This window comes from Rosa rugosa, chromosome 4, assembly GCF_958449725.1.
Source record: "Rosa rugosa chromosome 4, drRosRugo1.1, whole genome shotgun sequence".
Lineage (NCBI taxonomy): Eukaryota > Viridiplantae > Streptophyta > Magnoliopsida > Rosales > Rosaceae > Rosa > Rosa rugosa.
In genome coordinates, this window is record NC_084823.1 from 13,704,364 (window position 1) to 13,846,975 (window position 142,612).

Sequence of the window (142,612 nt, forward strand, 5' to 3'; positions counted from 1 at the left end):
TGCCCCGCAATAAACAGATTATTTCCCCCCAATAATATATCAGAAATACCAAAACACATTAGAAGCAGTCTTTAAACACAAAGGAAAATATCACTTAACACAATTATTGAGACTTTACAACAATTAAGACACATTATTGCCCCCCAATAGGAAGATTATTGCCCCCCAATAATCTCGACTCCGGTTGACGATTTTGCCCACAATTCCAGTCATTTTGCAACAATTCCGGTTGACCATTTGCCTTCACACTGATTTGACTCCGATTGCAACGACTCCGGTTGCAGCCCGGGACCGGAGATACAATCAAGTTGCGATTTCCGTGATGATCAGTCGCCGGCGAGAGAGACAGAAGCAAATTGAAGACGTACCCGATTCTACTGGCGGTCGTCTATTCCTTCAGAAGGTCCAACCCGGCCTCGCCGAGCTTCTCAGCGACGAGGACCGTCGACTTGGCGTCGAGCCTGGCCGTGGAGAGCACGACGACGAGTTTCAGTGCGGCGATGGCGAGAGCCGGCTTCGTGGGCGACCTGCTGGAGGGATGGAGGGAGGGAGGGAGAGAGAGAGAGAGAGAGAGAGAGAGAGAGAGAGAGAGAGAGAGAGAGAGAGAGAGAGAGAGAGAGAGAGAGAGAGAGAGAGAGAGAGAGAGAGAGAGAGAGAGAGAGAGAGAGAGAGAGAGAGAAATCGGTGAGGGGGAGAGAGAGAGAGATTGATCAGGGCAAAACAGTCCAAAAATATGAAGAAAACAGGTCCAACTCTTAGAGTTTTGGGTAAGTGGGGTTTAAAAATAAAAATTGTTGTGTAAGTGGGCAATCTCTTAGAGTGTTTGGGTAAATGGGGTTAATTAACCCCAAAAATGGGTAAATGATTTCTGCTATATTACTCTGGGCATTACACAGGTATGTTGCAAGTAATCTATAAAAGGAAGTTTGGAGTTTGGTGTCATAGGCTTCACGAAATTATAAATTTTCTATTATACTCTTCAAATAAAAAATAAGAATTTATAATGTAATTTTCTAATTTGAATTTCTAGCAAGGGTTGAGGTTTCTATGTCCCTCCTAACTGAGTGTACTATTTGTTTTAGGGTGGTGCTATTCACACACCATTTTTCTCTATTCACACACCCCCTCTATTTTTCTATTACTTTAATTCAATTTTCTTTTAAAAATTACCCTAATTACCCTTCCTTATAATTATGTTTATTTTTTTATTTTTTATTTGGCAAGTCAATCATCTTCAAATCCTAAACCCTTATTTCCCGCAACTCTTTTCCATTTCCTCTTTTCTTTTTCATCAAAAACTTCTCTAGCATAGTCATTCTATCTATCTAATATGATGCTTTGAAGTTTAATCATGGTAGAATAAGAAACTTTAGATCCATCTTTTGAGAAAATTTTACATGAAAAAAAAAAGTATGAGTTCAGTGATCATTCGAGCCCTTTTAAATCTATTATTCCTGGTAAGATTCTAACTGAAATTATTTGGTGTATTTGAATCCATTGAGCAATTATAGATATTTACAATAACCTAATAATGATGGCCTTATGATTATAAACATGATTTGCTCTACTATATTATGCTAGTAGAACATAATTTTGTCCCTACACGAAGATTGCAACTCATTGCATTCAATATTATGTAGAGCATCTCTAAATTTTTTGCACATCATCAACTGTAGTGTGGAAGCATGTGGCTGAAGTGGATAGAACGTCGATTCTATTTATTTTTTTTTTGTTTTTTTTTTTTGTTTCAGGATGATGCACCTGGATTAAGAATCATAAACCAACAAGCATTGAGTTTGGTACTTTGCAAAGTATAAGGACAAACTTTACAATTTGGATTCAGTTGGATGAAGGTGATTACCTGAGAAGCATATTCTTTCTCTAATAATACATGTCATTCCACTTAATACACGTATTATTTTTCCTTCATTTATAGATAAGAAAAAATTGATTTATTGTATAATTATGTTTGATTCATGATTGAATTATGTTTGATTCATGTTTGACGCGTCTTTCTCTCTTAGTCGGAGTGAGGATTTGTGTTGTTAGTCTTTTGGTGTTTGTCCTTTGTTGTAAACCCTGATGGGTGCTGTGATTGCGGTGTAATTGCAGTTTTTAATGAATGAAGTTAATTTCTGATAAAAAAAAAAAAAAATATAGAAAAAAGAAAATTAAAAAAGAAACAGATTTACAAGAGAGGGTAGTTAGGGTAATTTATAAAAAAAGATTGAATTAAAGTAATAGAAAATTAGAAAGGGGTGTGTGAATAGATAAAAAGGGTGTGTGAATAGCACCAGCCTTGTTTTATTATTAATAAAAAATTTCTCGCACTGTCGAGGTTTCTCTAAATTAATAAAATACAGAAACGCAACCTCAAAATAGTTGCAGCAGAAAATTAATTTTCATATGAATTGTAATCTAATCTTTGTTTGTTTAGTTGCCCATTGCTACAACTTTCGGCGTTAAGGAAATAGGGCGGGTAACTCTATTCTAGCTACCAACAAAATTTTTAGGATTAATTTCAGTTTAGTACCCTGTGGTTTACACTCGAAATCATGTCAGTCCATGTCCTTTCAATTTGATCAGCAATACCCCTGAGGTACCAATTTCGATCACCCGTGACCATGCCGTCTAAAACAGACGTTAACTACTGACCTGGCTCTGACAAGCCTAGCAAGAAGGCCCACATGAAGGGGTAAATTCGACAATTGACAAATCTTGCCTCCAAAAACCCAGAATTTGACAGAACATAGTTCTTTTATTTTTTTCAATTCAAACATATTGAAAGACATCAAAACAACCTGATTAATAACAATACAATGAAACAATAACAATAACATCAATATCGTCAATTGTATTTCACAGTAGCAGACCCAAACAAGTTACATGTCTTACATCCATCACCAAAAAAAAACATTTCAAATGGGATCCACATATTGCAGTTTTATTAGACCTAATCATCTTATCAAAAGATTAGGTCCAGCAACCTTGTACCACAACACAAGGTTGCACAAGTGATTGAAACACAAATCATCATCAATATCCCTAAACAAAAAATGATCACCTAAAGGTAAACTAAGGCCTGCTAATCTGAAATGCTTTGACTCTATTTTCCACTTTCTCTAAGCCTCTTTGATGATCTAGTGAGTGTTGCAGAGGCTCTAAAGCTTGAAACAGGAGCTGTACCTTTTGTAGCAGTTGCTTTCGAGCTTGAAGCAGGAGCAGCTCTTGCATTTGCAGAATGAGCAGCTCTTGCATTTGTAGAAGCAGCTCTTGCATTTGTAGGAGCAGCTTGAGTGAAAATAATAATTGACAGCATATAGAAGAAATTATACCCACCGCTTCAAAGAACCATCCAGGATCACGGGAATATCAAGTCAATCCTTGTCCAAGAATGAAGCTTCAAAGAAAGAAAACGTATCCTAGTCAAAACATGGCAGTTTGGCCTAGAACCTTCTTTGGGCGGATTTCTTGTGCATTTTTGGAAGGTCTATGATGCTGAAATTATCAAGGAAAGTCCTAGAAGAATCCTACAAGATTATGGCAAGATTAATCCATCATATTATCCTTTGGATAATATGCATCCCTATGCACCTTTTCTCCTTTGGTTGCCACATTGACTTTGGTGACCCAAAACCACTCCAACACTCTTCATTTTCATGCTTCTCATGCACAATAAAGAGAGGTAGCTGCTCCTCTCTTCTCCTTTAACCATATTTTTCTACCCTACTCTCTTTAATAGCTCATCATTACTTCCCTCTTTTTACTCCATCTTTTCCATACATTTTCCCTTATTTTTGGGATATATTACCACTCTCATACTCCACCTCCATGCTTCTTACAATGCTTGAGCTGCTATCTTGGCTTCTCATCATCATTTTCATACCTCTATCTTCATCTATTTAAGCATCTCTTCTCACACGGAAGAGGCATCACCCATACCACCCCATTACATCTTCTTTCTCTCTATCTCCACCACAAAACCTCCATCTTCACCTCCCAAAATCCAAACTCATACTATCCATATTACTCTATCTCCTCCATCACTACCACCATTTCTTATCCTCTACCTCCATTAACACCACCACTACTACATCATTTCTCCACTCTCTTTTCTATCATCATTTTCTCCATCTACTCCACCTATTCACACAATACATAATACAAGTTTCACTATCTTTTATCAGTAAATATTCAAGAGAAAAAAGGAGAGGGAATCACCACCACCATCACCACCAAGACGTGAGCTTGGGGACCATCCAACACACCACTAAGCAAACTCTATCCCTTTTACTCTAGATTATATTTTGGTGTTTAATTTGATTATGTAGTATATGTAATTACGAGTGAGCAGTACTTTGTTGGGGCTAGGGTTGAAAGCCCTAGCCAATCTTGTATGGATTGATGTTATAATATTATGTGATGCAATTTTCTTTAATATGCCTACATGCTAGTTCAAGAGTTAAATGCATATGCTTAGACTTTACCACTTTGAGTATGTGTGTTTGATATATGTCATGATATAATGGTTAGAGCTTGGTAACCTTTGAATATTAAAGCATGAAAGCACACTAGGTGTGCATGTAGGGGTTGTTAATTACAATCACTTAGAGATGAGCTTGGTTGGTTTGCATAATTTCTTCATCTTCAAGCTTTATGCACTTAGGGTAATGCACTAGATACCTAACTAAATTGAAATGCATGACTGAAGTAGTTAAGTACTACACCCGAGAATGGTTGCTTGATATCACAAAAAGAGCATGTCCCTTGTTATACCCAATATGGATGCAAGGAGAGAAATTGGTCAATTAATTTAGCATCATTCATATTGAAATGCATCAATACTTGCAAAGGAGGTTAGTGGTAGACAATCTAAATCTTAACTTTCATCCATTTAATCACTAGTTTAGTTTAGAGTAATTTAGTTTACATTTGAGCCTCTAGTTGTTTTCAATCCAAAACTATATTCAAAAACCAAAATCAAATCACTACTCCATCTTGCACATACTCACCATGAGCCTAGATTTCCTTGTGATTCTAGGTTCGTGATTGTACATTTGCATATTCTAGCTCTCCTTAGGTTAACACCCTAACTAGTGAAAAGAATCCAATCCTCGTGGGTTCGACAACCTTTCTTAAATCCATATATTATTACTTGTACCCCTTATACTTGAGGGTGACTATTTGGCTACAACACACTCAAGTTAGTAATAAGAATATAAATCTTCGAAAAAATTCAAGGATTGAATTGATTATGATAAAGTTAATATGAAGTGATTTGTAATTTGTAATTTGAAATTTGTAATTTCAATGAATATTAAGATTAAGGAAGATATTAATTTAACTTTCTACATGTCAGAAGGGCAATTCAGACACATAAAAAATGAGAAATATTAATTACAGACCTACACTCTATATGGAAGGTTTACTTATGTGGCTTGGGTGTAAATTGAAAGAAAAATATGTATGAGTTTTTTCTAATAGAAGCTTGAATTTTTGGGTTTATATATAATTTTCTCAAATTTCTTTTAAAGTGCTTGCCAACAGATTGAAAGTTTTATTACCTTTTATTATCTCCCCTTTACAAAGTGCTTTTATTCCTGGACGTTTAATTTCAAATAACACTCTTGTTGCTTCTAAAGTTGCTTATTTCATGCATAAGTTTTGACATCAAAATGAGGATTTCTTCTCCCTTAAGATAGATATTAGTAAAGCTTATGATAGATTGGAGTGGACTTTTATTATCTATTTTCTTGTCCCAAACTATTAGGTCACGTCAATTTCCTCAACGGTTGTGGGTGACGTGCGTGCACTCTCTTAGTATCTTAATTAATTAGTTCAACAATAGCATTCACTTGGTCAGTAACTGACTAAATAAATTATATTCAATCACCCTTAAATGTAAGCTCAACAGTTGATAGCAAAATAAATCAACTTAAAAATAATTCTTTCCACTATTAGATTTACATCCAATAGTGGTTGGGCATGATTTTCTTGATACGTTATTAACCAGGTGAATATGCTCGTTAAGTTCAATACATGCTTGATAAAAATTGAGCTTGAGTTTTCGGTCTCATCCCCATTCATGACCTAAATGAAAGGTTTAAGGGTTAAAGGTGGTTAGGGGTTGTGTTAGCGTGAGTCATGGCTTAACGTTAGGAATAGAATATATTGTAATTATTTCGTAGTTAGTACTTACCTGTTGTATTCCTGTAATCTTCTTTATATACCTCCACTGTGAGATGAATCAAATATCTGAAAATTCATTCTCTAAATCTCATTATATTTGACTTGGTATCAGAGCAAAGATTCGAAAGGACTTTGTCTCCTTAGTTCTCTTTTCTTTTCCTTAATTCGAGGAATTGATACATAACTAAACCCCTTTGTTTGGGTTTTGTTTTTTGTCTTCTTCTGTTATTTATCAAGACTAGTCTTCGTCTCCTTAGAGACCAACCTTGTGTAGTTTCCCGATCAATCCAAACCAGGTCCACTGCGTCCAACCAGCCACACCGGCGCTCAGACCTCCAGACTGGTCCCTGTCGTCCAGACCGCCGGCTCCTTCTGTTTAGACCAGCTTCGTCTCCATTCCAGACCGAATTCCTTCCCCGTCCAGATCGGTTTCGTCCCCTGCCCAGACCGCCGCCGTCTTCCGTCATTCAGACCCAGTCCCCGGCGTCGTTGTGGTTACCAGATCGCGTCGTTGGGCTTTCTCAGTTCAGGCCGGCGTTGTTCCTTCAGTTAAGGTCGTCGCTCATCTTCGCCCAGATCGATTTCCGCTCGCCCAGATCGAATTTCGCTCTCCCAGGTCGATTTCGACTGTGTTCGCTGCAGCCCACAGACCGTTTTTCAGTCAAGCCAACCGAATTTCAGTCAAGCCATAGACCGGTCTACCCTTAGCCCAATTCGTCAGGTTCTGAAACACCTTGAGCAGTAAGTGTTTTTTGTGTTTTTCCTTGCTTCCGCTGTGCATTGTTGTTGCCTATTTCAATGGGGGAAACGAAAGAAGATCAGAATTCCAGTTCTAGGACCAGTGAGGTCCAGAAGGTTGAGGTTTCTGTAAAGAGCTCAGAAGGTGGTTCTTTTGGGGGTACCAAACTCACCGGTACCAATTTCCGAATATGGAAGAAGATTATGTCGGTTTATCTCCGTGGGATACACAAGATGGGGCATGTGACTGGAACAATCAAGGCTCCTAGTGAAGATGATGTGGAAGCCTATGCTAAGTGGGAAGACGATGATGGGTTTGTAATGTCAATTCTGTTTAGAGCCATGACTGAGGATGTGCTACAGATGGTGGAGGAGTGTGAAACCGCTGAGGCAATATGGAAGACACTGGGAGATCTCTATACAAATGAGTCTGATTTTATATAGGTTCATGAACTGATGTGCAAAGCTGCAAGAATGCAACAGAATGGGCAACCAGTGTCAGTGTTTTTCACCAAGCTGAAGAATGTATGGGCTGAAATTGATCAGAAGCGTCCTTGCAAGATCAAGAATCAGGAGGATATTGCATGGTACCAGAAAGAGAAGGAACTTGAGCGGGTTCATGCATTCTTGAGAGGACTTGATGCGAAACATAATAGTGCCAAGGGAGAGTTGCTCAGAATGCCAGACCCTCCTAGCTTGACCACAGCTTTTACATATATTCGTAAGGATGAATCTCAGCAGGAAAGTCTCAAACAGGCACAAGTTGAAGTTTCTAGCCTAGCCATTCAAGCATCAGCACCTTTACTCCAGCATCAGCATTTGGTCCCACTTCATCAACAAGGACCTCCACCAGGTTTTGCCCACCGCCCTCGTCCTTAGTGTTCTTATTGCAATGATATTGGGCATGTTCGAGAGACTTGTTGGAAACTGCACCCACATCTTAAACCTAAAAAGCAAGGTTATCGTCCTAAGGCGAAAGCAGCTGCGGTTCAATTGGTTCAAGAACCCGATTTCTATGGAGTGGCTGGACAAGATCATCATACGGCAGGTGGGGCTATTCCTACAGCCTCTATCGCTGGTCGTGGTAAGATTGATATGGTTTTAAAGATTTCTAACTTTGTTGGTTCTGATACATGGATTATTGATTATGGTGCCTCTGACCATATGACTTATGATAAATCATATTTTACTGAATTGTCTTCCCTACCAGTGTCATATGTCACCAATGCCAATGGTGAGGCTTTTCCTGTGTTAGGGTCAGGGTCAGTGCGTATTACTCCCACTTTAGAACTTCATAATGTGTTATATGTGCCTGACTTGTCTCATCACTTGATATTTGTTCCTCAATTGAATACTGAGTCTAAATGCTCCGTAACCTTTTATCATATGTATGTGATTTTTCAGGATCTTCTCACCAGGGAGTTAATCGGTCGGGGGTATCTAAGGGGCAGGTTGTTCCATCTGGATCAGACATACGCAGGGGAGAAACCAGGAGCACAGTCCCGCACCGCTTTGACTTCGAATTCTGATAAGCTAAGTGAAATTTGGTTGTGGCATCGCCGTTTAGGGCATCCATCTTTTAGTCTTATGAGAAAAACCATGCCTACTCTGTTTATTGGTGTGGATGAGTCTGCTTTACATTGTGAAACATGTGTCTTGGCCAAGAGTCATCGTGCTACTTATTCTCCTAGTATTTCTAATAAAAGTGTTATTCCTTTTGAGTTGATTCATTCTGATGTTTGGGGATCTTCTAGAGAACCCACTGTGTCCGGTATGAGATATTTTGTGTTGTTTATTGATGATTGTACGAGATTGTCATGGGTTGCTCTTCTTAAAACCAAAGATGAAGTCTTTCCAGCTTTTCAAACTTTTCGTACTCTTGTTCAAACACAATACCATAGCACCATTAAAGTCCTTCCTTCTGACAATGGGTGAGAATATGTTAATCATGTTTTCCAATAGTTTTTCAAAACTCATGGGATTGTTCACCAAACCACCTGTCCACAAACACCAGAACAAAATGGAGTGTCTGAAAGGAAAAACCGTCATTTACTTGATATGGCTCGTGCCCTTCTCTTTAGTGCTCATATGCCTAAGTATCTTTGGGGCGATGCTATTCATGCTTCCTCCCATCTTATCAATCGTCTTCCATCTAGTGTCCTTCAGGGAAGAATTCCATTTGAGGTTCTTGCATCTCATGTCTCCTTACCTTTATTTCATAATCTTCCAGCTCGTGTCTTTGGTTGTGTTGTTTTTGTCCATATTCCTAAAAACCAGCGGTCTAAGTTGGATGCCCGAGCGCTTAAGTGTGTGTTTGTAGGCTACGGAGGTTATCAGAAAGGGTACAAATGCTATCATCCACCAACCAGAAAGTACTATGTCACTATGGATGTTACTTTCTTTGAGGACATGAGTTATTTTTCCTCCTCAGATACAGCTCTTCAGGGGGAGAATTCATATTTTGAAGAGCTGTATCATGGAGAGGGGGAGGAATCAGAAAGCGGAGAAGAAGTCGCACAGGCAGGAGGTATTTTGACGGATCCAGTTGAGAGCATCAGCTCATCATCTCTAGAAGCAGAAGCTCCAGACATCCAGACACCAGTTTCAATAATTGAAAATGCAGTTGAAGACACAACTGCCCCTCCTGCCATCACTTCTACCCCTGACCCACAACTTCCTGGTACTGAAGATCACCCATTTGAGGTATGTCCACCCACTGGTACTAGCAATAGTGAGTCTAACGTTGAGCAATATGTGTTACCAAATAGGACCACTCGAGGTCAATCAGCCAAAAGATATGAACCTACTCTTACTGCCAAATCAAAATACCCAGTAGCCAATTATATGTCCACTAGGAGGTTGTCTAAGTCATATGAATCATTTGTGAATCAAATATATGCTGTATCAGTACCTAACAGAGTGCAGGATGCATTGGGGGATCCAAAGTGGAGGAAGGCAATGGAGGAAGAGATGGAGGCGTTGCAGAAGAACAATACTTGGCAACTTGTGCCTCCACCACAAGGCAAGAAGGCTGTAGGTTGTCGATGGGTGTTTACTGTGAAACATAATGCAGATGGATTAGTGAATTGGTACAAAGCACGCCTTGTAGCAAAGGGGTTTACTCAGACGTATGGTATAGACTACAATAAAACATTTGCTCCTGTTGCCAAGATGAACACTATTCAGGTTCTGCTCTCGTTTGCTGCTAGTTTAAACTGGCCACTCCGACAGTTTGATGTCAAGAATGCATTTCTTCATGGAGAGTTAGCCGAGGGAGTGTACATGAGTCTTCCACCTGGGTATGTAGTTGCTTCTCCTGGTGATTTTGTATGCAAATTGAGAAAGTCTCTATATGGTCTCAAACAGTCGCCTCGTGCTTGGTTTGGGAGATTTTCACAGTTCATGCGGAAGGTTGGTTACAAACAGAGCAACTCAGATCATACCTTGTTCCTCAAGCACCAACAAGGGAAGGTAATAGCTCTAATTATTTATGTGGATGATATGGTAATCACCGGCAATGATACTGTTGAGATGGATAGACTGCAGAGACAACTAGCCTCTGAGTTTGAGATGAAGGACTTGGGTGAACTTAAGTACTTCTTAGGAATTGAGGTAGCCAGGGGGAGAGAAGGGATCTACTTGTGCCAGAGGAAGTACGTTCTTGACTTGCTGACAGAGACAGGTTTGTTGGATTGCAGACCTATGGATACTCCTATTGAGCAAAATCATTGTTTAGCTGAGTATCCAGATCAGGTATCTACTGATCGAGCTCGCTATCAGAGGTTAGTTGGGCGCTTGATTTATTTGGCTCATACTAGACCAGATGTTGCATATGCAGTGAGTGTGGTGAGTCATTTCATGCATAACCCGAGTGAGAGTCACATGGATGCTGTTATGAGAATTTTAAAGTACCTGAAGTCAGCTCCAGGAAGGGGAGTATTGTTTTCTAAACACAACAACATCCTTGAGGTTTGTGGCTTTACAGATGCAGATTGGGCTGGAAATATTACAGACATGAGGTCAACATCAGGTTACTTTACATTTGTGGGAGGTAATTTGGTTACATGGAAGAGCAAGAAACAGAAAGTTGTGGCACGATCTAGTGTTGAGGCCGAGTATAGAGGTATGGCTCACGGAGTGTGTGAATTGTTGTGGCTGAGAAATCTGTTACGTGATCTGGGTTTCAAACTCAAAAGTACTATGCAGTTGTATTGTGACAACAAGGCAGCCATTGACATATCACAGAATCCAGTACAACATGATCGTACTAAGCATGTGGAGGTTGATCGTCACTTTATAAAGGAGAAGCTAGATGCCAAAATTATTAGCTTTCCTTTTGTTCCAACTGAAGAGCAACTTGCAGATATACTTACCAAAGGAGTTTCCAGGAAGGCGTTTTATGACTCACTAAACAAGTTGGGCATGGTTGATGTGTATGCGCCAACTTGAGGGGGAGTGTTAGCGTGAGTCATGGCTTAACGTTAGGAATAGAATATATTGTAATTATTTCGTAGTTAGTACTTACCTGTTGTATTCCTGTAATCTTCTTTATATACCTCCACTGTGAGATGAATCAAATATCTGACAATTGATTCTCTAAATCTCGTTATATTTGACTGGTTGGGCCTTTTTGGCTCATGTAAGTCACTCTTGTTGATGGTCCCGTGACTCTAGTTTCGATGATATGTAACCTGTCTGGTTATTGGTTATTAATAGATTGTTTTAATTCTCTCAAAAAAAAAAAAAAAAGTGAAAGGTTTAATTCAGGCCAAACGTTTTTTCACCGCTCACTCTAGAGAGATGCTCACTATCTTTACAACTTTAAAAACTATAATCACTCTTCATTAAATTCAGATTTATGTACCATCAAAATTCTTTAATTGAGATTATTCTCAAAAAAAAAAAAAATCTTTAATTGATATTTTTATTTCGAATAGGAGCATCGCATGAAAATATTTTTAGTAAAATGTCCCAGCGTGTTTATCAAAAATAATGCAGGTAAGTGTTATATCTTTTGTCATTTATACTTAAAAAAATAAAAATAAAAAGTTTTTTTTTTTGGGTGAACAAAGAGAAATGAATGGCTTCGCCCAGGTCGGCACCTGGTTTGTTTGAACCATTGTGTTTCACGAAAATGAAACCAGAAACAAACAAAGTAGTACTTTTTGGTTATATTGGCCTTCAAAATACCCGAAAGGCCGAGCCAAATTCAACTCTTTTATGGTCTCCAAGTCAAGGCTCAACTTTCCCTCTGGACAAGAAAGCTAGCATCACTTTCTCTAGACTTATTTATGTCAACTATTTCAATAAATGTAAGGCCCAATTCCATGTGAATAATTTGATTATGTAACGGTGAGAGTCATGAGACTAGTTCAAACAGGGTTCATATTCAATGCCACTCCCACTGTCCAACTATATGGTGTGCTAAGGGAGGAAGGACAAATTAGAGAATTTGATTATTTTTGCCGACCACATTGTTTTCGTTTTGTAAAAGATGAATGTGATCTAAAATATTTTATGGAGAATCCCATTAAAAGTAAATAAATTTTGTTAAGAAAAGATTATTGAGGTTAGAGTATTGTGCCAAATCATGAACGGTTTCTCACACACCTTTAATATGCGGATAATTTAGCAAAAATTTTGCAAATTGTGAGCTAATATATGTTTTTCTCTTCTTCTTTTTTCAATAAAAAAGCTCTATTCTGATCCATTTTGGCGTGATGTTTTTAACAAAAGTTATGAAATATCACAAAAAGAAAATTTTACTGTAACATTGATATACAAGTAGATTTAGTTCGATACATACATAGATTAATTTTGTATAGAAGTAGTGTAATCTCATATGAATTTACCAATATATAGAGCTAGCCTCTTTTTAAATTAAATTAGTTTAATTACCAATTAATCTGCTACTAGGTCATCAAATTGACAAATTCTGTGAAGAATCGCAGAAAGATAAAGAACATTCTTTCTGTTAATTTCTGGCATTTTATCTTCTGGTCCCTAGTTGATCCTTAACGACTGATTCCTCGGTGTCCTACAGGTCAGTAATAATCAGACCCGTACTCGCCGTGGTAATGGGTCACTTGAGGCTCATGATGTCATGCCTTACCTCATCATTCCAATCTTACACTTGCAAATCCCCACGCGCCGAGTCCTCCACCTCCAAATCCAACCTCTCAAATCCTAACGTGGATTTCAAACCCCAAATTCTCACCTCGGCATTTCTTTAATCAAATTTCAACATCCACGTGTTTTTCTGTAGACAAAAAATATAAAATATCCTAAACACCTTAACTTCACCGTCCATGCGATTTGACAGTGACCCTTCTTTTTACTTTGACCTGTAAAATATTTGACCTTCTCTTCCAATTGCCCACGTCAGCACCGCCTGCCCCACCACCCCTCTGACTTTCCACTTATTCAACCCATATAACCCTCTCCCGCCCCTTCTTTTCTCTCCACCAGAACCAAATCCACACAACCTTACAGTTTCGAGTTCGCACACGATAACACAAATGAGTTACAGTTCAGAAGACAGCAGCAGTCCGACGACGACGGCCGGGAACGGCCGCAAGTTGAAGGGAGTGCGTCAAAGAAAATGGGGCAAGTGGGTGTCGGAAATCCGCGTTCCCGGCACGCAGGACCGCCTCTGGCTCGGCTCTTTCTCCACTGCCGAGGCCGCCGCGGTGGCTCGCGACGTTGCTTACTATTGCTTGCGTAAGCCTTCGACTCTGGTGGGCCTCAACTTTCCCACAATCTTACCGTGTTCGGTTAATCAAGCGGTGGACATGTCGCCGAGGTCGATACAGAAGGCGGCTTCGGATGCCGGCATGGCCGTTGATGCTCAGCTCATCAATGCTTATAGTAACAGCTCGTCGCCGCAGAACGGGAGACAGGCAAATGGAAGTGAGCCACGTGCAATGCAGGGCGGTGGGTGTTGGGAGGATGCCGGTGAGAGTTCATCAGCCACTACCGGAGGCGAGGCGCTGAGCATTTCGATTGAGGATTATCTCTAGATTCTAGCCACCTAGTAGTAGAAAAACGTTAGACTATCTTTTTTGGTTGACGGTTTTTCTAAGACTGTCAACGTTGGCTGTCTTTTCCGAGGGTGGGAGGTGACGCACGGAGTTGCGTCATACGTATTAGCTCGGAGCTTACGTGTTGTATATGTGTATATTGTGTGTATATAGGGGTCCCTCAACTTGTGGGTGAATTCTGTACCCCGGAAATGGAAACCTAACTCATAATGATTTAAAATAGAAAGTTGGTTTTTAGCAAGGGTGTACGGTCTGATTTGCAAGCGGAGTTAGCTGATTTGTTGGGTGTTGACAACTTGGCATTGTTCAAAAACACGAAAAATATCTTGGGCTGCCTACTTATATTGAGACCTTTGTTTATATAAAGGAATAACTTGGGAAGAAACTTGAAGGTTGGCAAGGTAAGTTGCTAAGTGGTGTAGGAAAAGATATCTTGATAAGAGTTTGTGGTTCAAGCTTTACCTTCTTACTCTATGAGTTGTTTTCTTTTACCTAAATCTTTCTATAATTCTCTCCATCAAATGTGTGCCAAGTTTTGATGGGATTGTATGTTAGCGTGAGTCATGGCATAATATTAGGAATGTAATATATTGTAGTTATACCGTAGTTAGTACTTACCTATTCTATGTGTGGTAGAGAATAGAGGTGTAATTCAATTGTATTCCTGTAATATTCTTTATATACCTCTACTGTGAGATGAATATAGTATCAGACAATTCATTCTCTCAATCTCGTTATATTTGACTTGGTATCAGAGCAAAGATCCAAAAAGGACTTTCTCTCTTTGTCTTTTTAGTCTTCTCTCAATTCGAGGAAGATAATTGGTTTAGAACCCTGTTATTGGGGGGGGGGGGGGGGTGGTCTCGGTACGACGTCGTTCTCCACCTTTTCTTGATCGGCTTCGTCTTCAGCCAAAGAAGTCGTCGCTCTCCTCTTGCCCAGATTGACTTCATCGTTCGTCCGAGAATGACCATCTTCGTCGTTGTCCACGTCTTCATGCACAACCCTCTTCATATGTGTTCGTCACAGCTGACAGACCAGTTCGCAGTCCAGCCAATGTCGCCCAGACAGTCGGCTTCTTCTGTTCAGGCCGGCGTTGTTCTTAGTCCAGACCGGTCCACCCTTAGTCCACCTCGTCAGGCCCTATTCACCTTCTGCAACTCCTGGAGCAGTGAGTTTTTATTTTTGTTTTTGTTTTTCCCTTGCTTCTGCTGTATATTGTTGTTGCCTATTTCAATGGGAGGTTCGAGAGAAGATCAGAGTTCTAGTTCTAGGACCAATGAGGTCCAGAAGGTTGAGGTTTCTGTCAAGAGCTCAGAAGGTGTTTCTTTCGGGGGTACCAAACTCACCGGTACCAATTTCCGAACATGGAAGAAGATTATGTCTGTTTATCTCCGTGGGATACACAAGATGGGGCATGTGACTGGAACGATCAAGGCTCCTAGTGAAGATGATGTGGAGGCCTATGCTAAGTGGGAAGATAATGACGAGTTTGTAATGTCAATTCTATTTAGAGCCATGACTGATGATGTGCTACAGATGATGGAGGAGTGTGAAATCGCTGAGGCAATATGGAAGACGTTGAGAGATCTCTATACAAATGAGTATGATTTTATACAGGTTCATGAATTGATGTGCAAAGCTACAGGAATGCAACAAAATGGGCAACTAGTGTCAATGTTTTTTTATCAAGCTGAAGAATGTATGGGCTGAAATTAATCAGAAGCGTCCTTGCAAGAACAAGAATAAGGAGATATTGCATGGTACCAGAAAGAGAAGGAACTTGAACGGGTTCATGCATTCTTGAGAGGACTTGATGCGAACCATAACAGTGCCAAATGAGAGTTGCTCAGAATGCCCGACCTTCCTAGCTTGACCACAGCTTTTACATATATTCGTAAGGATGAATCTTAGCAGGAAAGTCTCAAATAGGCACAAGTAGAAGTTTCTAGCCTAGCCATTCAAGCACTAGCGTCTTTACTCCAACAGCAGAATTCAGTCCCACTTCATCAGCAAGGACCTCCACCAGGCTTTGCCAATCTCCCGAGATTTGGAGCGAAACGCCAAGGTGTCGGAGCTGCAGCAGGAGATTGCCTGCCTGAATGAACGACTGTCGGCGAAAGTGATGCACCTTGACATAGTTCAGTGTGAAGCAACCGCCAGAGTTGAAGAGGTCAAGCGGCTGCAACAGCAGGCCGAGCGGCTAGAGGAGGCGGAGAAGCAGAAGGTTAGCGCTGCGGCTGTGGAGGCTTTTAAGTAGTCCTAAGAATACAAGGCTGCGCTAACGGCGGCTGGCAAGGCTGGTGTCGCTGCGAACTTCCGCAAGTTGGATTCTAAAGGCGTCATCATTTGGGATAAGGCGGCCCAGCTACAGGCACCCTCCAGTGTGCCGCAAGGTTCCCAAGGCAGGGTTGAGCCTAATGCTCAGTGTGAAGGTGCGCGGTCCATCAGTGATGAGACTGGCCAGCGCGGGGGTGACGACTCCCAGCAGACGCCGATACCTACAACCTCTCACACCCAGTTCATGGTTGCCCACACTCGGGAGGATGGTAACATGATCATGCCGAGCCCTAACGCCCATGGTCAACAGTCCGACGAGGCGAGTCGTTCAGTAGCACAGACTGTTCAGGTTGATGGTGATGGCGCCGCTGCCCCATGAAGGAAATTGTGAAGAATAGTTTGTTTGTCACCTCTTTTTTTTTTTTTATGTTGTTGTTGCCACTGAGGCATTTGTTAGTGTAACCAGACATCGTTTGGTTGGGTAGTCCCAACCTGAATTTAATATCAAGTTATGCTTTTGTTTAGCATTTGTGGATTTTTTTCTAAGTATCGGGTTGCCGCTGGCAAACACTTGTTGTCTGTTTAATTGTTGGTAGGCGGTTAGAGTTCTTGCTTGATTCTTTTGTCTCTCAATGAAACATTAAAGGAATTAAAATTGTTCAAAGTGCACGAAGTAGCGGACGTGGTCCACTATACCTTGCTGGCGTTGCCAGTTGGCTCTTTTGTGCTATGAAGAACAATGGTTTGAATAATTCCTCATTTCATTGATAGCTGACTGGTCAGCGTTTACAAAAGAGTGAGAGTACCCGTTGGGTAGCTTCCCTTAGCTAAATATTGTACAAAAATTTAGCTAAGTCAAGATGCTCGTGGGTTGGCAGTGGAATTACTTGTAATAATACAGAAGATGTTCGGTATTCAAAGGGTGGGCAGATGTGACGCCATCCTTGTCCTTTAAGCTCACTACACCAAAATTGGTTTTTTACGACCCACCATGTGCGCCTTAAAAGCCTATTTACGGCGCACAAAAACAGGCTGTAAAAGGTTTTATGGCGTGCAAAAATGTGTCATAAAAGAACAATTAACATGCCGTAAAAGTGGTTCCACAAATGTCATTTAGGTCATTTACGGCCCACATTGCATGCCGTAAAAGACCTCCTATAAAAGGCGTACACCGCATGCCGTAAAAGAGTAGTTAAAATCCTAGTCAAGGCGCACACTGTTTGGACCCAAAATGAGCATTTTGGCCTGACAAGGCACGTCTTGGAGAAATTGAGCCAATGTCAGTGGCTCAAGCTATATATTGTCGACAAGTTCGAAATATATATTTAGAGGCTAAATAAAGCCTACTATGGAAGCATGAAAAGTCAACTTTAGCACATTTTCCTACTTCGGCTAGGAGAAACCGAGCTAAACAAGGAAGGAGGGGTGGCAGACTGACCAAATGAACTCGAAATGAGCTGAAACTCTGCAGATCCATTCTAGACAGCCCAAGAATCATTTCTTATGAAGAGTGCCAAAGCCCGTTCGGAGTGGAAAACCTTCAAACAAACAGTCCAATTTTCTGCAGAAGCAAAACTGGAAAACTGGACCTGTAAGAGGTCCAGCAGAATTTCCGGCCCAACCACATGGAAGAAAGCTCTGAAATTTGGTCAGCATGATCTAGATTCATAGTGGAACATTTCGTATGAAGAAGTCATGGTCAAAATCTGAATGCTTGGTGGAGATATAGCTGCAGCAAAATTGGTGCAGTAAGTGCTTAAACCTAACATTCCATTAGTGTTTAAGTGCTTGAACCTAACAATTCCATAAACTCATAAGTGCTCCATAAACTCATAAGTGCTCCATCATGATCCCATTAAGTGCTCCATTATGATTTGTTTAAATGCCAAATAGTGTTGCTTGGAAGCCTATAAATAGAGGCTACAACATAGAACAATTCACTCATTCACAACATCAAAACATCTCTAAGATGATCTAAGTTATCTCTAGAGCAACCTCTCTAAGAGCAACTCCTCTCCTTCTCTTTCTCTTATCGGTGATCACACTTCTAGTCCTAGTCTTCTCAGAAGCCGACTTTCAGTGCCACCAAACCCTCTGTCAAAGTGCTTTGGTCCTAGTCTCCTCATGAGCCGACTATAGTACCGCGACCACAACGGTTACGGAACCAGCTAAGCAAGGGTAACGCCCTAGCAAACCAGCCAAGCTAAAGTCACGCTTTAGCAAGTTCTCCCCACTTCCCGGTGATTTTCGCTCTGCTCGATCTACGACGTCGAGTATCGATTTGGTGACGCAGAAGATTAGCAAAAGTCCTCACCACGAGGCATAAAGAATCCCACGACGAGGTTGGTGCTCTCCTCGTCCACAGTCGTTTGAAAGAAGTCAGGTCAAGGGACACCCCCGACGACCGCACCCGACGGTGCTGGCACGCCCGCGCAGAAAAGAGACTGTTGACCAGCTGCAACAAAATTGGAGCCAAACATTTTGGCACGCCCAGTGGGACAACATCAGAAGTTTTTTTTTTTGAAGCACATTCAACCACCGGGCTTCAAAACAAACATTTTGGCACGCCCAGTGGGACAATCTGGATAACACTAGAGTCTTTTTGTGTTCGCCATCATTGGGATGTCAGGGGAAAATCTTTACCAAAAGAAATTCCTAAAGTGACAAGATGGCCAATGTTGCCACCATTGGCAATATTGACATTGATGACGAGTTCGAACCACTCATCATTCCACCAGATGCTAGCCTGGATGAGAGGCTTCGCATCCTTACAGTGCATAGTGAAAATTATGGGAAGCATTTGGCAGCTTCGATCGCGAAAAGGGAACAACGAATTCGCGAGTTGGAGCAGCGAATGAATCAGAATGCTCAGAAAGCTAAAGAGCAGTCACAAAAGCTTTTCTCGAGCAGAGACAAACAGACTGCCCAACCTGCCGCAAACATAACATCTGAGTTCACAACCTTGCGCAAGGAGGGTTCCATCTTGGCTACCCAAGTCGGTTCACAGCAAGGAGAATTGAAAAGTCAAGAATCTGCTCGCGAAGAGGTGGTTTCTGAGGTTGAATTGCCTACAGATGGCGATAAACCTAAACGCCTCACTGGAGAATCACAGCCTTACATAGAGGCTGCTTTTGGAGAAGATGATCCACAAGATTGTTCTTCTGACAATAAAGTTGTCTCTGAACAAATATCTGAATTCTCCACTGACCCAGCCATATATGTGGCTACTGATCAGATTCTTGGGGGGCATGATGGAGCCCATGTTCATTCTGTTGATCACCAAAAGGAATTTCTTAAAAATTCTAATAGCCAAGCGGTGATTAAATATGATCTAGGCGACCTAATTGTTGTTTTTGAGGCTCTTGATCATGAGAATTCAAACCAACAAGTGGTCGTCTATAATGGCCAATCTGTGGCTAATTCTATGCCAACAAAGATACTTGGGGGGCAAGATTACTCCTCCTACGAGCCAAATTGCTTCCAATTCTTCGACGAGAAGTATCTTTGTTCTTTTCCTACAAGCTCTCACAGGAGGGATTTTTACCCTACAAATTTTGATACATCGGAACTTGGAGTGAAGCATAGATGGCCTCCTCCGTGGTCTTCTAGAAGTTAGCCAAACAAGGTGCTGCTAGCTCCTTTCTTTGTTTTTTAATTTCTTGTCAATTTTCAGTTTTTTACTTTTATTTTCGTCATTTATCAAAAAAAAAAACAAAAAAAAAAACAAAAATAGAAAAAGAAAAATACAAAAAGAGTTTCAAATTTGTGTGTCGCGGAGGATGCAAAAGTTGTGTTCTTGCCTAAACAGTGGCTTGAACTTTCTGATATACTTAGAGGGCATTGGTTTTGGCCTGGGCACATATACAAGAGGCATTTAATATGCCTAATATGGAATCAGTCAAGTAATTTCAGTCAAGCCAATAAAAGTGGCTTTTGGAGCAACAACATTATAAGAGCAGTGCTGATTCAAGACCTCTTCAGTCAAGACAGAGACCTTTGACTTCGAGGTCTGGGGGGCAATGTTTGGACCCAAAATGAGCATTTTGGCCTGACAAGGCACGTCTTGGAGAAATTGAGCCAATGTCAGTGGCTCAAGCTATATATTGTCGACAAGTTCGAAATATATATTTAGAGGCTAAATAAAGCCTACTATGGAAGCATGAAAAGTCAACTTTAGCACATTTTCCTACTTCGGCTAGGAGAAACCGAGCTAAACAAGGAAGGAGGGGTGGCAGACTGACCAAATGAACTCGAAATGAGCTGAAACTCTGCAGATCCATTCTAGACAGCCCAAGAATCATTTCTTATGAAGAGTGCCAAAGCCCGTTCGGAGTGGAAAACCTTCAAACAAACAGTCCAATTTTCTGCAGAAGCAAAACTGGAAAACTGGACCTGTAAGAGGTCCAGCAGAATTTCCGGCCCAACCACATGGAAGAAAGCTCTGAAATTTGGTCAGCATGATCTAGATTCATAGTGGAACATTTCGTATGAAGAAGTCATGGTCAAAATCTGAATGCTTGGTGGAGATATAGCTGCAGCAAAATTGGTGCAGTAAGTGCTTAAACCTAACATTCCATTAGTGTTTAAGTGCTTGAACCTAACAATTCCATAAACTCATAAGTGCTCCATAAACTCATAAGTGCTCCATCATGATCCCATTAAGTGCTCCATTATGATTTGTTTAAATGCCAAATAGTGTTGCTTGGAAGCCTATAAATAGAGGCTACAACATAGAACAATTCACTCATTCACAACATCAAAACATCTCTAAGATGATCTAAGTTATCTCTAGAGCAACCTCTCTAAGAGCAACTCCTCTCCTTCTCTTTCTCTTATCGGTGATCACACTTCTAGTCCTAGTCTTCTCAGAAGCCGACTTTCAGTGCCACCAAACCCTCTGTCAAAGTGCTTTGGTCCTAGTCTCCTCATGAGCCGACTATAGTACCGCGACCACAACGGTTACGGAACCAGCTAAGCAAGGGTAACGCCCTAGCAAACCAGCCAAGCTAAAGTCACGCTTTAGCAAGTTCTCCCCACTTCCCGGTGATTTTCGCTCTGCTCGATCTACGACGTCGAGTATCGATTTGGTGACGCAGAAGATTAGCAAAAGTCCTCACCACGAGGCATAAAGAATCCCACGACGAGGTTGGTGCTCTCCTCGTCCACAGTCGTTTGAAAGAAGTCAGGTCAAGGGACACCCCCGACGACCGCACCCGACGGTGCTGGCACGCCCGCGCAGAAAAGAGACTGTTGACCAGCTGCAACAAAATTGGAGCCAAACATTTTGGCACGCCCAGTGGGACAACATCAGAAGTTTTTTTTTTTGAAGCACATTCAACCACCGGGCTTCAAAACAAACATTTTGGCACGCCCAGTGGGACAATCTGGATAACACTAGAGTCTTTTTGTGTTCGCCATCATTGGGATGTCAGGGGAAAATCTTTACCAAAAGAAATTCCTAAAGTGACAAGATGGCCAATGTTGCCACCATTGGCAATATTGACATTGATGACGAGTTCGAACCACTCATCATTCCACCAGATGCTAGCCTGGATGAGAGGCTTCGCATCCTTACAGTGCATAGTGAAAATTATGGGAAGCATTTGGCAGCTTCGATCGCGAAAAGGGAACAACGAATTCGCGAGTTGGAGCAGCGAATGAATCAGAATGCTCAGAAAGCTAAAGAGCAGTCACAAAAGCTTTTCTCGAGCAGAGACAAACAGACTGCCCAACCTGCCGCAAACATAACATCTGAGTTCACAACCTTGCGCAAGGAGGGTTCCATCTTGGCTACCCAAGTCGGTTCACAGCAAGGAGAATTGAAAAGTCAAGAATCTGCTCGCGAAGAGGTGGTTTCTGAGGTTGAATTGCCTACAGATGGCGATAAACCTAAACGCCTCACTGGAGAATCACAGCCTTACATAGAGGCTGCTTTTGGAGAAGATGATCCACAAGATTGTTCTTCTGACAATAAAGTTGTCTCTGAACAAATATCTGAATTCTCCACTGACCCAGCCATATATGTGGCTACTGATCAGATTCTTGGGGGGCATGATGGAGCCCATGTTCATTCTGTTGATCACCAAAAGGAATTTCTTAAAAATTCTAATAGCCAAGCGGTGATTAAATATGATCTAGGCGACCTAATTGTTGTTTTTGAGGCTCTTGATCATGAGAATTCAAACCAACAAGTGGTCGTCTATAATGGCCAATCTGTGGCTAATTCTATGCCAACAAAGATACTTGGGGGGCAAGATTACTCCTCCTACGAGCCAAATTGCTTCCAATTCTTCGACGAGAAGTATCTTTGTTCTTTTCCTACAAGCTCTCACAGGAGGGATTTTTACCCTACAAATTTTGATACATCGGAGCTTGGAGTGAAGCATAGATGGCCTCCCCCGTGGTCTTCTAGAAGTTAGCCAAACAAGGTGCTGCTAGCTCCTTTCTTTGTTTTTTAATTTCTTGTCAATTTTCAGTTTTTTACTTTTATTTTCGTCATTTATCAAAAAAAAAAACAAAAAAAAAAACAAAAATAGAAAAAGAAAAATACAAAAAGAGTTTCAAATTTGTGTGTCGCGGAGGATGCAAAAGTTGTGTTCTTGCCTAAACAGTGGCTTGAACTTTCTGATATACTTAGAGGGCATTGGTTTTGGCCTGGGCACATATACAAGAGGCATTTAATATGCCTAATATGGAATCAGTCAAGTAATTTCAGTCAAGCCAATAAAAGTGGCTTTTGGAGCAACAACATTATAAGAGCAGTGCTGATTCAAGACCTCTTCAGTCAAGACAGAGACCTTTGACTTCGAGGTCTGGGGGGCAATGTTTGGACCCAAAATGAGCATTTTGGCCTGACAAGGCACGTCTTGGAGAAATTGAGCCAATGTCAGTGGCTCAAGCTATATATTGTCGACAAGTTCGAAATATATATTTAGAGGCTAAATAAAGCCTACTATGGAAGCATGAAAAGTCAACTTTAGCACATTTTCCTACTTCGGCTAGGAGAAACCGAGCTAAACAAGGAAGGAGGGGTGGCAGACTGACCAAATGAACTCGAAATGAGCTGAAACTCTGTAGATCCATTCTAGACAGCCCAAAAATCATTTCTTATGAAGAGTGCCAAAGCCCGTTCGGAGTGGAAAACCTTCAAACAAACAGTCCAATTTTCTGCAGAAGCAAAACTGGAAAACTGGACCTGTAAGAGGTCCAGCAGAATTTCCGGCCCAACCACATGGAAGAAAGCTCTGAAATTTGGTCAGCATGATCTAGATTCATAGTGGAACATTTCGTATGAAGAAGTCATGGTCAAAATCTGAATGCTTGGTGGAGATATAGCTGCAGCAAAATTGGTGCAGTAAGTGCTTAAACCTAACATTCCATTAGTGTTTAAGTGCTTGAACCTAACAATTCCATAAACTCATAAGTGCTCCATAAACTCATAAGTGCTCCATCATGATCCCATTAAGTGCTCCATTATGATTTGTTTAAATGCCAAATAGTGTTGCTTGGAAGCCTATAAATAGAGGCTACAACATAGAACAATTCACTCATTCACAACATCAAAACATCTCTAAGATGATCTAAGTTATCTCTAGAGCAACCTCTCTAAGAGCAACTCCTCTCCTTCTCTTTCTCTTATCGGTGATCACACTTCTAGTCCTAGTCTTCTCAGAAGCCGACTTTCAGTGCCACCAAACCCTCTGTCAAAGTGCTTTGGTCCTAGTCTCCTCATGAGCCGACTATAGTACCGCGACCACAACGGTTACGGAACCAGCTAAGCAAGGGTAACGCCCTAGCAAACCAGCCAAGCTAAAGTCACGCTTTAGCAAGTTCTCCCCACTTCCCGGTGATTTTCGCTCTGCTCGATCTACGACGTCGAGTATCGATTTGGTGACGCAGAAGATTAGCAAAAGTCCTCACCACGAGGCATAAAGAATCCCACGACGAGGTTGGTGCTCTCCTCGTCCACAGTCGTTTGAAAGAAGTCAGGTCAAGGGACACCCCCGACGACCGCACCCGACGGTGCTGGCACGCCCGCGCAGAAAAGAGACTGTTGACCAGCTGCAACAAAATTGGAGCCAAACACACACTGCGTGTCGTAAATGAGGTCTGTTCAAAAAATATATATATATATATTTCTTTTTGTTCAAATGTCATACTCATATTACTCTCATTATAATTAATTTCATTTACAAAGTAACAATTGAAAATTTGTTAGTAGAACTCAATACATCAATGAATTAAACTCATATTCCTAAACCTTAAACATATTTGAACTCATGTCCCTTTAAGTGCCATCGTTTTGTCAAGGTCGTGGCACCGAGATGCCGCAGCCCTCCACCTTGTGACGAATGTCTTTAATGTCTCTTTTGTGCCATGCTTGATGCTGAACAGCTGGCTTGTGTTGTAGGAGGATGAACCGTGACAAGAAGGCGTTTGATAACGCTGAAAAGGAAACAATAGATCCGGGTGGGCACTCGAAGAACCAACTCATTGCCTCACTATCCAGCGTTTCGTTGAATAGGTGGCATAGGGTGGCGTCATCAAACCCTTTGTTGTTGGTTACCTTATTGAATGTGTCTATGTGCACGAAGGGGTCTGTTAAGCCGATATATTGAGTGATTTTTGGTGTTTTTGCATATGCCGGCCTGATGGTTTGTAAGATCCTGTCAGAGGGAGACCGCGGTTGGCGGTCTTCTCTTCTCCGATGCCTAAGTTAGTCAATGTATTTATGTTGACAGAACAACGTTAGGTAAGTAGTAAATGCGTAGTTAATGAGGAGAGAGGAGTGGACCTTTTGTAGGTGAAGAAGAGACTGATCTCTTCCTTGTTTTCGATGTGGGACTGATGTGCTTATATTCCCAACTTCTGATGCTTCAACGAGGTGATCTTGGCGTGGCACGTGGCATGCGTCAACAGTGATCTTGGACTGAGTTGGAGCTTAGGTGATAGCATGTCTGGCGGTGTTTCCGTAAGTCACACCCTTGATAGCTGTTGGTATTGCTGGCGGTAGTATGAGCATGGTTCATTATAGCTAATTATGGTTAGGCAAATGCTCATGTAAGTACAACATGTATGTTGGATTGCAGACCTATTGACACTCTTATTGAGCAGAATCATTGTTTAGCAGAGTCTCCAGATCATGTACCTACTGATCGAGCTTACTATCAGAGGTTATTTGGGTGCTTGATTTATTTGGCTCATACTATACCAGATGTTGCATATGCAATGAGTGTAGTAAGTCAGTTTATGCATAACCCGAGTGAGAGTCATATGGATGCTGTTGTGAGAATTTTAAGGTACTTGAAGTCATCTCTAGGGAGAGGAGTAATGTTTTCTAAACACAACAACATTCTTGAGGTTTGTGGCTTCACAGATGCAGATTGGGCTAGAAATATTACAGACAGGAGGTCGACATCAGGTTACTTTACCTTTGTGGGAGGTAATTTGGTTACATGGAAGAGTAAGAAACAGAAAGTTGTGGCACGATCTAGTGTTGAGGCTGACTATAGAGGTATGGCTCATGGGGTGTGTGGATTGCTGTGGCTGAGAAATCTGTTATGTGATTTGGGTTTCAAACTCAAAAGTATTATGCAGTTGTATTGTGACAACCGGGCAGCCATAGATATATCACAGAATCCAGTACAACATGATCATACTAAGCATGTGGATGTTGATCGTCACTTTATAAAAGAAAAGCTAGATGTCAAACTTATTAGCTTTCCTTTTGTTCCTACTGAAGAGCAACTTCCAGATATACTCACCAAATGAGTTTCCAGGAAGACGTTTTATGACTCACTAAGCAAGTTGGGCATGGTTGATATGTATGCGCCAACTTCAGGGGGAGTGTTAGTTTGAGCCATGGCATAATATTAGGAATGTAATATATTATAGTTATACCATAGTTAGTACTTACCTATTCTATGTGTGGTAGAGAATAGAGGTGTAAGTCAATTGTATTCCTGTAATCTTCTTTATATACCTCTACTTTGAGATGAATATAGTATCAGACAATTCATTCTCTCAATCTCGTTATATTTGACTTAGTAAACCGGATAGCAGGAAGATCCATTGGATGGCTTGGGATAAACTTTGTCGACCTAAAGAGAAAGGCGAAATGGGTTTTCGGGATCTCTATGCTCATAACTTAGCTTTACTTGCAATGCAAGGATGGAGATTAGTTTGCAATCCCTCTTCTATGTTAAGTAGGATTTACAAAGCTCGATATTTTCCTCAAAGTGATTTTTGGTCTGCTACTCTTACCACATCGCCATCAGCATGTTGGAGGGTATTTTGGAGGCCCAGAGGGTCCTGTCAAAGGGTGTTCGATGGCAAGTTGGATGTGGTGATTTAATACGTATTAGGGAGGACCCGTGGATTCCTTGGCCTTCTACTTTCCGTCCTATTGTTTGTCATGAACCAAGATTGTATTGGGTCAGAGAGTTGATCAGGGAGGATGCTTATGCTTCTTGGAATACTTCTGTTATTGAAGCTAATTTTGATCATTCAGATGCTGAATAGATCTTGGCTATTCCTTTGAGCCAACGTATCACTTAGGACCGCTTAAATTGGCAGTATGATGCAAAAGGTAGATTCGCAACTAGGAGTGCTTACCATGTTGCAAGAGCACTTCTCGTTCCTTCTACTCCTACTCTGAGTGCAAAGATTTGGAGAGAGAATTTGCTTTGCTTCGGTTCCTGGTAAGGTTAGGGTTCACTTGTGGCGGGTTTGCTCTTCTATATTGCCCACTGTTTTGGCACTCCAGTCCAGACAAGTTTACTTAGAGAATGGCTGCTTCTTTTGTAACTCTAAGGTGGAGTCAGTTGATCATATCAACCGTGATTGTTGTTTTGTGCGTGACTTCATCAATTTGTTCCCTGAGCTCCGTTCAGTCATGCATTTCAACATTATCTCCTTGACTTTGTTGGAGTGGCTTCAGAATTGCGCTGAGTCTCTGAGTAAACCTCACTTTGCTCTACTATTGATTGTTCTTTGGTCAGTTTGGAAGGAGCGGAATAATCGAGTTTGGTCCGGTAAGTTCTTATCTCTTAGCCAACTCTTTTTCCAAACTAAGTCTTATTTCCTTGTGCAGCAGACTGCGTTTCCAGCTCCGAATTGGGCCAGCCAGCAACGTAGGCCTTGATCTCCTCCCCCTGTTGGCTGGCTCAAAGCGAATGTGGATGGGTCTTTTGATCTATCTAATAAAACTAGTGGGATCAGTGTAGTGGTAAGGGATCACGATGGTGAGGTAGTTGGTGGTCCGTGCCGTAGGGTGTCGAATGTCCTCTCTCCTGACATTGCTGAAGCCTTGGCTGCCCGGGTTGCTTTTGAGCTAGCTATTGAGTTCAGTTTTTCACCTTTGGTAATTGAGTCAGACTGCTTGAAGGTGGTTAATGCCTCTAACTCTAATGAGGATGATGGTTCGAGTTTTGGTCGTATTCCGAAAGAGGTGAGGTTCCTGCTCTCTTCTATGCCAGCAGCTTTCTTCTCCAATACTTATAGAGTGTCAACTTCTGTTGCACATTTGCTTGCAAAGTTAGCTCTTCATTATTCCATTACAGCTAGTTGGAGTCACACTCCTCCTCTAGCTCTTCGTAGCTTTGTAGCTACCCTTTGTAAGAAGTGATTTGATTCTAATAAAGCTTGTCGTCTCAGTTTCGAAAAAAAAAAGTTATGAAATGTTACAAAAGGAAAGTTTTACGGTACAATAACATACAAATAAATTTAGTTTGATATAAAGGTAGACTAATTTAGTATAAAAATAATATAATCTCATATTAGTTTACCAATAAATATATTTACCTTATAAGCTTTTCATTAACATCGGTTATCTATTATGTATCTCTGAAGGAGCTCCAAAAAACCCAGCGTCTCTTGGTCTAGGGTTTTGAAAAATCTGCTCGTCCGGTGGTGTTCGGAATCGGTATGGGCTTGCCTTGCCGCTGATGAGTCGCTGCCGGACGGGTATTGATAGCTACTTTGCTCGGTTTGTTCTGGAGAGTGGCTTCGGCTCAAGGGACAGATGGCTGTCTGGTTGGTGAGCATCAGATGTTGGCTCTATGCGTGGTGGTTGGGTTGTGCAAGGATGGCTTGAGCGGCGGCGTGGGTTCTGCAGATCTAGCGACGGCGGCGTGGGTCGAATGGACTGAGCGGCAGTAAGGTTCCCAGGGGCTATGTGGCGGCGAGGTTTTCTGGCTGATCGGACGTTGACTTGGTGGCTGTAGGATTGCGCGACGACGTGGGCAGGTGTGGGACGCTGGGTTCCAGCCGGCGAGACTGGATGCGGCAGAGGTGCTACACGACCACTGCGCGTTGGAGATAGGTTTGGGCTTATTGCAGCAACCTGCTAGACCTGGAGTTTGGGCTTTCTTTTGGAGCAGCTGGGCTTCAAATTTGGGCTAGGGTTTTGGCCTAAGCCATCACTATGTTATTTAGTTTTTGTCTAAATTATAATAATGTTCCGTTTTCAGGGACAGTCTAGGCACCTTTGTGCATCTAGTTTTTTGCATTTGGTCTGGTCTTGTCGACTTAATTCTCAGTGGATCTAGTTGTACACCAATTGAGGTCTCTAGGCAACTAGATTTATTGGTTAAGAGTAGGTTGGGAGGGCCGGATATTTCTAGCACCTCCGGCGTAGTATCAAAGGGGGATCCCGCTATGTCTACGTATTGATTGTACAATGAGTTGGTCTATTTTCTATGTACCATTGTGGGTACTACCACTATCTTCTTGTCTGTCTAAATGGCAGCGGAAGGGTATGTAATGACCTATTCTGGCTTTTGATGAATATATATTTGCCCTACTGGCTCCATTATAAAAAATATATATATATATATATTTACCTTTACATCAAATTTGTTTAATTGATATACACATCGATAATCCGATTAATCTGCTAATACGTCATCAAATTCTTTACAGAAAGATAAAGAACTATGTCATCTCATCTGTTTTTTTTTTCTTTCTTTCTGCGATTCTTTACAGAATTCTGTCATCTCATCTGTTAATTTCTGGTATTTTGTCTTCTGGTCCCTAGTTGATCCTTAACGACTCATTCCACGATGTACGTTCGTACCTGTCAGTGATAATCAAACACCCCCCCGTGGTAACTGGGTCACAATTGACTCATGATGTCATGCCTTACCTCATCATTCCAATCTTCCACCTCCAACCCCACGCGCCAAATCCTCCACCTCCATACAAACTTTCAAATCCCAACGTCAATTCCGACGTGGGTTTTTGCTCACCTCTCAAATCCTGACGTGGATTTCAAACCCCAGATTCTCACCTCGGCCTTTCTTTAATCAAAATTCCATATCCACTTTTTTTTCTGTAGGCACCAAAAAAAAATAAAAAATATCACGGCAGATTCCTTAACACCTTAACTTCACCGTCCATGCGATTTGACAGTGAACCGTTCTTTTCTTTTACTTTGACCTTTGAAATATTTGACCTTCTCTCCAATTGCCCACGTCAGCACCGCCACCCCCACCACCCCTCTGACTTTCCACTTCTTCAACCTAATATAACATTCTCCTGCTCCTTCTTTTCTCTCCACCAAAAGCAAATCCACACAACCTTACAGTTTGGAGTGAATTCGCACACGATAACAGTAATGAGTTACAGTTCAGAAGACAGCAGCAGTTCGACGACGGCCGGGAACGGCCACAAGTTGAAGGGAGTGCGTCAAAGAAAATGGGGCAAGTGGGTGTCGGAAATTCGAGTCCCCGGCACGCAGGACCGCCTCTGGCTCGGCTCTTTCTCCACTGCAGAGGCCGCCGCCGTGGCTCGCGACGTTGCTTACTATTGCTTACGTAAGCCTTCGAGTCTGGAGGGGCTCAACTTCCCTACAGTCTTGCCGTGTTCGGTTAATCAAGCGGCGGACATGTCGCCGAGGTCGATACAGAAGGCGGCTTCGGATGCCGGCATGGCCGTTGATGCTCAGCTGATCAATGCTAATAGTAGCAGCTCGTCGCAGCAGAATGGGAGACAGGCCAACGGAAGTGAGCCACGTGTAATGCAGAGCGGTGGGTGTTGGGAGGATACCGGTGAGAGTTCATCAGCCAATACCGGCGGCGAGGCGCTGAGCATTTCGATTGAAGATTATCTCTAGACTCTAGCTAGCTAATAGTAGAAAAATGTTAGACTATCTTTTTCGGTTGACGGTTTTTCTAAGGCTGTCAACGTTTGGCTGTCTTTTCCGATGGCGGGAGGTGACGTACGGGGTGGCGTCATATGTATTAGCTTGGAGCTTACATGTTATATATGTGCATATAGGGGTCACTCAACTTGTGGGTGATCGAGTTCTGTACCACAGAAATGGAACCATAACTGATAATGATTTTAAAATAGAAAGTTGGTTTTTCAAGTTGAGCCTTGACTTTGACCCCAAAAGCAATCACGAAACTGAAGAAGAGATATTAAAAAAAGTGAAAAACTAGATCGATCGGGTCAGCTATATATGACCAGTGACAGTTGTTGGTTTGAATTTCAACTCGATCCTTTGGGAACGTCACACGTGAGATATTATTAGTGAAATGGGGGACAGCTCCAATACTCTGATCTTGATATATATGATTGAGGAGATTCGAAGACCACGTTTTCATTACTGTTTGATCTTCTCTAAGAGTTGTTGTAGAAGGTTTTGACTAGTTCTTCTGTGAAATTCTTCCAATCTAAGATATTACAATTACAAAATGTCACTATGATCTATATGGAGTTCTATTTTAAAAACTACGGGTGCCGGAGTAAATATTTTCTTTAGTAGTTAGATACTTGGATCGTGTAAAATAGTTCTTTACAGACGTACACATATACTTTCGATCATTTTATTTGAATTTTTTTATTGACTTGAGAGATTTAACATTAGAAATAGAAATTATGTAGGGGAAATTACTGGTCCCCTCTTTAACTTTTGGTACGTCGACAGTTCAGTCCCTGTTATTCCAATTTTAACAGATAATTCCCCAAACATTCAAATTTCACACAATTTGATCCAAAATTACCATTTTACCCCTCACTTCCTTTTTTCACACACACACACACATACATACATACATACATACACATATACATATATCTACATATACATATACACACACACACACACACACACACACACATATACATTATATACACACACACACACATATGTATAAAATTATACATATATATATATATATATATATATATATATATATATATATGTATGTATATGTAGATATATATATATACATATATATCTAATGTGTATATATATATATATATGTGTGTGTGTGTGTGTGTGTGTGTATGTATATATCTGCATATGTATATGTACACACACACATATATACATATAAATATATATAAAAAGAGAGAGAGAAGAATAAAAATATACACACACATATACATACATATATACATACACATACATACATATATACTCACACACACACACATACATATATATATAAAGAGAGAGAGAAGAATAAAAAATATATATACATACACACACACACACATATATACATATGTATAAAAGAGAGAGAGAGAAGAATAAAACAAAAACAAAAAAAAATAAGTGAGGGGTAAAATTGTGATGCCCCGGAATTTCGTATTTATTTTCCGAGGATTTTCCGGAAATTAAATTGTGGTTATCGGACGGTTTCGTGGCTCGTGGATGGAGTGGAAGTATTTCGGACGAATTTTTATTCGGAAAGTATGACTTTAGGGGGTTTGCAAAGGTTGACTTTTGAAGTGTTGAGATTCTCCGAAAACTTCCTTCACGAAAGTTGTAGAGCGCATCGATACGAGTACGTGGACATGCGGAACGCGAGAATCGGAGTTCGTATGAAGAAGTTATGGGATTCGGAAAAACTTTCCATTTTGGTATAAAAGGACAAAAATTTCCGGAAATTGCAAAGAAGGCCAGGTTTCCATTTTGGGAAACCCAGCTCTCCCGAGCCCGGTTTCGCCCCTCCAATTCGCCGGCGTCGTTCTCCCTCCTCCGGCCACCAATCGACGCGATTCCAAAGGGAATCCTGCTCGCCTCAGTCCCCTCTACACGTCTGTGGTGGTAGTTCGTCGTGGGAAGCACCGTAGGCGGCGCTGCAAGGCCGAGAAGAAGCCGCTTCGGGGATGAAATCGCCTTGATCGGAGTCGGAGATTCCGGCCACCTTTGCCGGTGGTTCTTGAGGGCTTTTGGAGCTTGGAGGACGTTGATGCTTCCCACAAGGTGGCTTGCATCGATTCAACTCGTGGAGGCCGAATTTTGGAATTGAAACTCTAGGGTTTCAATCGGTCCGGTTTGTTCTAAGGTAAAATTCGATCGATTGGTTTATAATTGGACTTTGTTGTAGTTATGAAAGTTGAAATTGGGGTTGAGATGAAGAACTTTGGTGTTGGAAGTTTTGTCAAATTCCGAGTTTGGTTTGGCGGCGGTGCCGCCACTGTGGTGGTGTTTTCCGGCGGTTTCCGGCCACCTCAGGGATAGTTTCTGTTCCTGAGTTCGATCTACTCGTCGATACGAGCATTTCGATATATTGTTTGTAATTTTTGGAGATCGTATGAACATGTTGTGATTTTTACGGTTTCGGACCGTTCGATGTTTCGATCCGTGAGGATTTAAGCATCGGATCGACTTGTGGCTTGGACACATCGATCGTGGAAGTGTTCTGGAGACTTTGGGAGGTCTCGGATGTGGTTTCGCCTTGATTGGCGTCACCTTGGGAATTTTGGTTCGATTTAGGGTTTCGAACGTTATTCCTTGTGATTCGTTAACTGAATCAGAGTTGTGTTTCCTTAGGTACTTGACGAAGTATTCTTTAGACGGCTATTGTGATTGGCTGCTTTGTTCTGTATTGAAGACGCAGCGGGAGTTTCGAGGTGAGTAATCTCACAAGGTTCATTTTGGAACGGAACACCTTATCGTTTTGTGAGTTATTGATTTAACTGCAAATTATATGCTTTAGTGGGTTGTGGATTTATGGAAACAATAGGCATGAATGATGCGTTTTATTGTTTTGGGTTGTGGCTTTTGGAAAACAAATGACTTGGAATTGTTGATTCGATTTGTTTTGAAAAGCGTTGAGATTTGTGTATGAAAACAATATGCATGAAATGATGCTTTTTTATTGTTTTGTGGCTTTTCGGAAAACAATGATTATGGAAATGTCGATTTCGATTGTTTTGAAAAGCGTGAGATTTGTGTAATGTTTTTGAGTCCTGTGCGACTGTTTTAATGATTTGCTCCAAGGGACTGTGCGGCCCGAGGAACGAAGGTCTATGACCTTGGGCAGAATATCAGGTAATCACGTCTTTGGCCGGACGAGTGGTTACGTTCAGTTAGAGCTCTAGTCTGTCTGCCATCTAGGTAATTCATGGGGTAACGGGAATTGGTTATTGATAACTCATGACATTACGTGTTTTTAGGGAATAAAGTGTGAGTTGCTTCCTTATTAACGGTTTTTAAGGGGACAAGGTGTAAGTTGTTTTCCTTATTAACGACTTGGTACGAATTGGTACGTTTTGGTACGATTTGGTACGATTGATAGAAATCAAGGTGTGAGTTGCTTTCTATGTTATTTTGATAGAATTCAAGTGTGAGTTGTTTTCTATGGTACGTTATGGTACGATTGATAGAAATCAAGGTGTGAGTTGCTTTCTATGTTATTTTGATAGAATTCAAGTGTGAGTTGTTTTGAGAATAATGTTTAAACTGAGATTGTTTGTTTTAATGTAATCTCCTGAACTAAATTTCTATGCAGGGATTACTATGATTTTATCGATTGTTTTAATGTAATCTCCTGAACTAAGTTATATGCAGGGATTACTGCTTTTTGGATTGTTGTTCGGATGTGATCTCCTGAACTAAGTTTCAATGCAGGGATTATTGATTTTACTTAATTTGATTTTTTTTTTTTAAGTGTGGTTGTGGTTGTGATTTGGTGTGAGTTGTTTCGAGTTACTCATACGGGCTTGCAAAAGCTTACCGGGTTTGTTGTGTGACAACCCGGTGCACCATTCCAACGGTGTAGGGGTTAATCCTGCAGGGTAGGATAATCGGGGCTGAAGCTGAGGTAGCTTGTTGGCAGCAGAACTGGTAGGAAGCAAACTTGTTTGGTTTTGCCATTGTTATGACTTCCGCTATGTAGTAAACTCTGAGGAGCTTTTGCGTTTTATCTTGTTGTTGACAATTTAATTCGTAAGCTTATGTAATATATGATTCTGTGGGCGGGTCAATATTGACATAGTGGGTTCAGGGCATCAATATGTATGTTGTATAAAGGGAAAAAGTTTTCCAGGTATTTGGTATTGATGGCTGAACGTTCACGCATGTATAATTATGGGGTTATATATCGATTTTTAATTGTGTTAAAAATCAGGGGCGTGACAAAAATGGTAATTTTGGATCAAATTGTGTGAAATTTGAATGTTTGGGGAGTTATCTGTTAAAATTAGAATAACAGGGACTGAACTGTCGACGCACCAAAAGTTAAAGGGGGGACCAGTAATTTTCCCAATTATGTATTATCAATTTGTTAATGGCACGTTTCTAACTCAAATCATCTTAAGAGCTGCTTGAAAGAGAGAAAATTACTGCAGAATCAAGATACATCTTAAATCTATGAATTTGCCAATTTCAACTAGGGGAATTGATTCCACAAATCTTTACACTGAAATGCTTTGTGGAACCTGTTTGGACCCAAAATGAACATTTTGGCCTGACAAGGCGTGTCTTGGAGAAATTGAGCCAATGTCAGTGGCTCAAGCTATATATTGTCGACAAGCTCGAAATATATATTTAGAGGCTAAATAAAGCCTACTATGGAAGTATGACAAGTCAACTTTAGCATATTTTCCTACTTCGGCTAGGAAAAAACCGAGCTAGACAAGGAAGGAGGGGTGACAGACTTACCAAATGAAATCGAAATGTGCTGAAACTTTCCAGATCCATTCTAGACAGCCCAATGATCATTTCTTATGAAGAGTGCAAGAGATGTTTTTGAGTGGAAGGCCTTCAAACAATCAGTCCAATCTTTTGCAGAAGCAAAACTGGAAAACTGGACCTGTAAGAGGTCCAGCAGCGTTTTCGGCCCAACCACTATACCAAAAATTATGAAATTTTGCCAGGGTGATCTACACTCATAATGGAACATTTTTTATGAAGAGGTCATAGTGAAATTCGGAATGCTTGTTGGAGAAATAATTGAAGGAATAAAGGGGCAGAAACTGACCTAAAACCAGCTCAATATTCACATGTTCATGTTTCCTACCCACATGAAAAAAGCTAGATGCTTTTCTTCTTTTCCTTGGATATATTTTTCAAGACAATCTCTTTAATAGATCATCATCACTTCCATGTTGTTGCACCTTCATGCCTTGCTTTCATTTCATCATTTCTCTATCTTTTCCATATTTTACAAATCACTTTCATATTCCACTTTCATTATTTTTCTTCCACTCATCATTTCACTCTTCTTTTTCTTCCCTATATAAACACCTTCTCTTCTCATTCTAAAAGACCCATTCACATTCAACAACAACATCTCTAAGATGATCTAAGTTCTCTCTAGAGCAAACCTCTCTAAGAGCAACTCCTCTCCCTCTCTTTCTCTTTCTCTTAGCGGTGATCACACTCCTAGTCCTAGTCTTCTCAGAAGCCGACTTTCAGTGCCACCAAACCCTCTGTCAACGTGCTTCGGTCCTAGTCTCCTCGGGAGCCGACGGTAGTGCCGCGACCACAACGGTTACAGAACCAGCCAAGCAAGGGTAACGCCCTAGCAACCCAGCCAAGCTAAAGTCACGCTTTAGCAAGATCTCAACATTTCCCGGTGATGTCGCTCTGCTCGATCTACAACATTGAGTATCGATTGTGTTAACAAGAAGAAAACTCAGCAAAGTCCTCACCACGAGGCAGAAAGAATCCTGCGACGAGGTTGGTGCTCTCCTCGTCCACAATTGCTTGAAAGAAGTCAGGTCAAGGGACACCTCCGACGACCGCACCCGAACGGTGCTGGCACGCCCGCGCAGAAAAGAGACTGTTGACCAGCTGCAACAAAATTGGAGCCAAACAGAACCAACTACCCCTAACTAGTTCTTGATGAATAAGAGCAAAGACTAAAATATCGCACTTCTGAGTAAACTTCATGGGAATAGAACCCCTTGCCAATCCAACTCCACTTGAACTTGATTGGTAAAACAGAACTCACTACATTGTTTTTCGTATGCTTAGTAAAATCCAAGCAAAGAACAGAGATTAAGTCTTTTGTGGAGAACTAAAGCTTCAGTGGCAGCCTTTGCATGAAGAGAAGATTTTGGACTTCTCCTATTTCACCTTTTAAAACATCAGTATTAATCTAAGATCAGATATGTGTGCTTTCAGATTCTTATGGAATTTTATTAAAGATGGAAAGATTTTAGGACTAAATTCAGTTTGCCTCCTCCAACTTAGGGGTAAACATCATGTTAGTCCCTAATCTTTTTTTTTAATCAAGATCATCCCTGAACTTCCCAAATGCATCATCCATGTCCAATTCTCAGAAATTCATCCAATTGTGACGTCAGATGGTGACTTGGCACCGACAAACATGGCCCACTGTTCATCATTTGAACCCCTAAGAGGGGCAAAATAGACATATCACCATTTAAACTCGAAACCCAGTCTCGTCTGATCTTCCACCTTTGAATTTCTGATGGCGTTTCAGTACACAAACCTCACGCTCTCTCTCTCTAACCTCACCTTCTCCGCCTTCTCTCCCGTCGAAAACTACCTCCTCGACTGCGGCTCCACTGTGGACTCCACCTTTGACGATGGTCGCAGCTTTGTTCTGGACTCATCCACTTCAGCTTGCTCAAAATCTTGGGCTTTGGGGGCTTAGAAGATTGAGTTGCGATCGTCCGAGAAGGACCCATTAAATGAATCAGAGGTGTGAGTTGATATGTAGGAGGACCCAGTAGATCTGAGATCGAAATTTGGGGGCTTTGAAGAAGAAGAAGAAGAAGAAATTTGGTCCGATTTGCCGAAGGGCTTGAAGCTGTAATCGGAGCTTAACAGACCTAAGATCCGAGATGAGTTTTCTAGAGCTTAAAGGAAGGGTTTTCTGGAGGCCCTAATTGGAGCATATTGTAGTTTGGAAGATTCGGCAGCGGTCCTGAGGTTCAGATGTGGTCGCTACAAAACATTCTTTGCTTTTCATTCTCTTGCTTTAGTACATTCCCAGACTTATTCGAGTCTTACCGAAGAGTATCAATTATGATTTTATGGATATCTATGAAATTCGACTGATTTGGGTTGGGTTTGACCGAGGTTTGGAGTCACTCACTGAGAGAGAGAGATGGCTATGTATCTATGAATGGAGTTGATGCTGGAGCAGCCTACAATCCTCAAACCGTTAAAGAGATTTTCACAGATTTCAGGGGCTGCAGAATTGGCTTGATCAAGGCCCTAACTACTGGTCTTTTACCTTTTCCTTTATTCAATTTCTGCTCAGTAGCTTCTACTTTGCCTTGAGAACACCTAGAAATGTAATTGATGATTCTGGGGTTTATGTTGATTTGAAGTTGAATTTTGAATTGGAAATTACCCTATTTTTGTCTCTTGTTGGGTCTAGCTTTTTTGGAATTTGGTTTCTGAGATAGCTCAGGAAGTAAAACTACCCCATTGAGGTGCAGTTCTAGGCTGATGGGGAAATATCTCTTTTCATGCATTTTCGAATTGAGATTTTGCTTATTTGGTTATTTGTGTTTTGTATCTGAAGAAATAGATAGAGGAATGGTGAATTGAGTTCATTTGAGAAACTGATCTATAGTCAGAATTAGAGAATTTGGAGATATATAGTTGCTTCATTTCATAACTTTGTTAATTAAAATGACTTCAATGATTGTTGGATCTGATATTACTTTTTCTTTCTTCGTTTGTCCTTAATATGTCAATTTCCTTTACCTGCAAAATGACTTCTGGAAAATATGGAGAAGTGTTATGGAAGAAGAGAGAAGTGACGGAGGTGAGATGAAAATTTGTTTTAGTTTTTTTTTTTTTAAAGGTTATTTTGGGAATTTTTCCCTTCTTGTAGGTTGAAACTCTGAAAGTGGGTCATGCTGTCGATGCCATGTCATTATCTGACGTCACAATTTGATGAATTTCTAAGAATTGGACATGAATGATGCATTTGAGAAGTCCAGGGATGATCTTGATTAAAAAAAAAATCAGGGACTAACATGATGTTTGCCCCTAAGTTGGAGGAGGCAAACTGAATTTAGTCCAAGATTTTATTACACAAACAGAATCCAATTACTTCCTTCATCGACTGCTCAAAATGTGCATTGTCACTGCCTATCACAACATGATGAAGCCGAGTTTCCAGAGAGATTGATGCTTACAACATGTCTACTTCCCTAAAAGCTATTTCAATACATTATTCCAGTTTGTGCTAATGACCGAGTGGAGTGAAAGTTAAGTCTCCTTGATGTAGTTCCTTCCAACAAAGGTGAAAATACTAGAACGAAACGTGTTTCTGGGTATCGGGAATCGATAGATAAGTTGCAATCCTTACTGGGTAGAAACCAAAAAAAAAAAAAAAAAAATCACATAGAACTCACAACTTTGGTTACGCAGTGAAAACCTCAAATTTGAGATTAAAAACACTGCGGGGCTCTTACTCTTGAGAATCCAAAATCAAATCAATTCACTAATGATGAAGGATATGTTTCTTTACAAACACAATTAGCACTATACTCGGTTACAATCATTAGACTAACTAATGAGGTGTTTGTCTTGAACCTTGACCGCCTTCTTCACTTGAACGATCTTCAATTATCTCTCTCTTCTTGTATCTACAACTTCTCTACTGATCTCGAGAGAATCAATGCATATGAGTGAATGAACAATGAGACACTTAGACACGGAACACGTGTTTCATGAACTCCTATGAGACTCTATCTAAGCAAGTAAGATGCACAATAATTCTTGCGTCAAAGGCGTATCCAAATGAACGCTGCTTTTTTGAATATATTGAGGAGAAAGCAAATCTTCAACAATCAAGACTTTACCCTTATTGGACTCCTAATAAGAAAGGTCTTTTAATAAAAGATATCCAATTAAACTAAACAAATCCTAAATCAATTTAGATTTCAATAGTGCGACTTAACATGTGGGAAATATATTTGCACGATAAAGATTAAGAACCAGAAAGATACTTTCTTAACGCAAACTTCATAAGAGCTAGGACAGACTCGGTGCATATGCTGACTCATGAGATGCAATTACCTTTAGGGATTCTCCGAGACCAGTTTGTAGGCTTCTTCAATGTTTTGTATGGGAATGTCAACACACCAAGTACAAACCTTGTACCTACAAAGGCCTTCCGTAGCTACCTTCAGATGAAATAGACCTCCCATAGCTACCTTCAGATGAAATAGGCATCCCCGTGCCAATGAGTGAAGTTCTCCTCGTACAGTGAGTAGGAAGAATCATGCGGAATGTCCAATTCAGAATATTCGGTGCAGACACCCTGTAAAGCAGGAATATGTTATACCAGCTTGAATACTTCACGTATGCATCTCCTCGACAATCCCCTGCTACAATTAACCTTGCAAAATCCTCCACCAGTCCACCACTCACATGTACCTAGTATGAAAATAAGTCCAGTTAGCAATGAAATCGTCCATGCATTGCAGATCCAGTAATGAAATATTTGACCTTCTTTCCCAATTGCCCACGTCAGCACCGCCACCCTCACCACCCCTCTGACTTTCCACTTCTTCAACCTATATAAGTATATAAGGCCTTCTCCAACCCCCTAAACCAAAATGCTAAAAGACCATTTTTTTTAGCCCAAATGGTCTCCAACCCACCCAATTTAAGGGTTAAAGTGCCAAAAGCTAGGGCTAAAGGGCAACCCAAAGGGTTAAATTTAGCCCTAAAGTTTGCCTTTTAGCCCTTTAAACAAAAGGGATCAGAAATGGAGGCCCACGGGTTGTAGTGGACTGTGACTTAAGCATGACGTCAGCAACGGCTAGTTGCTGACGTCAGCTAGCCGTTGGGTTTTATTTTTATTTATATATATATATATATTTTATAGCCGTTGATTTGTTTGTTTGTTTTTTTATTTATTTAACTTTTACATTATAAATACATATCACCTCAACCTTCTTTTTCACATCTTCCTTCTACTTCCTCATCTATATTATTATTAATAGAAGAGGCTTTGTTAGCCAAAACTGAAAATTTTGACAAATTTAACCCTGAAAGATTAAAAAACTTTAACAATAAATTAAATCACAAGGGTAAATAGGACAATTATAAAATAGATTTTATTAAGAAAATTGAAAAGAAATTATCCCACAACCTCCACTTTTCTCTCCCACTATTTTCTCTCTGCAATAACTACCCATTGAATCTATTTTCTTTTGCAGATAAATTTTTTTTTTTTACAATTAAAATTTTTTTCTTACACATGCAGAGCATGTAATTGCAGACTAGTATAAAATCAACTAAAGATATTTTTGATTATCTTAAAAAAAAAATACAACCGGAAAAATATTTTTTATCATAAAAATGATTTAGCTTACTATAAGTAAAAATCTGATAAAAAATAAGAACATATATATATAGAGCGAGGTTAGGGTTTAGGGTCACTTTTCGGTCGCATATCCACATCTCGACCATCTAAAATGTTAAAATATGTTTTAGGGCTATAATTTAGCCTTGACGGGTTAGAGATAGATCTATATATATATATATATATATATATATATATAACATATCTAAAATGTTAAAATATGTTTTAGGGCTATAATTTAGCCTTGACGGGTTAGAGATAGTTGATGTCACATCGATGAATAGTACAGAATTTCAGGGCTAAAATTTAGCCCCACGACTATTTTTAGCCCTTTCAGTTGGAGCAGGCCTGACACTCTCCTGCTCCTTTTCTCTCCACCAACACCAAATCCACACAACCTTACAATTTGGAGTGAATTCGCACACGATAAAAGTAATGAGTTACAGTTCAGAAGACAGCAGCAGTCCGACGACGGCCGGGAACGGCCGCAAGTTGAAGGGAGTGCGTCAAAGAAAATGGGGCAAGTGGGTGTCGGAAATCCGCGTCCCCGGCACGCAGGACCGCCTCTGGCTCGGCTCTTTCTCCACTGCCGAGGCCGCCGCCGTTGCTCGCGACGTTGCTTACTATTGCTTGCATAAGCCTTCGACTCTGGAGGGCCTCAACTTTCCTACAATCTTGCCTTGTTCGGTTAATCAAACGGCGGACATGTGGCCGAGGTCGATACAGAAGGCGGCTTCAGATGCCGGCATGGCTGTTGATGCTCAGCTGATCAATGCTTATAGTAACAGCTCGTCGTCTCCGCAAAACGGGAGACAGGCCAACGGAAGTGAGCCACGTGGAATGCAGAGCGGCGGGTGTTGGGACGACGCCGGTGAGAGTTCATCAGCCACTACCGGCGGCGTGGCGCTGAGTATTTCGATTGAAGATTATCTCTAGACTCTAGCTAGCTAATAGTAGAAAAATGTTAAGACTATCTTTTGATCGGTTGACGGTTTTTCTAAGACTGTCAACGTTTGGCTGTCTTTTTCGACAGCGGGAGGTGACGCACGGAGTGGCATCATATGTATTAGCTTGGAGCTTACATGTTGTATATGTGTATATAGGGGTCACTCAACTTGTGGGTGAGTTCTGTACCCCAGAAATGGAAACATAACTGATAATGATTTAAAATAGAAAGTTGGTTTTTCAAGTTGAGCCTTGACTTTGACCCCAAAAGCCAAAACGAAACTGAAGAAGAGGTAAAAAAAAGTGAAAAACTAGGTCGATCGGGTCAGCTATGTATGATCAGTGATAGTTGTTGGTTTGAATTTCAACTCGATCCTTTGGGTACTTCACACGTGAGATATTATTAGTGAAATGGGGGACAGCTCCAATACTCTGATCTTGATATACATGATAGAGTAGATTCGAAGACCACGTTTTCATTACTGCTTGATCTTGCTTCAGAGTTGTTGTAGAAGAGACTAGTTCTTCTGTGAAATTCTTCCAATCTGTAAACGTGCCATAAGATATTACAACTACAATATTTCACTATGATCTATATGTAAAGTTCTATTTCAAAGACTATGGGTGTAGGCCGGAGTAAATATTTTCTTTAGTAGTTAGATTGTACAAAATAGTTCAGTTCATCAGCCACATACTTTCGGTCATTTTATTCGATTTTTTTTATTGACTTGAGAGATTTAACGTTAGAAATAGAAACTATATATTACCACTTTGCTAATGGCACGTCTCCAACTCAAATCATCTTAAGAGCTGCTTGAATGAGATAAAATTACCGCACAATCAAAATACATCTTAAATATATGAATTTGCCAATTTACATCTTAAATATATGAATTTGCCAATTTTAACTAAGTGAGTTGGTTGCACAGATTTTTACACTGAAGTGTTTTGTGGAACCAACTTCACCTAACTAATTCTTGATGAATAAGAGCAAAGACTAAAATATCACACTCATGAGTAAACTTCATGGGAATGGAACCCCTTGCCGATCCAACTCCACTTGAACTTGATTGGTAAAACAGAACTCACTACATTACAGGCCAGTGTGTTTTTCGTATGCACCTCAACTAAATATTAAATCCTAGTAAGGAATAAAAATTGTAAGTCTTTTGTGGAGACCTAAAGCTCTAGTAGTATCCTTTGCATGAAGAGAAGATTTTGGACTTCCCCTGTTTCACCTTTTAAAACATCAGTATCCTAAAGATCAGATATGTGCTTTCAGATTCTTACGGAATTTTATTAAAGCTGAAAAGATTTTATTACACAAACAGAATCCAATTACTTCTTTCATTCGACTGCTCAAAATGTGCATCGTCACTGCCTAACGCCACAACATGATGAAACCGAGTTTCCAGCTGAGAGATTGATGCTTACAACATGTCCACTTCCCTAAAAGCGATTTCAATTCATTATTCCATTTTGTGCTGATGACTGAGTGGAGTGAAAGTTGGACTAACAAGAAGTCTCCTTGGTGAAGTTCCTTCCAACAAAGGCCTTCCATAGCTACCTTCAGATGAAATAGGCCTCCCCGTGCCAATGAGTGAAGTTCTCCTCATACCGTGTGTAGGAAGAATCATGCGGAATGTCCAATTCAGAATATTAGGTGCAAACACCCTGTAAAGCAGGAATATGTCATACCAGCTTGGATACTTCACGTATGCATCTCCTCGGCAAGCCCCTGCTACAATTAACCTTGCAAAATCCTCCACCGGTCCGCCACTCACATGTACCTAGTATGAAAATCGGTCCGGTTAGCAATGAAATCGTCTATGCATTGCAGATCCAGTAATGAAATATCAAAGAAGGCAACAGCAAGTACCTCTCTTTCTTCCTTCCATTGCATTTCAGCACCCTCATCTACCATGAACTTGCCTCTTGACATTTCACTAACAATCCATCCATGAGTTGCAATTGTTATCCCCACGTCATCTTTTACTTCTAATCTCAGTGTCTCATAAAAGTTGACCAGAGCTGCCTTTGCCGCCTAGTGATAATTCAAATTTGACACAACAAAAGGAAATCAATAGTTAATATATGCTCTTTGATTTAATTACTTGCAGAGACATTTTGATGGACCATTATAGCCCCATGTAATCTTTGTAATTGTAGTTTGACAATAAGTTCAATAACTCAAACACATGATATTCATGTAACATTCAAACTATCCCCAGCTAGTACTTCGTAACATATACTCACAGCATATAAACTCATCCGCGGCAAAGGTAACCAGCTCTCAACTGAAGCATTAACAATGACTTTTCCATGGGTTTGACGCAGGTAAGGAAGAGCAACATATGTAGGATAAACATTTCCCCAAAAATTTATGTCCTGAGAACAAAGATATTCAAAACCACAGTATTTTAATTGCTACATAAATAACTTCAAATCGTATTAAAGTTATAAACCAAAATTTTAAAGTTCTGTGTATGCAATTTCAAATCCTTACCAACAGCTGGGGAAACACAGAAGTGTCTGTAACTTCCTCAAAGCTGAACGTGTGTCCTAAGCTTACTGTGTTTACAAGATGATCCACTGCAGAATGGGAGCATTTCAGTAGGAGAAAAAGGAGTATGAAGATAGCTTTTTGAAGAGAACTAACACTAAATGACTACATTTATTTTCAGAACAAACATATAGGCCAGCAGGCCCAGAACTAAGGCACAAACCACATTCATGAAGGTGGAATAGTGTTTTTGGCATAGCATCAGTTAACCACCTATCACTTTAGTATGTAAAAGAAATGTGATGATTAGAAGAAGCAGTACTTGGTAGTACTTTCTTTTTCAGCACAGTATAAGCACTAGACTGTTGTAGCTTATTAGAAACCACCTGATCCAACACACACCAGACTGTATTCTTGAAACTGATTGACTAGTGCAAAAAGTAAAGATTGGAACACAAAGGTAATTAAAGACAAACTATTGGATTCCTCACAATAGTGGAGTGCCAAAATCATCAAATATAAAACATGAACTTCATGCTTCCCCCTTTCTATTGATTGGAAAAAAAAAAAATTAAACAAAATAAAGCTTCGGCAGTTGAAGGGAAGAGACATAAGATAACCAATCCAATTCTATTTAACTATCTTAACTGAAGCTTATTAATTCTTGATTTAAGCTGACTCATTATCATGCTACTGCTGAAACAATAGCTGTTATAGTGAAGCAGTTGTAGCAAAACTGTGCTACTTTAGGAAACTCTCTATTCAAGTGTCTGTTTATTTATAATTGAGCTTAACTTAAGATTTCACCAATTAATAGAGTTTCTTATCCAAAAAAATTCGTCCAAGATAATACCAGTGCACCACCAAATTGGGAGACATCCGGTATTACATAAGGCTTCATAACTGGTTTGATCTTTGTGAAATTCTATCTTAATTACGCAGACTAAGTGAAGGTATTTATACATTTTGGTGTATGTGGATAGAGACGTGCAAATAGTCTAGTAACTAAACTAGAGCTTAAGAAGTGCAGTCACAGGTTTGTCAAGCTTATAATACATTTGTGTTTTCAATTGATCATGATTGACATACCATGAATGCTAACTGTTTCTATAAAAGACACAAGAATATCATTAATTTATTCTCATGGTTATTATACAACATAGTATAATTAAGGACTAGAAGGAACTTGCTAAATGAAGTTTCTTCAAGAACAATTTGAGGGACGCATACCTCGGCCGTAAATGTTTATGGTTTCATTAATGAATCTCCTACAGTCCTCCTCCTTGACAACATCTGCAGCAATTATCAAGACATGCTTTGCACCCAAGAACCTTGCATTCTCACCAATCCCTCGCAGCCTGGTCTCTCTTCTTGCCACTAATACAAGCTTCGCCCGCCTCTTTGCATATTCATATGCAATTTGCTGGAAGCACAAGCCTTATATCACATCATATACATACACTACTATCAAACTACCAAGCGATGTGGTATCTATGAGATTAAAGACTTGATGCTAGCAATCATGTAGCACATCTCTTACAATTTATCATGACAAAGACCTTTGTTGGGAGAGGTCATAAGACTAATCCGGCTCTCCAAATTCTAATAAAAATAATATAAGAGAGATAACAATTAATTCTGTCTGAATTAGTCAGAAGTACAATGATTTTGTGTGCTTAATCATGCCACCGTTTTCCTCAACCCTCAGGTCCAGCCAAGATCTATTGGGACCAAGAGAATCTAAATCAACTGGTATAAGAATAGGTCAACAGTCAGCTTAGAATAATACTGAAGAACTCTTCTAGGCCAACCTTAATTGTTTTCTAGTTGAATTTCTCTAATCACCACTTCATCCTCCAGTCAACTCATGTAATTGAGTTGAATTTGTATTAGGGGGGCCTATATCACTTCTATTATATACTTTGAGTTGAGGGACCCTATAGACTTCTCTTGCTCTCCATTCTTCAATTACAATGCATAAGTCTTTGGATTACTAAATCTCATTGATGGCATAGCTTTACATAATGTCAATATTATGCAGGCTGAAATTGAAAATAGTTACCTCCCCTATGCCAGAAGAAGCTCCAGTAATTATAACCACTTTGTCCTCCATATCTTCACCATTGAACTGGTTGTAAAGCCACTCGCAACCACTGATGAAGCACAGTGCAGGCCAAGAAAAAGCCAGCATCACCAAACTTGCCGGTGGCACCACGAAATTCAGAACCGAGTTAAGCAAATCCATTAGGTTATTGAGTCCCCAAAACCCAATTAACTGACCCAAGAAGATGAAGTTGTATATCAAATTGAAAGAGATGGATGGTAGTAGTAGTATATGGTCCTTTGGCTAACTTGGTAACTGATATTGATGATCGAAATGAGAGACTGGGACGGAAGCTGGAGATAAGATCGATTCGAGTTTGACATGTAGTGGCAAATGGTGAGATCAACAGCAGTATCCTTACATGCATGAGTGTTTGTGAGAAACACGTGTTGGTTTGGAAGCTCATGTTGTGACGAATGGAACAAGTTTTGGAGTTTCTTGCATGAAGGAGTAGTAAATCTGCTACAAGCACTTCCTATTTTTGTGAAATGTAGCACCATGCTCATGACACCTGTTTGAAATCTTTCTCTTAGTTTTGGTCTCAGGTTCGACACAAGGTTTCTAAAAGCTGTGGTTTCCACCCATCAGATTTCTAGAAGCATGGCCGGTCTTGAGATTTTAGTAGAACACTAGACAAAGGGCCCGCGCGGTGCTTCGGGTATACTATTTATATGGTTAAATTTACATGAAACTACGTTATAAATATATTACATACCAAAATGAGTGTATAATGTTTAGTTGTCCCAAAAATCTGGTGCCTTTGCCAGATTCCAAATCTGGTATCTTAGCCAGATTTCCAAAAATACATATGCCAACCAAGTAGTTGTTTATGTACATTTTGCAAAAAATGGTTAGGCTTGGCCAAAACATGTCTAGGCTGGTAACTATTTACATTAAGTCTTCGGATGAGTCTTCAAGTGAATCTGTAGAGATGTCGCCCCTACAACAGAAGAAAGTAATGTAAGAGTTGTATATCTTAAATTCTATGATTAGTGTAAACATTATAAGAGGAAGTAACTGTGCTCACGTTTTCAGATTTTTGCTTGGATATAGTTTTCGAAAGTTGCTTGCCAGATGATTGAATGTTCCTTTTTTTGTTGTTGTTCCAACTTCGTCGGGTGTTGAGCTTGAGGGCTGGATGTTGTCGGGTGTTGAGCTTGAGGGCTGAATTCTCTGTGTTGGAGTGAGTGCGTGAATATCTTCATGGATTCCCTTGACAATCACATTTTGTGCAGTGCCTATTTCGAGTTCCAGCAGTTTGATTTGTCTCTCTGTTTGGAGAATTTCTGGTGGTAGTATATTTGAATTGTCATGATTTTTGTTGAGGATGTGACCCTCACATGTGGCACCAAATTCCCCTTTATGATGGCTGATGCCTCATCAGTTTCATCATTTATCAATGCAATTACCATAAATCTGCATAAAACAAAAGTACATGATATCAGGCACAAAAAGAAAAGAGAAAAAGAAGAACTTCCAACAGAGAGGATGTTTGTTAAGAAAGAAGTAACAGAGAACAAAGAATTGATACTGAACAGTCTAAACACATGCAAGTCGAACCACATGCTTATATGCCTATTATTTCTGTACCAGATACTAACAGTAAAAATGGCAGATTATCCTTGATTAGTTATATGCCTATCTAACAATTCATGGCAGCTCTGCAATAACAACAGCCAAGTAATTCACACCACCATCTCTCTCACTAAGCTCACCAATCACCTCCTTACTTACTCACCAATCAACTCCTTATTCATGACAACTATATACTTTGACAGAACCTATGTAATCAGATAAAGCTGATAATTAATCTCAACGTCTATATAAGTGTTTGCCTCAAAATCGTCTCGGCTCAAATTAGTAGCCGAGGGATTTGAAGTCCAATTGTCCTTCTTGATACGCAGGCGTGCCAACTCGCGGCCAATTGGCCAAGCGAGGTTTTGATAAGATTTGCGCTTGATCTGACTTCTTTCAAGTGACTGTGGGCCGAGGAAGGAACCGTCTCGGCCGCTGGGTTCTCTTGCCTTTGTTGCAAGGACTTTCGGCGTCTTCACCGATGTTGCTTCTAAAAAGATATTTTTGATATAGGTTGCAGAAAGTAAAGTGCGAAAAGTGAAAGAACAAGAATCTAAATGCGAATTAACAAGAATCTAAATGCGAATTAATTAAATTGCATGAAATTTAAAGAGACTGAAGAGTAAATTGCAGGAAAGATAAAGTGCAGAACGTAAAGAAAGCGATAAAAATTAAAGTAAGCTAGAGAAAGAATGAAAAGATTGATATTGTAGAGAATTTGATGTATTGATTTTGAGTTGGGTTGGTCGGGGACCTTTTACAATGAGCTAAATGCCTCCTATTTATACTATTACAAACATAACATTTAGGAAAGAAAATACAATTAGGCGTAATAAATTCCTTAATCGCACCATAATTGCATTCTTCTTGCGGCGCCATTATATTGATTTGTTCTTAAATATGCAATATTCTCTCTAATGCCTTCAAACTCAATAAAGTCTCGGCATTAATTATTCCAAAGAATAATTATCGCCGTTATTTCCTTCTCTTCTCATTTCTTCTCCAAAAGTTAATATCTAATAAAATCTCATAAATATGAAATTTATTGAGATATAATCTGTAAAAGCATCATATTTTCCTCACCTATCGGCCAAATATTTTATGGGCCGATTGACCAAAATTGGGTACAAACAATAAGATAAAGACAAAGCACAGTACTTTATAATTAATCTCAATGTCAGTGTACTTCATCCTACAAACAAATAAAACTGTTTTATCAACAATTTCAAGGAGTTTTTGTAGAATTAGTCTTGAAGGGGTGAATGAATTTTAGATGGATCTAATTGTAGAAATGAATGATGAGTTGTTGATCCCAACGGGGGTGCCCTGGTGAGCGAACAATTGTTGAATGAATTGGGATGGTGATCCACCATCCATCAGACCTGGATTTCTGGTTCCCAATCCTAAACAGCATATTAATATCAGAGAAAATTGTGGTGACTTTATGTGGTGAACTGCTCGCTTTCATTTTATTGTTCTAAATTTTCTCTCTCAAATTTTTGTTCCCGAAGGATTCTATAGGGAATCAAACATCTCTGCTAATTCTAAGGTGTACGTTCTACTGTTTTCAGAAAACCAAGCCAACTTAGAGACGTAGTCTGTAAGTTCAAGGACCAATAATAGGCTTAGAGTCCCTAAACTTCTCCCAAATCAAATGTAAAAGAGAGTTTCAGATATCATGGAAACCGATAAGGCATAGGACACCAAACTGACCATGAAAACTCAGGTTTCTAGAAGCAGGTTAAAAAGAGAAATGGCCAAAGGCAATGAAAACACTTTGATACGCCGGACCTCAAGAACTGTCAAACTTGCATTCTGTTTAGGATAGGAGAATCTAGATGAAATGTAGTATCAAAATAACGGATACGCCTAATCCTAATAAAGTTTCAATCTTAATACAGACACGAATTGGCTCAATAGTTCTTGAACTTCTTCATTTCTACAACCAAAAAAAAAAAAAAAAAAATTTGAAAATGTCGAACTTCAGCCTACACCTATGAACTATAAGTGTTTAGAAACCTGCAGTATAAACCCTCTTTTTACCCCCTTATGGTTTACTTGTGGTTAGCAGTCATAAGTATTCCACAAAGATGAAATCTGCACCCTTCTTAACCTGGAATTTCAATTCTAATAACTTGGTTAAGAAGGGTGCAGATTTCATCTTTGATCTGCATTCACATATTAATTTGGCAATCTCATGCAGCCATAATGAAAACAGGTTAAAAACGACATCAAAACCTAAAAAACAACAATGAAATCCCTATATCTAGGCATTCAAGATTGAAAATATCTAGAGTTCTTTGCTTGAGCATATAATCAGAAAGAACCAAACGAACCAAACATTAATCTCAATATCAATGAGAAAGAACGGAGAGATTGGAAATTTTGGACTGTAGAATCTGCATTTAAATGTGTACCCAGAGATGGCCAAACATTTAACTTCCTTGACAATGAATTATTGTCTAGCCTTGATTGAGCTTACAGAATTATAGTACTTGTTATCTAATATTCAGTACTCTATTCTGGAATTTTGTCCTATTATCTATTAACTATGCTAGTAGTTTTGTGCAGACTTGGTTGTGTACAACTTTCCTAGAACTGTAAGAAATAGTATCACATAAATTGAATGCTTAAGTTTTCCAGTATATGCAAATGCTAGCTATATTCTTCTGTAGGTACCCAATGCAGGAGTCAATTTAACAGTATCTCTGGCCAAGATTATGCAAACTTGATTAACTAACCCTGCAATCTCATGGTTCCCTGAAGCTATTCATTCAATTTGAAAACACTACTTCTACTTGCATAATTTTAATTGATTTGCTTTTTTTTTTTTTTTTTTCATTTACATCTGCTTTCACTAATTGATTTACTTTTGTACTACATGTTTGAGATAACAGATGATTACATTTGGAAAGGTATGAATGCTGTTTTATTTGTTACAAACATGACCTGTAATTATTTAGTGTATATTGTCTCACTATGTTGTAATTGATTTGTATGCAGGTTTTCTGCCAAAAAAAAAAAAAAAAAAAGCAAACCAAATTGCAATGCATGTCCAATGAGAGGAGAGTGTAGACACTTCACAACTGTTTTTGCAAGGTTCGCACTAATCTGTCATAAGTACAGATATACTTTTGCCACTGTGATGACATATAAACCTACTATAATGGAAGCAGTGAGGTTTAATTATACTCAATAAGCAGATACTGAAAGACAAACTGAAACTGTTGCTCACCTGAAACAAATAGTGCATGAGAATGGAAGAACATATTAACCCTTTGGCAGTGACTCATCTGCTTCAACACATAGATCAGGTCGAACCCAACTTACACAAACAACAGGCTTCCACTGTGTCCATACAGTAAAACGGGTTCAGCATCTTCATCAACCCTACTTGAGCCCATAATATTATCAACCTCTATCACCTGAAATCATGTCAAGAGTTAAAAAGGAGCATGAAAACATTAATCTCATTGCTCAGCTTATCCCAAGCTATTACATACTAAATTTCCAAACTATACCATATTAGATCTGCTTAGAAAACACATTTCACTTCTCTGGAATAACGGCGAGAAGAAGAAAGAAGAAGGGACCAAGGCGGTGGAGTTACTGTCAATGCGACAACTCATAGCAAGAGCTAGATCGACACATGTCTGAGGTAAGCATGTAAAATAGAAGAGAACCAAGGGCAAAAAAGTCACTTCACTGTTCATTTCGTTTGTCCTCTTCTCGTTTGCGTTTTAGTATATTTAGAATTGTACGAAAATAAAATTGAATACGGATGCATTTATTTTCTTCGTTTTGAAAAATCTGAAATTTTTTGTTCATTTCTAAACCAAAAAATATGGCATCGTTTAAATCACTTAAATAAGACCTCTTAAGTGCCGAGTACTAGTCTTTTCAATAAGTTAGAATTCAACTTACCTACCCGGAAGCAAATGGTGTTGCAGATAGGCTTGCACACATTGCTAGTGTTTTTGCTATTGATGATGTTTCCTTAGATGAGACTCCTGCTATTATTCAGGATATTCTCTACGAGGATTATTGTCACTGTTTTCCTGTAGCTCGGGGTTCAGGTTTTATGTTCCCTCCGATGCAAAATTCTACTATTAATAAAATAAATGAAACCAGGCGTAGGGCTGAGCCTCCCAGCTAGGCTGGGTTCCAAACCCCTTTAAAAAAAAAAAAAAGACCTCTTAAGTGCTGTGTCTGGTCTTGGACCGCGGCGAGTTCTTTGCATCATCAAATGGTCCCAGCCTGTTAGTGGTAAGATGAAATCAAGTGTCACTGGATTTATTTTTCCGTGGCAACATAGTGGGAAAGTTGGCATTATTAGTGTATTATCACTATTATGGCTCCGCGTGAGCATTATCTTTCTAGTATGTCGCAAAAATTGTAAAGCAAATGGAGTAGCCAGTTGGGCACTATTTGCTAATTGGTGTATATTAGAGACTTCTGATATTATTTCGGAATGTTCTCTTAAGGCTTATTGTCATTTTGAGTTTAGACTTTATATCCCTCCATTATATTCTATAGTTTTATTAATGGTTAAGGTTTAAGGACAGCCGTTTTGATCGAACCTTTAAAAAAAAAAAAAAAAAAACTCATGAGTCAAAATTACAGAATCGTAAGTGCCATACATATTATGCACCTGAACCCATGGGGCATGAAATTCTGGAGAGTTTAGTTTGGGGTGATGGTAGAAATAGGATAGCTTGTATTTGGGGTAATGGATGACCACCATAGATCACATTTAGCTAGAGCTGTCACTTGGTTTGGTAATTACCAAACCGATCGAATACCAACCGATGTTTTGTGTTTGGTAAACCGACTTTTTGGTAATCGAGACCAATAAAACCGAAATAAAAAATTACAGAAAAAGTTAGTTTGGTTTTGGTAAATACCGAATCTACCGATTATCTAAATATTAGTTTTATATACTATAATTTTCAATACACATACATGCATATCTATACTATTATTAAGAGAAGAGAGCTTGCTCTCCAAAACTGAATTTTTTTACCAATTTAACCTTTATATATTAAAAAACTATGAAATATAATTAATCAATAAGGATAATATGGTAAATTGTAAAATATAAAAAAAAAAATTTAAGCAGAAAATGTTATAGTCGTACGTGAAGTTTTTCCACTATCTTTAATTTCTCTCCACACACATAGTAAGTGGGTTCTGTTAGTTAAATAATAAATAGAAAAACTTTTATAATAGTATGAACATTGCTACATATACTCCATTAATAATACATGTACTTTAAGTAATCTAGTCAAAAATGGTTAAATAACCTAGCTTTATTGAAAATGGCTCAAACTTGATGTCATATGTACAAAATAAAGCTATAATAAGTAGATGAATACAAAGTTTATAACTATAAAATTGAAAAACCTATTACCGTCCATTCTAATTTATATTACAAAGAATTAGTTGTTCTAAAGTTGGTAATACTGAAAATCAAAATACCGAATTTGGTAAACATGATTAAAAACTGAAACTTTTGGTTGATAATTGGTAGCTCAATTTTGAAACCGAAAGCTTTGGTTTTGAAGTTAGTAATACCTATAACCGATTCTAACCGATCGAGTGACAGCCCTGCATTTAGTGATTTAGCTATAGACTCCATACTTCCATACCATCAATCCTAGATTCCATTATCAACTAAAACCTATACCCACAAAATAGTGATACGGCCAGGCTTGTCAATTTAGACCTAGGCAGTGCACATCACTTTCAAGACTAGAACTACCATTTCCAATAGGCCATCTAACAATTCCTAGTGTAAGAAATTATTTGAACTTAAATTTACCAAGGCCCACGTGGTAAGCAGGTGGGTCGGGCCTACCAAGCATTTTTGCTTACCTGGCCCACACCATGACTATTTACACAAATTCGATAAATAGCGTGTGAGACTGTGGTTGAATGGCCACAAGTCCACAACATATTGAATCACCGCGGTTTAATTGCCGCGGCATAGTAAATGACCGCAGTTTAATGGCCGCGGTTTAATAAGTAAAGTGGACACCGCGGTCAATTGTTAATCAAGTTCGTAAATGCCATTAGATGCAGACGTTAAAATAAGAGCTAATTTCATTTTACCTCCCTAACATTTACATGTTAAATTAGTTGTGGCCCTGTATTTTTAATTTCATCACATGTATTCTTGTACTCTCCAATTTAATCAATCATGTCCAATAATTCATTTTTTTGTCAAGTATTTTATAAATTGAAAATGTGGCTCTAATGGGCTCCTTTGTATGATGATGATTTACTAATGTGGCATACGCAAACTCTTCTACTAAATTTCTGCATGTAGTCAAATTCTTAGGCTTCCTTTCTACATTGCTGCCATCGTGGTTTGAAACTCTTCTCTTATGCTTCCTTTCTACATTGCCCGCATCGTGGTTTGAAAATGGAGCTAGCTAATAAGCCTAATACTCTTCTGCAAATACATGTCCCTTTTTTTTTGCCTAATAATTTTTTTCCTTTCGTGTTTGAATTTTTTATGAGTCCACTAAGAAGATTGTGATCCTTGGATAATTGATTGTGTTTGCCAAATATCCTTGGATATTTTAAGTTATGTTATTCAGGTGTCTGTTTTGTTTTTTCCCTTTACTTTCTGGTTCTGTGAAATAATTAAATAATTCTTTTTGTACCCAGCAAGATGATGCTCTGAAACAAGGAACTGAAATTTCTTCATTCCACAAAGATAAGATAGGAGGAGACGAAAAGAGAACTTCTTATTGGTAATCTTCGAATATCTTGCGATGAATTTCATGTGTTTAATAGCAAAATCGGTTTTCAGAGCCTGATACCGGACTCTTATCATGAATTTCATGTGAACACATAACTGTGGTGGTGGTGGTGGTGCCTCCGTTGCCAGACTCAACAGCTTATTGGCAAGTAGCTTTTAGCTTTTGCGTGCTTTTGCGCCACCCCTAATCCTTTACTTCAGTCGTCGCTTTCTACGTCTTATCATGTTTGTTGTGAGAATACTGTACAACCCTTTCTTTTAATCAAGTTTGTTTAGCTACACAACTCATGCCAGTAGCATTGATTTGTTGTTCACATATCTATATGTGGAACTGTTGTTCACATATGAGAAGCTGTTTCTACACAAACTCAATATTATACACTCTTAATTTTTATTTTTTATTGTTTTTCTTTGTTCACAAACAATGTGGCCTCATTGACGTTAATGCATGCACGACGTTAGTTCATCTATTGTAATCTGTAAAGAATTTCTCATATTTCATATGTTCCACAATTATGTATGTGTCAGTAATCAATCTACATCATTTTCCCTTATGCATCACCTTATTGCTGCATTCTCATCTTTGCATTTAGATTTTTTCAGAAATTATAGATTAATGACTTGATGAGCATTTTTTTGTTCTTTTGTTTTTTGTCATTCCAGATGTAGGACATTTTTTTATGATAAGGGATCCCTTTTTTTTGTCTTTTATAGGGATAGGCATTAGACAAACTTTTTAATTATATTTTGACATCTCAATTGTTCATTTTTTAGGTCCTAATGTGTAGATCACTTCTGCAAATTTTCAGCCAAATCGTTGATCGTTAAGGCATCCAAAACTGCAATTTACACGAACGGACCGAATCTGTCGAACCGGAACCGTCCGTATTTATAATGGTAAATTGCAGTTTTGGATGCCTTAACGATCATCAAATTGGCTGTAAATTTGCAGAAGTGATCTATACATTAGGACCTAAAAACTGAACGGTTGAGATGTGAAAATATGATCGAAAAGTTGGTCTAATGCCCTATCCCTAGAAAAGACCAAAAAAAGGGATCCCTCACTAGAATGGCCCTGTATATATATATACAGTTCCTATCCAGAGCGAGGCATCGCTCTGAAATTTCAGAGCGAGGTTAGAGTTTAGGGTCACTTTTCGGTCTTATATCCACATCTCGACCGTTTAGTTTTTAGATACTAATGTATAGATCATCTCTGCAAAATTTCAGCCAAATTGATGATCTATAAGGTATCTAACTCGTTCAAACCAATAGACGAACTAAATCTGTCCAACCTGGACCGTACTAGCTTTAAGGCAGTTATCAATGCCTTAACGACCATCAATTTGACTGAAATTTTGCAGAGATGATCTATACATTAATACCTAAAAACTGAACGGTCGAGATGTGGATATGCGACCGAAAAGTGACCCTAAACCCTAACCTCGCTTTGGATAGGATCTATATATATATATATATATATATATATATAGATTTTATCCAGAGCGGAGCTCCACTTTGAAATTAACGTGTGAAGTTCGAGTTTTTGGTCACTTTTCTGTCGCATATCCACATCTCGACCGTTCAGTTTTTAGGTACTAGTGTATAGATCTTCTCTGCAAATTTTCAGCGAAATTGATTAACGTTAAGGTATCTAACTCGCTTAAACCAATGGGCTGACTGAATCTGTCAACCTGAACCGTACTAGCTTTAAGGCAGTTATCAATGCCTTAACGATCATCATTTTGGCTGAAAATTTGCAGAGACGATCTATACACTAGTACCTAAAATTTTTTTTTTTATTTTTATTTTATTTTTAAATTTCAGAACCAGCTGCATCAAGAACGGGTAACTTCACACATAACTCCTTGTACAGTTAACCAACATACAACAAGAACGACTTCAAACAATCAATGGACCAGTTGCATGTGAAACAAATCAAAGATCGAAGACATCAACGCGAAATAATTCAATGCAGTCAATCCCATTTCTCCTCCCAGGTCATACCTTAGAAATCATATCCCTGCTCTGATACCATTTGTAACACCCCGACCCCGATTAATCAAACTGATTTCTTTCTTAATCGGAATTCAATACCAATAAGAGTCGCGCGCGGATATTACCTTTGTTTAAATAATCGGAGCTTAATACGTCGGCAACTTCGATATTCAAGCTTGTTAGCGGCGACGATGTGCTTTGGTGCTTGTTTCATCGAGTACAAAAGGAAAGGCGATTGAGGAAGTCGAAGTCAGTCGAGAGAGTTTTCATAGACGATGATAATTGATTTCCTTGAATGAAACTTATTCCCGAGCTATGTTGCTAACAACAAATGCAAGAGAAGAGATTAATTTTCTTTCTCATCAAGAGGGTTCTCGAGAGTCGATCTCGGTGATCCTCCTCTTTTCTTGATCGGACTTGGTATTTATATAGTTTCCTATTTAACTGATTTTTAACGGCCCTGATCAAGCGGTTGATTTCTATGGTACAGATTGCACCGCACAAATTTCTTTTTCTTTAAAATAATTTGCATAATTCTAAAACCTCTTAAAATCATATTAAATAGTTTCGGTGTCTGAAAATTTTCTGAAAATTTCCACAGACTCGTCGAGTCATTGAGTCCACAAATCGAAAATTTCACCTCAAGAAAGAAATTTAGAAAAATAATCATGAACACCCCATGACACCGAGATCGTAAAATAATTATCAAACACTCTCACCTTAGCTCGTTTAATATTTCCAGGGCTCACATTAATGGCCCAGATCTACCATTTTTTTTTTTTACTTTATTTCTTTATGTGTGTCAAGAAAGATATGTGAATAACTCCTTCATGACATTTATTTATTTATTTATTTTAAATACCTCGGGTATTACATTAACTAAAAAAACCTTCATATACTACCAAATAGAAAACCTTCAATATGTATAAGAACCCCTTGAGAATGACCAAAAGGCCTTGTGATGTGCCAATTTGCTGTCGCTTAACGTCCTCCAATCATTGTAATGCTAGCTTCATTTATGGAGGAATTTGTATTTTCATAGGATGATCCAAGATGATAAACTGAGTTTTGGATAGTGAATACAGGCCTCTTTGGATGTGGACCATCTTTCTCGCTACTTAGAATTGAAGCTACATCCGTCATGGTTGGTCTATCCGGAGCATTGTCTTGTACACAAAGAAGCCCAACATGCACGCATGTCATTACTTCGGATGAGGAATATGAATCACCCAATACTTCATCTACTAACTCCAATGCCCTGCCTTCATTCCATAACTTCCATACCTGAAAATGATCCCATTAATTGTTGTTAGGACTTGTCAAGACCGCAAAGTTGTTCACAACAATTACATTAAGATTTACAGTATAAACTTACATAGGCAAGGAAGCCTAGCTGTTGGTCATAGCAATAGAAGCTGACATTCTTCTTACCGCTAATAATCTCTAACACCAGGACCCCGAAGCTGTAGACATCAGATTTTTCGGAAAATATCCCACCCATGGCATACTCTGGAGACATATAGCCACTGCACAGCAAACACATTAGTACGTATCTGATAAAATTGCTTCTTTTGGTTTCTGGCTTAAAGAACAGATTCTCACCGTGTTCCAACGACCTTATGAGTATTATCTAGACTCTGTGTTTCTTCAACTATGCGTGCCAATCCAAAATCTGAGATTTTTGGATTCATTTTCTCATCTAGGAGAATGTTACTGACTTTTAAATCTCTATGTATCACCTTCACATAGGAATCATGATGGAGATAAAGAAGCCCTCTAGCAACACCCTGAATAATATTAAAGCGTGTAGCCCAATTAAGCATTGCTCTCTTCGTCGGATCTAATCAAACATTCAATGGACCGAGTTAGAGTAGTAATGTTATTCATATTTCACATGCATATAGCAAAGAAACATTGACAATGACTAGACTTCTAGCCTTAAATATAACTAGATTTCTACCCTTTAAGTGTTAAAAGATAGAGACATTTGTATGAAAAGTAGTGAGGACATAATACAGATCTGAACTGATCAAGCACACGAATTATTTGACAGTGGTGAGCATTAAACTTGCAGGGCTGAATTTCTCCCTTAGTCAAACTCTATGATAATTTTTCACTTGGTAAATTTAGTTTATGTGAGTTCATCATAACTTATGCTAGAACTTTTCAAGCATATTTATATTAAAAGCAATATAGGTAAAAATGAGTAAAGTATTGCAGCTAAAATAAAACACTTGTGAAACTAACCATATAGAAAAGTATCCAAGCTTTTGTTTGCCATGAACTCGTAAATCAGTAACTTCTCATCCTCTTTAACACAGCAACCCATCATCCTAACAAGGTTTTTGTGTTGAAGATTGGAGATCAACCGCATCTCATTCTTGAACTCTTCGACACCTTGTCCTGAGTTACTAGATAGTCTTTTTACTGCAATTTCCTTCCCTTCTGGTAGCATCCCCTACATGATGTCCACAAATTAGTCATTGTTGCATGTCTATATCTTGAACATTTAGACATGCTATATATGTTTTCTTAGCAAAGAAAATACCTTATAAACTGGGCCAAAGCCTCCTTGCCCGAGTTTGTTTGTGATGCTGAAGTTGTCTGTGGCGATTAGTATGTTATCAAAATCATATATCTTTAGCTCCGAGAAATCATGCTTTCCTATATAATCTCGAAGACCGTCCCTATGAATCTGAATCGTACTAGTTGATTCCAAGCGTCGTGCTATTAATTCGACGTGTCCTGATTTTGCAAATAAAACTATCAAACACAGAGTTGGAACTAAACAAGAAGCAACATTTGGGTAACAAACAATAAGTAATAAATTCTTATAATGTGATAAATTAATTGACCCCCTCGTCTAATTGGCTTACGCTTTTGGTTAGCACGCCACCTGTGCAAACAGAAGATTATAGCAACCAAGATGCTCAAAAATCCAATAGTTGTAAGGCTTGCAATTAACTTTGTCGGCTTTCCTTCAACTGAAAAGAAAAAGCAAAATCAACTTACAATACATATGAAAATTAGTGGTGTACGAGTTGTGCAAGAGCTATCATCATTTACCTAGTTCTGAGTGTGCTAGGCGAACGTAAAGATCTTCTTCAAAAGCTGGAAACTGCTGCATATCAAAAAGGTCTTTGAACCACACCAAACACCCTATGTTATCAACATAAGCATAAGCCAGGCATGAACAATTACTCAGGCACCGTGTCTTGCAGTCCTCGAACTTGTCTAGAGCCACAGAACCCAAATATTCATGAAAATTGGGTAATTTCAATCTTTCCAACTTCAAAAACCCATCTTTTCCCTTTGATGAGATTGATTCATTTGTGTTGGTCTCACAAGACAAGTTCCTTCGTCTCACACAACCTCCGGTCCAGTTTCTTTTACTCCATTCCTTATTTGACTTGGGTATAAACCCTTTCAAACACTTGCAGATAGGAGATTCATAAGCTTTGCAAACCCCAAAAGGTCCACAGGCGCCATAATTATCGCATGGGTTGTTCCATGACTTCCACGCAAGATACCAGTTCTTGCCAATTTCTGAAAACAAAAACCTCAGTATACCTTCGGAAGATATGTCAGCATATGTAAAAACATTCGCACCAGGAATTTTGTCAAAACTGTAAGATAAATACCTTGTTCCCTGCGGCACATTATCAACAAGAGTCCATGGATTTAGATACGGAGAAGTGTCAGAATTCGATGTGGGTATACCAATAAACCTTGATTTATCCCATGGCCCACTTCTCCAGTGGGGAGTAGATCCATTAGTCCAAATATACAATTGTGCCGGTAACTCTGCTGACAGTCCAACCAAGAATATCCCTGGTGATGGATCATTTTCACTTTTCCAAGATGTCAAGAAATTCCGTTTTCCAGAACCGCTATCATATCCCAGCAACATTCTTGGCAGATGTGTGTCACTAGGATCATTGAAACTCATCCACAAATCAGCTCCCATACCATCTTTGACTATGAAGTTTCCATTATCTAAGAGAACTGCTGATGAACAATTAGATATATTGGCTGACCAGACAGAACTCTGTTTCCCATCTACGAGCTCCAGATTCCCATTGCTGCCAATGCTCAAAGTAGCCAAGGTGTCTGTAGCAGCAAGAGGATTATCTCTGTTAGCCACCCATACATATTTACGGGGAAATATACTTTTGTGCCACAACCCCACATACTTATTAGCAGAACTATTAGGACTGAAGAAGCCCAATTCGAATATTAGGCCAGGAGAGACTAGAGTTTGTCCCTCTGCTAATGGGTGTGAAGGAGTTATGTTGTATACTTCAGCACCATACTGTGAGGGAAGAAAACTGAAGATGAATAAGAAAAACAAAGTAACAGTACCTAGCTGCATCCCTGCTTGAATATGTTTCACAGAAGAAGAATGCCAATTAATTCTCTGTTTCACAGGGATAGCTTGGCTACTGAAAGTACTAAAGAACCTAGGCCACACAGAATACACTTAGGACCAGGTAATGTATAAAGTTCTCTGATAGTTCTGCCAATGCTTTCAAAGTCATGGCAAACAAATTTGAAGACTGAGCTCCTTATACATATTCATATGAAGGCTGTGATTGACTGATTGTCAACCAAAAAAGCATATATCAGTAAACTTCAATGTGACTAATGACATTATATTGAATTATTGATGCGATTAACTCTCACTACCTTCTATGGCCACTCTCAGTTTGCCAACATACTTGTTGGGAAGGAAATAACAAATATGTAGCGTGTAGGGCAAGTAAGCCTGTGGACACCTTGAGCTATAACACCATTGATACGGCACATCTCACTATCTTCTTTGGTCACTTTCAGTAGCATTCACTTTAAGTGAATCTCTATTAATAAAGCGAAGAGAGGTCTTGGCACAGTCCCAGCAGGAATTTCTCGATAGGTCGCCCAATCCTGTGGTTATGGAGAAAATGGTGTATGCTGCTTTTGATTTCTTGCTCTATCTGTCTTAATTTGTGATTTTTTTTCCTCTGGGTTTAGTATTTTAGGGATTTTGGGATTGTTTGATCGTGGGTTGTTGTTTTTGCGTTTGATTTTGGTTGTGGGATTTAATTTTTGTGACTGGCTTTCAGTTGCTGAGGGAATGGGGGAAGTGAAAGGGGTGACATGTAGTGCGAGTTGGTGGTGTTGAAATTGTTGCATTATTTTATTTGGGTAGTGCTGAATGATGCATGCTATGTTAACTTGAAGGTGAACTGTGATTTTGATCTCAATGAATGTAGTTGATAACTGGAAGCAGCAAGCAGCATAGTAAAGTGTTTGTTTTTTTTTTTGGACCCTCCTACATCTATTTCACCTCAGTAAATTAAAGTCATAAAAAAAAATAAAAAAAAGTCTGCTGCACACAATGTGATAATTATCTGAGGTTGATTTATTCCCACACTTTGCCTTCTGAGAAACTAGCTAATGTTATCCAGATTGTTAAAAAGAGGAGTCAAGGGATTTTACAACAAGACAATGAGATTGAATTGGACATCGGCAATATTGATCCTGAAACACTTAGGGAATTGGATAGGTTTGTGACTAATTACAAAAAGAGCTTGACCAAAAATAAGAGAAAGCTGAACCTGCTCCTTAATTCGTAGAAGAATCTGACTATGCAATGGGGGAGGTAAGGCAATAAATCATATAATGTTGAAGTCATCTGCTTTGTTTTTCCTTTTAAGTTCTTGCGGCTTATACTTGACTTTCACTGTATATATATTCATTGGTGTGTGTTTCTGCTGATAGCAACACATTCCAGTTTCATATGTTGCTATTTGTTGATAGTTGAAAAGGTTTTCATAACTTAATTGATAATTTTGATTTGTAGGGCAGTTGTTTGTGGGTTTTGTATGTTTGATCATGGAGGAAAGTGATCTGCACACCAAAAGAACTGGGCACGCCAAGTTTGTTGATTAGACTGGACGCAGCAAAGCTAATAAGTTTGGAAGTTCCAAAGGTGACTGCTTTAGAGTCGGAAGATGTTGCCGCACTTCCGCACGCGCGTAAGGCTAGTGTTACTGAAAGTGACCAAAGAAGCGTGTCGTAAAAGACTATATCATAAAAGATAAATTTCTCTTGTGACACACAAAATATGCGCCGTAAAAAACATTTTTTTGCGCGTCATAAAACACTCTTTTGTGCGCCGTGAAAAATGTTTTACAATTTTGATTGTGTGCCGTAAAAGATCAATTTGTGTGTCGTAAAAGACCCTTTTGCGTGTCTTAAAATGCCCTTTTGCGTGTCGTAAAAGATGTCTTCATTCACTCTTCTAATAGACAATACTTTCAATTAAACCCTTTCATTCAAGCATAGTAAACAAAAGCATTCATGTAGATCAATTAAATAAATTCATATTACAAAATCATAGTATAATTAAACTGGTTTTTAAATATAGAACATACTAGCTAGATTAGAATTGTCTTCAGATTGATTACATGAGTACTTGAAGGGGCTGATTATAGCTTGATGTGATGCCACATGCTAACCATTTCCCATAAAAAAGTCGCACATCATAGAGCCTACAAAGACACGCAATTACAAGCATTAGTGAAGTTGGCCCTTCAATCAGTCCAAATGAATAATCCATAAAAGTCAAAACAAATAACCCTAGTGTAGAATGTGTGTGTGTGTGTGTGTTCTAGCGAGTGCTGTTGCACAAATGGTTTCTTGATAGACTAGAGGCATACCAAGAGCACTAGAACTTTGCTTTTACATTAAGGTTATCAGCATACATATAACATGACCAGCTCTAAAACTATTATGATGAATAACTTGAACAAACCTACAGACCTAATGCAACTACAACTAAAACCAACCAACAAATTATACCCCTAGCTACCAAAACTGACAGAGAAAAATCAGTTAAAAAATCAGAACATTCATGTAAGGCTCAAGTGTGGCTCAAATTAATACAAGGTATGAAGGTAAGCTGCTAATAGTTAAAGTTGGTGTTGTAACTTTACACCAAACAGAGGCTCATACCTTTTGGTTAGCTTTGATCTTGTAGTCTTTATGTATCTGAAAATGAACCTCACCATAAATTCCCAATGACCGTGTAACAACATTGGCAGTACTATATTATATACAATGGGCAAATTGATTAAGCAGTTATACTCTAGTACATGTAAAAACAGACTCATGAAACCAAAAGATTCTGGTCTCAAAGATGATTCCAGCCTTAAGATGACTTGGGAAAGTGGGAAAAAAAAAAAAAAAAAAAGGCCATCTATATTGAGAAACACAACCAACAAGATCTGCTCCAGGTCAATCAAGCTAACCTACATCCAAGCAAAAGAGGTGTTTGACAAAAAAGGGTACCGAAAGGGATACAATGAGAGGAATTCCTTCTTGATTAAAAGTGAACATACAATTATTAAATCCTAGCAATAAATGTACCTTTTCAACATTTTCAAAAGTTATCATCTGTAAAGGCTAGGAAAGGGAGGAATCACAAGGAAAGGGAGTCCTCTCAAATCTTAAATGAACAAAGAAAATACACTTGGGGATTTCACAAAAAAATAAATAATAATAATACACATGGGTTGGCAATGAGCCGAAGTCCATTAAGTCAGTTTAAAATTATCCAATTAACACTAACGTGCGCATCCAATAAATCATGATTGTTTAGAATAAAAAACATGTTGCCAGGAGTTATCTTTTCACATGTATTCCACAGAGCTAGTCAATACAGTTTTTTTGGTTTATAATAGAGTACAGATTATTCAAAAGAACTCTAACTCAAAAGCAAAAAGACATGATTAGTCCGTGAATCAAGGAAAATTAATAGCATCATAGTTATCAGACATTAAGAATACCAGAGACATTACTCACCGTATCTGGATCACTAATCAGTTCATTCCATTCCCTTGGACTCACATACTTTCCAACCTTTTCAGTAGGTGATACAGCAGGCATGCCCAGAGCAACAATCTGCTTAAGCATGTGTAATGAGAAAATTAGCACACCTCACAACAAAGAAGAAAATGTGCTCCACAACTAAAGTTTGCATATTCAACAACAAATACCTCCTTCAACTTGACCCTAACGTGATCCCATCAGAAGGGTGCATCTTCCCCTGCTACCAAAGGAGAACTGCTACTGTGTCCATGATGAATAGCTTCATCCTCTGGACTCACACGTGACTCCAATCTTCTCAGCCCCCTTACGCGGTCATCACTTTGAATGAACTCCAGAACTTTCTCCACCGACTCTCTGCTCCCACATATGCTGCCATTGATGCCTTCCGGTGCAAGTATGATCCCACCTGAAACGCGCTGAACAGGATCAACTTAGTGAGATACAAACACCCTTAATAAAATACAGTAAGCTTTACATGTACGTTAGAATATCTTGAGGAATATGGCTTATGAAAATTTGATGTACTTGAGGAATTCACAATGGCCAATTTTTTTAGTTTAACTAGATTACAAAAGAAATCCCTATTTTGCTGAAACTTGTAAAAATAAAAAACAATAGTTGATGATGACTTTACCTGTCACTGAGAGTCATAGTTCTTCGACCTGCAAGAATATTATGTAGGGGCTGTGACCAGTTACCCATTTTTAGCCCAAAAAATGCCCACTTACTCCACCAAGAGTTTTTTAACCCCATTTACCCAATCTTACATCTATTGACATTTTAGCCCCTGTTAATTAAATTAAAACTCATCCATCTCTTATCAGTCTCTCTCTCCTTCCCAAACTCTCTCTCTCTCCCCCCGATCTCCACCTCCACTCTCTCTCTCTCTCTCTCTCTCTCTCTCTCTCTCTCTCTCTCTCTCCTCCCCATGATCTCCACCTCCGGTCTGTCTCTCTCTCTCTGATCGCCGCGCCGGAGATGCAGTCCAAATCTGAACACGACGATGAAGCTCCAGTCGGCGATCCAACGTTCTCGTCGCCGTTCGATTGATCGGCGATCCAGCCACTCCAACGTCCTCGTCGCAGTTCATCGGCAATGTGTCTACTGCCCCTAACGCTGCCCCTAAACCCTAAACTTAACACGAAGACATTATTTGGGGGCAGTAATGTGTCTACTGCCCCCCACTAAACCATTATTACTGCCCCCCACTAAACCATTAAAACTTGCCCCAGTTTTGTGAAGGGTTCTGACTTCGTATGAAGACATTATTTGGGGGCAGTAATGTGTCTACTGCCCCCCACTAAACCATTAAAACTTGCACCAGTTAAGTGAAGAGTTCTGACTTCGTATGAAGACATTATTTGGGGGCAGTAATGTGTCTACTGCCCCCCACTAAACCATTAAAACTTGCACCAGTTTCAAGGATTCACAGTGTATTGCACTTTATCACAAACAAATCAACAAGAGATGATTACTGTCTCCTAAGAAAGACATTATTGGGTGGCACTAATGTGTCTACTGCCCCCCAATAGACCATCAAACATTACACCGCTTCCTATGTTTCGCAGATTATACAAGTTATTCACACTCAAAACAACAGATAATGTCTAAAAACCCACATTATGAGGGTCAATATTCTGTCTACTGCCCCCCACTAGACTGACACAAACAACACAATTTTTTTCATTTATCAACTACTGCAATTTAACACTACATTTACTTTGGAATAGCAGTTTTCAGTCCGTCAATAAATAAAGCAGTCATCATTGGCCCCCAATACAAAGTCTACTGGGGGGCACTAATGTTACAACTTTTATGGTTATGACTGCACAATAGCAGATAACCATTTTCAGTCCGTCGTCGATTCCTTCAGAAGGTCAACCCCGGCCTCGCCGAGCTTCTCAGCGACGAGGACCGTCGGCTTGGCGTCGAGCCTGGCAGCGGAGAGCACGACGACGAGTTTCGGCGCGGCGATGGCTAGAGCAGGCGTCGTGGGCGACCTGCCGGAGCGATGGAGGGAGGGAGAGAGAGATCCGACGTCTTCTGGAGAGAGAGAGAGAGAGAGAGAGAGAGAGAGAGAGAGAGAGAGAGAGAGAGAGAGAGAGAGAGAGAGAGAGAGAGAGAGAGAGAGAGAGAGAGAGAGATAGAGAAATCGGTGAGGGGGGAGGAGAGAGAAATCGGTGAGGGGGAGAGAGAGAGAGAGAGAGAAACTGAGAGTAGAGAGATTGAAGGAGAGGGCAAAAAAGTCCCAAAAATTAATAAAAAGAATTAATTGGGTAAAGGGGAAATAATCCCTTAGAGTGTTTTGGGTAAATGGGGTTTAAAAACTCTTAGTCGGGCAAGTGGGCACATTTTAAGCTAAAATTGGGTAAATGAGCATTTTCCCTATTATGTATTCCATTTGGAGAACCAACTTCTGGGTCCTCAATTTCATGGCCTTTAACTCCCTCTAACTTGAAATCAGATGACATGTCTCAAACCTGCAAAACCATATACCCAGTTGTAAACTAAACTTCAGTTCTCATTCAGTGCAGCTAATTTCCATTTCTGTTCCAAATTTATACTCTCACCAAGTAAATCCTTGTACGCTTACTATTTCACTTTCCAGAGAAATGCACAACAGAATTCGCAGGGAATAATGAATACAAAAACTTTTGCTTAGCCAAAACACAAAATCAGTTTCTAATCAAAGTATCAAACCAGAGAGGGAAGATCAAAATAAAAAAAATCAGAAAAAGAGAATTTCAATTACATGGCTAAATTTCAATTTCAGTAGAGGATTCATGAACCCACGAATTTCAATTACACATTGATTTCCAAGCTAAAATAACTTTTCCCAAATTGAACTAGCACATGAACTACTTTACTTGCCAATCAAAGAATCAGAACACAGATTAGGGCTGAGAAATTGAGTCACCTTTAGGGAATCAGAAGCCTTCTTGAGCTTAATTTGGAGCTCCATCAGGGCCTTATAACAGACGCCAAGGTCCGAATCGCCGCCACGGCCTCAGCCAAATCAGGCTACTTCCGCCAGTTATTAAACTCCACGATGACGCTGAACGGCTTCCCGGAATCAGAAGCCGGCTTGGGCTCAACCTTGGCGGCGACAACTGACCCCTGCTCGTCGGGGTTTCGGCCCATGGCGGCCAGGGCGAGCTAGTCGCTGGTGACGACTCCTAACCCTAACCGCCACCCTCCCCGTCCTTTCCTTCACCGGCGACAAGGTCGGCGAGACATAACGAGCAATTTCAACATTCAGATCCGAAAGTTCACAGAGAGAATGGAGTAACTGACCTGCAAAATCGAGAGCCGGAAGTGAGAGTAGAGGAGGTTCTGAGCTCAAAAATTGAAGACAAAGTGAGAGAATACGACATGAGCTCTTCGTCGATTTGAATTCAGATCCCTCTTTTTTTTTTGGTTTTTTTCTTTTTTCAATAAAAAAAGAAAAAAAAAATTAATATAATTCAATAAAAAAAATAATAAACTCATTAGTAAGTCGTAAAAGACTAGTAAAATAACTCATTTACGGCACACATATTTATGCACGCTGTAATAGATAACTAAATTTACGGCACAAATAAGATGCACGCCTTGAATGACCTGAATAAACATATTCTGACGGTACACATAAGATGTGCGCCATAAATGACAGTCTTTTACGGCGCACGTAAATTGTGTGCCGTAAAAGACCAGTTTTGCTATAGTGGTAGCAAATACTCCACCGGTTCACCACCTTTCGGACCTCCTATTGCTACCAAATTTTGCTAGCATCAGCGTCTCGATCCCAGGATTCAGGAACCGGAAGTAGAACCCTAAAAACCGATCTAGAAGTTACTGAACCGGCCGCCACAGCGACTGAACCTCTTGCAGAAAAACCGACAGAAGAAGAAACAGAAAGGAGAAGAGAAGGAGACGCGGCCCGACCCAAGTTACCAGAAGGAAAAGAAAAAAAAGGCAGCAGGCCCAGAAAAAAAAAAAAAAAAAAATCAGCGCGAACCCAGAAAAAAGGAGGAGCAGGCTTGGGCCGAAGCAGAAGAAGAAGAAAAAAAAAAGGGGGGGGCAGGCCTGGGCCAAACCGAGGGCAACCTACCAGTCAAACAGTTCTGGCCACCTCCGGCCGCCGGCCACTTTTCCGACAACTTTCCAACACTTTTCCAGCGACTTTCTAGCGATTTTTTTACACTTTTCAAGGTATGTTTTAAAGGTTCTATTAGTTCCCGTTTTTGAAGTTTTTTTTTTTCTCTTCTTTTTCTCAGGGACTTGCAACCTCCCTTTCTTCTACCCCCATTTTCTTCTTCATAAGGGAGACCAAAAGTTGTGGGGGTTCGCGCTCACTCCAAGCTTGAAGCTTGTTAAGATCTCCAAACTTAGAGTTTGTAGAGAATTTATGATCGACCACTTACATTATTGTTTCGATCTAATCCAATACATATTGGAATCGGATTTCTTGGAAGTGACTACGTTCAGAAATTCCTAATTTCTTGGAAGCGATTACGCTCGGAAATTAATAATTTCTTGGGAGCGACTATGCTCAGAAATTTTACATGTTTTCGTGGTAGTTTTTTTACGCTCCGAAACTAACCCTTTTTCTTGTTCTCTTTTAGGATGAGTAATCTGAACAAACTGGACTCCGCTCCATTGGGAACAACTGGCTCTGGATATCACAAGTGGGTCGTGATGTCCGCTAGCATCTCAAGGTCGATGGAATCCTGGATACGATTCTCTAGTTTAGCCAGGACGTGCTAGCTGTTGAGCAAGCTCAAGCTTTGGAAGCAAATAGAGCAGCCTTGGAGGCAAATAAGGCGAAAGCCATCATCCTAATTACTCATCATATGGATGATTCTATGGATGATTCGCTCCAGTATGAGTATATGAATGAAGAAGACCCCAGAAGGCTGCGGGTCTCACTCAAAGAAAAATTTGGCAACGTCCGTGACTCCCTGCTTTATGAACTAGAAGTAAGATGGCATAGCCTCTGCTTCTGTGATTTCAAGTCAGTTATTGACTACAACTCGGAAGCACTTCTCATTAAATCCTTAATGGAATTCTGTGGAAAAGATATCGCAGATGCGATGTTGATTGAGAGGACTCTCTCTACCTTCCCCGTCTCTACATTGATTGTTGCAAAGAACTATCGAATTGATGTTACTGCAGAACGGATCACAAGGTTTCATGAGCTCATTGGAGCTATGAATGTCGCTGAAAAGCATGACAACATCCTTGTGAAGAACTATAATTCGAGACCCGTGGAAACAGAGCATTGGGACTAATGTTGGACATCATATTCCCATGAATACACCCAAATGGTCTCGCGAAAATTTACTACGATGGTAGCTCGGATATTGGTAATGCGCACCAATCTCCTTATATCTGCTTGGGGTGATGCAATATCGCATGCAGCTATGCTAATTCGTCTACGACCCACTGCCACTCAATCTATCTCTGCGGTACAGCTAGTGACTGGGTACAAGTATTTCGTACTTACGCACAGTTGAGTGAGCCCTTTATGTGCCAATTTCGCCGCCACATCACACTATGATGGGTCCTTACAGATGAATGGGCAACTAAGTTGGATTTGAGACTCCAACAATCGTCCGCCACTTAATGCCCTTGTTAGGCAATCTCTTTATCGCATGTCTTGCTTTGATGAGACAGTCTTCCCATCGTTAGGGGGAGATAAGAACATGGATGTTCAGCAGGAACGACAAGAATTGTCGTGGCCTGTCCCCATTATGTCTCATCTCAATCCCCACTAAAGTGACGAGATCACACATATTTGCTGCAAATATGCTTGCAAGGATGGACGTCCCTACGAGATGACGTAACGCCACCCTACACGGAGGTAGGCATGACACTAACGCCATAGAGAGTGACACTCTGACATTATAGGCCATGGCCCCAGCTAGGATGCGTGGGAGGCCCATGGGTTCAAATGTGATGAAATGGTTAAGATGATTTTTCTATATCAATTCAAGAAGAAGATTACAAATATATAGAGAGAGGTACAACACACCTTCTCCAACCAAGCCCATACCTATCACCATACAACACACCTAATGACCATTCCCTATACATTGACTAGTTACATCAATAGTATATACCAACTAAGCATGGTGTTAATCACCACTCAACCTAACACAAGGTATGGTGGTAAGTAACCCCAAGATGTGGTAAATCTCTATTTCCAATAAAATGATACTTTGGCACAAACCAATCCTTGGATCATCAACACTCAAAATCCGTCTCATGAGAATCTTCTGGATTATGGTTATCGTTGGGGAACGCCTCAACGTCAGAACATATTCCTGAGAATATAGAGCTATATGAAAATTACACTAGTGTACATGATAGAAACTCCATCATGATTGATGATGTATTCGCGCATTTCATAGTGTATGAGTTTGTTGAGTCCGATGATATCGAACCACACTCCATTGATGAATAAATGCCAACGTAGAGAAATTGGCCTAAATGGAAAGATGCGATCCAGGTTAAGTTGGATTCTCTAACGAAGAGGAAAGTTTTCGAGCCAGTGATGTCAACACTTCCTAACATATAAAACCTGTTGACTAGTGGGTCTTCGTTAGAAAGCCTGATGAGAAAAAGAGATAGTAATCTCGCCTTATGGAGCAAGACTTCTCACAAAACGCCCTGGAATCGACTACGATGAGACATAGTCTCTCGCAATGGCCAGATGTCATTGCACTCCACTACCCTGTCAGTTTGGTAGTTTCCGAATAACTGAACATGCAGCTTGCAAATGTGGTCACTATGTATCTCTATGGGGATCTAGATACGGAATATACATGAAGGTTCATAGTGAACTTCATTTACCCAAGTTAAGTGGCTCTAGACCACGGAGCGCGTTTGCAATGAGGTTAAAACGCTCACTAAAGTGACTACTTGATTAGGAAGGGATATGCCCGCGTGTTTCTAAGGCAAGTTCCAGATTCTATCGCGGTTCATGTTGGACATGATCTTCATTGGAAGCCCTTAGAGAGTTAAGGGAAACCGCTGAACACTTGAAATCCGAGTTTGAGGTTAAGGATCTTGGGAGAACACGATTATGTCTCGGTTTGGAACTTGAGCATCGTGTTGATAGATGCTTGGGCATTTTGACAAGGTCAAGCCTTCAAGCACCCCCATGATCGTCTGTAGTCTTGATCCTGAAAAGGATCATCTTCGTCCGAAGGATGATGACGAAGATGTGCTAGAGGCAAAGGTGCCCTAATTGAGTACAATAGGCGCATTATTGTACTCAGCTCAATGCACAGACCGGACATCTCATTTGTAGTGAACTTGTTAGCTAGGTATAGCTCTGCTCCAACGCGACGCCATTGGATTGATGTAAAATATATCTTTCGATACTTGAGATGTACGATTGATATGGGCTAGTTCTACCCCTACAGAGAGATGATGGATTCGGGCCCATTACACACCAGCAAAGCCGCCAACACTGGCCTGCGTCTTTCATCCCCATCCCAAAACAACATTAGTGTTTTGGAAGGTTGTGCTGATACTGGGTATCTCTCTGACGCACACAAAGATCATTCCCAAAATGGTTAAGTGTTCACCATGGGTAAAGACCGTGATATCTTGGAGGTCTACAGGACAGACCCTAGTCGCTACTTCTTCAAACCATGTAGAGATTATTGCTCTTCACGAAGCGATTTGTGAATATATATGGATTGGATCCATAATTACGCATGTTCGAAGCAATTGTGGTTTGAAGTCTACCACAGATGAGCCTACGAGCATTTATGAGGATAATGCTGCTTGCTTTGAACAAATGAAGCAAGGCTACATCAAAAGCGACAACATCAAGCATAATCAGCAACAACAGACTCTCCTCAAGATCAAAGTGAACTAGGTTCGATCTGAGGACAGTGTGGCAGACTTTCTAAGTCATTGCCTAAATTCCACTTTCGAGAAACATGTTGATAGCATCGTTTCAAAAAGTTATCCGAACTCCCATGACCGTAGTCATCAGGAAGAGATGCAGATATCAGGGAGAGATGTCTATATGTATGGTCTCGAAAAGTGAAGGGTGTGTTGTGCTCTTTTTCTCTTTCGACCGAGGTTAATTTTGTCCCACTGGGTTTTTGTTACTCGGCAAGGTTTTTAATGAGGCAACGAGAAGAGCGCCACGTTTGGGGGACACAAAAGGGAGTGTTCAAGTAAATCTAGAATATATGTTTGGCCCAAACTCTAGGTTACTTGCTCTAGTTGTAATAGGGTTTATGTGAGAGATATTCTTGAAGATATTCATAGATATACAATCAATGTATGATTATGTTTTCATGTACAACTCTATCTCTATGTTTGTAATCTTTTATATAAAGAAGCCGCTATTATCAATGAAAGCACGACTCAATTCTCTCTCAATTTCAGTTTTCCTTAAACAGATTGGTTATTATTTTTTTTTAACCCTTACAATGATCACCTTGGAACAACTCAATTTATTGGTTTTGACCACCACATGACACTGTCATGTGATAGTTTGAGACCACAAAATAATTACTCAAGAACTTTATCTGAAAGTCCCAAAATTTTTATTTAAAAATAACATGAATCATCTGAAACAGCAGTACTTAACAAAACATTGAAATGATACTCCAAAACAACACCTAAATAAAAGTAAACAAACCAAGATTACCGTACCCCATCACGCCATATACGTAGTCACACATCCAATAAGTTTAATATCCTACTTTGTTACAAATTCTCGCTATAAGGTTTCGCAATTTTCTTGGTCCTTAGCTCAAATTTCTCTTCTTGATAATTTAGATATTTCATTTAATTATTTGTATTCATAAGAGAGGGAAAAAAAAAAAGACAATATGACAATAAAATTTAAAACAAGCTAAGCTATTGGAGGGAGTAGAGACAAACTGCAAGGCACGTCTTTATATAGAGAGAGCTGCAAGCAAGCTTTCTCCCTCTCGACTCTCTCATGATGCCACTCCCTTCCTGTAATGGTAGTTACCGTTTGTCAACAACAATCTTGCATAGCTGGAGAGAAAGAGAGATAGAGTCAAAGAGGATCTTGGTGTTGTTGGGGTCAGCTGCCTCAGCCACCTTTCCTTCCTGTCAAGTCCCAAAAACCATCGGTCTCTCGCATTTTCAGGGGACAAGTACACCCGAAAATCTCTATCTCTCACTGCTCACCTCCAAATCACAACCCACACTTTCATAACCCTCTATTTTTTTTTCTCTGTCCTTTTTTTTTTTGATTTTTTTTTTGAATTTTCCATTCATGTCCTCCCCCCTTTCTCCAATCCTTAGTCTCTGTCAAATCAAAGAAAATATTTTTTTTTGGCTTGTAATTATTTAGGATATTTATCGATAATTAGGAAAAAAAAAAGATTAGGAATTTCTGCAACCCAGAACCGCCAGCCAGAACTCCTGCATTCCAAGACAGAACTTCATTTCTCCCTTGTTTTTTTGGTGCAGGAATTTCTGGTCTGGGGTTTGAGTCTCCTATCTCTCTTTTTCTCTCTTATCTCTATCCTATCCAAAAGTCTTGCTTGCATAACAAGTATTGAGGTTACCCACATCCAAAAGTTGTTTCTTGTCTTCCTTTTCCCTGCACATTGTGGAGGATTTTGTATTTTGGGGGCTTTGGGGCAATGTGGGCAGGGCTACAATGATCATCATGATGAGGCTTTAAACATGTGACTGAGGTTGTTCTTGGGGGTTCTAAGAGACCCATATTGAGAATTTGAGGAGGGATGATGGATTGAAGGGAAACTCTTGGGTTTCCCAGGAATGTGAGATCAAAATATTTGATTAGTGCCTCTCATATATTTGCAGATAAGGGGTGATTTGGGAATATACAGGGGATTTCTGAGGTGACAATATGGGCTGCATTTGCTCGAAAGGAACCTCAGAACCAGAACACGTACAGGATTCTAAGAGAGTAGAAAGTAATTTGAAGGAGTATTCGGTTCAATTGGTTGCTCCAACTCCTTCACTAAGAGATGACTTTGTATCAGAAGGTGGTGATTCATCAATGCGTTTGTTATCAAGAAACGCTTCCAAAGCAAATGGGAGAATTAGCAATGTGTCTAGAGATCATGAAGATAAATCAAAGGTTCAGAAACCTGGGATTGCTAATCATCAAAGAGGGGCAACAGTGGAAATGGCCGCCAAGGAAAAAAAAGTGGCAATGTCTAGGATAGTGAGCTTGCCACTTGGTGAAGAAGCCTCACAAGCAGCTGCAGGGTGGCCTTCGTGGCTAACTTCAGTTGCCGGAGATGCCATCCAAGGGTGGGTTCCTCGCCGGGCAGACACCTTTGAGAAGCTAGACAAAGTTAGTTCTAATTGTTAATTGCTTCCTTCATTGCATTTTATATAGTGGTAGATATATATGCATGATATAAAATTGTTTTCGTTTGTGCTTCGTGGACATGTTATGTGATTATAAGGTGTTTGAAACTCATTTTGTATATGTTGTGTGTAAATTGATAACTCATAAATGGATTTCAATAGAATGTGGCATGTTATGTGTGTGCTTGTATATCTTTGTATATGGAAATATAAGCATGAAGACATTAGGATTTACACAATCAACATTGCCATTGATTTAGTTAAAATAGTATCTTGAACTAATATGAAACATAAGATTGTCTTCCCATACGCCTAAAAGTAATTAACTTTTTGGTTCAATGGACTTCAAATGCCTTTGGTTCAGTTCACATGAATAGACTAGTCCATGAAGACAGCATCATCAGATGAAAAATATATCAGAATTTATGCAGTCTTTTGGTTGGTATATGAATATATCTCCGTCTGATTTATTCTAGAGTTGTAGAAAGAGTCTCTATCTCATGGTAATTCAGCGATATCATATATAAAATCTCTGATTGATGTTGTCTTTGCAGATCGGACAAGGAACTTATAGCAGTGTATACAAGGCTCGTGATCTTGAAACTGGTAAAATAGTTGCATTGAAGAAAGTACGGTTTGTAAATATGGACCCGGAAAGTGTGCGCTTCATGGCTAGAGAAATCTATATTTTACGTAAACTTGACCATCCAAATGTCATGAAGCTTGAGGGTCTAGTCGCTTCAACAATGTCATGCAGCTTATATCTTGTGTTCGAGTATATGGATCATGACCTTGCAGGTCTTGCAGCAACACGTGGCATCAAGTTTACTGAACCACAGGTACACATTCTTCTCTTGCTATCAAGCGTATCTATCATTTTAACTGTGTCTATAATCTGTACAATGAATCAGGTTGCATGGTTCATCTATGAATTAGTATAGTAGTAATAGAGTACAATGATTGTTTTAGAAAATTAGTATAGAGCCATTTCTATCTAGTTCACTTTGCCTCTTTCTGTATTCCTTTTAGAAAATTTACGTTAGCACTAGCAAAAGGAATGAGTATTCTTGCTATACTAATTTTTGAACTGTCTGAGAACCTATTACCTAATCTCTACTCTTCTTTCTTCCATTGAAATCACATTTTATTTCTTCCTTCGCTGTCATTTCTATTGAACCGTGAATGTTTGCAAGAAAAAATTAATAATTCCTGTGAGGTGCCTGCAGATAAAATGTTTAGCGCAACAATTGCTTAGTGGCCTTGAACACTGCCATAGTCGAGGTGTCCTGCACCGAGATATCAAGGGTTCTAATCTTTTGATTAATAATGATGGAGTTCTCAAGATTGGTGACTTCGGTTTGGCAACATTTTATGAGCCCGATCAGAAGCAGCCATTAACTAGTCGTGTTGTAACTCTGTGGTACAGGGCACCTGAGCTTCTGCTTGGTGCCACAGAGTATGGTCCGGCAATAGATCTGTGGAGCACAGGCTGTATCCTTGCAGAATTGTTTGCTGGAAAGCCTATCATGCCTGGTAGAACAGAGGTAAACGAGAAATTCCAATATATCTATTGATAATTTGTACAAGTTCTCTTTCCATCCCCCAGTTTCATCAGTTACTTATTGCTTTGTTGTAATCAAGTGCCTCCTGCAACTGAGAAGTAATTACTTATATGAGCAATAAATTCATGTTCTATGTTTGCAAAACAGATTGAGCTATCAATAACTCTCTCAACCTTTGATTTTCACATGCATCCATGCAGGCAAAGTATATGTAACTTTGTTGCACTAACTGATTGCTTGCTTTAGATTTTATTAAGCTCCATAGACATTGTAACTATGAGTGTTAAATTGTACCTTAAACCTCAATTTTTTATGTGAAAATAATATCACCATTATTTTCAGGTGGAACAAATGCATAAGATTTTCAAGCTCTGTGGTTCACCATCTGAGGACTTCTGGAAGAAAACAAAATTACCACATGCAACTAGTTTCAAGCCTCAACAACCTTACAAGCGTCGCCTTGCTGAGACCTTCAAAGACTTCCCTTCTACAGCTTTGACTCTTGTCGATAAACTCCTCGCCATAGAAGAAGATCATCGAGGATCTGCTGGTTCAGCCCTTAGAAGTGAAGTAAGTTTGTGTTCTCTTTAAGTTAAAACAATCTTCCATTATTGTAGGAGTTTTGCAGACTTGTGACTTATTATATCATGTCATTTAATATTCATATAGCTTCAGATATGTCCTAGCTACATGCTTTCATATGAAACTAATGGTCTACGGTTATAGGCCGAGTGATTGATTCAAATATGAAAAGTTACAATGACAAGAAAAAGGATTTTATAACTACTGTGTTAAGATATTGCTGACAATACTTGAATAATTTGACTTATGAATCTGGTTCTTGTGTAAATACTGTTAATTTATCTTTAATTTGGTTATTTCTATTTCAGTTCTTCACTACACCGCCTGTAGCTTGTCATCCATCAGCTTTACCACACTATCCTCCAAGCAAGGAGTTTGATGCCAAGCTTCGGGATGAGGAAAAAAGGTATTTCTTGGAGAGGCCATTGCCTCTTGAAGATCAAGAAACTTCCTTAACAGTTTTGAAACGATATGCATGTTATTGTTAATATTTATGCATTTAATCTCTTGTTTAAATTTCAGGCAAAGAGCGGATCCTATTAAAGGGCGTGGTCCTGAATCTGTTAGAAGGGCTTCAAGAGATGCCAAGATAGCACCAACACCAGATTATGCCCAAGGAAATATCCAGGTATATGAGTGGCCTGACACATGAGACCATTAATTAATTCATTCTTGTACCTTTTATTACGTACTTTATACTTTTGGCTAACGTAAAAACAGCAGGGAAAGTCGAACCCGAAATCCATGGGTCACAAGTACATGCCTCACCAGCAGGATAGTGTCTCTGGCTTTGCAATGGAACCACACAGAGGAGCTAGGCAGAATGGTTATTCTCAATGTAGTTCAGTGATACATCCTCGTAGTGCAGTAGGATCATCATTGAATAAGACGACAGCTTCTACAAAACATAAGCCAGAATTAAGGGAGCTGAAATCTCACAAGCCTCTAACTGCAACAGACTTGTTTAATTCTTCCAGTAGGAAGGATGACAGACTGTTTTTCAAAGAATCTGGAATGGTGAGAAATTCATTTTCGCAAGCACTTAACGTTTTAAAGCTTTCTTTTGATTTAAGAGAAACATAAAAACTTTGTTATATATAAGGAACTGAATTATTTGTATATCTCAGCGGTACGTACCTCAGAGCAGAATCCATTGCTCTGGACCGTTGGTACCTCCAGGGGGAAACATTGAAGACATGCTCAAAGAGCATGAGAGACACATCCAACAGGCAGTACGTAAAGCTCGTGCACGCTGACAAGACTAGGACCAATAAAGAGCTTGGAGAATGACCATCAAAGACGTATCAGTGATTCTGTTCCACGCCAATCCTGCTAAAGCAACAGCTGCTTGCTGCCACCAAGAACCTTCTTCGCTAGTTCAGTAAAAAAGCCTAGGGGGAATTCTAGCATAGTGGTTTAATGAAGATCGATAAAGGTGGTTCAGACCAAAAGAAGAAGAAAAAATGGAAGGTGGTTGGACCAAAAGAAAGCAAAGTGAAGGTGTTATACAGTGGGAACTAAAAAGCAACGGATGGGGTAGATGATATATCCTTTTGTACTGTAGTGTGAAAACTGAGAAGGATAAATGCTTGGAACAATTTATTGGTTACTCAACAAGTAGAGATTTGGAGCTTTCGCTTTGTATAGAGGATGCAGGACGGATGTTGTTTATGTACATTGTAAAATATCCATTTTATCTTGCTACATGATTCATTTTTGTACCGAATACACTGGATGAATCGTGCCGTAATGGTTTGTGTATTAGGCTATAATTACCGGTTATAAGGCAACATGATTAACTCCAATGCTGCAAAGAATGCCTAAAACCAGTGTCAATGATAGGGTCCTATTTTCCTCAGTCTGTTTTAGGAGGCTTTGTTCAAATCACAAGCCACTTGGTTGTGTAGGAGCACTCCCTACCATCCACAAAGATCTAGCTAGACAAACAGAAAGCTTGAATCAAACAGTGAAACAGTACCTAACATGACTCATTTATGAAAAACCTGTTAATTGGGTGTTTTTACTTCCCTTCGTCATTCAACTCAATTTAGTTACTAAATCAGTCCTTTCTATTTCTTTTCTAGATGATGATTGTAACATTTATCCCTCAGCAAAACAAACAAGATTGTCTTTTCCTTTAAGTTCTATTTCTTCTAAAGAACTTTTAAAACAGGCTCATTCAGGTGCCCGTTACTTTCTTATTATTATCGATGATACTTGATGAACTTGGATTTTTTTTTGGGGCCGTGACCACTTACCCAATTTTAACCTAAAAATTGCCCACTTGCTCCACTAAGAGTTTTTTGACCCCATTTACCCAATTTAAACGCAAGTGACATTTTTAACCCAATCAAATTATTAAACTACAAAATTCTCTCTCTCCTCCTATCAGACTCTATCTCAGACTCTCTCTCTCCCTCTCTCTCTCTCTCTCTCTCACCTCCTCCTCCTCCTCCTCGTTGGAGCGTCGGAGCACAAGAATCCGATCCAGGGCGGTGAAGACTTCGCTGCATAAGTCGCTCTCTCTCTCACCTCCTCCTTCTCGTTGGAGCGTCGGAGCACAAGAATCCGATCCAGGGCGGTGAAGACTTTGCTGCAGAAGTCGTCGCCCGGCAAGTCGATGACGGAGACGAAACCTTTCCGGCGGATTTTGGGCCAACTCGGATCTGTTTCTCGATCCGAATCTTGGCCGGGTCTACCTTGGGGAACCCGACGGCGACGGCTTTTTGTATCATCAGATTTGATCTTGAACAGGGTCAGCTTATTGAAGAGTGTTACCCACCCGGTTGTCTTACGCAAGATGAGGAGCTTGAAATAGCTTTCAGTTCATTCCCAGATTCCGTTTCCCAGCATCAGAATCGTTCAAGCATTCATGACTGTATATTCATTTTCCGGTTTCGAAGGCGGAAACGTCTTCAAATGGACAAAGCTTCAAGATGTGCCGGTCCGATATCGATTTCTTCGTCCCCAGCCATTCTAATCTGGTGCCCAGAGCAATTTCTGGGTGCCCAGATCTTTTTTGTTTTTGTTTTTTTCGGTATCCTGAGATTGCAATGTAACTGTGGGGTTTGTTTGATGGTCTACTGGGGGCCAGTAGACACATTATTGGTCCCCAGTAGACTTTGATACGAGGGACAGGGATCACTATAGTGTGGTGTTTTGATAAGTTACCTGTTGTTTTCTGTGTATTAAAGTCAAATTATATGTGAATCCTACAAAATGGTGCATTTTTGGTGGTCTATTGGGAGGCAGTAGAGACATTGGACTTGGTATTGGGGGGCAATAATATGATTATTGGGAGGCACTAATATGATTATTGGGAGCCAATAATATGATTATAAATTGATCAATTGTGCCTGTAGTGTATTCATTTTGGTTTTGGGAGTTCATACAATTCACTGGATGGCAATAATATGATTATTGGAGGCAATAATATGATTTTTGGGAGGCAATAATATGATTTTTGGGGGGCAATAATATGATTACTGGGGGGCAATAATATGGTTACTGGGTATTATTAGGGACCGGTCGCTGGATTCCGGTCGCCGATCGCCGGATTCCTGTCTCCGGTCGCCGGTCACCGGAGTCGGCGGCCTGCCACTGATCACCGAAGTCCGGCAAGGTGGAGGATGATTTCTCCCTCTAAGTGAGAAAGAAGGAGAGGGCAAAAAAGTCCCAAAAATAAATAAAAAGAATTAATTGGGTAAAGGGGAAATAATCCCTTAGAGTGTTTTGGGTAAATGGGGTTTTTAAACTCTTGGTGGAGCAAGTGGGCAATTTTTAAGCTGAAATTGGGTAAATGATCATTTCCCCTTTTTCTAATGCACCGTTAACGTGAGATGCAACGTTTGTTAAATTACCTTTTATTTTCTGTGCTGAATGTGTTTTGACTGCAGTTTATCTAATTAATAGATTACCTACTCAAGTGGTGGCAAGAAGTTTCTCAACAACCGTCCACCCACCTTTGATCACCTTCATGTCTTTGGATGCCTTTGCTATGCCAGGAAGGGACCAAACAACAACGTTAATGATTTAGATCTATGCATCCAAAATCCCAGTAACAATAAGTTCTGCTCTCGAGTATGTAGGAAAAATGTAATGGAAGCAAGAGCAAGAGGAAGTAATATTATGTTCATACGCCCCCATTGCAAAATAAATGGAAGACAAAAGAAAGAGGGCGTTCTTCTTTGCCTCCTCTAAACCATCCTACATTTCTTTCCTGATTAATTCATGGACACTAAAAGCTCATTAGATTGTGCATAACAATCACTCTCTTCTCTCCACCTGGACTTCAACAAAACATGCTATTTTTTTCCTTTCCCAGTAACTAGAATCAAGAAGGAATACTGCATGATAGACCACATGCAGTATGCATCTATGATGAGAAAAAATTGGTATCGTATATAATTACCTCAAAAACAAGTATTTTTCTGTCAATTCCATTATCTTGCATCACTATTCAAACTGCCAATATGGATGTATGAGTGTTGAATGATGGCACGCTGATTAGAAAGGTGCAATGACATCTAGCAGGACTGGCGTCCAGTCTTTGAAAGAACAGAACGACTCCTCGATCAGGCCAATTATTTTCTTTTACTATTAGGCACGACTCATTGATCGAGGAAAGGAATTTTTGAAACTTGCAAATCGTGGACCAATGATGCTTTCATCGCTATTATAAATAATGACCGTCTTCACCATCATCCAGTAATCTTACAATCTCATGCAGATCGGATATGATACGAAGGAAAGATGAGCACACAACTAGCATAATTTCTATCACCAATAGCCTCGGCATGAGCAGGATCCTTTCTTGAAATGATGGAAACGACTTGAATCTCTCAGTATGATTTCATGCTCAATAATCATGGATATGTACTTCATTGCAGTGTGGCAATCACCACAAACACGCAAGTTCTTGGTAATCCGGATAGGCGCACCTGGTGGGGTGGTTAGGATTGCATAGGCCAGAGCTAACTTCTCACTGTGTTCAAAGAGAAGATCTCCTTTCTCCTCATCATCAACATCATGAAGTGCAAAGCTTGTCTCAGGAACGTACCCCATGCCTTTGATGCGCTTTATCAAATCTGCAAGGATCTCATATATTTTTTCAGACTGTGGATGAGTCCTATCACCCACAAAGAAGGTTGTTGTGCCTTTCTTTCCTTGCACCCAACTGCAACCCGGCCTCTTCTTGATGCCTGTATGTTTCATTAACAATCTAATCCTGGAAACATCTTTCCAACGCTTGGCATTGGCATATATGTTTGAAAGCAATGTATAGGAACCATCATTCTCTGAGTCCAACTCTGTTAACCGATCTGCAGCATATTCCCCAAGCTCAACATTGCCATGGATCCTGCAAGCACTGAGCAAGGCCACCCATACAATTGGGGTCGGTTCCATAGGCATGCTTTTGATCAGGTTCATAGCGTCATCCAAGCGACCAGCACGCCCCAAGATGTCAGCCATGCAAGCATAGTGCTCTGGCCCAGGAACAACCCCAGAGTTCTTGCTCATGCCATTGAAGTATCTCATTCCCTCATCAATCATTCCAGAATGGCTGCAAGCATAGAGAACAACAAGGAATGTTACAGCATCAGGCACCAGGCCCAGTCTCTGCATCTCATCAAAAATTTGTAGAGCTTCTTCACCACGACCATGCATTCCATAACCTGTCATTAGTGAAGTCCAAGAAACTTCATTCCGATGCTCCAGGTTATCAAACACAACTCTAGCAGCATCAACGTCTCCAGATTTGGAATACATATCAATAAGGCAATTGGCCACAAACAGCTTCATAGAATCATACTGATTGCGTAGTACATAAGCATGAATTTGTTTACCAGACCTCAATGCACCCAGACGAGCACAGGCCATCAGGGCACAAGATATAGTAAAACCATTTGGCTTTAAGGGAAAATTCTGTCTTAGCATCTGGTAGAAAAGTTCAAGTGCCTCATTTGCTTCACCATGCTGGGCATACCCGCCAATCATCACCGTCCAAGTCACCACATTTTTTGTGTCCGGTGATAGAGAATCAAAAATCGTTCGAGCAACTTTGGCACTCTTGCATTTAGTATACATGTCAATCAAACCATTAATTACCATAATATCATTACCAGGGTCATTACCTTCCAAGTTCAGCATCCATTTTATTGCATAACCGTGAGTTTCTCTGCCATGATTTAGTGCTCCTGAAGAGGCACAACCTGAAAGAAGAGACACAAGTGTCACAACATTCGGCTCAGAGCCACAAGCCATCATTTGCCGAAACACATCCAGTGCTTGGTAACCATGTCCCCTCTGTGCATACCCTGCAATCACAGCACTCCAAGTGACAACATTCAACTCAATCTTCGCCTCCCTCATCTTTTCAAATAAACCAATAACATTCTCAAATCTACCAACCTGAGAATACCCAGTTACCACAGCATTCCACGAAACCACATCCTTATCCTTCATCCTATCAAACACATTGTTTGCCTCATCCATCATCCCACACTTAGCATACATATCAATAACCGCATTCCCCACAAACACATCCTCAGCCAACCCACTCTTCACAGCATAACCATGAATCTGCATTCCCCACTTAGGTTCCCCAAGCGAAGCGCACGAAGGAAGGACATTAACCAAGCTAACAGCATCCGGCTGCACACCAAAATCACTAGTCATCAATTCAAACATTCCAACTGCATTCTCGGAATCCCCACTCTGAGCATAAACCGCCGTAATCGAATTCCACGACACAACATCCCCAATCCCTCTCTCAAGCATTTCGTCGAACACCTTCCGTGCGTCCCCCAAAGCCCCACACCTGCCGTACATTGCCACCACCGCATTGCAAACAAACACATTCGACTCAAACCCACTCGCACACACAGCCCCATGAACCGAGGCGCCTCGCCGGAACGAGCCAAGCTCGCCGCAGGCCTTGAAGACAAAAGGGTAAGTATAATGGTCAGGCTTCCACCCAAGTCTCTGCATTCTCCGGTAGAGACAGAGCACGTCTTCGAGAAACCCAGAACGCACGGCGCTCCGGATAAGCACGTTCCACCAGTAAACGGTGGCGGGGCACGGCGGGGCGAGGCGTTCGAGGACAGACAAGGCTTGTGAAGGAGCGTTGCAGGCTACGTAGGCGGCAATGAGGTCGGTGAGGGAGTGGGAGGCGCCGCGGACGAGGATGTGTTGGTGGACGAGGTTGACTTGGAGTAGGGAGTTGCATCGTTTTAGAAGTAATGTTGGTGTGGAGGTTGGTGTAGTGGAGAAGAAGGCTTTGGTGATTTTGGTGGTGAAGGGTTTAAGGGAGGGTTTTGGACCAAACAAAATATGAAGCATGCTATGGACTAGTTACTGCATTCTAGGAATCAAAGTAGACTAAGGGGAGTAAATTCTAAATTGTGGTTTAGATGAAAAATCATAAATTGTGGGATGTGTCAATAGCCAGTAGGCCCGGTACCCTTAGATTAGACGGAAAATTTAAATTTTATGAAATTAAAATAAATTCACACTCTCCGCCTAATTTGAAGAATAATGAGTTCATCTACTTAATAGTGCTCCAGTGGAGGAATTGTATACTGTTACATTCTTAACGTTGAAAGAAGAAAGTTAGAAGACAAGTATTTAAATACTTCACTGATCTAACTTGCCTAACTCCTACCATACCATAAGTACTTGAATACAATGCAAATGTTAATGAGCATTAGACATGCCTATTTCCTTCCATAACCCAGCTCAGAGTTTAAATCTAGAGAGGGTAGACATGCCTAAACCCAAGACTTTTTCTTAAATCTAACTCGTCAGTCTCTGCCAAGTCTCTTCTTTTTATCTCAAGATCCACCTCAGCAGAAATTAGTGCAGTCCTCTGTCTCTTTAATTCAACCTCCAACTCATCCACATGTTCCCTCAGTCTTATAACTTTTCCTGACATTTCGATAAATTTCTTCCTGTCCAAAACAGATTGAACATAAGGCTTCAACCAAGCCAAGTCAAATCCGAAGACATCAAGCTCTTCCCACAACTTTTGAATATCTGCAAACTTATCCTCAGTCATATCCTTGACCTTTGTAGTCTTTAGAATATGCAGTAGCTTACCCAAAGATTTGAATGCACATTCACTAAATGTACGAGTTCTGTTCTTCTGGCATTCAATCAATGAAGGGTGCCATGAACAGACTTCCTCAAGCAGTGGAACAATATGTTTATCTATGAGCCCTAAACCCCTGAATTCTATAAGCGATGGGGTGGCGAAGACTCCACCAAGTTTGTCAACTACAGAAGGGCCAGCCGTGTGATCATTAGTAGCCTTAGTGCAAAATGGTTCAGAAGCTGTTGTATCTTGGAAGTCAGCCACCTGTTCAGAAGAGATTGTCTTAGCTGCTGCTGAAAAGACTTGAGCTTGCCCAGACTTCACATTGGAAGGCTCCTCCCTGTTGCATTCTTTCTTTGAGGAAATCTCAGTTCCCGGGTCTTCAATTATAATGGTTGGGGTTGCAGCCTGGGTGCAAAATGGTTCAGAAGCTGGAGTATCTTGTAAGGCAGCCATCTGTTCAGAAGAAATTGTCTTAGGTAATGCTGAAAAAACTTGAGCTTGCCCAGAATTTACATTTGAAGACGCCTTCCTGTTGGATTCTTTCTTTGAGGAAATGTCAGTTCCAGGGTCTTGAATTTTAACAATTGGGGTTGCAACCTTGGCTTTTATAATACACTTGTTGCTCACAAGATAACCAGCAGTCCAGTCATAAAGCTCACTAGCAGGCACGAACGACTTGAAGCCCAACTCACTCTGATTTTCATTGAACAGTACAGTGCCTATGAACAAAAACAAAAACAATCAAGAACACAACATGGATCAGCAGGTACAAAGAAACAATAATAAACAAATCAACTCAAATTTATAAGTTACTACAGAAATGTGTCAATGAAATATGAATTCAATCAAGGTCAAGAGATAATGCTAATAGTATAAACAAGAAATACACACACTGTGTAATATCCTGTATATATACAGTGTGTTCTTTCTATAGAACAGTAGTAAAGAAATACCCTTTGTAGATTTTGTTATGGACTTCTTGCCGTCAAGTTGATTAACCAAGGTAAAGCTAAAGTGGGCAAGTCTACTCCACCCAACTGGCAATCCTGAAGCATCTGCGACAGCCAAGTACATTGATAACTGCTCCACAAGATTTTCATCACATAGCCTTGGACATAGAAGAATCTGCCTGAAAAAGTGTAGACACACCAAAAGCAAATGAAAAACTAATAACATGCAGTTATGGACCATCTCTGGCTTTATGAGCTATTATTGGACGACTACTAGCTAGCGTTCACCATATTGAGGTACTAAGTGAATAAGTCGACATTATTTGGTGGCGGGATTGAAGCTTAGATGGTTGCTATTTTCAGAAGACTTAAAAGTTGAGCGGTACACTCTTAGCATTTTGCGTCCATCTTGATTTGCAGCTTGTTGAAACAACCCAAGCAAGAGCCACAAATTAATCATAAAGCTCCTCTTATTTTCTATTTGGGGCTAATGAAGCTATCCATTCTACAACACATTTGGATAGAAAATGCCGGAATACAGGACCATTCCCTCAAATTGTTGAGAGTAACAAAAATCCATGAACACAGAAATTCGAAAAAGAACATAGCACCAATTCTGAAACTAATACATCATACTCATATGATAAAGTAATTTTGAACCAATAAACTAATCTTAAGAATTTCAGATTTCTTTTGAAAACCAGATTGGAGCCTTCCTACATTCTGTTTTTGGCTATTCATGAATAAAGCCTATTACTTTAAACAAGTTCTTCTCAGCTAAAAGATATTAAGTACCTAGACATAAAAGCTTATTTACTGAAATTGAAATTTTATGGGTAAAACACTGAGCTTTGGCCAGAACAGATCAGGCATGAAAACCCTACAGTTTGTCAACTTCCAAGTTAAGATGATGATGACATAATATACAACAGATTATAATCTTTAACATGTTCGCATAATGTAAACATAGAGAGAAGAGATGCTCACCATTTAAGACCACCGACGGTATTTTTGGTACTGCTCTGCCAACCCAAGGATCAATCCACCTTTTCTGGGATGTGCTAGTGGGCAAGTCTTTTTCTCCCCAACTATATAATGTTTGGGTGGCTGCCATCCTTTTTACCTTGATGGCTATCTGGAAGGCTCGAAACAGACTCTTGTTTGATAATAGAGCTCCTTCTCTTCGACAAGTTTCTTGCTCTGTCAAAGCTTGGATTATGCATATAGGTCCTTATATTCCTGGTGATGCTATTGGTACAGTGGATAGACAGTTGCTTTCTACTTTAGGAGTTGCTCCTTTGCCTCGAAAATGTCAGGGGTCTTGTATGGTTATTTGGCACCCTCCTCTCTCTCCGTGGCTAAAATTAAACACAGATGGTTTGGCCAAGGGAAATCCGGGGCCTGATGCTTGTAGTGGAGTCTATCGAAATGCTAAGGGTCTCTATCAGGGAGGTTTCTGCCAAGGAATTGGGGTCCAAACTTCTTTTCATGCAGAGCTTCTTGCGATAATCATTGGAATTGATCTTGCATTTAAAAAAGGATGGTATCACCTCTGGCTGGAGAGTGATTCAATGAGTGTTCTTCAATGTATTTTTTCTCAGGTCTTTGAGCCTCCGTGGTCGTTGCGGACTCGTTGGCTTAATTGCTTGAGTCAAATGCGTAGTATGGACATTAGATGCTCCCATATTTATCGGGAGGGGAACACGGTTGCAGACTCTATGGCTAATCTGGGTTTGAGCTCTTCCTCATTGAAGTGGTTTGCTTCCCCGCCTCCAGTGATCTGGTTACCTTTGCCTTTTGACACCGTCGGTCTTCCTTACCAGCGTGGTTAAGATGAGGCTCTGTTTGCGAACTTCTACTTGCTGTACATGGACTTTGCTTGCTAGGTGTTGCAAGACTCCCTTCATTGAACCTGGAAGGTGTTGCTCTGTTTTACGGAGTGGGTGGGGCTGCTTGCAAATCTCTCATTGATGGGTGCAATGATGATTTCCGCAGTAGCTTGTTTAATAATTTCATCTGATCTTCCACTGTTGTCTCTTTTCCTTTTTCTTTTTGTTTGTTTAATCCTTAAATTGGTGGACTAGACAATAGTGGTGCTAGCTAGCTCGATCACGCGCGCAGAAGAACTTTTCCTTTGCCCGATGGTGGCCATGTGAAATTATGAAGCACAATAAAGCTTATGGTGACTTTGTCGGCTGCTGCTCTCGATGAGGAGCATTGCTTTCCAATTTTATGGTGGTGTTCTGCTTTCCTCGTCCCCACAACATTGCTAGAAAACTCCTGCAGTTTTGTTTTGGGAAAAATTCACCAACGGTGTCTGGACACTTAGGGGACTTTCAGAATGATATCTGAACTTACAAAGTTATCAATGTGATACCTGAACTCAATTTTTCGTATCAACATCGTACCTATGATCAATTTCCGTCACGGAGCCGTTACGGAAATTGGTCACAGGTACGATGTTGATACGAAAAAATGAGTCCAGGTATCACATTGATAACTTTGTAAGTTCAGGTATCATTCTGAAAGTCCCCTAAGTGTCCAGACACCGTTGGTGAATTTTTCCCTTTTGTTTTTGTATGGCTTTCATTGCTGTACCTTTTCTCTTCTTTGTTTCATGGGCAGGAACCTTCTAGATAGTTCTGCTTGCTTGTATCACTATGCATGGTTCCATGTTTCATTGCTGGCTTTTGGTCTAGCCCTCCAGCTGGTTTGTAATTTTTGTTCTTCTTCCAATTAAAAGTTCGTGGGGGACAAAGTTCGTCCCCTCTTTAAAAAAAAAAAAAAAAAAAAAAAAAAAGACCACCGACGGTGAAAGTGTCGGAGTAATTTCGGCTGTTCTTGAGCTCAGACAAGTCGATTTTCCATATGAATGTGTCAGATACATCACCCTTCTCTTCCTTGATCTTCATTGTGCCAACTTTCCAAGAGCTCCAAAACCCAGAGATGGACAAATACCACTCCACACTCTAAACCCTGCCTAGAATACCAACGAGTGTTTTCATGGTGTGCCTTTATTCTCATTTATTGTGACCCACCAACTCTTTATTAGATTATTTTGAATCACACAAAGTTGGATAAGGTTTAAAGTTCAGAGATATTTTTGAATAAATGATAATTCAATTAATGAAAGGGTGGTTTTATTGGGATGAAATCTGCTGTCCCAAAAACCCTCTCCCAACACTATCCCCATGTTTTGATTGGCTTAGAATGATTAAAAAAATCATTATCTTAATCTTTCTTTCATTTTCTAATCTTAATGGACCAATCAGAATATGGAGACAGGCTTGGCACATGGTTTTTGGGGACAGCAGATTTCATCCCGGTTTTATTCACACACCAATTTTCTCTATTCACGCATCCCTCTATTTTGTGATCTCAATTTTTATTTTTTTAGGAAACATCGAAATTTTATTCAACTTAAAATGTTTAAAAAAAAAAAAAAAAAAACCGGTGCAGCTTCCTTCAAGCCTTAATTAATGAAACTGTAGAATACAATTGAGGAACATAGAGCCTGAACCCCATATTACAGTAAGCATCAATAGAACGTCATGCAATAATAACATGAGTCTTCACTAAATCTATGTATTCTCATTAAGATTCTAAAAAAAAAAAAAAGGGAAATATCACCAATGGTCACTGAGTTATGACTTATTCGACACTTAACTCACTGTATTTTCAACAATATCACTTAACTCACTCAGTTTTACATCCGTCTTTCACTTAACTCACTGCCGTTAATTCTACCGTTAGAAGCCGTTAAAATTGAGGGTATATTTGTCAAAACACTTAAAAATCATTTTTAACTTAAAAAAAACTACATTTATTAGACTTTTTTTCAATTTTTTTAAATTTCTGAAATTTCTAATAGAAAATTATTTTTTTAACTTAAATATAATTTGAAAAAAAATTTGTCTTTTTTTTTTTTAAAAAAAGTTAGAAATGCATTTTTTTAGTGTTTAGACAAATATACCCTCAATTTACATTTATTAGACTTTTTTCAATTTTTTAAATTTCTGAGATTTCTAATAAAAAATGATTTTTTTAACTTAAATATAATTTGAAAAAAAAATTGTCTTTTTTTTACAAAAAAAAAAAGTTAGAAATGCATTTTTTTTAGTGTTTAGACAAATATACCCTCAATTTTAATACATTTTAACGGCAGAATTAACGACAGTGAGTTAAGTGAAAGACGGATGTAAAACTGAGTGAGTTAAGTGATATTGTTGAAAATACAGTGAGTTAAGTGTCGAATAAGTCATAACTCAGTGACCATTGGTGATGTTTTCCCAAAAAAAAAATTAACATCAATCATCAACGCTTGGTGGTTCAAGTGGTAAGGATCTCGTTCCCCTTAAGTAAGGTCTCGAGTTCGAGCCTTGTGAATGGAGCAGCCAGCGTTGGGAGAGCTTCCCCCCTAAATGGGGTCCGACCCGGCTCGAGGGATTAGTCCTTGCCTACGAGTAGGGGATACCCTGGTTTAACCAAAAAAAAAAAGAGTGCTACCGGCTACTCCATTTGCTTTGATATCACAGTTGCATAAATAATCAAAGGGAGTGACAAAGTTGTGGCTCCCCAACACCCAAAAACTAGGTTGTAAGGGAGTCACACACATCCACTAAAACTAGTCACAAGCAAGAATGAGTCCCAACCTCGAACCACTATGGTACCTTTCAGATCGGGCTTCTAAACTAGGGATGGAGTGGGAAACCTTTGTTGCTTCTCATGGAATATGACAAACCTTTTGAACACACATCAAACGCATCAAGCTTTTGATCTGCTCCACCATACGTCGTCCGATGCGAGACATTCGTCCTTAGAATTCACCAACCTAACAGCCTCAAGACAATCAGATTTCATCATAATGACACCCAATGTGCTTTTCTCAACCGCCTACTCCAAACCAAGCTTCATGACATACAACTTCGGGATAAAAGGATTATTTAATCTGAGCTGCTGTTGCCCAACCGCTTAAACTAGCCCATCCACTTGATGTTGGAACACAGCTCCAATCCCCACAACTACCGATCGCTGAGAACTATCCCATCAAAATTTAAGAGGATGTGTGGCATCTCAAGCTCTTTTTTTTTTTTTTCTTAACTTTTGCTAAAATCTATAGCTATATTTAGAGTTAACACTCCCACGTTAATTTAAATAACAAATACGCTGCATTGCTAGAGCAAAAGTCAAAAATTGGCTATATGTTGAGTCATAAATTACTTATGCAATTGTGCCCCATAACTTAGAAATTGATTTGTCTTGCAGGCTATTTTACTCTTTTTAATCCATTTCCTTTTATTTGTAGGAATCCATGCTTTAATAATAAAATGACTATTTGAGGCTCGAAATGCGGAGATTTGAAGCAAGGAAAAGAAGACACGGAGATTGGAAGAAAATTACAAATCGGCATTTCCGGCGACTTTTCCGGTGAACTTTTCCTCGAGCCGCCACTCATGGAGGATCATTTCTCCAGCAATGGAGGAGCATAGTTGTGTGAATCTCTCACTTGAAATTCAGATATTTTCCCTACACATTGTGCTTTTGTCTCTTGCACACTTTGGAGCTTTGTGGGGAGACAAGGTGGTAGACAACTTTTGCACACTTTGACACCAAGGGGAACATGGATGGCTGAATTGAGGGAGTCCACTCACTCAACTCCATCCAGCTGCAATCTCTCTCTCTCACTCACGGAAGGAAGGCTGGAAGGAATCTCTCATGCTCTCTCTCATCTCTTAAGGAGGCCACCATTTTTGGAGCAGCAAAAACCTCCATTTTTCCACCTTTACACTCATCTTCTCACCACTTTCATAACCCTCCATCACCACAAATCATCACTAGCTGCTCTTACTTTCACCATTCCCACATCATCAAGAGCTTGGAGCAAGGAGAAGGAGACATCCACCACCTCATGAGCTTGGAGACCCATCTCCACCACCACTTTTGGCATCATCAATAATCACTCTTTACTCCTTAACTCTTTATTCTTGATGTATCTTAGAATGTTGAAGTTTGTTTATCTAGTTATGAGTGAGTAGTGAATTTGTTGGGGCTAGGGTTGAAAGCCCTAGCCAATCTTGTATGATATTGATGTGAATCCTATGTTTTATGCAATTTTCCATTACCACCTTCACATGCTAATTCAAGAAGTGAATGCTTATATTGGAATTTGACTAGTTCAAGTATAATGCATTTGTCATCTCATGATTAGTGTTTTGAGATTAGTCACCTCTAGACATTAAGAGCATGAAAGCACACCATGTGTGCATATGAAGGTTGTGAGTTAAAATCACCTAGATCTAGGATTGGTTTGCTTGCATGATTATCTAAACTCAAAGCTTTATGCATCTAGGAACAATGAATTGAGACTTATCCGGTAATAGGAATTGTTCTTAGGTAGTTAATTCTAGACTTATCCGGTTAGAATTGATAACATTAAAAGAGTTTAAGCCTTTGTAATCTTATCCGGATGCAAAGAGGGTAATTGGGTATTTGGGATTGCATCACTTGTAGTTTAAGCATCAATGCATACAAGGGAGGCTTTGGTGGACAATCTAAGCTCTAACTCTCATCCATTTGACAACAACTTGTTTAATTAGCTTAGTTTACTTTTCTTGCTCATGTTGTTTGAATTTGAATCGAAACCATTCCCAACATCAAATCAAATCTCTACACACCATCTTGCACATACTCACCATGAACTTGTACTCACTTGTGAGCCTTTGTTTGTGATTGTACATTTGTATATTCTTCTAGTTTTCCTTTAGGTTTCTCCCTAGCTAGGAAAGGATTTACCAATCCTCGTGGGTTCGACATCCTTACTTAATCCTCTATTCTATAACTTGTACCTCTTGCACTTGAGGGTAGCTATTTGGCTTAACACTATACATTTTACTTCTAGACAATTTAGCTAAGAAAAAGAGGTCTTCTATTCCTGCCTGCAATAATAGTATTCAAACCTCCCAACTTTTCTGAAATTTTAGAAATTTATTTTTAAATTTTGCTTTTTCTATATTGAATAAAAATGACTGACCTCCTTCTACTTAAAAATAAATAAATAAATCTATTTTTAAATTTTCTGATTTAGGGATAAAAATGGATTTCTAGGCAGCCTCTCATTAGAAAGGCTTCATGACCCGCATAGATCGAAGACTAGTTCTACGGTTTTATTGTGATTGTTTTTTTGGTCCGAAGGGTTTTATTGGTGATTATTATTTTATTTATTTTTTGGTTTAAAGGGTTTTGTTGGTGATAATTATGATGGAAAAAAAAAATAGTTGTTGTGAGTTGCCTATTAAGTATTAACTGAGAGAGAGGTTGCTTTGTATTGATCTGTTTGTGAATGTTCAATTGATGTGTGAAATGGTGATGTCTCAATCTTTTTATATAGCGCAGACTATAAAGGATGAATATTTTTTTTGAATCAATGAAAGAGCTTTTATTAATAGAACTCAAACGAGTTGATTACAATCATGTAGAAGCACATCTCGAATATCTTCGGGTGCTTGTTCAAACCAAACAAAACCTTGTTCTGCCTCAAAACCTAAAGCAGCTAGGCGGTGAGCCACCGCATTACATGATCTAGGAGTGTGTTGAATTTTCACACCTTGCAGCCTTCTCCAACTTTGTTTTATATCATCGATTAAACCTCCATTGGGTAGTAAATCATATTGAGGGCTGGAAGCTTCAATAACTGCTTCTAAGCAGTCACTTTCAATTACAACATCATTTAATTGTAATGAGAAAAAAAGATCCATACCTTTTCTAATAGCCAGCAGCTCACATTGCTTTGGTGAGGCCGCATGCACAATAGGACTCATGAATGCAGCTTTGAATTGTCCTGCTGCGTCTCGTAGCACTCCCCTAACTCCATCATGATGTTGATTTGGTAGAAAGGCTGCATCCACATTTAGCTTGAATCTTTCTTCTTCTGCCGGTTTCCATTTTTGCCTTACAAGCTGTTTTGCTTTTGTTCAAATCCCTCTTGCCCGTTGAAACTCCTCCAGCCATGTGAAACTACCAAGTAGCAGATCTTGAGCAGTTTGAACTTGACCATCCCACAAAGCATTGTTCAGGTTTTCCATAATGCCCAATTGAGCATTAATTAGTAACCTTGCAAACAATTCCGGTTTAAGTTCCATTGCTCTTTCTAACATCCACTCTTTGAAGTTAATTATAGGGAGAAGGGTATGCTGCAGATTAAAAGGTGCTTGAGATAAGAGTTTCTTTGCATGAGGACACTTGCATAACACATGTGAAACATCCTCAATGTGGTGATGACATAGTAAGCATGTCATATCTCCAGTATAACCCTTAGTTAACAAACGTTCTCTGGTAGGTAAGAGGTTGCTGCATGCTCTCCAATTGCAGATAAGAACCTTGCCTGGCACTTTGGCTTTCCATAGTCGCTTCCACAGTTCTTTATAAGGATCACTATTTGAAGTGGAAGAAAGAAAATTCTGCAGAACTTGTTCTCTAGCAATCCAATAGGCTGATTTCACAGAGTAGAATCCCTTCTTTTCCAAGCTCCAAATGAGTTTATCATGACATTCACGTCTACTAATAGGGATGCACAACACCTTTTCAGCAATATGAGGAGGAAAAAGAGACATTACCAAAGTCTAATTCCATTCTCGAGTGTCACCATCAATTAGCTCTTCTACCATGTTCAAAGCAGTATTGGCCAGTTTCTGTACTTGATATTGAGGGAAAATTGGGATCCATTGATCACTCCATATATTTACCTGAGCTCCATTTCCTATCTTCCATTGTACACCTGCTTTCAGAACAGGTCTTCCAGTGAGAATACTTCTCCAAGAGAAAGAAGGAGAGTCTCCCATCTCCGCATCCCAGAAAGAGCTATGTGGAAAGTACCATGCCTTATAGACTTGAGCAATGAGTGATTGAGGATTTGAGATTAATCTCCAACCTTGCTTTGCAAGCATGGCTAGGTTGTAGGCATAGAGATTCTTGAAACCCATACCTCCTTCCTGTTTAGTTAAACACATTCTTTCCCAGCTCCTCCAGTGTATCTTCTTTTTATCATCTGTATCTCCCCAAAAAAAATGAAGCACATGCACAGTTTATGAATATCATCACAGAGACTTTTCGGTAACAAATAGCAATTCATGGCATACAATGGCATAGTTTGTGCCACTGCTTTGATTAGAATCTCCTTTCCTGCACAACTGAGAATTTTTGCCTTCTAGCTAATCAATTTCTTGGTTAGCTTTTCTTTGATATACTAAAAAATAGCTGTTTTCGATCTTCCAACGCGCAGTGGCAAACCTAGGTACCTGTCATGCTCGTCTTCTCGTTTTACAGCTAGGATTGCAGCCAACCTATTTTGCTGTGCCATCCCCACATTCCGGCTAAAGACAACACTGCTTTTCTGATAATTTACTTTCTGCGCGGACGCTTTCTCATAGATGTCAAGGAGCTTCTTGTACTTGGCACATTCAACTTCAGTAGCTGTTCCAAACAAGAAACTATCATCTGCAAAAAATAAGTGGTGCAGAGTTGGAGCTTGAGGGCACATTTTGAGGCCTGCAATGTTGTTTTTTTGAACTGCCTTAGTGATCAATGCAGACAACCCTTCAGCACATAAGATAAAAAGGTAAGGTGATAACGGGTCACCTAGCCTTGCCTAATCCCCCTTGTAGGTACAATCTTTTCTGTAGGTTCTCCCTGTATAAGAAGAGAATAAGTGACTGAATTTATGCAATTCATAATCATGCTTACCCAATTAGAGTGAAAACCCAATTTGGTGAGCATTGCTTGTATAAACTGCCACTCGAAACGGTCATAGGCCCTGCTTATGTCCAATTTGATTGAGGGAAAAGAAACCCGTTTCTTGACTTCTAAGTTGATGCATGAAGTGAGCCGCTTCTGTAGCCACCAGAGTGTTATCTGAAATTAGCGGGCCTCGGTACATATGCACTCTGTAATGGCGAGATTATTTCAGGCAGATACTGCTTTAGCCTGCTAGCTACTACTTTTGAAGTAATTCTGCAAATGACGTTACAGAGAGCTATAGGTCGAAAGTGATCAGCTATCTTTGGAGACATGATTTTTGGTATCAAGCATATATGTGTGAAGTTGGCCTCCTTCCAAAGTTTTCCTCTTTCCAAAAAGTTCTTCACTGCCAAACAGACATCCATGCTAACAATAGACCAATATTTTTGAAAAAAGAATGGTAACATACCATCTGGACCGGGGCTTTTAGACAGATGCATTTGAAAAAGAGCCGCTTTAATTTCCTCATCATTGTAGGGTTTGAGTAGATTGGCATTTATCTCCTCTGTTACCTTTGTGGGTGTTGCATCAATGACAGTTCTAATGGCTTCATTGTTGCAGCCCTCAGAAGTGAAAAACATCTTGAAAATACAACATCAGTAGTCTATGATCAATCTCCGCCGGTTCAGTTTGCCACTGTCCTTGTTCATCATTCAAGCCTCTAATAGTATTTCTGCTTTTTCGATTACTGGCTCTTCTATGAAAATAGGCTGAATTACGGTCTCTCTCCTTGAGCCAAGTTGCTCTTGATCTCTGCCTCCAATATTTCTCCTGTTGAGAAAGAAGTTGGTTGTATCTGACATGTAACACCCTTTGTTCTTTATACTGCTCCGGGGAAAAAGGGAGCTTCATGAGATCATTCAATTTTTCTTGGACCACACTCATTTCAGTTTTCTGTTTGTCAAAATCATTTTGGTGCCATTGTAACAATTTCTGCCCCGTGGCCTTAATCTTGAAACTCAATTGTCGCATCACATTGCCAGTAGTAGGTTGTTCCCAGCCTTTTTGGATAATCTCCTTGCTTTCTGGATTACCATGCCACATCTCTTCAAAACGAAACATTTTTGGAACTTTTCGATGTTGAAACTTCTCTGCACTGATTTCAATCGAAATAGGACAGTGATTAGAGTCACTTGGTTTGAGCGTGATAACTCTACTGTAGGGAAACTTGCTTCTCCATTATGTGGTCTGGAAACTGCGATCCAACCTCTCTTTGGTGAATTTGTTATTGCATGTAAATTTGCTGCCTATAAACCCCATGTCAATCAGTCCACATGCTGCCATAGTGCTATGAAACTCCCTCATTGTTGCAGAAGCTCTTGGAGGTCCACCTGACTTATCTGCTTGAGACATAATCTCGTTGAAATCCCCTGCCATTAGCCAAGGGAGGTAGCATGGTTCTGTTGCTAGGGACCGGATAAGATCCCATGTTTTGCTTCTATCAGACTGAGCAGCCCAGCCATATATGCCCGTAAAACGCCATTTTTTCGTGCTATCAAGTTTGCCAATGATGGCGTCAATGTGGTGTGCAGATGAAGTTCTAATATCTGCATGTGTGTCGTCATTCCAGAGTAGTGCGACACCTTGTGATTCTCTCTGCTGTGGAAAACATATGTTGTCTTTGAATACCAACAAATATTGTATAGCCACTTCACAAGTTGCCTTTTTTTTTTTTTCCTTCACGACAGTGTAATTTCTCACCTACATATTAGTGAGATTTGAACCCATGACCTCTACGATGTTACTTAGATTTTTGAGCTCGTTCTTCAGATCTTCCCATGTGTCAATGGTGTATGCTCCTCTTCGGATGTCATTGTATTTGGTTCTCCACCACAGTTTAGCATTTCCTGACAAATACATTATCGTCATGTTCTTCATCTCTTCCGATTCTGGCTTCACTGCTCGGAAGTATTGTTCCATATCAAATAAGATATTCTCAAGCTCATTGGCGTCTCGCACCCCTATATAGCCTTGAGGTTTCAGTATCTTCACCTTCCTGTAGTTCATCACAGGTTGGTTTCTCATTGCCATAGTGTCCACTGTCACCTGGAATGTATCAAGGGCATCACCCATCATTTGCCATTTGCTCGTTCGGAACAGGAGCTTCTTCATTTCTCTCCATTCCACTTCCTTGCGCTTTTAATTTTTCAAGGGACACAACTCGGTCTTTTAGGCTTTCTATCTCAATCATCAGTGCCACAATAAACCCTCTAGCTAGGTCAACGTGATCCAACGTTGCAGTAATATCATTCAATTTGTCAGGCACCCTCGCAAGTTCTCCGAGTTGTTAGTAATACCAATAGAATCATCGTTGGTTCGTCATTTTTCCAGTCATTATAGTGAGATTTTGACCCGAGTTGGCTCTAATACCAACTGCCACGGGCTTAACTTTGCAATGCGCAAATAGAACCGCGCGACACTTACAGGTAAGCAAGTCAGCCAAGTGAGTACCTTGCAAGATACAATGAATTAAAGTCACACAATATTAAAATGATGCTAGCAGCAAGCAAGAACACAATTATTTAGATGTTGGGCAACCATGATGAACAAATGATAATCGAAAGGAATTATCAAGAAACAATCTCATGAGACAAAAGTGATTGAATAATTCCTCTTTTATTGATGGTAAGACGTCAAGGGAGGCAAAAGTACATGTGCTTACCTATACTAATTCCGTAGTTCAGATATGTCGACTAGAACCCCTCCCTAAAGAGCATAGCGGGCTTAAATGGCCAAGGTGTGGAGAAATATCCATTTGGTCGAGGAGAGTAAATGCTAAATAAAATAAATTACATAAATTGTAAATTACCAAAACACGCCTAGCACACAAGAAATAAACCAAAAGCTTAACTAATAACACTAGATAAGGTTGCTTGCAGCGTTATAAGTAGGGCCCCTAACAATTAGCAAGCACACAACTTCGCTCAAGCAGGAAGTGCTCACATAGATGTTCCACCAGTTGTCAACTATTGGATCATACAATTCAACTTTAAATGTTACAGACCCAGCAAATTGTACCTGGAAGGCTGGCAATGCAGTTGCTCCAAATATTCGGTTAGCTTTCCCTGATAACCAATTCTTTAAAGCTTTTTGATTCAGGGTTAGGGCTTCGTGCTGATAATGTGTTTAAGGGAAAGAGATTCGGGAGAATGATTGTGTGTATTCATTAATAATAGGGGTCTCTTTATATAGACGATTATAAGTACAGAATCTGAATCATACAAGGAAAACCTAATCGAACATTGATTATGATATCTAGAAAATTCTACCCTATTACAACTGAAACAAGTAATCAAAATTTGGAACAGACACATATAATTCGTGTATCCTCAAACAGTTTTATATTCATAGCTCCAATAATAGTATTCATACCTCCTAATGTTTATGAAATTTTAGAAATCCATTTTAAAAATTTCTGATTTAGGGATAAAAATTCATTTCTAGGCAGCCTTTCATCAAAATGGCTTCATGACCCGGTGACTAGTTCTACTGTTTTATTAGTGAATTTTTTTTTTGAAGGGTTTTTATTGGTGATGATTATGATGGGAAATTAAAAAAAAAAGTTGTCGCTGTGAGTCGCCTATTAACTAAACTAGGAAAGATGGGAGAGAGAGAGAGAGAGAGAGAGAGAGAGAGAGAGAGAGAGAGAGAGAGAGAGAGAGAGAGAGAGAGAGAGAGAGAGAGAGAGACGTTACTTTGTATTGATCTGTTTGTGAATGATTCAATTGATGTGTGAAATTGTGATGCCTAAACCTCTTTATATAGCGTAGAGGATGAACATGGTACATTATAATCAGGAGTAACTCTAGACCTGTAAATGGACCGGATTTTGTTTCGATCCCGCTTCGGATCCTTGGCTATTGGACGGGTTTGGATTAAAAATTTTGATCCGTTGATCCGTTAACCCGTTTATTTAACGGATTTAGGTCGATCCGATCCGATCCGTTAATGATCTGGTCTGTTTTTATAATAATACAATATTATTTTTTTATTAATACATTATTATTTTTTGAAAAATATAAAATATTAAGAATTTCTAATACAAATCTTTTGCAAAAACCTAAGGGATGGTCTTCGTAAATAGAGTCCATCAATCCATCACCCAAGTCCCAAGAAGCATTATTGATAAAGGCTTTGTTTAGTTTACCAAAAAGCTAAGAAGGTTGTAGAAGCACAATTAATATCATACACATCTTCGGACATCGATCTTTCTCTTAATTTATCGAGTGTAGGGAGTATTTTGATAATGTGATTCTACTTTTAGTGATACTCTTCATGTTATTTTATTAATATTTTATGAGGTATCATGATATAAATTTAATATTACAATTTAAAATTTAAAAATATTTAAAATTATAAATGGGTCGAATTTGCAGATCGGGTATCCGTTAATCCAGCGGATATAGATTTGGATCGAGCTATCAACGATCCGCCGGGTCAATGGAGCGGGTTCGGGTTGAATTTTTTTATTAATAAATGGATTTGGATTTAGGCCGATCCACTCTAAATCCGTTCTATTTACAGGTCTAAGTAACTCTCTGACTATTACCACTTACCCTACTAACCATAAAATTATGTTCTTTAAAAATAGTGTAACATTTATGGAGTAAATAGAAGAACACCAAATGTTGTTTTCAGCAATTGATGTCTTCCGCAATCTATGTAGTCCACTTTTTGTATCCTGTAGAGCGACTTCACCAAGTGTTCCTAACCGTTGTTAGTTAAATAAAGGGGTTTTTCCCGTATACCCAAAAAGCACCAGTATTTTTCCCAACTACCCAACACTTTTGTATTACATTGTTTCTTTTAAGAAAAGACTAACAGAGATAGTCTTTATCTAAATATCATTTGTATCCTATATTAACCTGTGGTTTTGCCAATACCCTTTGACTAAAAAAAATTCATTTTAAACGACAAAACAAAACAAAACTAGCCTTCAACATGCCCAAGTTTTTTCTCCTAACAGCCTCTTGCCTAACGGATACTTTAACAGGCGGAATCACTGCTGCTTGTCTTAGTTTTGGATTTAAAACTGGTTTTTTCGGTTAAATAGTACAATCAGAACCTTAGATTTCTACAAGATGCAGACATTTAGATAGTGACCTAAAGATGAAGATAACTATATAATGATAACGATAAAGATGAAGATAACTATATTATGACAACGATACTTGTTGAAGAGGTGGATGAGTAACCACATGAATTCATTTATTCAAATAATATACATGTTAAACATTCAGAGCCTCATTCTTAGGTAAACAGCAAAAGCTGTTTAGCTATCCATAAGAATGAGAACATGTACTTACTTGTACTGAAGCACACTACTTCACTTCTAGATAGGAAAGGAAGCACACTACTATGGCTATATCGGATTTATCTTTCCGTTTTTCAATGCCTTACAAATAAAACTAAAGCTCCTTATATAGAGAGCGGAACTCAAACTGGAATTCAAAACACAAAATGTACAGAATAGCTCCGTGATCTTCTGCTTTTCTGAGTGCTCCTGATGATGGAGGTCGGACAGGGAAAAGCAAAAGCATATGGGTGAAATGTTTTTCACCTTCTTCTTTTCTGAAAAGCAAAAGTATCTTTTTGAAAAAGGGAACAGTTGCTTTTTTGTTTTGGTGCTTTTTTTCTTCACCAGCTGCTACATGTTGTCGTCAGTCTCCGAGTTGTGGCCAAGGACAAAGGAGTTGTTATCTGCCTGGGTCATCCTTACTGTTGTAGCATTATCTTCAACATCTGTATCGACATACATCTTGTAGTGGTTGTCATTTTCAAGTTTTTCCACCCATTGCATGCATGCCATTGTCGAGTCTATCTCTTTTCTGGTGAGAGATAGGAATAAGTCGCTGCTGACTACGTCAGGATGATCGTAAGCAGTGATAATTGTTTTTTCTCCTGCTGCCAGGAAGGTATTGTTGATATCTTCAGAGATGATCTTTTTGATATATTCTAGGGCCATGGCTTTCATCCAAGGTATGCTTGAGTTCGGTTGGCCATTGTACCCAACACAGGCAGGCTGAAGATATTGTCTTTGAATAATTCTCACATAATGATACGGAGGAATATATTCAACCTCACCATTTGCCTTTTTGATCCATTCTGGGGGGGGGGGGGGGGGGGGGTGGATCTGAACTTCAAACGAAGCGTACAGTCATTTTTTCTTATGTTCTTGACTGTGTTGACAAGGATTGGAGGCAAGCCTTTGAGATCATCATTGGTCTTAGTCCACAGATTATGGACAAAACCATTTTCAACAAGCCAAAGCTTGTGTTCTTGTGGATGTTCACTTTGAACATTTACCAGGTATCTTCCAACATAAGGTCCTGCTATGATGAAGAGGGTTGGAGGAATACGATCTTCAGAATTATGACTTCCTATCAGACAGTGGAATTCATGCCAGTCTGATTCTTTGAGTGCTATGATAGGGACTCTAGCACTTTCAGGATCTTCTAGGAAGTGAATTTTTTCTTTCTTGACAGCACTCTGCTGTAATTCTTCGAACTGTGGTCTTGCATTCTCGTATAGTTCTTCAGCTAATGCAAATAGGGCTGGAAACATTAGACCACTGCTTCTTTCCTGAAAGGCAAATAAAAGATTATCCAGAATTGCCTTCTGGTGGTAGGCTAATCTCCTGCCAGTTCTGAACACAGGAGTATCGAAAGTTCGAAGTTCATAATTGAAAACATTTATTACTCCAGTTGGAGTAGGTTTGCTTTTTGGCAAAGCAACAGCCGTCAACGGTCTTGATGAGCCTTTACCGTCTGCCGTTTGAGACGGGCTAGTCAATCCTTTACCCTGGGATTGATCAGTTGTGGCTAAGCCTCTTGGACTTAGCAGGAATCTCTTGAGGATTTTTTCTTTGGGATCCTCATTGGTTTCATGTTCTTTCCCAGCTCTTCTGCTTCTGGGATTGCGACCTTCGTCGTCGTCATCATTTCTTTTGCTGAACATGGCTAATTCTCTTGTTAAGGCGTCTGGAAGATAGTTCTTGTTTCCTGCAATTAATTCAACAACATAATCATATTGGTTAAGGAATAATTGCCAGTTAGCTAGTCTTCCTCTATCAGCAGCTTTATCAAGTTTGAAATTTTTGAAATTCTTTACTCTGGCACAATCGGTGCGGACAGTAAAGGGTTTTCCAAGGAAAGCTGGAGAATTTAAAATTGTTTTCTTAACAGCCAAAATTTCTTTTTCCCCTGTGGGATAATTCAGTTCTGCTGGGCTGAACTTGCCACTACAGAATTTACAGATCTTTTCAATGTTAGTTCCAGGCGTTTTTGCCAGAACTACACCGAACCAGTAATTATCACTAGCATTTGTTTGGAGGATAATTTCGTTATTCTCTTCTGGTTGTTGAAGAGGAGGGCGGTTTTTGCAGAGATTTTTTATCTGCTTCACAGTTTTTTCATCATCTTCTGTGAAGTTCCATTTTCTTTTGGAACTCGTTTTAGGAGATAACATTGCTGTTAACCCCGATATTTTAGGGATAAAATCTCTCCCATAATTAATGACACCAAGGAATCTCTCTAGACTCTTAGCATCAGGAATCCTGTCTGGGAACTTCCAGATCTTCTCAAGGATATGAGGTTGGAGTTTTATCACTCCATTTTTGATATTTATACCTAGGAAATCAACTTCATCAAGGATAAAGAAGATTTTCTTTTCACCTAGGATAATTCCATGCTGAACTATCAGCTTTACAACCTCATGGAGGTGTTTCATATGTTCTTCTCTGTTTTTGGAGAAGACAACGCAAAACTCCGCGACATGCTTGAAGATGTTGTCCATTTTTCTTTGGAAGATTGAGGGAGCTTGCTTGAGACCAAAATGCATTACCAACCATTCGTAATGTCCTTGTGGTGTTCCGAATGCAGTGAGAGGCACACTCTCAGGATGCATCTTGACTTGCCAAAAACCCGACTTTGCATCGAATTTTGAAAAGACCTTGGCTCCTCTGAGCTGGTTGATCAGTACTCGTACTTGAGCAATTTGATAGCCGTCTTTGACAGTCTTTTTATTGACATCTCTGTAGTCAATAACCATTCTAGCTTTTCCTCTAGGGGTTTCTGCATGATTCCTCACGTAGAATGCTGGAGCATGATGAGGGCTAGTGGAAGGTTGAATTAATCTCTTGTTCTGGAGATCTTCAATATCTTTTCTGAATTCTTTTTGGTCTTCCTCTTTGTATTGAGGAATGGCTTTGACATGACAGATGGCATTCATGTCATGCAATCTTAATTCACAGACCACTGGGTCTTTTTCCCAAAACTTCTGAGGGTCTACATCGATGTTCTGCTCGAGTAGTTTCTTGATTTTTTCAAGAGTGGGAATTTTCTGAGACTCAAGCCTATTCTGAAAGTGCTTGAGGTTATGCTCATGGATGAAACTAGCTTCTTCTTCTTCTTCAGAAGATTCTTCAACAAGTAATTCTTCTTGTTGTTTTATTTGGAGTATGGGTTCAAATTTGGGTTTGTAGGGGGTAAGATCACCACTATTCTGTTGCGATCTCTGATATTGGGTAGTAAAGTTTGGACCTACAATACTTTTGGCCTAAATAAGCCTATTAGCCCAGAACACCCGTTCTCATTTTCTGAAGCCTATTGCTTCTTCATCCTGAATAAATCTTTGTTGGAGAATGAAATCATTACCCAACAAGAAATCTGCGCCTTAGCCTTCAGATTGCCAGACGTTATGGATGGTAAATGTTCCTCCACCAATGGTGATCTGAACATTTTTTGCTACTTTATTCATGGTGAGATGGCTTCCATCAAAAGTAACACCAGTAGCTGTTTTCTTTTCTTCTTTTCAGAGTTTTTCTGGAATTGCAAATCTTTTTGCAACTGTAAATCCTGATCCATTATCTACAAAGGCATGTAGATGATATTTTTTGTGATCAGGAAATTTTAGTCCAATCTCTATGTAGTTGCTGTATCTACTCGTAGAGACGACTTTCGATTGCTGAAGCTCATTTTCTTGAGCTTGTTCCTTTGGAATGAATGGTTTACATTCTTCCGGAACAATTTCTGGTGGTTCAACCAGTTCAAAATTTAAATTTTCATCGGTTTTTTCTTCTTCGATGATTTCTTCCTTTATTTTTGAGGAAGATGGTTTCATAATTTCTTGGAATAAAGTTTCTACTTCTTTCTCTTTTTGTTCAGAGAAATATTCTTCATATTCTTGTTCAACCAGTTGGCTGACAAGACCATTCTTGGTTTTTCTTCTTGCTTCAGCTATGAAGCATTATTCTTTGTGATAAGTCTTTTTTGACTCTTCACAAAACATAGGGAGACCATTCTTTTCGTGACATAAGCAGTAGTCACAAACGAATGTACCAGGGTTCACCTGATAAGAAGACATTAAGGATTCTGTCTTGCTTTCTTCCCAGTTTTTGATTTTCAAAACATTCATTTGTCTGGATTCGAAGTACTCTACTTCAGAATCTGTCTCAGACTCAGATGAATCTTCTTCTTCGGACCAGGCAGAGTAAACTGACCTGTCGTCTTCTTCATCATCAGAATAGGCTATTTCGTAGCCTTTCATATTTGCTATTTCTACTATCTGCTCATATTCTTCAAAGAAAGCCTTAGTAGATCTTTTACCCTTTTCCGGGCATTCATTGGCATAGTGCCCTTCAACTTTACATAACCAACATCTGCAAGCTTTCTTGCTTGGTTGTTTATGTTGATGAGTATTCTTCTTTTTCTTGAAGAATTTCTTTTTTGGATCTTCATCCTGTTGTTTCTTGTAATTGGAACTTTTCTTGAATTTCCAATTCTTTCTTTGATTACTCTTTTTGAATTTTTTAGAGTAATATCTTCCTTTCTTCTTTCTGTAGAACTTGGATTCATGACATCCCCAGTTGGTTGGCATATCCAGTATTCCGTAACAGAAATTTTCAACTTCTTTGAGTTGTTTCTTGGCCATCTTAGCTCTAAGATTGGCTTTGCACTGTTCTTTCAATAGTTGCCGGATTCTGTCGGCAATTCCTCCAACTGAAAATCTTTCAATTGGTTTTTCTGCTATGCTTTCTCGCACAGCTGTTCTCCATGGTTCAGGGAGTTTCCTGTGCAACAGGTTGACTAGATCAGTATTTTCTAGTTCACCAATTGTACAGTAATATTCTTGAAATTCATTCAAGTATTCTTCAAAATATCTCATGTCACAAATTTTGAGAGCATAGATATTTGATTTAGCCGTTTCTCTAGCCTTTTCACTCATATTTGCAAGATCTCCACAGAACTGATCGTACAGTGGTGCTACAAAATCATACGGAGATTTTGAAGTTTTGATTTCTTCCAGCCATTCTTTTCGTCTGGCTGTCTCTTTGAAAGAATAGTAATACTTCTTGGCTACTCCTGTGAGAGTAGTTTCAAAGTACATCTGAAGATCAGGAGCTTCAAATTTTCCAAGGGTTAGAGCAGATGCCATCATCAGGCTGTCTACCCATTGGTCAAGAGTGTTTCTCTTGTCTAGAGCTTTATCTAAATCTAGCCAGATACCATAGTTGGAAATTGGTACTCTGGGTATCTTGTCCTCTGGGACAAACCTTTGAGAATTTCTTTCTCCATTTTTGCCCGTAGGGGCCTTCTGTATAGGGAGTTTCACTTTTCCCTTTTCTCTAGTGATGAAAGTTTTGGAGCTATCTCCGTCTTCCATTTCAACATCCTGGTAGGGAAGGAGTTTTCTTTCCTTTCCTGGATTGAATTTTTTCATTTCTTCGATTAGTTTTTCTAATCTTTCAGGATTTTCGCAGAACTCTGCTTCTTCATAGAGCTCATAGAGCTTTTGCGCTCTAAGCATATTAACTGGTCTGTTTAGATCAGCTTCTAATTCTTCTTCAGTGATGGACTCTGATGGTTCTTCAGAGTTTTTTGTACTGCTAACACTAGCCTCTCTAGTGCTGTAGCTTCTTCTGAGAAGATTTTTGTTTATCCTGAGGTTATCAGGACAGACATCACTTTTTCTGTGATTGTCAAAATTTAGACTAATTTCTCCAGTCTTTCTACTTTCATAAATTTTAGCTTTTGCACTTTCTGCTGGTAGCTTCGGACCAGATAATTTCCATTCAATAGGAAAAGTTACTTCATTCCAAGTAACCTTATGGATCTGCTGTGAATGGTTCTTCTGACTGGTGAGGAATCCAGTAGTAAGACCAGGGATGTTTGATATCCTTGTCTTTGGCTCTACTGTAGTACTCATCAGTTTATAGTATATTCTGTATACTATTGCCAATTCTTGCATATCATTTTTCATGGATATGCCATCTGTCTTGACTCTCAGCCTTAGACAGTGAGCTGCATCCTTCAAGCTGGTAGAGAAATTTGGGAAGCAGTTGAAATATGCTACTTGGTTGCACAGAGATGTTTCTAGGGTTCCCAAAAGACTAGCTTGAAAATCTGTTAGTCTATTGTCTTGTAAGACACATAGAACTGAACAGTTTATGCCTTCTCGAGCAAGAAGTTTTATGCCTACTTGGACTGCTCCAATGTGCATAAATTGATAATTTTTTGCTTTTGCTCGGGCAACTTCAGCAGGAGTGATCAGTAGTAGATCAGTTTCTCCTGTTGTAGAGGGGGTTGTAAATTCCAGTAATTTGAAATGATGGCTGTCCATCAGGTCAAATGTTCCCCTTTTGTAGATTTGTTTGAAATCTAGCTTTGGAATTGAGGCGTTTTTTACCTCATGCTCGATTTCGTTGTATTCAAATTCTTCAGCATTTAGGAGTTGGACTCCTTTCTTTTTCCCGAAGATGCTCATCATATTGACATCTCGAGTTTCTTTCGGCTTTTCATACCGAATACTAGTAGAACTAGTTGAGGGATCCAGAAAAATCATGTTTGGAACAGGATTCTTTTCTGGTCTTTCTAATGGTTTGAATCCATTAGCCTTCTTTGGTTTTACTGTAGGCACTTTCTTGTCCTTCAGTATATTTTTCATAGAATCCAGCGTTTTTTGCTGTTCATTGATTTTTCTACTAACACTTGTTAGCTTTTCTTCTTCCGTTTTTGGAAGATCTTTGATATAATCCAGTTTGTTTTCCAATTTTTCTAATTGGTGGATTATAACAGGAATTTTGTCTAGATGATCTTGACATCTAGATATTTCTTTCTGCAGGATCTGATATTTTTCATCAGAAGATTTTAATAGAGAATTCAGTCTCTCTATTATTAAATCAGACATTGTCCCTATAGGGGATTCCCCTGCTGAGCTATTTTACAAGCTCTGATACCAGTGATTTGCGGATCTAACCAATGCTCAAATAATCAAGAGGTTTTTGTTCCTCTTCCAGAATATATAAAAGATTATCAATATCTTCTTCTAGTTTATAAATTCTGGTTTGAAGTCTATAGATGATATCCCAGTAATGGGGAGTTTCTCTACTAAGACCTTCTCTATACTCTTTTAGTTTTCTCAACTTTTCTCTTTCCTTATGCAGTTCTTTGCTAGTATTTTTGCAGATAGCATTTAGCTCAAGTCTGTCAATGATAGAAATCTTGAATGGTAAAGTGTACTGTTTACCTTTGAAATAGAGGATGAATGCAACAGCTGTATATATTCAAACAAATATAATTCTTATGGGCCCACCACGTTTCAACAAAACAATAGAAAACAGATATTTAAAGAAAACCAACAACTAACAGAGACATCAGAGAAGAGTATTACTGGTAAGAATTTTGATAAGATGGGTTGGTGAGAATGGAAAAGAGAAAGAGTTGTGTAAAGAGGAATAAAAATAAGACACTGAAGTGTATGAGAAGTATTCTCAGGAATCTGGGGTGTATAAGCATTAACCCTTAAATAAAAGAACAACAAAAAAATTGGCCTCATTTTGGCTTATTTATCTATTTCCTGCTCTGAAAATCAACTAAACCGCAGCTCTCTTCTGTAGCCGCCGACTGTTGTTGCTGTCTCGAGAAGGGCATGGCGGACCAACAGACGGCGGTCTGCCGTAGCTTGCCGTCGGAGATCATACGCGAGATTCTTTCGCGATTGCCAGTCAAGTCTTTATGCCGCTTCAGGTGTGTATCAAAGTCTTGGCTTACGCTAATCATGGACCCCCAATTTGTGAAGATGCATTTCAACAAAGCCATTGAGAATGAGGATCTGTTTTACCAAAGAAGAAAACTGTTATTCACTGATGAAAAAGGTGATTCACTTTACTCTTTCGACCTCGATGAGTTTCTTAATCATTATCATGATCATCCATTTCTGAATGATCTTGGTAACTGTAACAATGTTGGTGTTATTGGTGATGATTATGATGGTGATCTAGTTGTCACTAGACTCAAACTGCCCATTTTTGTTCTGAGTTGGACCTTGGTGTCTTTCTGCTGTGGCCTAGTGTTATTTGAGTTGGGTTCCGAGTTATATGTGGCTAACCCAGCATTGAGGAAATATAAGAAACTGCCAGCTCCATCTGCAGAGTTGGATCTTGGATCCTCATTCCATTACCAATTTGGGTTCGGTTTTGATCACACCACTGATGACTTTAAGGTGATTAAATCGACGTCCTGGTTTGATGGAGTGGATTTTATTGTCTATGCATTCAAAACTGGTTCTTGGCGACAAATTCAAAGGCGATTGCCCTACATAAATTTTAGTCCTCGTACTGGGATAATGCTTAATGGAAGACTTCATTGTATGATGTGGAGCCTGAAAGGTTACTCATGGGTGATTGTATCTCTCTCTTTAGCAGAAGAGGAGGTTCAGGAAATTCCACTGCCGCTTGATTTAGATGCGACAATCTTGGATGACATGGAATTGGGACTGTTCTTCAAAGACAGCCTCTGTATAATTTATCCAGTTAGCACTGAAAGGGTAGGTAAAGATAGAGCAACAAGTAAAAATGATTTTTGGGTTATGAAGGAATATGGGGAGGCGGAGTCTTGGACTAAAAGAGAATTCTTCTCTGACTATGAACCTTATTTATTGCCTTCCGGTTACTGGAAGGAAAGTCATGTTCTCTTCCGGTCCGGTACCAGTGATGCGTTGGGAATGTACAATTTCAATGATTATAGCTGTCAAGGTCTATCCATTCCTGGATATCCTAAAGTTAGGGGGGCTGGTTTCTACTTGGAGAGCCTTGTTTCACTGGATGATCATCGCGATTTTAATGAGCATATCCAGCATGAGAGGAATCTTAGCTGAATACTGGATGAGGTAAAGATGATGAACTCACGCTCTGTCTCTTGTTTGCTTTAAAATGGTTTTTTGTTTTTTCGGAATTTGTTTCAATAACTATATGCTTTCCTAATTCTATTTTCTTTTAGCCTTTGCTTTTCTACTGTTACAATCTTGCAAGTTGCTCGATAGCGAAACTTCTTTCCTGGATGCAAAAGTCATAAATCTTATTTATGATGGGAATCTAAAGCTAATTGGTTGTCTATGATGGGAAAATAAGCAGTAGCATTTGCCAGGCTTTTTCCCATAACTCCATAAGCAGTAGAGCTTGTGGAATTTGAGATGTAGGAAAAGCACCAGAATAATCATGAGAACTATTGCTGAATTATACTTTTTTTTTTTTTTTGGTAATATTGCTGAATTATACTTAAGAGTCATGAAAAGCAATCTTATGAAGTTTCTTATAGACTCCCTTAAACTGTTGGCCTCAATGGTGCTATATGTATCAATATGTAATATATCTCAGTGGTCAATGTGTTGTCAATAGGATTTTGGTCAGTGCAAATGTAGAATCTATGGAGGCTATGACATATATAGAAGGTAGGCCTTGTGACTTTTTATGTGGTGTTTCTTTAGAGTTACAATAATTACAGGTTATGTTTCAAATAGTTTCCCTGTTATGTGATAATTATAATTTTCACCGATATTAACAAACATTTGTTAGGTGTCTTAAACAAGTGAGCCATTCTGATAGTACTACAGTAGATATTTGACATTGAAGGGGTATCGAGCATCTGGGTAGAAGATTTGTTGTTCCAAGACTTGGTGTAGTCTCTCTATAGTGGTGGTATTGTTGATTTTACGGTAAAGCAATTCTAGAACCAAGAAAGTTATCCATGAATTTATGTTGAAAAAGAATTTTTTAGACTCTTTTGCTCTTGGTGCCTAGCATACTTTGACATGCGACTCATTTTCAATCTTTTTGATTGTCAATATAAGATGATGAATCTAGTGGTAGTGATTCCTTAAAATTCATTTTGGTGTCATCAGTTTTACATTTCTAAGTTCAGTTGTGATAGTCTGTTTGGATGAAGGATGCTTGGAACATGTGAGTTGATTATGAGCACTTGTTGTTGCTTTTCTATTTGGCATGAGATTTTGTTTGATGAACTTTGACATAATTATTATGCTTCCAGATACACTCTTGTTGTCTTCCAGATGCTGACTTTTGTGGTGCACGATCGTAGTTTATGGTTGGTTTCTCTTCGAGGAATGTTTCAGTTGCTGTAGAAGAATGATGAACATGAAATTGAGAGATTTGAATGAATCTCATCTCATGTGACTCATGTCTCATTAATTGCGGGGGCGAATTCAGATGTACTCTAATACACAGAATGGGATAGCTGTGTTCAATCTGATTCCCCTTGGAAGTATGTAACTGTAACTTATATTCTCTAAGACCAAGTAATGCAGGACCTATCATGAGCTTTTAGTTTCTGGTTATAAAGAAAAAGTTCATTACAAAGTTTTCTATAAACTTCTGTGTAGATTAACCCAACTGGATGAGCTTAATAGGTCTCGCGAATGATGATTGTTGCGGCTAGAATTGGTTATCGATACTTGGATTTCTTGAGTCGAGCATTGTATTCGGGACCAAATAATATACCAAAATTTAGTAGCAAAACGATAATAGACCGTCTAACTGATGGTCTTAATGAAAGGCGTTACAGATAAGTTGCAACAACACTAATGTTCAATGGAGGTTCTTAAGGAACGAATACGTAGAACCCTTCTCCTTATTACTCTCTAAGCCAAACTGGACAATGCTGAGTAAACTCACCATAAACAGTTGGTCGAGTTTCCGCTTTCCAGAGTTAGTCGTTCAAACTGAATTGCTTCAATCTTAGATGTACTGTGGAAGTAACTTGGCCAGCAGCGAATAGAAAATACAGATTCCCAGAAATCGCTCTCTGATGCACTAAAATTCTTGCACTTCACACAGCTTTTGCTGACCAGCTTTCTGATTTCCTGAAGCTCTAACAGGAACTGGCAGGTATGGTGGGTATCATACGCTCATACATCATTCCGGCTATCGAGTCATCATGATTAGCAAGCACACAGCTTCGCTCAAGCAGGAAGTCCTCACATAGATTTTCCACCAGTAGTCAACTATTGGATCACAGAATTCAACTTTAAATGTTACAGACCCAGCAAATTGTACCTGGGAGGCTGGCTGTACAGTTGCTCCAGATATTCGGCTAGCTTTCCCTGATAAACAATTCTTTAAAGCTTTGATATGTGTGTAAGATTCAGGATCAGCAATTTCTATGTGAAGTTTGCCAGCAGTGTTCAGGCTACATCTTGATGGCTACTCAAAGGAAGTGGCTTAGGATTTATGTGAAAATAACTCCCTACCACATCCCAAGTCCGCATTAAAAACCTTCTTCAACTTGTGTTCTTTGAAGAAGCTACCCTTCCACATCCCAGAATCAGCACTACTGGTGAGAAAAATAGCAAACAAGTTTCATTCCTTCAAATCCATTTCATTGCAAGGCAAGAAATCAGCCCTTTCTGTATTTCCCTGCTCAAAGTGGTTCGCAATCAATGTCTCATATGTAGATAAACTTGGGGCTATTGATCGATCTTTCATGATTCTGAAATACTTTTTTGCTTCCTCCAATTTCCAGCATTGGCAAAAGCTCTTTATCAATGATGTAAAAACCAATATTCCAGGAGAAAGTGACCTGGACTCCATCTCATAATATAGCTTCAGAACTTCATCATTCTCCCCCTTTCTCGCATACCCATCAATCAGAAGAGAGTACGTAATGTCATTCGGTAAGAACCCTTTATCTAACAGCATAGTTAACATCGCATTGGCTTGGTCCGCATCCCCAATTTCACATAGCTTTCCAACCATCTCATTGAAAGCCCCAAGACTAGGAATGAACCTGCTCTCCATCATCTGCTTCAAGTAACTCACACTTTCTTCCACTCTACCAGCTCTAGCACATCCCTCAATAAGAAAATTATAGCTCTCATCATATGGCTTCAAATCCACATTTCCCATCTCATTCATCATGGATCGTGCTTCATCAATTCTTCCGGCTTTACAATGAGCCTCAATGAACAAGGTATAGACAAAAGAATTTGCTCGAAAACCTCTCTTAAGCATTTCTTCATACACCTCCTGTGCAGAGCCTAAATTTCCTAGTTTAACTTTAGCATAAACAATCAATGAGTAAGCAATTGTATCAAGAACCATATTCTTTTGCAACATTCTCTTCAACAACACCACACCTTCTTCAACTCTACCCTCCTCCAAAATCCTAAACACCAAACTAGCATTCACAATCACAGAAGGAGAACATCTCTTCCCATGAATCCTCTCCAACATGTCGGCATATTTCCGCAACTCCCCTTCCTTGCACAAAGCATCAATCAAGATCCTCACTGTCTCATCATTCGGATAACTCCTCCTTTCCACCATATGCTCATAAATCTTCCAAACCAGACCATTTCGTTCCGATCTTTGAACAACACGAAGCAAAGTGTTGTAACTTACAAGACTTACAGGCAACCCACGTTTCCTCAAATAGCAACAAACATCAAAACCAGTCTCAGACATTCTCATTTTAGCGTAAGTCTGTACAAGCAAATCAAACACAAAAGGGTTTGAAGCAGTAACCTCGTAACTACTAAGTAACGAGTCCACAACCGAAAACTTCAACTCATTTCCAACATTCTTCTTCAAAACCGATTCGATCAAAGCTCTAGCATCCATGACCATCTTGGCTCTGACCAAAATATGAATGGCTATGGAGTAGGACCAGACCCCATGATCAAACTCTTTCCTGTTTGATGCCCAGTGGAAGAAACCCAGAGCACGTTTTGCATCAACTGGTTCCTTCAGTTCTAACAACACACTCTCAACAAGCTTTCCATCTAATTTGAGAGAATCAAATCTTGATGTCAGAGCATCCCAGTTCCAACCGGTTCTGAAAGAATCAGAGATGGCTCTGACAACATTGTTTGGTGCTGAGTGTGTGTGGATCAGTTGAGTACTGTGATTGATGGGTTTCAAGAAAATTAAAGATTGTGTAATTCGACGCAGCAAGAAACCCATCAACTATAGATGAACAAAGAAAAACAATAGCTGTTCAACTCGGAGATTGTGAAGTTATCTGACCTTCCGAGTTGAGATTGGGAGCACGAAAGGGTTATCACCTATGAGAGCAGAGCAGAGAGTTGAAGTCGACTCGTTAAGAAGAGAATGTGCCACAAGGACGAAGGGGCAATGCATGTCATATAGGCAACTATTTGGTCACCTAAAATGGTGAAATATTACGGACAAATATAAAACTTTGAATAAAATATAAATGATAAAACTTGTAATCGTTTCAAATTCGACTAAAATTTTGTAAGAATCATATTTAAAAATGGATGAGTGGTTCATCTTGTCAAAACTTAATCATATAACTTCACGCAAAACATTTTCATCAGTTTAATTCAAGACTTTGTATCCTTTTTCCCTTGCGATACCAATGGTTTTTGGTGAGGTTACCCTGTAGTTAGGTACTCGTTTCTAGTATACTTTTGCCAACATTTCCATACACCGATAGTATTTCAGGCACTGCGATTTGTAGAGGGTGACCCAAGATTCATAACACTAACCAAATTCTAATATGTATTTGGAAAAGAAAAAATAAACGATAAGAGATTCTTTTGCATCCCTTCAGCGAGGTAAGAAGGCGTTGCATTCATCATCTTTATTGAAGAAAGAAAAAAATGGAAGAAAAAGTGAGGAAAAGAAAACGAAGTGGAACAAGATCTACTATCTGAAAAGCCAGCGAACTCACTGTACAAATTGGCTTCACATTTACATTGATTACATGACTCGCTTGAACTACAGAGCTAGTTTTTATTTTCAGAGCACCAACAGGCTCATAATTTAACTACATATCTTGCTTAGGCTTTCGACTCAATTCAGAATACTGGCCACCCATTAGCTGCAGGATTTCCTCCCACAAACTTTCTGACGAAGAATCTGATGAAGCTCCATATATCAAATTAGGGCTGCAAGCAGCCACATACCAGTAATCGGATTCAATCTCCTCTGTCAACTGGTCGAGCTGCCACCCTGCATAGCCAACAAAAAATCTGAAATCTTGAGGCTTAAGAAGCCCTTTCTTCACTAGACCAGCAGCTTCATCCAGACTGTTACGAGCACCAAAACAAAGACCAGGGATCACCTCTTCAAACCCGGGAAGCTTTGACCTTCCCCCTGTTTTCAACAAGAACATGCTTGCCTCAAGAGGCCCACCAAAATGCAGAGAGCAATCAGAGAATGTGGTTGCAAGATCAAGATTTGTGGGTCTCATGTGTTTAATCTTTTTGTGTAGTGGCCTGTTGATAACAACACCAAATGGTCCCTCTTCTGGGTGTCTGTTTCCTGATCGGAGGAGGAGAACAACAGTTCTTTCAAAGGTGCGCACTCCGTCAAGCTTTTCTGTTGCAACGAGGATACAGCCTGTCTCAGGTACTGCAAGGGGATGAGCCCACTTCTCGCCAAGAGGTTTCAACTGGTACTGAGGATCAGATTCAGCCTGTTGAAAGTTTCCAGTGAAAATTTACAAATGACCAAGTGGTATGAACAAATCCATAAAACTTTTCTTCATTATCACCTTGAAACTAAATATATCAAAAATATAAGGAAATAGGAGAAAGCATTTCTTTCTCATTACACATTTTAGTTCTCAGTTTCTTTACTATATTTTTTTTTCCTTTCTGATAAGAAGCTTTCAGAGCATATTAGCCATTTAGAAAAGTAAACATTACCTGCTCCCTGCGAATAAACATTGCTCTGACCTCTCTCCAATCCAAATTTGTATGATAACTTTTCTGGGAAGAAGTGTCTTTGCTTTTTTCAGAGTTGTTTTCTTTTGCACCATCTCCTTCTGGAATAGAGTGGTCATCATTTCCTGTATGGAATATCACAACCATACACAATTCCATACATTACGTGCTAATCAAGTAGTTAACTATATGTTAATTGTTAAATATTGGTATAAAGTTAGCCCTAAACCATGCTCAAATGAAAATTACTAGTACTTGAAACCAGCAGTAGGTTTGATCATTGGTCAGTTCAGTTGTTATGGTATTTGAGAATTTATTAGAGCTTTTCCACTTTGGAATCACATATATACACAGGCAGATATACACACACACACAGAGACATATAGACCGACACACACACACACATATAGATATCTATGGTTGCCTATATAATTTGGGTGTGGTGCCATGGATATCCAGATGCCTAAGAACCTAGGTGTCTTGCATCTATTGCCTTTCCTAGTTTTACTAAAAATTCCAATTGTATGTGTATAGCAACGACAAATATATCAAAACCCTTATTCTTACCATTACAGCCCTATCAACCCAGCATCAATGAACCCTAAATTCATTATCCATTCACAGCCCCAAAACCAATTATTTTGTACCCCAAGAAATCCCATACTATTATTTGTTTCAATGTTTACAACTTTAACTTCATTATCTACAAATCAAACCTGACTGCTTGGGGCCAGCTAATTTTGCTTCTAAAGTCCATAGCAGGACCTTTAATGATACTAGGAAAAAAAAAAAAAAAGAGAAAAGCTCAGTAAAATCAGACATCAGTTGGGCCATTTATGGTCCTAACCCTGTCATCTTTAACAGAAAAACTGTGTTTTGCCTATAAACTGAGTCATAATTAGGTGGCTAAATGGTTTGCAATTTTCTAAGGATATTCTTGAATGGAGAAATAAGATAGGAGTGAATAAATAGTTCCAATCATCGGATTGCATTGAGGGTTGAAATGTTTTGGTTCTTATCAAAGGGATCTCTCTTAAGAAACTCAACCAAAGTGGAACCTATGGAACAAGCTTTGGGTCTAAATCGGAGGGGTTTCGGCCAATTTTAGCATTCCCATTTCTGAGCTCTGGCTATGACGGTTGCTGCATGTTTTCCGCTAGTAAAAAGCTTATAGAAATATAAAGCACTTAATAAAACTGAGATCAGAGAAGAGAGGCTGATAGCTAATCAACTGAAAGACAAGCATTTAGAATCTAGCCATCTAGTCAGCACTAGATCAGCTGTCAAGCCTCACTTCTTCATCATTATAAATACTAGAAAATGTTTCTTAAATTTCTTAATGCATCATTAGAAACAGTATAAAGGCAAGGCCGCCAAATGATTGTCACCAGTAATCCTCACTGCTGAACCGGTCCCACTAAATGTTTCAAATTGCAGTTGCATTAGGTACCATACTGCTGAATCAATTCAATCATTTCAATGCAATTTCAGATTAACAAGACAAACTTTATTGAAGACAGAGTGCAAACCATGTGAACAAGAATCTTTACATAAATAAAAGATTAAAAAAGAAGACTAAAGAACATGTGCTCAACCTAAAAACGGCAGCAGAAACACAACATCAAGACATCACAATTAGGCCATGTCAGCTTTCCAATAAGTATACATCCCCAAGAAAGAAACAATTCCCAACAGAACTGCTGATACTGATGCTCAAAGTGAAGCCAAAACAGCAAAACTTTTCTTCCATGATTTTCATGTTTTCCCCTAAATGACCCAAAAAGTAGCTAAAACACAACAATGATACCTTGGCCTTCTTTCCAACCCCACAACTTTCTTTTTCATGGAGTTAGCCACCAGCACCACAGCTCGCTGGCATAACTGAAATAACATTTTCCTCCCTATATTAGGGATAAAAGCTTTGCTTTTCCAAATAGAAGAATAGGGAAAAAAAAAAGCTGACCCTATATTACCGTACCAAATATTAAAATATGAGTTGACAGAAAATGTCCCTGACTTATCTAAGAACCGATTCCTTACATCCACATCCCTTCCAATGCTCGCAACAATCAATCCATTTATCAAGCTTTCCCATCCCTCAATTCCCAGCTGAGTGGGAGTTATTAATAATTCCATTGATGCAGCATACATTATAAGGCCAGGGAAATATCCTATTAAAAGGTCTGTCTCCAGCCCAAACCATCTTATCTTCTCCCCATTTCTTACCACCAAAATGTAATTTTTGTAGGGATCATCACCAATGGTTTGGCATTCACACCCATTTTCTTGCAGCCCATACTTCTTACAGCCACATGCCACAGCCACAGCCACTCCCTAGCTAAGGGTATCGGAACCATTATCCAAGCAAAGCTTTTGTTAGCAGTAAACTTTCAACCCCCAAACTGCCCTTCTCCTTTACTAGAGAAACAGTCTTCCAATTATCTAAGCAATCTCTTTTACCCTTGTCCACCCCACCCCCCCCCCCCCCCCCCCCCCCCAATCCCCAAGGCCTCTCATAAAATGCTCCAGTCTGTTGGCAACCCCAGACAGAATTCATTCACTACACCATTTGAATAAGCAAAGGCCAGTTGATTACCAAAAAATAATACTAAAATGTGGAGCTTGGCTATATTCTAAGCTAAGGCAGAAGTGCATGATGAACAATAATTATCAAAAAGCTGAATCAAGTTGCTGGAGATTACTTGCAAAGACACATAAGTCAATGAAGGAACCTTTCTTTACTATTAAGCAAAGCATATTAGTAGGCTCTTCATGTAGAGGAAATAAATGCAGTATTGAAAATAAATCAGATAATGAGTTAATAATCACCTAGTTTCAAGAAGATCATTATCATCTCATGCCAATCATTTTCTGAATGCGATATGTACAGAAACCTCAGAAATAAAAAACAATTTAGTACATGATCTAAATTCTAAAAGATTATTTGAGATTCATCTTTGTTATTTTAAAATACTGATAACTATAGGTATTATTTATTAACATTTGAATATCCAATTGAAAATCTTTCCAACCAAAATGCACTAAACAACTGAGCTACTCTACCCCAAGAACACGTTTGTCTGAAGCTTTGAGGCTCCTTCTCAATCAATCAAACAGACAGACAATTATCCCTATAGCCCAAGCTCAGGCCTATCTAATGACCGAAACAACATCTCCCAAATGAAGCTTTGAGGACCTGTTCCGTCGAGCCAGGTTAAAAGCACCCTACAAGGCGACAGAGGAAGGCTTCACTTGACAGTAAAACAGCTATAGCTGAAGTCTAGCCTCAAACCAGTGTCACCCTTATATATTAGGGCCAGCCTAGTCCCCCTGAACTCCAAACACACTAAGAGATTCAGTTTTCTTTACTGTTCCAACCCTAATTTACTTTCAGTCCATAAAATCACACATCATAGACTACAATACCAAGCAGAGCAAAAAAGTCAACTTGGCAAGCAAAACACCAAAATGTATGAGACCGCGATCACAAACCCCAAATCAAACGAAACCCACAACGGAATCAAACCCTAACAACACAAAAACCTCGACACCAATCCACATGCAAATCCGAGTTCCAGCCGAGAAAGCCATACCCGAGGAAGAGGAGGAAGAATTGCCCTGATTGTTGTTCTTCTTGCCCATGGCCCTGACCACCAAAGCATCCCTGCGCGGCTTCAAATTCAAGTCGCGAATGTCGAAGACCCTCCCACCATCTTCAACTCGGAGCCACAAAGGCCTGGGCTTTCCGCAGTTCCAGGAAATGGGTTTCTCGGAGAAGGAGTGTCTGGGCAGAAAGGGGCCCGCTCTGGTGACGTTGTTCGTGACGTGAACGGACCACAGATCCATGGCGGGATCAGCAGTTGAGTGACGTTGGAAACGAAGAGAGAGAGAGAGAGAGAGTAAAAGGGTGAGAGGGGAACGAGTGAGGGAATGAGAAAGCAAACAAAAATGGAGAGAATATGCTCTGTTTATTTTAACCGAATTGTATGTGCGACTGTGCGCTGGCGGGTAAACCGGCGCACATTTTCTAACTACTGTTTCTCTCTTTTGTTTTGTTCTTTTTGGGTCATCATCGTCTTCGCTATGCTCATACGCCTACCTTCTTTTTAAGGTTTAAACGCATTATCTATCTATAATATAAGTCTGTAATTAAGAAAATATGCTTTGTTACCTAAAATTGGAAAAAAAAAAAATGAGAAACATAATCATTAACGTACTGAAATAAGGAAAAAATTAAATAAAAGTAGACAAATAGGAAAATACAATTTGTTTTCCTCTGTAGATAACTACTCAGTATCTGCAGTTACCTGTAAGGAGTGGATTATTCAAATAATTATCCACTATCATATGTTTTTTTTTTTTTCATAATTTTAACTTTTTTGTAGTCCATACATGCAGAGTGTGTTTCCAGGCTAGTTAGTACTAATTAAACTAATAAATATTAACAATTTGATAGATATAGGACAAACTGATGAAGTAGTGAACATCAAGTCCAGTTGCTTCTGCAAAAAAAGTTAAGATGCCTGAATTCTCCTCGAAATTTAGCGCCAAGTCTTTGGGCCTTGTCGAAACTCCAGGAGGTATGTTGGTGCCGGCTGAAGTTATGTTGCCAAAGCCATCACTTGAGTTGCCAAATACAAAAAAGAAGAGGGGAAGGCCTTTGGGATCCAAAAATAAAACTCCTAAGGCAACGAAGGTCTCTGCTGAAGAAGTCCTAACTGTTTTGTACTCGGGCAAGCCTCCAAGCCCTAGCTTGAAGGGCAAGGAAAAAATCTAGTTCATTGTGGTAGGAGCCTATTTACTATGTCTTTGATTTTCCATAGTTTATAGGCTCACTTTAAATAAGTGAGCGGTTAGTTCGAATATAGATGGTCTGTCTCTATGTATCGCAGTAGTTCTCTTGCTACGACTTCTTGATCTGTCTTGTTGAAGGCAGCAGAAGGATATGTAATGGCCATCTTGGCATGCGTTTAATGAAATCCACCTTTCAAAAAAAAAAAATGAAGTAGTGAACATTAAAATTACAAAAAATAATAATAATAATAATAATAAAGAGATAATTCTGAACTTGGGAGCAATTATATACATTCCTCTGTCTTTACTCTTTACTACGGTTGTTGCTTTGTTTTTACATACGCTTAAGAGACTAGTATCTTCTATTAGAATGCCAGCAAGATTTTTCAACTGGGGCCTTCCTCTCAAATTTTTCTCCTTTTTGATTCATTTCATAAGATAACTAGTCTCTTCTTTTTTTTGGTCAAAAAGATAACTAGTCTCTTCACACACGCTTCCACCTGTGTAAATTTGCACTTTTTATTTGAATGTTTATAAATTAATTTTGGATTAAATACTTGTTACTCCCTGTACTTTGCTGCTAAAAACAGTTCAGTCCCTCACCTTTTAAATTAAACAGCTTAGTCCTTATTCTCTCTAATTCTCACACAATAGGTCCAAAATGACTATTATGCCCCTCACTTCCTTTTTTTTATTATTTTTTTATTTTCTCTCTTTTTATTTTTTTATTTTTCTGTATATATTTTTTTTTCTGCTTCTCTCTCTCTCTCGGGATTGGGACTTCTCGGCCATGGCCTCCATCACAGGACCACAAATGCTTCGGTGAATCTGCAGCTCCCCGCTCTAGTTCCCCAACCCCAATTCCAGCTCCGACCAGCCAGCTTCGATCCCATTTCCAACCAACCTGCCTCCACTGATCTCTACTCCTAACCCACCACTCAAACCCCCAATCTCTCACCCTCCTCTGCCTCTTCTGCTCCACTGAATCCCAACCAGAAATCCTAACACCCAAACCGGATCCGCATCTAACGCCCCACTCGATCCCCAAAATGGATCCGCCACCCCGACGACACCACCACCCCAAACGCTAAGACCCAGGAAGCTATGTCGGCTTCAGAGCCCAGAAAAGCTGAAGAACATTATCAGTAGACTAATCCGAGTCCAAATTCCGATACCCTATTACGGAAGTAGTTGCTCGACGCTCCGTGAAATTCAAATTCTGGTGCTCTATTACCGACTCCATCTCTGGTCTCCTCTCTCTCTCTCTCTCTCAATTTTTCCTCGTTGTTTTTGTGATTGATGGGAAAATTTTGGGCTTTTTGTTAGAGTTTTGGGTTTTTGCAGAGGAGACTTCGTGTTTGCTCTCGATGGTCAAGACATTCGATTCTGTGCTCTTTGCCTATGAAGGTTTCTGTAGCTTGAAGCAGGTCAGTGACTTCAATTTTGTGTCTTTGTATATTGTGAATTGGTCAATTGGATGGTTAAACAAGTATGTGAGTAGTCAATTTGTTTCAATTTTGGGTCTTTGGGGATTGAGATTTGAGAGCGTGTGAATTGTAGGCAGGTTGATATGAAGCTAAAGGTGTGTAGAGACAATCCGATCAGAAAAGTTTTAGTAAGGGAAGCGAAGGCATTTCATGCTGATACTCTAATTGTTGGGACTTCCAAAACCCACCATAGAATTCGATCATCCGTTTCTGTTGCCAAGTACTGTGCCTGGAAATTGCCCAAAAGTTTCTCTGTTTTCGCTGTTGATAATGGCAAGGTTGTGTTCAAGAAGGAAGAAGCTGATAGCTGTGCACATCAATCACAAGGTCTTGTTTGCATTTGCATCTTCTGGGTTTGGATGATTTTAGTTCAGTGTTTGACTATTTGTTTTACCGACTCAGAAGCGTTAACTTCGCCCCACTCCGGCAACCACTTTCTTCACCATCTTTCCTCCATAACTCAATCGAGGCCTCACTGTGAGCATTAGGTTTCTGAAATGAGTAAAGAATCGGAGAGATCTGGTTCGCCGTCGGCGAGATAGTTTCGACCGGAGCTTCTTAGTCTTCTAGTGAGGCGGCACCGTTTCGAGTCTTTGCATCGTTCGGATTGATCAGAATTTCATTTTGTAACCGAAATTTGATTTTTGAAGTTTTGAATTTTCTGAGAGAAGAGTGTGAAAAGCTTTAAGGTTCTTTCGGTTTAGAGAGAGAGAAGCAAAAACAAAAAAAGAGAGAGAGAGATTAAAAAAAGAAAGAAAAATAATAAAAAAAGATGAAATAAGGGTATGATAGTCATTTTGGATCTGTTGTGGACCTATTGTATGAGAATTAGAGAGAATAAGGACTAACCTGTTTAATTTAAAAGGTGAAGGACTGAACTGTTTTTAGCAGCAAAGTACAGGGAGTAACAAGTATTTAATCCATTAATTTTTAAGGTTTTTCTTCTGTAGATGCCCAGATGCTATTTTTCCTTCTTATTCAAATGTAAGTCAAAAATAAATAATAAATAAAATTTCTACTATACATGTGTGTGCCATGCACGCATTGATCCCATAGTGCCTCAACCCCTGCAACGAACAGTAGAAAGTCTATGCAATATTGCAATACTCGCATACTGTTGAATCAATGCTTGCATGGCGGCATAGTAGACTATCCAGAAAAAAAAAAAAAAAGCAACACGTTTGCACACGTTTTAGCAGGGGTTTTGTTTTTATTGTTTCCAAGATTTTCAAAGTTACCATATATATATATATATATATATATATATTAGATCCTATCCAGAGCGGAGCTCCGCTTTGAAAATTAACGTGTGAAGTTCGAGTTTTTTGTCACTTTTCGGTCGGATATCCACATCTCGACCGTTCAGTTTTTAGGTACTAGTGTATAGATCATCTCTGCAAATTTTCAGCCAAAATGATGATCGTTAAGGCGTTGATAATTTCCTTAAAGCTAGTACGGTTCAGGTTGACAGATTCAGTCCATCCATTGGTTTAAGCGAGTTAGATACCTTAATGATCATCAATTTGACTGAAAATTTGCAGAGATGATCTATACACTAGTACCTAAAAACTGAACGGTCGAGATGTGGATATGCGACCGAAAAGTGACCCAAAACTCGAACTTCACACGTTAATTTCAAAGCGGAGCTCCGCTCTGGATAGGATCTATATATATATATATATATATATAAGATTCTTTATTTTAGATATTAAGTTAAATAAGGGTATTATAGGTAGTTCAAAAATTTAACTATCTCTTTTTTTTTTTTTTTTTTGCAAGGAGATAGATATATTAAACCAACAAAACAAAGTACAACACGACTATACTAACAAACAGACCCAACACGCTGGGCCAAGAAACAAGAAAGCCAAAAACAAAAGGGCCTAAACCAGGCAAGCCCAGGGATACATCAACAGAGTAGCAAACAAGAGGCCCAACAAAAGGCCAAAGACTATTCTTCACAGCGGCGGCGCTGTCGAGAACAAAGCCAGACTCGCAATCTGGCCTAAACCGGAGAGGAGGAAGAGTGAAGCTTGCTGCACCTGGATGATCCGACACCAGAAAAGCTCCAAACAAGCACCCAAACAACTGCAATCCAGATTCAAAGGCATGAAACCCAAGCCTCAAACCATCTCTGAAACGGAGAACTTCTTCTGCCGAATAATCAACCAGAAAAGCCAGTTGAAGAGAGAGGGAGGTGAGATCCAAACATGGATCAAAGGGACAGGCACCCAAAGGGTACTCAGTTCCTTGTAGCATCCCCTGATGCACTAACGGGACAACCCCGTTTTGAACCAGGCTCCTAGGAGCATATTTACAGGTTTTGGCAGAAGGAAAGGGATAAGAGCCACCACAGAGAGCGACCCACGATGACATCATCTGGTTTGAGAGGGAGAAGAACAGATCTGGAAAGAAGAGGTACGGTTTTTGGTCATGAGGAACAGACCGAGAAGAAAAAAGAAAACAAGCAACAGAAGGGAAAAGCCGAGAAAAGGAAAGAAGAGGCAAACAGCCTCAGATCGGAGACGAACTCCGGGAAAAAGCGTCCATGGTGGGCAGGGTTTTGCGCCACCGACTCTCAAGGTGGGAACTAGGAAGACATGGAGAAGTAAAAGCTAGAAAACTGAGACAAAGCTCAGGGAACTGAGACGAAGCTCAGGGATCTACTATGAACAGTAGAGAGCTCTCACCTCCTTTTAACTATCTCTTTGAAAATTGGCTTAGAGCAAATGCACCCATGAACCAAGGGCAATTGCTGATTTGCCAACCAAATTGGTACTACCAATCCACTATTCATCCCAAATTGGCAATTGCCTCCAGCTTATACAATGCACCAATGAAAGGCAATTTGCCTGTCAATCCACTATTCACACCTCAAATTTGAATAATTCATTAAACTTATACTTTAATTAACTAAACAATTAACAATTAGATTAATCATACAATGTTAATTTAATAAAAAAATTAATGCATAAGTTTTAAAAATAAATAAAATTGTATATCAAGTATAAATTGTTGGCGTGAGTCATGCCATGTAATTAGGATTGTGAATATTGTGTATTATTAGGATTATTCTGTTGTTATTAGTTTCCTAATAGGACTCGATGTATCTTGTATATATACTCCGTTCTTGGAGAAGGTAAAAATCATATCAGAAAATCCCAAATCTCTTATTCCTTTGTTCTTCTTGACTTGGTATCAGAGCGGGTCCCTCTCCAATTACGTCTACAATTATCATGGGCCCGAATTTGGGTTCCTTATATTGCCATCGGAAAATTTCCGATCGGATTGTTACCAAGTGTCCGATGTGGGCCTTGGATTGTATTGACCAAGTCTCTGATATGAGGCTTGTGTCCCAATTTCCAATGTGGGAATTGGATTAATTAATTTCACATGCTCACCTAGAGCTAGGTTGCACGTGAGGGGGCGTGTTGGAGAGGAAAGATCCCATATTGGAAAAGTGACAAATAAAATATAACTTATAAGTGGGTGGCTCTTACCCAATTGAACCGAGGATTTTTGTGATTAAAACCCAACACTTATCGGGTGGTTAAGTTGGGACAGTATCGGTACAATGGTGGGCCACGGGTCACGCTTGTCGCTGTTTAACATGGTATCAGAGCCGAGATCCATTCGGACTTGGTTTGTTCTTTTCGCTGCGAATATAGAGTTCTTTTGATTCGGTCCTTTTTGATTTGGTTGAATTGGTTTTTTTGGTCGATTGATTCTCTTGCCTTGGTTCTTTTTGTCGAATTGGTTCTTTTGCTTCTGCAAGTCGTGAATTGGTTCTTTTGCTTCTACAAGTTGGTTTCATCTTTTGTCCATCAGTTCATCCTTTTTTGTTCTTGTGTCCGTCCATATCCTTCCTGGTTCTTTGGTATTCTTTTTGTTACAATTTGTAGGGTCTGGAAAAAAAAAATGGTGGATTTGACTCTTACCGACGGGAATACTGGAGGATCTCAGAATGAAAGGGTGAACTCTGTGGCCCGTGAGGTTGTGATTGTTCAGAATGTGACAAATAATTCAAGTTTTGGTGTAAAGCTCGGTGGCACCAACTCTGGTTGGAGAGGAGGCAATAATACTGGAGGACGTGGAGGACGTGGTGGTGGTCAAAGAGGCAAAGCGGCAGTCCAATTGGTGCCAGAACCTGACTTCTACGGCATTGCAGGGCAAGATCCCTCACAGGGTAATGTTTCCTTGACTAAGGAAACTCGAGGTAAAATTGGTGTTGCTTTACATGTTTATGACTTTACTGGTAGTGATACATGGATAATTGATTCTAGTGCGTCTGACCATATGGCCTATGATAAGTCATTCTTTATGTCTATGTCATCCCCTTCTATATCCCATGTTTCTAATGCGAATGGTGCATCTTTTCCAGTCTTAGGTATTGGGTCTGTTCAGGTTACACCATCCATTGTATTGCATAATGTGCTTTATGTACCCTCATTGTCTCATCATCTTTTGTCTGTATCCCAGTTGGGGTCACAAAATAAATGCTCTGTAACCTTTTATCCAATGTATGTTATTTTTCAAAATCTGTGCACCAGGGTGATCATGGGTAAGGGAGACCTGAGGGGGAGGCTGTTTCACTTGGATTGCATGTACGCAGAGCCAACACAAGCACCGGAACAGCCTTTGGCCCTGACATTGAATTCTGACAGATTGAGTGAGCTATGGTTGTGGCATAGGCGTTTGGGTCATCCATCTTTTGGAGTTATGAAGAAGTTCATGCCTTCATTGTTTTTGGGAGTTAGTGAGTCAAACTTGCATTGTGAAACTTGTGCTTTGGCTAAGAGTCATAGGTCTAGTTATCCTTCGAGTTTTCATTCTGGTACTATGCCTTTTGGGTTGATTCATTCAGATGTATGGGGTCCTTCAAAACATTCTACCCTTTCTGGAATGCGATATTTTGTGTTATTCATTGATGACTTTACTCGATTATCTTGGGTGGTTTTACTTAAGTCCAAAGATTCTGTTTTCTCTGCTTTTACAGCATTCCATAAGCTTGTTCGTACTCAATATGATGCTCATGTTAAGGTCTTTCGTTCCGATAATGGGGGTGAGTTTGTCAATCATTCTTTTCATGAATATTTCCAACACCATGGCATAATACATCAAACTGCATGCCCACAAACACCTGAGCAAAATGGGGTGTCTGAACGGAAAAATCGTCATCTTCTAGACATGGCTCGGTCTCTTCTACTTAGTGCTAACATGCCTAAGTATCTTTGGGGAGAGGCCGTATTGTGTGCTTCTCATCTAATCAATCGTCTTCCGTCTGTCCCTCTTCAAGGTCGTGTCCCACTTGAGGTTCTGTCTAACTATGTTTCTATTCCATCTTCTAATACTCTTCCTGCTCGTGTCTTTGGTTGTATTGCTTATGTTCATCTATATAAGAATCAGAGGTCAAAGTTGGATGCTAGAGCCCTTAAATGTGTGTTTGTGGGGTATGGTTCTCATCAGAAAGGTTACAAATGTTATCATCCTCAATCCCAGAAGTTTTATGTCACCATGGATGTTACGTTCAGTGAAGATGCATGTTATTTTTTGCCTCCTGTGACTCCTCGTCAGGGGGAGAAGTCTTGTTATTATGAAGATTTGTTTCGTGGGCAAGATGGGAGACTGGCATCTGAGTTCTCAAGGCTGGAGTGTTTGGGAACGGAACTTGACAAAGAGGACAGCAGCCCACCGAACGGAGAAGAGAATCTCGGTAGTCAGCTACTGACCAGTCTACCGGATAAATCTGACCGGTTAGCCGGAGAGGAAGTTCCCGAATCTGTTTCAGATGAAATTCCCGATGTCGCCAATGCCGTTTTGAACAGTTCTTCTGTCTCTCCCTCTTCTTCAGTGGTCTCACCTACTCAGTCGTCACCCGAGGTATGTTCTAATCCTTCTTTATCTAATACTCCTTCTGTGTCAGCTAGTGTTCCATCTTCTATGTCAGATATTGTTCCCACCAAAACTCTGCCTAATCCTTCTGTGTTAGATAGTGTTCCTTCTTCTGTGTCAGATATTGTTCCCACCAAAACTCTGCCTAGTCGTTCCACCCGTGGTCAACCCCCGAAGCACTATGAACCTACTCTAAGTGCAAAAGCTAAATACCCCGTTGCTAATTATGTGTCGACCCATAGGCTGTCTAAACCGTATGTAGCCTTTGTGAATCAATTATCTACTGTGTCTCTCCCTAGTAAAGTGCAGGATGCAATGAGGGATGAGAAGTGGATGCAAGCAATGACAGTCGAAATGGATGCTCTTGAGAAGAATTGTATGTGGGAGCTAGTATCATTACCACCCGGGAAGAAGACAGTTGGTTGTCTGTGGGTGTATACCGTGAAACACAATTCAGATGGATTGGTGGACAGGTACAAAGCAAGACTAGTGGCTAAAGGCTATACTCAGAAGTATGGAGTGGATTATGATGAGACATTTGCACCAGTGGCGAAAATTAACACAATTCGGGTACTTCTTTCATTAGCTGCTAATCTTGATTGGCCTTTACAACAGTTTGATGTTAAGAATGGATTCTTGCAGGGTGATCTGCATGAAGAGGTTTATATGGATTTGCCTCCTGGATATGGTACTTCTACTGGAGAGCAGGTGGTGCGCAGATTGAAAAAAATCTCTTTATGGTTTGAAGCAGTCTCCCAGAGCTTGGTTTGGCAGGTTCACCAAGTTCATGAAGAAAATTGGGTACCGACAGAGCAATTCAGATCACACATTGTTCCTTAAACATCGGTGCGGTAAAGTGACTGCCTTGATTAGTTATGTTGATGACATGGTTGTGACAGGTGATGACTTTGAGGAGATTCAAAGGTTACAAGGTCAGTTGTCTTTAGAATTTGAGATGAAAGATTTGGGTAATTTGAAATATTTCTTGGGAATTGAAGTTGCTCGTGGGAAGGATTGTATTGTGTTGAGTCAGAGGAAGTATGTTCTCGACTTGCTGGCAGAAACAGGTATGCTTGACTGTCAACCTGTTGATACTCCTATTGAGCAGAACCATAGGTTAGCAGAGTATTTGGATCAAGTGCCTACGAATGAAGCAAGATACCAGAGGTTAGTTGGCCGGTTGATTTATTTATCCCACACTAGACCAGATCTAGCCTATGCAGTTAGACTCATATGGATGCTGTATTTCGTATTTTGCGGTATTTAAAGTCTGCTCCAGGGAAGGGATTACTCTTTTCAAAACACAGTCACTTAGATGTTTCTGGGTACACAGACGCGGACTGGGCAGGTAATATTACAGACCGCAGGTCTACTTCGGGCTACTTCACGTTTGTGGGTGGTAATTTGGTTACTTGGAAGAGCAAGAAACAGAAGGTGGTGGCTCGTTCTAGTGCAGAAGCGGAGTATAGAGGAATGGCCGAAGGACTGTGTGAGATGTTGTGGTTGAGAAATTTGTTGAGGGATTTGGGGTTCAGACAGAAAAAGGCTATGCCGCTTTATTGTGATAATAAGGCTGCAATTGAAATTGCTCACAATCCTGTTCAGCATGATCACACGAAGCATGTAGAGGTAGATCGACACTTCATTAAAGAGAAGCTGGATGGACAGGTCATTATGTTTCCCTTTGTTCCTACTGAAGAACAGTTGGCGGATATTCTTACAAAGGCTCTCTCGAGTAAAGCCTTCCGTGACTCACTTGACAAGTTGGGCATCCGTGATCTGTATGCACCAACTTGAGGGGAAGTGTTGGCGTGAGTCATGCCATGTAATTAGGATTGTGAATATTGTGTATTATTAGGATTATTATGTTGTTATTAGTTTCCTAATAGGACTCGATGTATCTTGTATATATACTCCGTTCTTGGAGAAGGTAAAAATCATATCAGAAAATCTCAAATCCCTTATTCCTCTGTTCTTCTTGACTTAAATATCGTTCTCGGAAAAAAAAAAAAAAGTTATCGTTATGATAAAAAAAATATATATCTATGACAATTGGTCAGTTACGTACATGGTTAGTTACTTGGTCAGTTACATGGTCAGTTACTTCTCTTGGTCAGTTACCATTCGGATTATTTGAAAAAAAAAATTATGATTATTTTTTTACCATTCGGATTATTTTTTAGGGTAGAAAAAATCTTACCATTGTCAATTAATTGCAGCCATTGGATCAGATGATCCAACAGCCACAATTAAGTGACCGTTGCACAAAAGATAGTTAAAAAAAATAAAATAAAAACAGCCTTTGGCAGCAGGCCCATGTGGGTGTGGAGCCCACCACCAATGGTCGAGCAATCCATTTGCTGATCCTTGGTCATCCAACTGCCTGGGCAGGTGGGGCCCCCAAACAATTGCAAATCAGTCCGGCAATTTATTGCCGCTGCATTCCACTTTTCCTTCTTTCTCTCCAATTGGTTATCCAATTGGTCTGCTGGTGCATTTGCTCTTAATACAGAAGATATACAAATCTTTTGCTCACACTCTGCATCTGTAAAAATTTTATTATTTATTATATTGAGAAAAAAATATAACTTATTTGAGAAAAAAGAAAGTGAAAGGTTATCTGAGTTATGAGCAAGGACTAAAATATCCAAGATATCCTCAAAATTTCCGTTTTTTACAAGCATCGATATTAATTTTAAGGGGAAAAATGCACGAACAGTGTCTGGAGACTCTGAGGACTGTCAAAATGATACCTGAACTTTCAAACGTATCAATGTGATACCTGGACTTATATTTGTCAACGTAGTACCTACATCAACTTTCCGTTACGGCTCCGTCAGTTCGAGTCACGTGTGACGCATGTGAGGCCGAAAATGAGGGCAAAAAAGACTTTTCCACTCCATCAAATCCTAAAGGGAAAAATGCACGAACAGTGTCTGGAGACTCTGAGGACTGTCAAAATGATACCTGAACTTTCAAACGTATCAATGTGATACCTAGACTTATATTTTCTTGTCAACGTAGTACCTACATCAACTTTCCGTCACGGCTCCGTCAGTTCGAGTCACGTCTGACGCATGTGAGGCCGAAAATGAGGGCAAAAAAGACTTTTCCACTCCATCAAATCCTAAATGAATAAATTTAAAATTGAAAATAAAAACATAATAATTTATTATATTGAAAATAAAAGATGATTAATTTTCGATGGCCTCTTCAACACCTCCAAGTCCAACAGAGAAAGCACGAAGACTTGGATTGCAAAACAACCAAAACAATCACAGATGTATCAGATCGAATTAACACAAAATTTCATTCCTCCTTTGAAATCGCCTCAACAACATCAATGCAAACCTGTTGTGAAATGGGCAATGAAGAAGAAGAACCAAGAAGACGTTGCAGAAACCCTGAATTTCATTTTTCGTCACCACCCACACCCACACCTCCACCAAAACTCGAACTCAAACTCAAAATCCATTAATATCAAGTTATTAACTACAACAAAAACACAAGCAAGTAATGATATAGATGATCTCTCCGCCCTCCTCCTTCCTCAATCTCAAGTCCCGCTTTGAGTACCGTCGAAGTTTCCAGAGAACCCAATCCAAATCCAAATCCAAATCCAAATCCCAATCCCAATCCCAATCCCAATCCCAATTTCAATTTCAATTTCGTCCTCCAAAATGAAGGACATAGTCTTCTTGAAGCCTCGCTTGTCAAAGATCTGAAATCGGCGATGAGGTGCGTCGCCGATCCTTTCGTCGAGGTCAACAGCGTCAGCGCTGTGTGCCTGAAATCGAGGAGTACTGAGGTGTTGTTGCTGGAGGAATTGGCGAGGACAACTAGTCTTTTTAGAGAGTGGTTGATCGAGGGGAGAGGAAGAAGACGAGAGGTGGAGGGGTGAAAAAAATTAATTAAAAAAATTAAAGGTAAATCAGTCTTTTTACCAAAAAAAAAATATTTAAAATGTTTTTACCAAAAAAAATATTTAAATTTTCAGTTATAGGGCAAATCAGTCTTTTTACCTTTATTTTGTACCTCATGTGCCTCACACAGTCACACGTGGTAAATTTAACGGTGCCGTGACGGAAAGTTGATGTAGGTACTACGTTGACAAGAAAATATAAGTCCAGGTATCACATTGATACGTTTGAAAGTTCAGGTATCATTTTGACAGTCCTAAGAGTCTCCAGACACTGTTCGTGCATTTTAAATGTCAGTTATAGGGCAAATCAGTCTTTTTACCTTCATTTTGTATGTCACGTGCCTCACACGTGGTAAATTTAACGGTGCCGTGACGGAAAGTTGATGTAGGTACTACGTTGACAAGAAAATATAAGTCCAAGTATCACATTGATACGTTTGAAAGTTCAGGTATCATTTTGACAGTCCTCAGAGTCTCCAGACACTGTTCGTGCATTTTTCCCTAATTTTAACATCTTTCGGATATGTTATTTTCAGTATATATTTAGTTGATCATACAACTTTTATCCAAAATTTTGGTAAAATTTCCATCAATATTTGATATTTTCTTGATATTTCCTTCGAAATTTTTAGTTTTTGAACTATCGATATTTTGGTCATTGGTTATGAGTAGTTACTGCAGACATGGATATTTAATTGTTTGAAAAATTATTTATTTTCTTTTTCATATAATTTTTTATTTTAGTATTTACCTTTTTTATGTGAAAAGACTATTAATGTAAATGGAAGCCAGGGGGCATTCAGAGTTTACAGTATCAAACAAAAGGGTAGTAGAAGCATTTCTTGGTAGACTATTAGTCCACAGGATTACATCAAACGAGTTATGGCCTAAATTTGCTACAGCATCAACCACAAAATTTGCTTCTCTGAAAACATGTCACAAGGTGATAGAGGAAAATTCAAGGGCAAGCTTCCGAATGTCTTGAATTAATTTTGCAATGCTCCAAGGGGGGTTTATAAGACCTTTAACAGCATCAATTACCAGTTTGAGTCTCCTTCAGCTTGTATATGTATAAATCCATTTTGCTTTGCTGCAACCAATCCATTTCTTAGCGCCATTGCTTCAGCTATTGGGACCGTGGTGTTTCCAAATCTTTTAGCAGCTGCCACTAGAGGTCTACCAGATGAATCTCTAATAACAAAGCCACCTGAAGCCGAGGTTTGTAAACCGGATCCATCAAAGTTGATCTTGACAAAGTTTGGGGAAGGAGGGTTCCACATAATTGTGGAAGACGGGTTTAGTTTAGCCCTCACTCCAGCATTTTGTGAGACAGTGTTCATGCTGTTGAGTGTAGCAGCAGAAGTTGCCACTACTTCATTAGGAAAACTAACATTTCCTTTGAATACAGTATCATTCCTTACTTTCCATATTTGCCAACAGGTTATGATAACCTTTGCAAAGAGAGCATTATCATAGGGTTAATTAAGGAACATTTCCTAAAAAACCTTTAAGTGTCCTTCACTGTAGTCCATTGAGGGGTTAATCTATGCTAATCTTCAAGTTGCAGAGGTGAATTTATAATAACCAAACAAATGGTCAGCATTTTCATTATCATTGTCACAAAGGGGGCATTAATTTTCATCAATATAACCAAATTGGGATAAACGATCTCTAGTCTTTAGTTTGCCCCTTAAAAGCAGCCAGCCAAAAATTTTGGCCTTTGGTGGAATATTAGGGTACCACTCAATTATTAAAAGTCATTTAAAATCAATATAAGGTCCAAAGAATTTATTGCCTTCTTTTAAATATAATATAGATACGGCAATAAATTCTTTGGACCAACAGAGCCTCTTCTTTTAAATATAATATAGGTAAGATTTAGGCATAATTGTCAATTTGCTACCTTACGTTTCACCTTAATGTCAATTTGCTACTCTCAATTTTATTTCAGCCAATTCGCTACCCTGAATGTTTTAAATTATCCAATTTGCTACCCTAAATTTTATTTTAGCCAATTCGCTACCCGTCCGTCAAATTTGCTACTCCAGGCTTTCAAGATTAACCAATATGCTTTCCTTAAATTTTTTAAATTACCCATTTGCTACATAGATTTTCAAAATTAATCAATACTTGAAAGGAGAAATAAACCAATTAATATGACAAAATAGTAGTAAATTGACTAATTGTGAAAACGTAAGGTAGTAAATTAACATAAATGATACTTAGGGTAGCAAATTAGTTATTTGTCAAAACTTAAAGTAGCAAATTGACTGAAATGATACCTAGGATAGCAAACTAGTTAATTGTCAAAACTTAAAGTAGCAAATTGACTGAAATAAAATCAAAGTAGCAAATTCTACTATATACTAAAAGAAGGTTTCCCTCCTTTCAAAAAAGAAGGTTTCCCTTATGAATAGTGGATTGCCTGCTTTGCCCCTGTTTTCTCTCAAATTTTACAAATTGCCCCTGCTTCCTCTCTATTGGAAGTTGTCTCATCGAAAAAAAAAAAAAAAGGCTCATGACTGAAAGAGAGCGTGAGAGAGGGAGAGCTCGGTTTGATCTTGGTCTGTGGTTGTTCGTCTTGCTTAGATTAAATCTTGGTTTCTACTGTGGTTGTTCGTGTCACTTAGATAGTGAGGGAGGTTGTTGATCGACATAGACAGGTATTGTTTGTTTTCAGCTTAGCGGCATATAAGGTAACTTCTTTGTGTAAATTTTTCGGTCAATTTTGTTGGGTACGGTCCTTCGGGATTATTCGATTAAGGGTTTTGTGTAAAATTTCATCAGCATGAGTTTTGTTCCTCATATTGTATCTGAATTGCAAAACTTTGATTTTTGGTGTGGGTGGAGGTTTGATTGGGTTTAATTTTTTAGGGGTTTGGTTGATCTTTGGCTTTCGAATTGCAGTGATTGATTGAAAAGGTTGGAAGGTCATCGATGCTTTGCTTTTGTTCTTTTTCTCCTGTTGCCTATGACTCTGTGTCTCTTCAGTTGTTTGCTTTTGACTCCTCATCAGCAAGGTAATTTGGTGAGCAGATTCTGGGTTTCTACGGACGATTGTTCAATTTTTGTGTTTTTTTTTTTTTTTTTTTATGCATGCTGTTCTTTTGTGCAGGAATCAATTCGGCGAGGAAGCAATATTTTTTTTTTTTTTTTTTTGAATAAAAGGCTGGTGAGGGCGTGCGGCTGCCCTCAAGCCTTAATTAAAAAAACTATCGAATACAAGGGGGGGACATTGAGCCTAAACCCCTTATTACAATAGGCACCTAGAGAACAACCTGAAACAATATCATGAGTCTCTACTAAACAACTGTATTCAATTACGCACCAACTAGCAAAGAGCGCTCTACTGACGACTCTATTGCTTTATTGCGATGACACAACGGAAAGATAACTTGATCTGCAACTCGATTACAGCATAGCATAATTTCCATACACACAGCTTTCCCATCATGTTGTCACTGGAAAATACATCCAGTGACACTAAGTTTCACCCTGCCACTAAGAGGCAGCGACCATTTGACCAAGCAAGGAACTCGTCGCCTACCTAGAGCAGACACGTTACTGCCACTAGGCTAGGAGGTAGCGACCATTTGCCAATGCAAGGAACTCGCCGCCTACCTAGAGCAGATAAGGCACACAAGGTGCATAGACCGGGACCAAGCCCACATCATCCTACCAAAAAATGGTAGTAACTTATTACCCGAACTACTAACAAGAAAGCATAAAGGTAAGAGAAAAATTCAGCTACCGTCCCCAAACTATTTTGCCTTTGCCAATGCCAATTTGATACCCGAACTCTCAAAAGTATCAATGTGATACCCAAAGACCTAAATTGGTATCAACGTGATACTTCCTTAAAATAAAAACTAAACCAACTTGGACCCAAAGTGAAAACCCAGGCCCAAGACACCCCAGGCCCACATCTGGACTAAGGCCAGGAGGGACCAAGCAATGATCGCAGCCCAAAGTCGCTGCAGCACAAGCCATCCAGGCTGATCCAGCCACCATTCTTGCATCTTCCAAACCGCCGCGCCACTGCCACCTCCAGATCTTGCCCACCGTCAAAACTCCATCGTCGACAGAGCACCAGTAGAGAACAACTCCCACCACCAAAACCTCCAACCTCGAGAGGTCAAAATGGACGAGATACCCCCTGCTGCCCTCTGCCGCACAACCCGTATTCACTCCACCACCACTTTCCAATAGATTTGTGACAAGATCAGATCGGATCCGGCCACGAACCCACAATCTGGATCGAGCCCGAACCCTGACACCGCAGCCGGTCACTACTATCAGCCGCAACCCCGCTATCTGTGTCGACGCCAGCATCAGCTGAACCCAACGCAACCAAAGCCCTCGCAGCCCCAATATCCAAGCACCACAACATTCACCTGCACCAGCATCCCGTCCGGCCGCACTGGACGCACGCCAGTGAGGCCAGAGACCTGCGCCAACGCCGCCGCGCAGCCGGACGAGAACAAACGAGAAAACGGACAAAGTTAGGTTTAAGGGTAGCGCGTGGGGCGCGTTCCAATATAGGGATCACTTCAATTTTAAGGCTTGGAATAGGTCTGTGATTTTTTAAGATTCTTAAAAGAGAACTAAATTTCAGTTTGTAATTTTGCAGCTGTTATTGCAGTTTGAGTTTTGGCATATTTATTCCTCTGTCTGATTGGTGTCAAGTATATGTAGTGATTTCATGGTTGATTTTTATGAAATACATTCTATGCCATGCCTTTCTCCAAGCTTTTTCTTTATGTATACAAAATCATTTATTGATTAGGAGAATGGTTGAACTCTGGAAACCCAAAACTCAGTCTTTCAAATTATAACTGTGGTGGCTTGATTATAGCTATCAAGATTTGTCGGTAAGAACATATTAAAAGGTATATGGAAATAAGCAAGATATAACTATTTGACTTCTGGTGTTTTTTCAATTTCTATCATCATCAGTACGATCATGTTCTAAAACTTCAAAACTTTGAACAAAATGAAAGATTGTCCTTTAAATCTATTTTCATCCACCTCATGTTGAAAACAAAACATTCATAGTGTTAGGGTGTTAACCCCAACAGAGGGAAACTAGAAGAAATCTAAGAGAAAAAGGCTAAGAAAAATAAAATGCAGATTTTCATTCATAACCTTCTTCTCAAGCTTACAGGGTATATATAACAGATAACAACACGTGTCGCACATCTACGGCTCAATCTACCTAACATATTTTCCTCAACGAGTTTGAAACGGTGCGTATTAAGCCTATCAATAGAAACCTGGAAACTAACACTTAATTTCATAACACATAGGAACTGTGGGTAGCCCAAATGAACCAGCCTAATTATTTGTTGCAGCTATCCTCTCCTTTTGAAAATGGTTTGTAGTCAAATGTAATGCAATGTGCATGCTAGAATTTGGGTCTAGGTTTTGATTAGGTATTACTTATTAGACAATAACTTTATAGGATTGTGGTGCTCTTTTGTAACAATATCTCTCTCTTTGAAGCTATAATGAAATTCAGCTTTGTTTTTTATTCTTTGCCACTTGATTTCAGTTATATTGAGCTATTGGATATTGTGTTTTATCGTTGTTGTGATTGTTGTAGGTTTGGTTAGAAGCTGAGTTTTTTTCGTGCAACTGAGTTTTTTTCGTGCGGTCTGAGTCTTGGTCACTTTGTGTCCAGTAAGAACTTGGTATGATTGATTGATTCCATACAAAATGCTAAGGAAAAATCTTAGGTCTAAACAAAGGAAGAACAAATCTTTGGAGCGTTGAAGTAGTTGTGAGGGTACTCTGATCATGAAAATCTGATCTTTAGCAAAGACTAAAAATAGTGAGGGATGAGAGATAAGGGCATCTCCAACAGACTAGCTATTTCAACAAAAAGTTACAAATTTGGCTAATTTGAGATAGTTTAGTACTCCAGCACAATAGCTATATGAAAGTCAAATTTGGCTTTTGCTAAAATCTCTAGCTAAATTTAGCTAGGGAGGAGAGAGAAAATAGCAAAAAGCTAAACACTCCACGTTCAATTTTTTTAGTTTAGCTAACACTGCTGGAGGAAAAGCTAGAAATTTACTACCTAAATTTAACTTTTAGATGATTTAGCTAAAAAAAATAGCTTTTACTGTTGGAGATGCTCTAAGACTTGGTCTTTGTTTGAATAAACCAGTTCATTTTGAACTCGAAAATAAAACTGCACGCTTATTGTTTACTCCATGACTTCATGTGGATTTTTTAGTGTCATAGCTGGCTCACACTTCGGTTCACTATTTTCTTTTATTTTGCTTAAACTTCAAAATAATCAAACAGATTTGTGAACAGTAGTGAGTTAATTATAATGTCTTAATTCTTAAATTAGGAGGTGGAGGAGTAAAGTGGTAATAATTAGACGGTTTCTGAAGTTGGTGGTTGAATTTCTTGCCTCTTTGCCTCCGTGCATCAAATCAGAAAATTGTTCACAGCTAATTGTGATTAGGAATTTGAGACTTTGACTTGAAGAAGCCATGTGATTGAACCACGAGGCATGACATATTTGGTCTTTGGTCATATCAATTTGATTGATTTGATCATGTAGGTTTTTTCTTTTCTGGGAAGAACAGGATTTGGGATTTGACAAAGAAAAGAGTAATTGCAAAAATTGCAAGATTTTGTGTGTGACAGTGTGATAGATGTATTGATTTGTCAAGGAGTGAATATGCCTCAAAGGGTGTGAGTGGGAAAGGGGTTTGCTTAACCACCACCCGTATGCTAAGTGGCTAATGTTACCTACTCTGTTTTTTTTCTCTCTGTTTTTTTGGGTAATATACTCTGTTTTTATTTCCATTATTTAATTTTGCTACCTGATAAATGTCAATTGTGGGAGCATGTGTATGGAATCAATCAATCATATCCAAAAAGTTGATTCAAAACCACTTGATTCAGATGGCTGGATATATAAGGTGGTTTATTTACCCAAAGTGAGATCCTAATCGAATGCAGATAGATTAAATAAGCAAGCAAAAATCCTAAAAAGTTGTTTCTTACATTTTTTTTTATTGGCTTGAATTCTTTCATTCTCTATTCTCCTCCCCTCTTTGAATTTGATTTGAACAAAAGGAGAGTGTATCTCTCTATGCTTACCTCTGATAGTTCAAACAATAATTTCTGTATCGTTTGTTACCAATCTATTATTTATCTTTACTATTATGTATCTAATTTCATAGATTTCAACAGCTTTGCATATCTTATGGTTGTGTCCATGATGTACTGATCAATAGAAAGGACAAAGGAATCATATAATTCATCTCAGACAACTAGCATAATCAGCTTCTGACCTTTGATATACTATCCTACATTACTGAATCTACTATTCATCTATACTACTTTGATATAATTTCTCATTTGTTATAAATCAAATTGGCAGAGCAAATGATGCTAATAGCTTTCTGCAGGCGACAGTGACGATAATTGACAACTATGTATGGACCCCTAGCGGATATATCACTCTTTTAGGTAGAAATAAGATTCCTCTGATCACTATCAAAAGCAAGAAATCTGCAAGGATAAATATACCTCCTCTATGCTCCATAGCTCGGCTTCTTCTGTTGGTACGTATTGATGTATTCTTTTTAATTGTAAGTCATCCTTGCTTGCAGAGAGAACAGTAGTAGTTTTATTTTTCTACTATAAAACACCACATTAGGGTCAAAACTTTATTGCATCGGACAAAATGATACCTAACTTTCAAAAGTTATCAAAATAATACCTAAATTTTTTAAAACAAATCAACTTGATACCCAACTTTCATAAGTGATCAAAATGATACCTAAAGTTTTAAAAAAAAATCAACTTGATACCTCAGTTTATTTTTTGTAACTTTTTGTTAAAATTGATCACGTGTGGTACAGTGTTTTGTGGGGTTATAATAATATTTTACACAAAACTGTTTTTCAATTATTTTTTATTTTACTTTGTTAATTCTCTGTCTTCTATCTCTACCTCTCTCTCTCTCTCTCTCTTCCCATTTTTCTTTGTTTCTTTAGAAGTTGGGAAACATCTGAATTTTATTTGTTTCTACGATCAATGGTTGAAATTAAAATTGAATGAAAGATTTTTTTTAATTCTGTAGAAGAAGAAGATTGAGTTATAGATGGTTGATGGCCCTCTGACGACAAATCACTTCAATTTTTGGGCTTGATTTTGCATTTGATTTAACAAAGAAGTTAGAAAAAATAAACCGAAGTATCAAGTTGATTTATTTTTAAAACTTTAGGTATCATTTTGATCTCTTATGAAAATTGGGTATCAAGTTGATTTGTTTTTAAACATTTAGGTATCATTTTGATCACTTTTAAAAGTTGAGTATCATTTTGTCCGATGCAAGAAAGTTTTAGGGGTTTTGTCCATTTACCCTATTTCTAGGAATTTTTTTCTCCCTTACCCCATTAAGTTTTTTTAATTCCCTCTTACCCAATACACTCTAAGGGAGTCTTCCCTAATACCCCATTAAGATTTTTTTTTTTTTATATATTTTTTTTTAATACCATTTTACCCCTCACCCCTTTGTTTTTTTTTTTTTTGAATAAATGGCTGATGCGGCTGCCCTCACCCCTTTGTTACTTAGAGAGAAAGAGAGAAACTATAGGAGACTTCGCCGGAGCTCGTCACCGGTCACCGGTCGCGCGGATTCCGGCCAACTTTAGCCGGATTCCGGTCACCGGTCGCCGGATTCCGGCCAACTTTCGCCGGAATCCGGTCACCGGTCGCCGGCTGCCGCCCACCGGAAATTGCTGAAAATCTCACCGGAAAGTTTTTTTGCCCCCAATAGACATCTATTGCCCCCTAATAAAGGGGCAATAGACGTCTATTGTCCCCCAATAGACGTCTATTGCCCCAATAGTCTATTGCCCCCTAATAGACGTCTATTGGCCCCCAATAGATGACTATCAGCCATGTATTGCCCCCCAATAGACGACTATCAGCCATGTATTGCCCCCGAGTAGACGTCTATTGCCCCCCAATAGACGTTTAGATTACCAAAATGGTAATTAATCTTCCTAAAACTACACAAATAAAACTTTGATTAAAGAAAAAAAAAACGAGGAGATTACATCAATTCAAAACGTCTATTGCCCCCTAATAGACGTCTATTTCCCCCCAATAGACGACTATTGGCCATGTATTGCCCCTCAATAGACATCTATTGCCCCCCAATATCAATATTCATCCAATTACATACTTAAAGAAGTAAATAATCTTGTATGCAATTACATTTCGTCTAGCTTTTCTCGATGACCAACAGTCCTCAATACCACATCAAATTTTTCTGAATTGATTCCCAACACCTCAGAGGGATCTGCCCTTATCTTCAACAATTAGACTAGACTTGATTGAACTCTACCAAAATTTGCTTACATGATTGAGAAGCAATTTCTCGGCGGTCTTGTGGAGCTTAGCCTGAGAATTCTCGCGCTGTCTCCGGCGAGCGATCACAGTGCGGCGCTTGAGCGCCAGAGTTCCGCCGTCGAAAACAAACACCAATCTGGTCCGCAGGTACAGTAGCTTGCGGCGACTGGTCCTCCCTCCAGAAGCTCTTCGTTTGCTGCCTCTGCCTCCTCCACGTACTCCGGCTCCTCGATGTCGACGACGATGGCGACGGCCACTGAGCCAGCCTACCGCCGAGCCGCTTGCTGCCCTTGCATCCTCCATTCCGGCTCCTCGAGTTTGACGGCCACTGATCCATTCCGGCTCCTCGAGTTCGACGGCCACTGATCCATTCCGGCTCCTCGAGTTCCACAGCCACTGCTCCATTCCGGCTCCTCGAGTTCGACGGCCACTGCTCCATTCCGGCTCCTCGAGTTTGACGGTCACTGATCCATTCCGGCTCCTCGAGTTCGACGGCCACTGCTCCATTCCGGCTCCTCGAGTTTGACGGTCACTGATCCATTCCGGCTCCTCGAGTTCGACGGCCACTGCTCCATTCCGGCTCCTCGAGTTTGACGGTCACTGATCCATTCCGGCTCCTCGAGTTCGACGGCCACTGCTCCATTCCGGCTCCTCGAGTTCGACGGCCACTGATCGAGGTGGACTTGATTTATGGTCTGCGAGAGAGTCACAGAGAGAGAGAGCGGGGAGGAGAGAGAGAGAGACAGAGACAGAGATGCGTCGTGCTGGGGAGAGAGAGGAGAGAGGTATGGGTGTAATTTATTAATTAGGTTAAGGTTAAAATTGATATTTTATTTTAAATTGAGTTAGTGGGAATTAAAATCTGTTGCTGGGGTAAGTGAGCTACTTTTATCAAATTTTGGTGCTTTGGGTCAAGACCCCAAAGTTTTAACCCTAATGGTGATAAAAACTCATGTAAAATCAAAACAATTTCAATTAACAGTTTTTACCTTAGAGTATGTTAAAACCCGCAACATCGCTCGGGCATGTTATCTAGTTGACACTAAAGTAAAACTTAGAGTAGCAAATTGACTATTAAGCCTAAGATTTATGAACCCTAATAGATGATTTCTTTTGAATTAATCTGTTAATCCAACTTTGTCAAATAAACAAACTAATTTAGTATAATCACATACCTTATACCTACATGGTCTGCACATACTTTTAGATGAGATAATTTTATTTTATTTTCTTTTGTTTTATTTTTTATTATATGCAAATGATCTGACCAAAAAGGTGCATACAAAAC

The 142,612-nt window shown here is 39.4% G+C and overlaps 11 protein-coding genes and 2 long non-coding RNA genes across 18 annotated transcripts; 5 read left to right on the top strand and 8 right to left on the bottom strand.

The window, feature by feature from the left end:
• The first annotated feature begins 13,371 nt into the window (after positions 1-13,371).
• LOC133706633 (ethylene-responsive transcription factor ERF020-like) lies at positions 13,372-14,208 on the top strand. Its single transcript, XM_062132171.1, has one exon. It carries the CDS (start codon positions 13,446-13,448, stop codon positions 13,944-13,946), a length of 501 nt encoding a protein of 166 aa, XP_061988155.1. The 5' UTR covers positions 13,372-13,445; the 3' UTR covers positions 13,947-14,208.
• A 15,553-nt stretch (positions 14,209-29,761) lies between these two features.
• LOC133706632 (ethylene-responsive transcription factor ERF020-like) lies at positions 29,762-30,620 on the top strand. The gene has a single exon (XM_062132169.1). The coding sequence runs from the start codon at positions 29,863-29,865 to the stop codon at positions 30,358-30,360; it is 498 nt and encodes a 165-aa protein (XP_061988153.1). The 5' UTR covers positions 29,762-29,862; the 3' UTR covers positions 30,361-30,620.
• A 10,468-nt stretch (positions 30,621-41,088) lies between these two features.
• On the top strand, positions 41,089-41,978 carry LOC133707025 (ethylene-responsive transcription factor ERF020-like). The gene has a single exon (XM_062132570.1). It carries the CDS (start codon positions 41,225-41,227, stop codon positions 41,723-41,725), a length of 501 nt encoding a protein of 166 aa, XP_061988554.1. The 5' UTR covers positions 41,089-41,224; the 3' UTR covers positions 41,726-41,978.
• A 1,055-nt stretch (positions 41,979-43,033) lies between these two features.
• Positions 43,034-46,774, bottom strand: LOC133707487 (11-beta-hydroxysteroid dehydrogenase B). The gene is made up of 6 exons (XM_062133064.1): positions 46,300-46,774; positions 45,468-45,660; positions 44,241-44,326; positions 43,991-44,122; positions 43,614-43,778; positions 43,034-43,524 (listed from the first exon to the last, which is right to left on the bottom strand). Exons 1-6 carry the CDS (start codon positions 46,480-46,482, stop codon positions 43,204-43,206), a joined length of 1,080 nt encoding a protein of 359 aa, XP_061989048.1. The 5' UTR covers positions 46,483-46,774; the 3' UTR covers positions 43,034-43,203.
• Positions 46,775-46,987: 213 nt separating this feature from the next.
• Positions 46,988-51,528, bottom strand: LOC133707418 (uncharacterized). Its single transcript, XR_009845113.1, has 4 exons — positions 51,438-51,528; positions 51,152-51,341; positions 47,369-47,757; positions 46,988-47,281 (listed from the first exon to the last, which is right to left on the bottom strand). It is a non-coding gene; the product is annotated as an uncharacterized LOC133707418 (long non-coding RNA).
• Positions 51,529-57,496: 5,968 nt separating this feature from the next.
• Positions 57,497-61,283, bottom strand: LOC133745617 (G-type lectin S-receptor-like serine/threonine-protein kinase At1g61390). 3 transcript variants are annotated; one of them, XM_062173721.1, is made up of 8 exons: positions 61,043-61,281; positions 59,747-60,790; positions 59,557-59,664; positions 59,229-59,425; positions 58,928-59,138; positions 58,283-58,520; positions 58,056-58,206; positions 57,497-57,964 (listed from the first exon to the last, which is right to left on the bottom strand). In XM_062173721.1, exons 1-8 carry the CDS (start codon positions 61,050-61,052, stop codon positions 57,662-57,664), a joined length of 2,262 nt encoding a protein of 753 aa, XP_062029705.1. In that variant the 5' UTR covers positions 61,053-61,281; the 3' UTR covers positions 57,497-57,661. The 3 variants fall into 3 exon arrangements, with proteins under 3 accessions (XP_062029705.1, XP_062029704.1, XP_062029706.1); XM_062173720.1 differs by having other exon boundaries at positions 59,747-61,282; XM_062173722.1 differs by having other exon boundaries at positions 57,812-57,964; positions 58,112-58,206; positions 59,747-61,283.
• Positions 61,284-63,007: 1,724 nt separating this feature from the next.
• LOC133746100 (uncharacterized) lies at positions 63,008-65,442 on the bottom strand. Of its 2 annotated transcripts, XR_009863959.1 has the most exons (5): positions 65,187-65,442; positions 64,720-64,968; positions 64,526-64,627; positions 63,677-63,712; positions 63,008-63,213 (listed from the first exon to the last, which is right to left on the bottom strand). It is a non-coding gene; the product is annotated as an uncharacterized LOC133746100 (long non-coding RNA). The 2 variants fall into 2 exon arrangements; XR_009863960.1 differs by lacking the exon at positions 63,677-63,712.
• Positions 65,443-73,842: 8,400 nt separating this feature from the next.
• LOC133707306 (probable serine/threonine-protein kinase At1g54610) lies at positions 73,843-78,753 on the top strand. 2 transcript variants are annotated; one of them, XM_062132864.1, is made up of 8 exons: positions 73,843-74,864; positions 75,436-75,720; positions 76,108-76,425; positions 76,786-77,013; positions 77,334-77,431; positions 77,548-77,653; positions 77,749-78,042; positions 78,153-78,753. In XM_062132864.1, exons 1-8 carry the CDS (start codon positions 74,412-74,414, stop codon positions 78,279-78,281), a joined length of 1,911 nt encoding a protein of 636 aa, XP_061988848.1. In that variant the 5' UTR covers positions 73,843-74,411; the 3' UTR covers positions 78,282-78,753. The 2 variants fall into 2 exon arrangements, with proteins under 2 accessions (XP_061988848.1, XP_061988847.1); XM_062132863.1 differs by having other exon boundaries at positions 73,844-74,864; positions 77,746-78,042.
• Positions 78,754-81,677: 2,924 nt separating this feature from the next.
• Positions 81,678-84,405, bottom strand: LOC133744577 (pentatricopeptide repeat-containing protein At5g16860). Its single transcript, XM_062172668.1, has one exon. The coding sequence runs from the start codon at positions 84,364-84,366 to the stop codon at positions 81,805-81,807; it is 2,562 nt and encodes an 853-aa protein (XP_062028652.1). The 5' UTR covers positions 84,367-84,405; the 3' UTR covers positions 81,678-81,804.
• A 166-nt stretch (positions 84,406-84,571) lies between these two features.
• On the bottom strand, positions 84,572-86,390 carry LOC133744383 (uncharacterized). Its single transcript, XM_062172502.1, has 3 exons — positions 86,359-86,390; positions 86,074-86,249; positions 84,572-85,839 (listed from the first exon to the last, which is right to left on the bottom strand). Exons 1-3 carry the CDS (start codon positions 86,388-86,390, stop codon positions 84,776-84,778), a joined length of 1,272 nt encoding a protein of 423 aa, XP_062028486.1. The 3' UTR covers positions 84,572-84,775.
• Positions 86,391-108,680: 22,290 nt separating this feature from the next.
• LOC133745561 (F-box/kelch-repeat protein At3g06240-like) lies at positions 108,681-111,592 on the top strand. Of its 2 annotated transcripts, none has more exons than XM_062173649.1 (2): positions 108,681-110,028; positions 111,186-111,592. In XM_062173649.1, exon 1 carries the CDS (start codon positions 108,790-108,792, stop codon positions 110,014-110,016), a length of 1,227 nt encoding a protein of 408 aa, XP_062029633.1. In that variant the 5' UTR covers positions 108,681-108,789; the 3' UTR covers positions 110,017-110,028; positions 111,186-111,592. The 2 variants fall into 2 exon arrangements, with proteins under 2 accessions (XP_062029633.1, XP_062029634.1); XM_062173650.1 differs by lacking the exon at positions 111,186-111,592 and adding an exon at positions 110,537-111,176.
• A 300-nt stretch (positions 111,593-111,892) lies between these two features.
• LOC133745560 (pentatricopeptide repeat-containing protein At1g66345, mitochondrial) lies at positions 111,893-114,274 on the bottom strand. The gene has a single exon (XM_062173648.1). It carries the CDS (start codon positions 114,113-114,115, stop codon positions 112,514-112,516), a length of 1,602 nt encoding a protein of 533 aa, XP_062029632.1. The 5' UTR covers positions 114,116-114,274; the 3' UTR covers positions 111,893-112,513.
• Positions 114,275-114,790: 516 nt separating this feature from the next.
• LOC133742983 (uncharacterized) lies at positions 114,791-119,889 on the bottom strand. The gene is made up of 3 exons (XM_062170722.1): positions 119,439-119,889; positions 115,828-115,970; positions 114,791-115,595 (listed from the first exon to the last, which is right to left on the bottom strand). Exons 1-3 carry the CDS (start codon positions 119,689-119,691, stop codon positions 114,945-114,947), a joined length of 1,047 nt encoding a protein of 348 aa, XP_062026706.1. The 5' UTR covers positions 119,692-119,889; the 3' UTR covers positions 114,791-114,944.
• Positions 119,890-142,612: the final 22,723 nt, after the last annotated feature.

Coding starts and splice junctions, on each gene's coding strand:
- LOC133706633 (XM_062132171.1), top strand. CDS start 13,446: ATGAGTTACAGTTCAGAAGACAGCAGCAGTCCGACGACGACGGCCGGG.
- LOC133706632 (XM_062132169.1), top strand. CDS start 29,863: ATGAGTTACAGTTCAGAAGACAGCAGCAGTTCGACGACGGCCGGGAAC.
- LOC133707025 (XM_062132570.1), top strand. CDS start 41,225: ATGAGTTACAGTTCAGAAGACAGCAGCAGTCCGACGACGGCCGGGAAC.
- LOC133707487 (XM_062133064.1), bottom strand. CDS start 46,482: ATGGATTTGCTTAACTCGGTTCTGAATTTCGTGGTGCCACCGGCAAGT. Junction 43,779..43,990: donor CGCGGATGAGTTTATATGCT/GTGAGTATATGT, acceptor AATTATCACTAG/GCGGCAAAGGCAGCTCTGGT. Junction 43,525..43,613: donor AATGGAAGGAAGAAAGAGAG/GTACTTGCTGTT, acceptor TTTTCATACTAG/GTACATGTGAGTGGCGGACC.
- LOC133745617 (XM_062173720.1), bottom strand. CDS start 61,052: ATGCAGCTAGGTACTGTTACTTTGTTTTTCTTATTCATCTTCAGTTTT. Junction 58,521..58,927: donor CTTGGATACTTTTCTATATG/GTTAGTTTCACA, acceptor ATGTTTGATTAG/ATCCGACGAAGAGAGCAATG. Junction 58,207..58,282: donor CATAAGGTCGTTGGAACACG/GTGAGAATCTGT, acceptor TTTGCTGTGCAG/TGGCTATATGTCTCCAGAGT.
- LOC133707306 (XM_062132863.1), top strand. CDS start 74,412: ATGGGCTGCATTTGCTCGAAAGGAACCTCAGAACCAGAACACGTACAG. Junction 75,721..76,107: donor TCAAGTTTACTGAACCACAG/GTACACATTCTT, acceptor AGGTGCCTGCAG/ATAAAATGTTTAGCGCAACA. Junction 77,654..77,745: donor ATGCCCAAGGAAATATCCAG/GTATATGAGTGG, acceptor ACGTAAAAACAG/CAGGGAAAGTCGAACCCGAA.
- LOC133744577 (XM_062172668.1), bottom strand. CDS start 84,366: ATGCTTCATATTTTGTTTGGTCCAAAACCCTCCCTTAAACCCTTCACC.
- LOC133744383 (XM_062172502.1), bottom strand. CDS start 86,390: ATGTCGACTTATTCACTTAGTACCTCAATATG. Junction 86,250..86,358: donor TCACTTAGTACCTCAATATG/GTGAACGCTAGC, acceptor ACACTTTTTCAG/GCAGATTCTTCTATGTCCAA. Junction 85,840..86,073: donor CATAACAAAATCTACAAAGG/GTATTTCTTTAC, acceptor TTTTGTTCATAG/GCACTGTACTGTTCAATGAA.
- LOC133745561 (XM_062173649.1), top strand. CDS start 108,790: ATGGCGGACCAACAGACGGCGGTCTGCCGTAGCTTGCCGTCGGAGATC.
- LOC133745560 (XM_062173648.1), bottom strand. CDS start 114,115: ATGGGTTTCTTGCTGCGTCGAATTACACAATCTTTAATTTTCTTGAAA.
- LOC133742983 (XM_062170722.1), bottom strand. CDS start 119,691: ATGGATCTGTGGTCCGTTCACGTCACGAACAACGTCACCAGAGCGGGC. Junction 115,971..119,438: donor TTCTTCCTCCTCTTCCTCGG/GTATGGCTTTCT, acceptor TATTCCATACAG/GAAATGATGACCACTCTATT. Junction 115,596..115,827: donor TGTTTATTCGCAGGGAGCAG/GTAATGTTTACT, acceptor AACTTTCAACAG/GCTGAATCTGATCCTCAGTA.